The sequence below is a fragment of the Phycodurus eques genome, chromosome 1 (genome assembly GCF_024500275.1).
Source record: "Phycodurus eques isolate BA_2022a chromosome 1, UOR_Pequ_1.1, whole genome shotgun sequence".
NCBI classification, from domain to species: domain Eukaryota; kingdom Metazoa; phylum Chordata; class Actinopteri; order Syngnathiformes; family Syngnathidae; genus Phycodurus; species Phycodurus eques.
Window position 1 is genome coordinate 45,962,029 of NC_084525.1, and position 129,199 is coordinate 46,091,227.

General features: G+C 46.4%; 5 protein-coding genes across 22 annotated transcripts in view; 3 read left to right on the plus strand and 2 right to left on the minus strand.

Moving 5' to 3' along the window:
• Positions 1-299: 299 nt before the first annotated feature.
• On the minus strand, positions 300-19,436 carry LOC133411675 (calcium/calmodulin-dependent protein kinase type 1D-like). 5 transcript variants are annotated; one of them, XM_061694328.1, is made up of 14 exons: positions 19,169-19,436; positions 18,599-18,708; positions 16,561-16,673; positions 13,705-13,830; positions 9,573-9,647; positions 9,342-9,480; positions 7,861-7,984; positions 6,218-6,293; positions 5,552-5,664; positions 5,400-5,478; positions 3,229-3,316; positions 1,557-1,870; positions 1,371-1,472; positions 300-792 (listed from the first exon to the last, which is right to left on the minus strand). In XM_061694328.1, the coding sequence occupies exons 3-13, from the start codon at positions 16,644-16,646 to the stop codon at positions 1,415-1,417; spliced, it is 1,278 nt and encodes a 425-aa protein (XP_061550312.1). In that variant the 5' UTR covers positions 16,647-16,673; positions 18,599-18,708; positions 19,169-19,436; the 3' UTR covers positions 300-792; positions 1,371-1,414. The 5 variants fall into 5 exon arrangements, with proteins under 5 accessions (XP_061550312.1, XP_061550303.1, XP_061550293.1 ...); XM_061694319.1 differs by having other exon boundaries at positions 300-1,472; positions 18,599-18,701; XM_061694309.1 differs by having other exon boundaries at positions 300-1,472.
• Positions 19,437-22,848: 3,412 nt separating this feature from the next.
• On the minus strand, positions 22,849-61,136 carry mical1 (microtubule associated monooxygenase, calponin and LIM domain containing 1). 4 transcript variants are annotated; one of them, XM_061694355.1, is made up of 25 exons: positions 60,949-61,124; positions 59,871-59,946; positions 56,153-56,435; positions 53,597-53,804; positions 52,572-52,679; positions 52,375-52,470; positions 52,052-52,207; positions 47,950-48,050; positions 47,593-47,850; positions 43,972-44,087; positions 42,597-42,723; positions 42,265-42,343; positions 42,002-42,146; positions 41,740-41,930; positions 36,177-36,289; positions 35,967-36,032; positions 33,589-33,817; positions 32,821-32,885; positions 30,352-31,099; positions 29,436-29,545; positions 29,264-29,377; positions 27,525-27,618; positions 24,851-24,944; positions 23,820-23,893; positions 22,849-23,476 (listed from the first exon to the last, which is right to left on the minus strand). In XM_061694355.1, exons 3-25 carry the CDS (start codon positions 56,408-56,410, stop codon positions 23,283-23,285), a joined length of 3,744 nt encoding a protein of 1,247 aa, XP_061550339.1. In that variant the 5' UTR covers positions 56,411-56,435; positions 59,871-59,946; positions 60,949-61,124; the 3' UTR covers positions 22,849-23,282. The 4 variants fall into 4 exon arrangements, 3 of the variants coding, with proteins under 3 accessions (XP_061550339.1, XP_061550348.1, XP_061550356.1); XM_061694364.1 differs by lacking the exon at positions 60,949-61,124 and adding an exon at positions 60,632-60,938; XR_009769692.1 differs by lacking the exons at positions 22,849-23,476; positions 23,820-23,893; positions 24,851-24,944; ... (5 more) ...; positions 33,589-33,817; positions 35,967-36,032 and adding an exon at positions 36,380-39,770 and having other exon boundaries at positions 36,176-36,289; positions 60,949-61,135.
• A 5,394-nt stretch (positions 61,137-66,530) lies between these two features.
• lima1a (LIM domain and actin binding 1a) lies at positions 66,531-84,877 on the plus strand. 7 transcript variants are annotated; one of them, XM_061694394.1, is made up of 9 exons: positions 66,531-66,659; positions 67,653-67,977; positions 75,834-75,891; positions 76,904-76,986; positions 77,062-77,127; positions 77,242-77,296; positions 78,510-78,559; positions 78,624-78,757; positions 83,556-84,877. In XM_061694394.1, exons 2-9 carry the CDS (start codon positions 67,846-67,848, stop codon positions 84,559-84,561), a joined length of 1,584 nt encoding a protein of 527 aa, XP_061550378.1. In that variant the 5' UTR covers positions 66,531-66,659; positions 67,653-67,845; the 3' UTR covers positions 84,562-84,877. The 7 variants fall into 7 exon arrangements, with proteins under 7 accessions (XP_061550378.1, XP_061550386.1, XP_061550371.1 ...); XM_061694402.1 differs by lacking the exon at positions 66,531-66,659 and adding an exon at positions 66,723-66,999; XM_061694387.1 differs by lacking the exon at positions 66,531-66,659 and adding an exon at positions 66,723-66,963.
• A 14,714-nt stretch (positions 84,878-99,591) lies between these two features.
• igfbp6b (insulin-like growth factor binding protein 6b) lies at positions 99,592-107,259 on the plus strand. Of its 3 annotated transcripts, XR_009769694.1 has the most exons (5): positions 99,592-100,088; positions 100,713-100,747; positions 101,267-101,386; positions 106,023-106,259; positions 107,236-107,259. XR_009769694.1 is itself a non-coding variant. In XM_061694443.1 (4 exons), exons 1-4 carry the CDS (start codon positions 99,752-99,754, stop codon positions 106,134-106,136), a joined length of 606 nt encoding a protein of 201 aa, XP_061550427.1. In that variant the 5' UTR covers positions 99,592-99,751; the 3' UTR covers positions 106,137-107,189. The 3 variants fall into 3 exon arrangements, 2 of the variants coding, with proteins under 2 accessions (XP_061550427.1, XP_061550438.1); XM_061694443.1 differs by lacking the exon at positions 107,236-107,259 and having other exon boundaries at positions 106,023-107,189; XM_061694454.1 differs by lacking the exon at positions 107,236-107,259 and having other exon boundaries at positions 105,040-106,101.
• Positions 107,260-110,711: 3,452 nt separating this feature from the next.
• Positions 110,712-129,199, plus strand: part of LOC133411797 (phosphatidylinositol 5-phosphate 4-kinase type-2 gamma) — a 27,081-nt gene continuing 8,593 nt past the window's right edge. Inside the window, exons 1-7 of one of the 3 annotated variants that reach the window (XM_061694489.1) lie at positions 111,029-111,118; positions 112,737-113,794; positions 120,885-120,982; positions 121,060-121,156; positions 124,577-124,726; positions 127,991-128,137; positions 129,157-129,195. In XM_061694489.1, coding sequence (XP_061550473.1) covers positions 113,465-113,794; positions 120,885-120,982; positions 121,060-121,156; positions 124,577-124,726; positions 127,991-128,137; positions 129,157-129,195 — 861 coding nt within the window. In that variant the 5' untranslated portion in view covers positions 111,029-111,118; positions 112,737-113,464. Of the gene's footprint in view, positions 111,119-112,736; positions 113,795-114,048; positions 116,550-120,884; positions 120,983-121,059; positions 121,157-124,576; positions 124,727-127,990; positions 128,138-129,156; positions 129,196-129,199 lie in introns of those variants that run through there. The other 2 variants (XM_061694497.1, XM_061694506.1) reach the window with 2 other exon arrangements.

A 129,199-nucleotide genomic window follows, 5' to 3' on the forward strand; every position in this document is an offset into this window, starting at 1 on the left:
GGATGTGGGAGGAAACCGGAGTGCCCGGAGAAAAGCCACGCAGGCACGGGGAGAACATGCAAACCCCACACAGGCGGGGCCGGGGATTGAACCCCGCACCTCAGAACTGTGAGGCAGACGCTCTAACCAGTCGGCCGCCACTGGGGAACAATTTCGAAAAAAAAAATTCTGTTGACTTCGATTTATATGCTGCAAAACTAAAATTGCCATGCTGATTCCAAAATTGCAGTCAGTTTTTTTTTCTAGCACGTCAAGTTTTTTTCTCCACAGCTTCTTTCATATTTCATTGTATGTCAATATTGGAAAAGTTATATAAAACAAGCACATATCTGTTTTCACTTTTTTTTTTTTAGAAAACGGTGATCTATAGTTCCAAAACTTGACATGATAGAGAAAAAGTGAGATCGGTTTTGGCTTCCGCACCCAAAAATTTGCTAGAAACAGCTGTCAGTCATAACTCAACAAAAATTGTGTTCCCCTGTGTAATCTTTTTCATCTGACACATGATAGGACGCATGAGGGGTAAAGTGAGCCCATCGTTGTTCTTTAATCCGAGTGTACGGCATTACCTGGGTGTATTTGTGAAAATGTGTGCTTACTCTTGTTTGGGGGAAGCCTCATGGGGACTTTTGTATCTAGATCACTAAATCTAAATGACAAATCCGTCCCACTGGCTGGAGTTGATCGAGATCTGCGAGGTTTCGTCACAGGATCAACCGCTTCCCATTTTCAGCACCGGGCGGCGCTGTAGACAAAAAAAAACAAAACAAAAAAAAACGCAGCCACACTGACCTGCAGAGGGACGACACACACTCAGAGTCATCAGAGCCTTGCATTGCATCCGTCTGCTTTGCAAAGGGTAACTTCATTCCGGCTTGTATGATAGTTAAGAATGTCCGCTTGTTGGTGACGGAAGGGTTAGTCCGGTGTTTCCCAACCTTTCTTGAGCCAAAGCCATATACAGTATTTTACATTAGAACACTCCAGTGGCGGGCCACGCATTTGCTACGAGGACCTCCAGTGGGGGTTTACCCGACTTGGTCCACCCCTTCATCCGACCACTGCATATCAGGTCGCAATTCTACAAATCATCACATGCACTGGAAACAGTGCAGCCAAGAGAAAGGCAAGCAAAATGGTGACAATAGACTGCTGGCAATCAATTCACACAATTTCATGGAACAAAATATCCGAATTTAGGCTGTAAATGTAGATCGGTGCCCTGACGGCCCACTACAGGAAAAATCTCAGGGCACACCGCCAAATAAAAATGCACAAATTAAGTTTGACGAGGCTCGGTGCTCGGGAATCAGCGGATTATTCGAGCAGGTTCTTTATCTGTATGGAACTGAAATGAATTCTTCACCGACCGTGAAAAGAGCTCTTTTCCCCCCAAGTCAACTTCAGTCAAGCTTCACATGACGGCGCAAACGCTGGTCTGAAGGGTCTTTCCGATTCTGTTCTTGGCGCACCTGGAAAGAGAGCAGACCTGCGGCGTGAGCGCCGCTCCGTCGACTATTCCAACATCGGCAGCGTGGCCCTACGCTGATACGTACCCGTTGAGGTTGGCGGGCTCCGAGTGGTAGATGTACTTCCCCTGCTCAGCGACGGTGGGCGCGCGGTGCACAGTCTGGCTGGCCTTCGGCGGGCGGAAGCGGCACTTCAAGTCCACGTGGCCGGCGAGCGGGCCGGCGTGATCCGCGGCCTCTTCGGTCTCCTTCTCGGGGTCGAGACGCTTGCGCCGCGAGACCGGAGGGGATGCCTCGACCGCCCGGATGTCCGGGACTCGAGCGGACTCGGGGAGCCGCTCGGCGTGGGCGAGCCGCAGCTTCTTCATGTGGTTGACGGCCACCGTGGCGTTGAAGGCTTTCTGCCGACATATCGCAAGTCCACGTTTTCAAGTCCGAACTACACTGCATTTCAATAAAAGGAACTAAAGCCTCCAGTGAATTAACAACGGCACTTCAGAGTATTAAATCACGTGCACTCTTCAACCCGAAAATAAAACAATCCCTACTGGAAAAAAATCTCACCTGATGAATAATGGGGATCATTATTCATCCGTGCCATCTTCATGTAAATATTGAAATTCCATCCATCCATTTTCTACACCGCTTATACTCACCGGGGTCGCCTATCCCACCTGACTGCGGGCGAGAGGCGGGGGAACACCCTGAACTGGTCGCAGATATTGAATTGTATTCACATTTTTAAAGGGCTTCATTTCATAAACTTTGCCTCCACCTTTTCATTTTTAACCTGTACATATTTGTGTTTGCATATTTTCCATCCATCCATTTTCTGCACCGCATATCCTCACGTGGGTCGTGCTGGAGCCCATCCCAGCTAACTGCAGGCAGGAGGCGGGGTACACCCTGGACTGGTCGCCATCCAATCGCAGGGCACATAGAAACAAACAAGCATTCGCACTAACGTTCACACCTACGGACAATTTACAGTCTTCAAAGAACCTACCGTGCGTGCTTTTTGGGGGTGTGGGAGGAAAGCGGAGTGCCCGGAGAAAAGCCACGCAGGCACGGGGAGAACATGCAAACTCCACACAGGCGGGGCCGGGATTTGAACCCGCAACCTCAGAACTGTGAGGCGGATATGATCACCGGTCCATCACTGTGCCGCCGTTTTTGCCCTCTTTTGCCATTTGTAAATCTCCTTCCTTATTTGGTTACCAGTAAATACTTTTTTCTACTTTCTAAAGTCCCTGTACAGTGAAAATAAGTCAAATAAGTATCTACAATGAGGCTTCAAAATGGTGAAAAATTAACTCACGCTGTCAATTGATTGTTGCACCTCTAATACCCCCATTTATGGTATGTGCAGTCTCACCATTACGACCACACTGGTAAATCTAAAATCCGTTTCAGTAGACACAACTCAAATGTGACTCAGAAGAGCCTTTAGTGAACACAAACTTGGTCGCACCGGTTCAAAAGAATGCTAGTTCTGAAAAACCTTTTCATTTTTGTGTATTCCGCGGTGAAAGAATGACATTTCGGGTGTTTTTATTGCTGTCAAAAGAGGAGAAATTTGATGGGAGTTGTCGAGTATTCAAGGGTTAACAGTGAAGTGCATTGCCATTTCCTTGACAGTGCAAGCCTTCCATCGGCGACCTCGCTTACGCAACACTCGACTGCCCTACATCATGGGCGATTCAGGCCGTCACCCGGTTGATCTCCCGGCTTAGCCGATATCGACGAGGCGAGCACTGACCTTCCACTTGGACCTGGCAAAGTTCTTTTGGATCTGCACGCTGACCGAATAGTAGATGTCCTGGCTCTGCGCCGTCTTTCCGATGATCCTGGGAAAGCACGTAACGCAAATGTGTTTTCGGGTCGGCGCTCAGTCTTTCATCTGTTCGTGGGACCTGACCGCTCATCTCACTTTACGTGTGCGACTTCAAAAAGAAACTGCCAAAAACGGCCTTACTGAAAATAAACGAGGAAAAAAGCAATGAGATGAAGAATATATTAGTTCATTTACGCAAAATTATCTGACAATCAAGCAAGAATTTGACCTGTTTCTGAAAACAAGTTAAAGTACAGTACACAAGCCTCAATGTCTATTAATACTACCTACACTTGTTGAATTAGGGAATTATTTTTTCTCTAAGAAACCATCCATCCATCCATCCATTTTCTACCCCTTATCCGAGGTCAGTTCGCGGGGGAAGTAGCTTTAGCAGGGATGCCCAGACTTCCCTCTCCCCAGCCACTTCATCCATCTCTTCCGGGGGGATCCAGAGGCGTTCCCAGGCCAGCCGAAGGACGTAGTCTCTCCGGCGTGTCCTGGGTCATCCCCGGGGACTCCTCCCGGTGGGACGTGCCCGGAACACCTCACCGGGGAGGCGTCCGAATCAGATGCCCCAGCCACCTCATCTGGCTCCTCTCGATGTGAAGGAGCAGCGGCTCTTCTCTGAGATCCTCCCGGATGACCGAGCTTCTCGCCCTCTCTCTAAGGGAGAGCCCGGACACCCCGCTCGTGACCATAGGTGAGGGTAGGAACGTAGATCGACCGGTAAATCGAGAGCTTCGCCTTTCGGTTTAGCTCTTTCTTTACCACAGCGGATCGATACAAAGTCCGCATCACTGCAGACGCCGCACCGATCCGCCTGTCGATCTCCCGTTCCGTTCTTCCCTCACTCGTGAACAAGACCCCGAGATACTTGAACTCCTCCACTTGGGGCAGGATCTCATCCCCGACGCGGAGAGGGCACGCCACCCTTTTCCGACTGAGGACCATGGTCTCGGATTTGGAGGTGCTGATTCTCATCCCGGCCGCTTCACAATCACCTGTGAACTGCTCCAGTGATAACCAGTCATAACCAGTCATACAATTTCAATACCAAGTTATAATACCTTATTCGCATTTTGAAGGAAAAGCCAAATGCTCTTCCACAAAAACTGCCTGATGAGAAGAATGATCTTGGCAGAGATAGAACACGCCCACTTTGCATTCATTAGAGATATTTCACCTCGGTTGGATTGGAGTTTTTGCATTGTGCTGAATTTCTTACGAAGGCCGTTTGGGAGAAGACCCCTTTCATTTTCGAATTGTGAAATGTGCTATTGTGGGGCAAGCTAACGGGGATCAAATTGAAGAAATAAAATGGCCAGAAAATGAGGTACACCCAAAGGCAGGTGTTGCGAGAGACCGCATCTACGTCCTCAGTTAATGTGCAGTATTTCGCTTATGCCACATGCACGGCTCATCTTTCTTCCTGACACGTCTTTCTTTGATCCTTTCTTTGTTGAAAGCCGTCTCAGTCATCCATTCATCCGAATGCAACGACAACGCAGCGTGCGTTCCGCAGTACGAGATGTGTACAAATAACCCAGCCGTTCGCCAGGGACGTGGCTCTTCGAGGGAGGGGCAGGAGGTCAAAGTTCAAAGGGAGTTGCTGGCTTTGAAGGGAGCGGTTGGCTGCTTGATGTGAAAACACTCAGGTCGTATGTGGAAAGGAAAGTAACAGGACTGGTTCTCGTCTCCTCGCATCTCCACAACGTTCTCTTTTCGTTGCTGTGGGTGGGCTTTTTTTCAAATGAGGGTTTCAAGTTAGGTTTAGGGTTTTTCAATGTTCAAGTTTTAACTGAGTGTTCGAAGTTAGGGTTAGGGTTTTAAATGAGCGTTTGAAGTTAGGTCAAGGTTTTAAATGAGCGTTTGAAGTTAGGTCAGGGTTTTAAGAGAGTGTTTGAAGTAGATTGAGGTTTTAAATTAGGTTTGTTTTTAAATGAGGGTATGAAATTAGTTTAAGGTTTAAAATGAGGGTTTGAAGTAGGTTAAGGTTTTAAATAAGGTTATGGTTTTAAATGAGGATTTGAAGTTAGGTTCGTGTTTTAAGTGAAGGTTTGAAATGATGGTTTGCCATAAAGGCTTCCACTCACCAGGGGTGCCTGAGCGCTTGCTCAGTGGTGTAGCGCATGAGGGGATTCTTCTGCATCATGTTGCAGATGAAATCTTTGGCTGCGTGGATCAAGAAAGGAGATGACGAGAGACGAAAGACAAAAGACAAAAGAGTGGGGCGGTCACGTCTTACCCGATGTGGAAATGTCGTCCCAGAAGGGCGGGTCAAACTCGTACTGCGCCTCGGTGATCTTGGAGAAGAGGCGCGTCTCGCTGTCTTCGTAGAATGGAGGATATCCGCACAATCTGAAAAGACGCACCACACCATTCGGAACGAGGAGATGTGTGCGGAACTTCATGGGAAACGAATCATCAGAAACAAAATGTCCTATTTGTTTCTACGGCAAGCCCTTTGAACATTTAACAGCAAGACATCTGCAATTCAGTTTGGCCTAGTCAAAAGGAACAGTTCAGATATCCCTCATTCCATTTTCCTGTCCGTAATGAGCATTTCAGAATTCCGCAACGTAATTTCACCGAGGACGAACGAGGTCGTCGCTTTTGCCGTTCGTGTGTTTGTCATTACAGATCTCCATCTGCAAAGGGAATTACGGATATCCACGACGGGATCGTATACTAGCAAGCGGGTAAAAATATGAATTCAGCAATGCGTTGCAATTTTTCTTTTCACAATTCAAATTGGGTTCAGCAAATCTGCTCCTGGCCACTGTGAGGCGCTGTACATGTGGATGGAAGCCAGACAAAATGGCTATTTGAGCGAACAGCGGCAGCGGAGGCAGCGTGAAGCGAGCGACTCCTCATTGGCCTCTGGAGCTGATTGTTTGGGTTTGACACTCACAAGATGTACGTGATCACGCCAATAGACCAGCAGTCCACTGCCTTGCTGTAAGGTTTCTGTGCCAGCACTTCAGGAGCTGCCAGGACGGAAACATGTTGAACAAGTTAGGATTCTTGTAATCTACGTAAGAACAAATACTTGTTTGTGGTAATAACAATTTCATGTATCTCTACTTGATTTTGTTCCTCATATTTTGGACAACTTTCACTTCACTACATTTCTTAAATGAAATTTCCCCTAACCATCTCCGTGACCATCTCGTTATTGCAACATACGGAAAATCAGAAGAAATGGTTTGTTGACACAATGCCTGAAGCATGCCGCACAAAGCGGAAGAATCGTCCTTGCTGTACAGAAAACAATGCGAATGAAAGCGGTGGCGGCAGCACCTGCTGCTGCTCACGCAACATCTCGACGACCGGGGTGACCATCGTGGCGATAATGACGATAACTTGACACACCCGTGGGCGTATTTACAGGAAGAATGTGACAGGACTACTGTATTCACGTGGCGGTAGGTTAAAATAAGAATAAAGTCAAAACATCAATGTTCTTTGAGTTATTGCGAGCTTGTCTTGGCATACAGCTAACGTGATGGCTAGGCTAATGTGTGCTAGGCTATCTTTGCACATTAGCCAACATGGACATCTTCAACGACTGTACACTCGGTATGTTATTTACAGTATTCAAAATAGCTACACATATAAAAATAGAAATAATACAATGAGCCCTAGTTTGTAGCAGCCGGATAACGATTAAGGATTTTACGGCCATTTGTATGTCGCAAATCAGCCCAAATTTTCTTGCCCAAAAATCAATGTAAATCATGAGGAAATTTGTGCCTGAAACTTTGACTCTTTGGTAGAAAAAAATGCCCGGATGTTAGTCTTATTAGGTGAAATGTCATGTTTGAAAAAGGCATTTTCCGATTTTTCAAATGTCCACGCCCGCTCCAGCCGTCTCATTTTCCGGGTCAAACAGAGCAAACAGAAAAGAAGAAGAAGAATAGTGAATCCCGGATGTATACTTTTCTATCGTGGTCAAATCCTATGAACGTGATGATGATGATGAAGCATCATTTTCAAGGCCGAAATCAAGGAACGTTTTCATCTTTGTCGGAATCTCATCTGTATGACAAATTTGGCAAAGGGATTTCCCAACAGCGTAACCTGAAAGAACAAGGATTACCTTGCGCGAAACAATGAGAAAACGCGATTTTGGTGGACCTCTACTCAATCCACGTGCCAGAAATCCGGCACAGAAAAATGAAAAGAAAATCGCAGCCATTTTTCTGGCTTTAGCAACATTCCTATGTAGGCCACTGAAGTCAACTAAATAAATACAAATGAGATTAAATTCAGATAAAACAGTCAAAATTCTAACCGCTAACTTTTTGAAAAAATACTTTCACTTCCTAACTTAAATCCATTTAGTATCAGAAAATGATTGGAAGTACAGCAAGCGTTAAAAGGCTTTTATTGAAGTCAGATTTCACGAGGTGACTTTAACTATCGAGTGATTTTCTGTTGAGATACTTTCAATCGAGTATCACTTTCAGGTACTTTATGCAAAATGGATTCTAATAAGGACGCTGAGGAATAAATCAACAAGAAAGATCCAATCAACAAGATGATTTTCCTCACCAACATAACCCGGAGTGCCACAGGCAGTGGACATTACATCCTTGTCCAACATTTTAGACAAGCCAAAATCACTGATCATGATCTTGGAGTTCTCCTCCGGGCTGTAGTACAGGATGTTCTCCGGCTACACAAAGACAAAATATGCAGAGTGACATGAAAAGTGCAGCAGTGCTGCGAAGAGCGCCCTCCTCATTTGTAGAAGCCGAGAGGGAAAACGTCTACATTTTCCTGATGTAAGATGATTTAGCATGAAACTTACAGTCCGTAGTGAGGTCAAGTATCTGGCACGTTATTCTGGATCAAATGACAGCTGATGAAGACATTTCTAGGCAGCATCGCACGTTGCATGTACAAGCAAACACGCTTGGATGAAACTTGATTGATGATACAGATGTCTGCAGTATACTTTTGCACACATTCAAATTGCCTCTCCCTACAATGATGCTCTGAGACGATGACTCAATAGATGTACCCGTGCAAGGGACGTGTTAGCAAGTGCACGACTCCATACTTTGCAGGCCGAACTAAGAAATCCTTTCAGTAAAAGGATTTCAAATGTATCATATAAAAACTATATCGCATTTGCATCCAATTAACCACAATTACAATGCTTTTAAGGCAAGGCAAATAAATATATTTATGCTAACTATATAGCACATTTCTTACACAAAGTAACTCAATGTGCTTTCCATGATTAAAAGCGTTTAAAAACAAAGAGTCAAAAGATTTAAAAACAAAGTACATAAAATGAAAAGACAGCTTGCTAAAATTACTAAAAATGTACAGTGCAAGAGAAATAATTTAAGAAACGGAAAGGTTCGCAATCAATCATAAGCATGAGAAACAAAAGAAGACTTTTTAACCTGGAATTAAAAACATTCAGACTTGGGGCTGATGTCACTTCTGTTGGCAATTTTTCCACTGAGGAAAAGGGCACTCCACCCTTTTCCGGGATTCGAACCGTCGACCCTTCGGTCATTGGAAGACCAGCTCTACTGATTTAGCCTAAGTATTATGAGGCTTTTTTTTTTTGGCCATGTGGCACAACAATATCTAAATATCGTCACTGTTGGGCTGAAAGCTCATGTTGACATTTTTTTTTTTTGACTTTATTTATTTTTTTCACAAATTGATACTATTGGCAAGTGCCCAAATTAATGACCAACATAAAGTGTTGGAAATGGCTTGCTCTCTTTGTCGATGCAATGTCAATGGCTCAAAATATTCTTGTTTTTTACGGGGGGGGGGGGGGTTCCTGAAAAGTGATGGTTTTGCAGATGCGAGGATTCCGCCTGACGCCAGCCAGCCTTATATCAAATGTCAAAAAGCTGATTTATTAAAATAAACCTAACCCTAACATAAAATGCGGGAAAAGTGAAGGGCTGTGAATACTTCCCCCAATGCACAAATGTTTTTGGGTTTTTTTTGTGCCCATGTCAGGAGGGGTTTATTTCGATGATATCTAGTTTTCCAAGTTGTACCTTGAGGTCCCGATGCACAATGTCGTTGTGATGCAGGTAGCTGACAGCGTGCAGCACCTGTCGGATCACGCGACTGGCGTCCATCTCAGAGTACACGCCTCGGTCCAGGATGCGGTCAAAGAGCTCGCCGCCGGACACGCTGGTCATACGTGGACAAGCAGACACTCCCGTCAATCAAGCTTTCGTTTTTGAACTGCTCCCGGTGCCAGCAGTCCTCCAATTTCCACTCACAGTTGCATGACCAGGTAGAAATAAGTCTGACTTTCATAGAAATCCACCATCGCCACCACATTCTCATGTTGGATTCTGTTCAAGGACAAAAAGTAGATTAATTAAATTCATCCGGTTTTCTTTTTTTTTTTTTTTACTAAAATATATTCCTATAAATAGCAAGATCAGAGAACATTTCAAGAGCTGTGTATATAAACGCAAAAGTATTTCATGTGGATCCAACATACTAAAGAAGCGGCCAAACGCGACTGAACTGGACAATCACGAACAAATTACAGTCAGTGACTCACACCTGGCAATTGACCCTCGCACACATACCAACTCGCTGCAACGGAAAAACTGCAAACCCCAGAGTTCTTCTTGGGAAACAATGTTTTGAGGTGCCACATATTGTACAACAGGGCATGATTCTCAAGGAAGAAGTGGATTGGCCTGAACGCTGTAGCTATGTTTATAATACTGTCATTTCTCGTTTCAGGGCAGACCACTCCACTGAAACGGCCCTTGCAAAAGTGACAACTGATCTTTGACGAGCTATGGATTGCGACACCTCATCAATACTATTACTGCTCGACCTCAGCGCTGCCTTTGATACCGTCAATGACAACATACTGCTAGATCGCCACGAAACGGGTATCGGTATTACAGGCCCAGCACTTTCCTTGTTTAGAGTTTATCTCTCAGAGAGGACGGACCGTGTAATCCAAGGTAATGTGACCTCTGACCTCTATTATAGGGTCACTTGCAGAGTCCCCCAAGGATCGGTGCTTGGCCCTCTTGGTGCTTGGTGATAACATACGCAAATGTAAGATTAGTTTTCACTGTTATGCCGACGCTACGTGCCATTAAAACTAACTAATCCACGCGATTGCGGTAATCTGGAGGCATGTCTGGTTGCGAATAAACAATGGCTGTCCTGGAACTTTTTGCTCCTTAACCCTGAGAAAACTGAGCTGTTGATAAACACAGCCACTTGTTTAAGTACAACACAGAGTTTTGACAAGAGCACTATGACCCAAAGTGACTCAACAAAAAAATCTCAACATTATATTTGACTCTCCTTTCAAACGCACATTAAGAATATTATCATCTCCACAATATGGCTAAAACACGACCCATCCTATCTGCTAGTGACGCAGAGACCATAGTCCACGCAATTGTTATGTCTCGCCTCGACAACTGTAACATGCTGTGGTATAAATAAGTAAAAGGGTTTTCCTGATTTTTCCATTATTTTGGAATAGTACAAGGAGTAAAACAAATCAAACTGATTCGCTTATTGCTTGTTTCCGTCGTTCGGAATAGCGAGTGAGGAAATACACCCTGAGTCCCAGCCTTATACATTTGAAATATTGTTTGTAAACCACAAGATATAGTCCCCTCCAAAAGTATTGGAACGGCAAGGTCAATTCCTTTGTTTTTGTTGTATACTGAAGACATTTGGGTTTCAGATCAAAAGATGAATATGAGACAAAAGGTCAGAATTCCAGCTTTTATTTCATGCTATTTACATCTAGATGTGTTCAACAACTCGGCACAGAGCACCCAGTTTTCAAGTCAGCAAAAGTATTGGAACAGACATTATTAAATGAACTTAAAGTGAATAACATTTGATATTTGGTGGCATTACCCTTACTTGCAATAAGTGCATCAAGGCTGCGACCCATTGACTTCACCAGACTGTTACACCAGAATCAGAATCATTTTTAATTGCCAAGTATGTCAAAAACACACGAGGAATTTGTCTCCGGTAGTTGGAGCCGCTCTAGTACGACAACAGACAGCCATTTGACAGAAAATACTTTTGAGACATAAAAACATAAAAACACAGTACAGAGAGCCACTGAGCAATGAAAGGTTACTGGTAATGCTGGTCATTTTTTGACAATTGTGCAAATGATTCAGTCCTCTAGCAATTTAGAGCAGTTTGAAAAGACTAATACATAGAGCGATAATCTGGTACAGTGACCATTGTGCAAATGGTGCAGATACTTCTCAAGCACATGCGTGGCCAGTATTGGTCAAAAACAGATATGCAAGTAGTGCAGAGTGGCGAGACTACTACAGTGAGTGCACGAATAATGTATAAGTGGCCCCACAGAGATGTGACAACAATCTCAAAACAAGATTGGCAGCATGTTACAATTTAATTGTAAGTTAACGGTTTAAGAAGTTAATGGCACGAGGGAAGAAGCTGTTGGAATGCCTGCTAGTTTTGGTTTGCATTGTTCGATAGCGCCTACCTGAGGGAAGGAGCTGGAAGGAGTGGTGACCAAGATGTGGAGGGTCCAAGAGAATTTTGCATGCCCTTGTCTTAGTTCTGGCAGTGTGCAAGTCCTCAAGGTGGGTACTGATAATTTTTTCTGCAGTTTTGATTGTCCGTTGCAGTCGGAGTTTGTCCTTTTTTGTGGCAGCGCCAAACCAGACTGTGATGGATGAACACAGGACCAATTTTATGACTGCTGTGTAGAACTGCCTCAACAGCTCCTGCGGCAGGCCGTGCTTCCTCAGAAGCCGGAGGAAGTACATCCTCTGCTGGGCCTTTTTGAGGATGGACTTGATGTTGGTCTCCCACTTCAGGTCCTGAGAGACTTTAATTCCCAGGAACTTGAAGGTATCGATGGTTGAGGCAGTTGGACAGCGTGAGGAGCAGCTGTTGCGAAGGATGCCTCCTAAGGTCCACGATCATCTCTACAGTCTAGAGCGTTGAGTGTTCAGCTCCAGGTTGCGTCAGCCGCTCCGCTTCCTGTCGACACGCAGATGGCAGATGACTGCGCTGTCGTCTGCAAACCTCAGAAGTTTGACAGCCGGGTGTGTTGACGTGGAGTCGTTCGTGTAGAGAAAGAAGAGCAACGGAGAGAGGACGCATCGTTGGGGCGCCCCGGTGCTGGTGGTGTGTGTAGATGAAGTGGTGTCCCCCAGCCTCACCTGCTTTTCCCTGCCCGTCAGGAAGCTGTAAATCCACCAGCAGATGGCAGGCGAGACGCTGAGCTGGAGAAGTTTGTAGGAGAGGAGTTCGGGGAGGATGGTATCGAACGCAGAGCTGAAGTCCACAAACAGGATCCTCGCGTAGGTCCCCGCGCTGTCGAGGTGTTCTAGGATGAAGTGAAGTCCTATGCTGACAGCCGCAGACCTGTTTGCTCGGTAGGCAACCTGCATGGGGTTCAGCTGGGGACCTGTGACGCTCTTGAGGTGGCACGAGGCGTTCAAAGGACTTCATGACCACAGATGTCAGGCTGACAGGCCTGTAGTCATTCAGACCTGAGATTGCAGGTTTTTTGGGGACTGGGATGACGGTGGAGCGTTTGAAACAGGATGGTACCTCGCACAGTTCCAGAGATCTATTGAAGATCTGTGTGAAGCCTGGAGCGTCATGGAGCGTCATGGAGCGTAATGTCTTTTTCATGACTTTGTTGACTAACACGTTTTTTAAATATGAGCATTCGCTTGACTGATTTTTTTTTTTGTCTTGAGATACGGGTAAAAATTTTAGATACTCGTGCGCTTTGGACCCCACCACTAGATGGCGGCAGAAAACTTCACGTCCGGCTACTACATTTCATTCCAATGGGGAAAGACGAGTCACTGATAGTGTAGTGGTATACTCGCCTGAGTTTGGTGAGGGCAGCATCGGTTCAGTTCCCTCTCAGTGACGGTGTGAATGTGAGTGCGAATTGTTGTCCGTGACTATGTGTGCCCTGCGACTGACTGGTGACCAGTTCAGGGTGTAGTCCGCCTTTCGCCCGAAGTCAGCTGTGATAGGCTCCAGCACTCCGCGACCCTAACCAGGATAAGCGGAGTTGAAAATGGATGGATGGATGGGGAAAGACGATTTGAGATACGACCGCGGTGACGGAAGGAATTCAACTGTGATCTCAAGGCGGCGCTGTCGAGTTTGATTTGGGACGGCTTGGCGGCGGCCGGCCGGATCTCACTTCATCCCCGCAAACGTCCTTTTTGTCGCGAACTCCGACGTGATAGGACAGGCCCTTCCGATTTGAATCAAATTTGAATTGCGACACTCTTGTCCAATTCAAATTTGGAATCGCAGCAAAACTTTTGAACTTGTAGCGCAACCCGCGGGCACACGGCCCAACAGTTGCGCAGCGTTCGAGATGCCGCTGCCACGTACCTTCTGAGCACGGCGATCTCGTTCTCCAGATTGGCGTCCTTGCTTTGTTTCTTCTTGATGCACTTCATCGCAAACGTCCTTCCCGTCTTCTTCTCCCGCACCATGAAGACCTCGGAGAAGGCCCCTCTGTTTCAGGGAACGCACAGATGCACAGAGGATGAGCTCAATATTTGATTTTGTGGCGCTAGAGGTGGCTTTCAATCACCTGGGATGGCTCATGTCACGAATGTACACATAAATAAACCTTTATTGTCTTGGAGTTGCCCTTTGAGATGAGTCATGGGGTCCACAAAATATATATACATACACAAACACATGCTGTACGTCAGCTTTTTTTGTAAAGTGCAGCAGACAGTTGCGATTTGTTTTCTGTCTGATGAAGAAAGACTCGTATTTTTGTTTTCACACAAAGTGTTGCAACTTGCACAATTTGTGTTGAAAGCATTTCAACAGCATTAGAGGACACTTTATATCTGACGATAAAGTTCAAGTTTATTGTTTAAACTAATTTTCTGATTTTAATTTTCTGAGCCGCTTCTCCTCACGCGGAGTCGCGGGCGTGCCGCAGCCTATCCAAATCCCTGCCCCGCCCGTGTGGAATTTGCATGTTCTCGTGCCTGGGTGGGTTTTCTCCGGGCATTCCGGTTTCCTCCCACATCCCAAAAACATGCGTGGTAGGCGCGGAGACTCTAAATTGCCCGTAGGTATGATTGTGAGTGCGAATGGTTGTTTGTTTCGTGTGCCCTGGGATTGGCTGGCGACCGGTTCAGGGTGTACCACGCCTCCCGCCCGGCGATAGCTGGGGTAGTCTCCAGCAGCCCGAGACCCGTGTGAGGATAAGCGATAAAGGAAATGGCTGGATAGTGACAATGATGAGTTGTTTTCTCTACTGCTTGATTGCTCACATTTGTTGTTCATTTTGGTTTTGGTGAATGAAATCATAAATAAACTTAACTAACACATTCACATCTTTTACAACAGACTTTCTTTCCGTCTAATAAGATGCTAAGATCCAAATCAAGACCCATCCATCCATCCATTTTCCTCCGCTTATCCGAGGTCGGGTCGTGGGGGCAGTAGCTTTAGCAGGGAAGCCCAGACTTCCCTCTCCCCAGCCACTTCGTCCAGCTCTTCCGGGGGGATCCCGGCGCGTTCCCGGGCCAGCTGGGAGACATAGTCTCTCCAGCGTGTCCTGGGTCGTCTCCGGGGTCTCCTCCCGGTGGGACGTGCCCGGAACACCTCACCGGGGAGGGGTCCGGGAGCAATCCTAATCAGATGACCCAGCCACCTCATCTGGCTCCTAGCGATGCGGAGGAGCAGCGGGTCTGCTCTGAGATCCTCCCGGATGACCGAGCTTCTCAGCCGTTCTCTAGGGGAGGGCCCGCACACCCTGCGGAGGAAACCCATTTCGGCCGCTTGTACCCGGGATCTTGTTCTTTGGGTCACGACGCACAGCTCGTGACCATAGGTGAGGGTAGGAACATAGATCGACCGGTAAATATAGAGCTTCGCCTTTTGGCTTAGCTCCTTCTTCACCACAATGGACCGATACAAAGTCCAGATCACTGCAGATGCTGCACCGATCCGCCTGTCGATCTCCCGATCAAGAGCTCAACCTTTTTTTTCATACGAGCTTTATCTGATAATTAATGGGTTAGATGTATCCCTGTGGCCAGGCGACTGTTACTAACAATTTTCAAAGTTCTTTCCTGTCGCGCACATGTCCGAGATGCGAGCGTTGTCGCGTCGCGTCCCGGCGACAGTATGTCGAGCCGTGCCGGGCGGGCGGATTAGGGCCTCCGTCCCCGACGTCACGGAAGCATCTGCGGGTTTTGGGTCGTGCTCGCCGAGATCAGAGACCTAAAGACGAGACAAGCTCCTTTGCGCATTCTTGCGCCTCACTGACTGGCTGACACCCAGCACGGACCACCCGCATGACACTGACCCACTTTCACAAAGGCCTTCACAAGTCTTTTCTTTCTGCTTGTTGTGCAATTGGATCACGCTGCCTCTTGCATGACAAATATAACTCGGGACGTTCGATACCACTTTTTTTCAGACCAATCCTAGTACGAATATTCACTTTTAGGTACTTACTGATACAGATTCCACTAGTAATAATAATCATAATAATTCATTTTTTTAGCGGCGCCTTTCATCTCACCCAATTTTCGAACAAGAGCAAACTACAAATACGGTAAGTAAGTAAGGAATAGTAGAACAAGCCGGCACGGTGGTTGACTGGTTAGCACATCTGCCTCACAGTTCTGGGGACCGGGGTTCAAATCCCAGCCACGCCTGTGTGGAGTTTGCATATTCTCCCCGTGCCTGCGTGGGTTTTCTCCCGGCACTCCGGTTTCCTTCCACATCCCAAAAACATGCGTGCTCAGTTGATTGAAGACTCTAAATTGCCCGTAGGTGTGAATGTGAGTGCGAATGGTTGTTTGTTTCTATGTGCCCTGCGATTGGCTGGCGACCGGTTCAGGGTGTACCCCTGAACTATTGTGACAGGGAAACAATTTGGTGATTCCCGAATGTTGTGCACTTCATTTGTTCCAAAATTATTTCTTTATATATTACAAATACAGCTTTGTTTCTCTATCTTTGCTCGTGACATACAGTGACTGTCATAACAATTGCATGCTCTTCCACTAGATGGCAGAAGTTGCCCATCTGTATGCACGTTGCCGTTCATACAACAGAATAACAATTAGCTTTGTCGCACATTTCACACAGTGAGTCAATTTAGGTCTAAATAAAATCTTCAAATGTAGACTATGCGAACAGATGAAAATCAAGAAAAACAAACGCAAGCATGTGTCGAAATGAATGTCCGGCTGAGTTCGGTGCACTTACGATCCCAACTCCTCTATGAAGTCAAAAATCTCCCGGATGTCTTGCGTGTCCTTTTTCCACGCGTCGTCGGCCTCCTGACGGCCCATGTCTGCGCCGGACCTCGGCACGGATTGCTTGGTGACACAAAGGAGAGAAGAAACACTTTCACTGGACTCACTCGAGACCAGACGACGCGACAATTGAGGAAGCGCTAATCCCGAGCGAGCGAGCAGATGTCCGTCGCGACGCAAAGCAGAAAATCTTTTGGGATGAGAAGAAAGCACACATCGTGAAGGTCGCCGCGGCCTGAACGCATAGACTTCATCTGGCGGGCAACGCAGGCGTTGGCTAACTTTTGGCGATGGGGACAAAGACATTTCTCCACCAAAATTCACAAGGGGTCGCTTACACACACATTTGGGGAAATTTGGCAACCAACACAAAAGATTTGTGGACGGATACGCTGTACTGGAGACTTCTCATCCCCTCCCCGCTCATCAGTACGACACTAATATTAGTCATTCTTGGCAAAGGATTGAGACTATGGCGATGGCAGCCGGGCACTCCAGAGACGCAACTGGGATGTCATGAACCAGTCCGGGTTCCATAATACGTCGTCGCTTTGAAGAGAGATTGCGAGATAGCGTATTCCGACGGCCAACCGGACAAAGCCTCGTTGATGGGACCGATCCTCGGAACTACTTTCAAGACATTTGGAAATTCACACCGGTTTTGGGGGGTTCGATTCCACGGCGGGAGCGCCAGGAGCCCGACAGCATGTGATGAGTTCAAAGGCAAAAGCCGACGACAAAAATCAAGCTGCTCCTTGGTACTCGCAGACACGGCCGTCACTCCGTATTGGGTTTCAGAACTTGCAAACCCAAACAACTCCAATGTAAAACTCATCGAAAATCAACTTTTATTTCAGAAACCCTCGAGCGTCAGGTAGCGTCTTCTCCTTCAAACCCAATCAGCCAGTTGCTTTGACAGACAGAAAAGCGGAAATAATAAGTCGCTGATCGTCACGCTCGCATATCGTGTAAAAGCCTCGCCGCCAGTGCCAAAAACGACAGAAAGAAAGAAAACGGATTGAGACAATTGACTGATTCCGTGCAATCAATGGAATTGGAAGAGTTCATGTCAATTCGAGTTAAGAGTTCATTCAAGAGACTGGAGCTCGACTACACTCACTTGTTATTCATCTTGATTCACAAAGCACATCATTGAGCATTTTTTAAATATTTGGGACTTCTTATATTGGAGTCGTCTGCTTCGGTGATGAAATGACACGAAAGACCTTTTTGAAAGACTATTTCCAAAAATTAGCTTTGACATTTTTTATTACCTTAGAATATCTAAAATAAAAAGTGGAAACTAGGATTTAAAAAAACAACTCTTCATGTGCTCTCACGTCCACTGTAGTTTAGGGGTTCTCACATTTTTGGGGTCCAGGGGAGACATTTTTCCAAGGACCCCTCATAATCCAAATAGCAATTCAACATTATGCACCCCCAAATGCCACTGGAATCATAACTTTGATTTCCTTTCAACTTCAATATTCACAAGCTGTTCAATAGAAAGCAAAAGAAGGGAACCAAATTCAACATCCTGACCAATTTGCTTTCATCTGAGGGTTACAATTTATTATTAATTTTTTTTTTTTTTGTGGACACATGCCAATGATCGATAATATCGGAATGAATTTGCAATTCTTAGATGGTCCCTGAGTTCTTCGGACTCTCCAATTGTTCTGTGTATAGCGCTGTCTAACAAATGACAAACGAATGGCACGTCAAATGCGCTTGGCCTTCGTAAGGACACTCGAGAACCTTCAGCACCACAACAACAACAACAACAACAACAACAATTGCTTTGAATGTATGTATGGTTTTGATCCTTTGTTGATTACAGAGAATCCAAAACAAGTGTGTTTGTGAAAATAATTAAAGATGTTTAATGTATAAAAAGGAAAAACAAAAAAAACAAAAGATGTGACGAATGTTACTTGGAAAGGAATTAAAGGCGGATTAGGGACACTTGAGAGGAGAAGGTTACCCACTTTGCTCTCCTCTGCTGCTCTCTTTTCTCTTACGTAACGGATTAGAAAGACTTCATCCGCTCGCCTCGACAGCTTCAGAATCCTCACACGCAAGTTATGTCAACTGTTTCCTTGGAAGAAAAACCAAACGCATTCATGTTTTCACTTGAATGACCTCCACTGCAGTTCACATTCTTTTTCATGACACTGAAAGTAAACATACGTCATGAATTTCTTTTAGCCGCACGGGCCACCAAACCACAGAGAGACTGTCATTTCCAAATCGCACATCCGTTTATTTATTTTTTTTTTTTTTTGCTCCAAACGCCAAGTGAACAATGATAAGAACAAAAAACGACAACAAAGGTGCAAGCTTGGAAAAGAACAGCGCTTCATTGTAACGTGTGTTCTATTGACGGTTGAGATTATTATCCATATTGATACCTCACAATTTGCCCTCATTGTTTTATCTGCTATTATCAAACACACTTCTATCTCATGATGTGAACGTCTCTACTTTCTTTCAAATTTCAACATGAACTAGAAGGCTTATGCCTGCGTCTATCAATCGATCCATCTTTCAGGACTCACCTGGTGGCTCGCTGCTGTGAGCTCCCCGCCGTGCGCGCGACTGGAAGGTCACGCGTCCCTGGAGGATGAAGAGGAGGAGGCCGACGAGGAAGGGGAGGGGCCTTGCTTGAACGCAGCGCTGCAAGTCGACAAAATGGAAATCATTGAAAAACGTTCCGTTGTCATGACGAGTGAAATGAGGCACTTGTAAGGATGGATGAACCGAGGTCATGCTGAGGAAAAGAAGGCCGCACAGTGGAATAGGGGTCATCGCGTCTGGCCAACAGTCTAGCGAGTCGGCTGGGAGCGGAAACGCAACTGTTGAAGCGTTCTGTCGCTCACTTCTGAATCTTCAGCGAATGACCAATGAGCAGCCAGCGTGCAGTCGGGGGCGGGACTTCATTTAACGTACTGCCACGCCATTTGCGATTCGCCAGTGTTGTCACCTTATCGTGGTGGAGGGGTTTGTGTGTCCCAATGATCCTAGGAGCTAAGTTATCTGGGGCTTTACGCCCCTGGTAGGGTCACCCATGGCAAACAGGTCCTAGGTGAGGGACCAGAAACAAAGGGATTTAGGTCTGGAGCCAGGCCTGGAGGTGGGGCTCGAAGGCGAGCGTGGTTCCCTCTTCCCGTGGGCTCACCACCTTTGGGAAGGGCCATAGGGGTCGGGTGCAGTGTGAGCTGGGCGGTGGCCGAAGGCAGGGACCTCGGCGATCCGATCCCCGGCTACAGAAGCTGACTCTCGGGACGTGGAATGTCACCTCTTTGGCAAGGAAGGAGCCCGAGCTGGTGTGTGAGGTCGAGAAGTTCCGACTAGATATAGTCGCTTTCACCTCCACACACAGCTTGGGCTCTGGTACCAGTCCTCTCGAGAGGGGTTGGACTCTCTTCCACTTTGGAGTTGCCCACCGTGAGAGGCGCCGAGCAGGTGTGGGTATACTTATACCTCGGTTTGGCGCCTGTACATGACGAGAGGGTAGCCTCCCTCCGACTTGCAGCCGCATGTCTTGGACACTCGGGTGAAGAGAGGGGTGGAGCTGTCAAACGATCACCACCTGGTGGTGAGTTGGCTCCGATGGTGGGGGAAGATGGCAGTCCGACCTGGCAGGCCCAAACGTATTGTGAGGGTCTGCTGGGAACGTCTGTCAGGAGTTTCAACTCACCCACATCTCGGGGGCGGCAGGGGACATTGAGTCCGAGTGGACCATGTTCCGCGCCTCTATTGCCGAGGCGGCTGACCGGAGCTGTGACCGTAAGGTAGACGGTCCCTGTCGTGGCGGCAATCCCCTCACCGTCGGTGGACACCAACGGTGAGGGATGCTGTCAAGCTGAAGAAGGAGTCCTATTGGGCCTTTTTGGCCTGTGGGACTCCTGAAGCAGCTGATGGGTACCGGCTGGCCAAGCAGAATGCAACTTTGGTGGTCGCTGAAGCAAAAACTTGGGCATGGGAGGAGTTCGGTGAGGCCATGGAAAAAGACTTTTGGACGGCTTCGAGGAAATTCTGGTCCACCATCCTGCGTCTCAGGAAGGGGAAGCAGTGCAGCATCAACACTGCTGACCTCAACTCGGGACGTTGTGAGTCGGTGGGGAGAATACTTCGAAGACCTCCTCAACTCCACCGACACGCCTTCCCATGAGGAAGCAGAGTCTGGGTTCTCTGAGGCGGGTTCTCCTATCTGTGGCGTTGAGGTCACCGAGGTGGTTAAAAAGCTCCTTGGTGGCAAGGCCCCGGGGATGGATGAGATTCGCCCGGAGTTCCTAAAGGCCCTGGATGTTGTGGGGCTGTCCTGGTTGACCGGAGAGTGTGTTCCAACTACAGGGGGAATCACAATCCTCAGCCTCCCTGGTAAGGTCTGTTCAGGGGTGCTGGAGAAGAGGGTCCATTGGGAAGTCGAATCTCAGATTCAGGAGGACCAGTGTGGTTTTCGTCCTGGCCGTGGAACAGTGGACCAACTCTACACCTTCGGCAGGGTCCTCGAGGATGCGTGGGAGTTCGCCCAACCAGTCTACGTGCGTTTTGTGGACTTGGAGAAGGCGTTCGGGGAGTCCTGTGGGGGGTGCTTCGGGAGTATGGGGTACGAACCCACTGATACGGGCTGTTCGGTCCCTGTACGACCGGTGTCAGAGCTTGGTCCGCATTGCCGGCAGTAAGTTGGACTTGTTTCCGGTGGGGGTTGGACACTGCCAAGGCTGCCCTTTGTCACCGATTCTGTTAATAACTTTTATGGACTGAATTTGTAGGCGCAGCCAAGGCGTAGAGGGGGTCCAGTTTGGTGGCCTCAGAATTGCATCTATGCCTTTTGCAGATGATGTAGTTCTGTTCGCTTCATCAAGCCGTGATCTCCAACTCTCACTGGAGCGGTTTGCAGCTGAGTGTGAAGCGGCCGGGATGAGAATCAGCACCTCCAAATCTGAGGCCCTGCTCCTCAGTCGGAAAAGGGTGACGTGCCCTCTCCAAGTCGGGGAGGAGATCCTGCCCCAAGTGGAGGAGTTCAAGTATCTTGGGGTCTTGTTCACAAGTGAGGGACGAATGGAACGGGAGATCGACAGGTGGCTCGGTGCGGCGTCTGCAGTGATGCGGACTTTGTAGCGGTCCGTTGTGGTAAAGAAGGAGCTAAGCCGAAAAGCGAAGCTCTCGATTTATCGGTCAATCTACGTTCCTACCCTCACCCATGGTCACCAGCTGTGGGTCGTGACCGAAAGAAGAAGATCCCGGATACAAGCGGCCGAAGTGAGTTTCCTCCGCAGGGTGTCCGGGCTCTCCCTTAGAGACAGGGTGAGAAGCTCTGTCATCCGGGAGGATCTCACAGTAGAGCCGCTGCTCCTCCGCATTGAGAGGAGCCAGATGAGGTGGCTGGGGCATCAGATTCGGATGCCGCCCGGACGCCTCCCTGGCGAGGTGTTCCGGGCACGTCCCACTGGGAGGAGATCACGGGGACGACCCACGTACGTCTCTTGGCTGGCCTGGGAACGCCTCGGGATCCCCTCGGAAGACCTGGAGGAATTTGCTGGGGAGAGGGAAGTCTGGACGTCCCTGCTAAAGCTACTGCCACCGCGACCCGACCTCGGATAAGCGACAGAAAATGGATGGATGGATGGACAGTGTTGTCACTCACTTCAGCGAATGACCAATGAGCAGCCAGCGTGAGGCAGCGCCGTGCATGCGTGGGAGGGACTTAAGTGAATTTAATGGACTGGAGAACAGAAGAGTGATCCGTTCGTTTGTGATCCGCTAAGGAGCGATGTACTCGTACGATGAGTGATTCGTTTGCGCAAGGAACGACGTACTACGCAGGGCGTTCGGTTCCTCCGCCCGGGCCGAGGAAGGATTTCTTTTTTTCCAGTAGAAACACAGAGTAGCTGGGAAGTTCCTGAAGGGCGGTTCTTGAATACTTCCATGAGAAAAGCATATTCATTCATTCATATTCCATTCATGTGCTCAGTCTTATGTATAGTACTTTATTAGGTACAGTACTTTATTACAGCTGCTGTTGTTCTTTTTAAAGTGCTCTACAAATAACGTTGAGTTGAGAAAAATAAAAATATATATTTTTTTAATTAGACTAACAGCAACAATGAATAAGGCTTTTTCTCTCTTTTTTTGTTTCGATCGTGGCCACTCGATAGCTGGATTGAGGGTCACGTCACGGCGACATAATGAAATGATGAGAGAATCCCTCCCATCCAATGACTGAAAAGCCTTTTTGTTCCACCCTCCCCCAAGTTTTATTGACCATACCACGTAGCAAACAAAGCATGTGTGTTATTTCTCAGTCAGTCAGTGTGCAACAGAAGAAGAAGCAAAAACAATGTGAATCTTTTCAAAGCCTCCATCTCATCATCCTTCATCTGCAAAGCCCTCATTTCACGCTGCTTTGTCTTGGCCTGTTTACAAGCCAAATCCAGGTCAGCTCCTTCGCCGTGCGATGACGTTCTGCCCTTTGTGTATCATCATCATCATCATCATCATCATCATGGCATCTCCCCCCGGTGTGGATGGAAGCTGGTTTGTTCGTCTCCTCGCTGTTGAGTCTTCTTTGGCTTTGCATTTGTGTTTCAAGCGCGAATGTGCCCGAAAGAGACTTTTTTTGTTTGGTTGTTTTTAGTGATTGTTTTTTTTTTTTTTTTTTTTTTTTTACTGCCATTGAACCTGAGCTCCAGCCTTGGAACGCCGCTTGGCCTCCATGAGCGAGAGGACCTCTCGCTCCTCTTGGAGCTCTTTCAGCCTCTTCTCTTCCAGGAAGGACACCAGGGAGTCCCGCATGTCCACCACCTCGATCATCTGTTGCAGGACGCGCTCCTCTTCCGCTTGCTGCTCTGGTGTCTGGTCTGTCACACGGAAGCCAAAAAAAGTTAAGTTACACAATACAGCAGCAGAGTTGCCTCAGAGTTTTGGTCGGGGGCCGCTAAGAACAGTCAAACCACATACACGTATACAGTAAAAAGTAAAAGTAAAAATGCAAGTAAGTCAATTGAATTAACAATAAAAGAAAAGATTATGAAGTGGCACCTTAAACTTACAAGTGCCCCAACTTAGTTTTGAACAGAAGAAGAATTTGGGCAAGCCACTTAAACAAAGCGGATGGCCAGACGTGGCCCGCGGGCCTCGAGTTTGACGGCCGTGCCCTACAACGATCGCGTGCAGATACGCATCGATACTCAACGTACGCACCGTTCAAGTCCACGTATTTCCTCAGCTCCAATTCCAGCGCGCTCTGCTTGTCTTCGAGCTCCAGCTGTCGAGACCTGGGGGAAGCGCCGACACACAAGCGGTGAAGGATGCGGCTGAACGTGCACGTGACGCACAACGGGGCGGACTTGCAAAAAAGGCTCAACGTGTGATCCGGCCGAGTCAAGTCTGTTCTACTGACTGTCGATAGCAGCAATAAAGACGAGACGTTGCCTCGAGGCACTTCACACATTGAGCAGGTCAAGAAGCAAGCGTGTCGTGCGTTCAAGAAAACCCACACCAAGCAAAGACTCACTCCCCCAAAAGGCCTGCTACACACACACACACACACACACACATAGATCATCGGGCTCTTTTGGTCACGATTTGGCTCCGAGAATGCATCAAGTCAGATTATCTTACATCCTTTAAGATTGCCCCATAAAAATTATCCTGCAGTCTGAGGTGCGTTATGAGTGAATTGCACCCTGTTAATTACTATTACTATTCGGAGCCGACAATCTTAAATATGAAACGTGTTCAATATTTACAACCAAAACTCTTCGTGTGTGGGGAAAGACGACTTGTCGGTGAACTGTGACGTGCAACTCAATGTAGCCAATCAAGAAGCGGACGTAAATCACAACTACCTGAAACGCAAAGGCCCATAACAGCAGCCATGAGCTTCCTTTGAGAAGAGCTTGCGCACGAGACCATAAAGTCCGCTTTGACACTGTCTACAGTAGTTTTTCGACTTTTTTCAACAGTCCAATAGCTTTTTAGAATTTCCAACCCAAATTATCATGCAAACCCGATAAAAGGACATCAAAGAGGATAAAACAAGAAATTAAAAAACTGATGCAAGGAGATGTATGTGCAGCAGGCCTTATGAGCAAGCGTCTGTCTCGGCCAGTTGGGGTGAGATGAAGACAGAGCGGAAAGAGAGGTGAAGCAAACAGGACGAGACAACAACGGGCTCGACTGCAGCCGTAGCGACGACAGCAGCGGTCCCGTGAGCTAAGGCGCACACTTACGCCACCATCAGGTCAGACTCCTCAGAGACCAAGGCGTTCTTCTCGTGGACGAGCTGGATCCAACATTCGATCATGTCGGGGGAGCTTTCCATCTCTGGAAGCGGAAAATATCATTTCATATCAATGAAGAAAGATGATATGATATACAGTATATTACACAGGTAAAGAGCCGCAGTTCTCAGCTAGTGGGTCACAACCCCAGAGCGGGTCACGGACAGGTAAGGGGGGAAAAAAAAAAAAATCAAAAGGGGTCCTGGGTTTACGAAGTTCTGAGGTTACCAATGGCGAGTATTGAACTATTTTGCCGGGCGACGTAAGAATAGGCGGTCACGCGGCACGACAAGGTATGCTCTTTTTCACTAGATTCTTTTACATTTATGGCCTACATGTTTTTTCCCTACAAATATTTACACTAATGATGACTTCATGTCTGCGTTGGCGAAGCTTAGTAATAGACTAGTCCGCGGTTCGACCGTACAAATTTGCGCTACATCGTGGCCGTAAGAGCGGAACTTGCATGTGAAATATTGAAATATTTGGCCTGCATCGCAGGTGGGACTTGCCTTTTATTTGGAAAAGAACATTATTTTGACAAGCATGTGTCAGAAACGTTATTACTTTGGGTGAGTGACTTTCCGAAAGAGATTTAAGTGAACTTTTGTGGATTTTGTGTAATTAAGAGGATTCGTTTACCTATATTCATTTTTGTACACGCAGTTTTAACGTTCATCCTGTTTTTTAAATAAGGTTCTCTGGAAGGCCCTTTTAACAAATAAGTATGTGTAGTTGCAATTAAAAATATGCTATACACATGTTCCCAAAGGCTAAGTTTGAACAATGCATTTTCCTTATTGTTCTTAACTTTTGTAAAAGTGGGTCACAGCTTATCTTGAATGTGGAAAATGCGAGTCCCGGTTGTGATGACACTTGACAACCACTTGCACAGGGCACCGCCTTAGCGGGCCAACAACAAATACACTGATCGCCCTCTGGGGTTGCGTTATAGGCCCACCCGCAATAGAATAGTAAGAATCAAAGAAAGTAAGAATAGTTCCAGCCTTAAAAATAGCCATTCCACACAATTGAAATATATTTGAAATGTATTCAAAAGACGTTTTAAATTAATTGTGAACTTTGAACACAAAAACAAAATATTCAAAATACATCATGGAAGATGTAATCAAAACATTAGTTTTTACAATATAGTTTAAACCCTAAAATATCCCTACTACACACTGCAATCCCATTGAAACTAAGGATTTTCCGATTGGAGTCGATCACGTGATCGTCAGCTGCTCAAGATCGGGTTAAAAAAAAACAAATAAAAATGGAACATTTTTGTTGATACGGTACTTCCCACTAAGTTCCCACTGGGAGCGCTGATCGAAAGTGCACGTGAAATTCCATTATGAGACAAAACAAAAACGCTTGGAACAAAGCTTTGTTCAATCAAATATGCAAAATAGTTTGAGACTTAATTTATATGTCAAGATGCTGAACAGAAAAAGGAGAAAAAAACTTTTCTTTATTTTGTGAAATGAATTCATTCGCTGCCATTGACGGCTTTTGAAGTTAAATATCCAAGTTAAGCACTTCAATTGAACACTTTTACTTTTTCTTTGCTTGCTCGTTTTGAAATGCAGCTCTACTTTTATTTATTCTACAATTGCGCTCATAAAGCTGTAAGATGTGTACCAATCGTTAAAGAAAACGAAGGATGCGCAAGATGTTATTTTTAACTCATTCACTGCCATGTTAACTTGGAGGACTGGCAGTGAATGAATAGGATTCAAATGAAACTAGAAGGCATTTCAGAAAAGCACAGCCATGAAAGTAGCCCTCTAATGCAGTGAACATTGGCACTTATTCCATAGTTCTGGACTTCAAAACATTGCCTGCAGAAAGAAATCCCCCAAAAGAGTAAGTATTTATTTGAGGCTTATTTATGGTGGTTTCAAACAGATTCTGGCCCGCCCACATTTCTGTCGATGCCATGCTTGAGCTGCCAGAGGCAGGTCTGCTTTCCACATACTACTTAACACAGTCGGTCGGCTCACAAGCAAGCACGAGGCGTAATTGCCACCTATATTCAAAATCCGGATAGATTTATAAGATAAGACAACAAGTGAAATAGTGAGGTGAAATTAATTTGTGTTGGAATCCATTGCTGTAATGCTCCTTGTCGAGCGCAGCCACCTCAGGTAAATGATTAATTTCCACCTATTTTCATAGGTTTTGTCAGCTGTTTTCCAGGTTGACTGCATCGCTGACCTTTGAAAACCATTTTTGGAAGATGGCACAACACAGGTGTTAGCGTTTATGAAGTTTTAGTACGATTGTTGGTGTATGTCACCGCTGACTTTGATGGGCACAGACAGATGGCTGTCAACGCGGCGGACCCCTGCTATCAGAGCGCCGTGGGCGTCCGATTTTATCAGGCTCGAACACTTGAAAAAAGGTTCTTGGACGACAGACTGGCGCTCGAGTTTGTTTTTATCTGGACCTTTTTTACTTTGAGTTAATATTTGTCCAGTCGCTTTCTCAGAGTCTTCCGCCTTCGGGCTGCGCCAGTCACCTGAAACTGAAGGAAGTGCTCCGACCCGTTTAACCGAATGTGGAAGTTGGCTGAGCATAACTGCACATGTAAAAAGTCTCGCGTCAGGTTGGTTCTTACGAGTTTCCCCTTGTAGAGTTCGTTCGAGCACGACGCCTTTCTGCTCCAAATCTCGGAAGGTCACCTCGATCTCTTCTAGCCGTCTCTGGATTGACTGCGAGAAACAAATGGAAAAAAAACAACCGTCAATAAACAAGAGCAGTGGTTCGACAACGTTTTACATCAAGTACTGCCTATAAAATACTCCAAGCACCATGTTTTCCCAACGTCCAGCTCCCACGCTTCCCGTACACGTGTCCCGTTACCTTCACGGACTCGGAAAACAGACTCGAACAATATGCAGGGTTGAAATCTACTTAATTAAATCTTATGATGAAATGAAATCTACTTAAAAGCAATATTGAACAGCTTTGTTTCCAATCTTGATTTAAATAAACTCAGTGTCTAAACTGATCGACAGTTTTTCTGGGTGTTTTTTCCAAATATGGGGGGCATAAAAACTAAAAGCTGCTTCTCCATGTTTAGTTCTTACACCAGGACCGAAGAGCAGACCTGTCTCAGAAGACCTCAATGTTCTGGACGGTTCAGATTCACAGAGGAGGTCTCTGATGTAATTTGGCCCTAAAGCATTTTCAGGTGTATTTTAACATCTATCCTCTGACAGACAAGTAGCCCGTGGAGGGATATCAGGACTGGTGTGACACTGTCCATTTTCTTAGTTTTGTTAGGACTTGAGCAGCGGCGCTTTACATTTAGCTGCAGATGTTTGACAGACTATTTTTTTTTGTCAATTCTAGAAACATACTGTTGCCAGAATCAAGCCTACTAAAGACAAATGCATGGACAAGTTTTGCTAGGTCCTGTTGAGAGTCTTTTTTTATCCTAGATATGGTTTTTAAATGATAGTAGACTGACTTTGTATTTGTCTTAATATGCTTCAAGATTGAGGTCTGAGCCCATAACTACACCTCTTCTGTGGTTTTAAGGTTTAATGAATCCAGCTGTCTGAACACTTCCAATCTCCTCAGTTCCAAAACTCTGTTTTGTCCTTGTTCAACTGTAGGAAATTCTAGGATATTCATTCATTTAACTACTCAATGCATTTTAGTCACTGTCTGTATAGATAGACCATAGATACCTGATGAAACAGATGTGTAATTGTGTACCGTTTGCATAGCTGTGGTAACTTATATTATTGTTGTTTTCTCTTATCTTAGCTAAGGGGAGCATATAGATGTTAAATGGTAGAGGGCGGAGGATGGAGCCTTGAGGACCTCCACGTGATTTTTGTCTGCTTAGACTTAAAAGTTACCAATTGAAACAAAGTAGTCCTTGTTCTCTAAACAGGACTTAAACCAGCCAAGTGCGAATGGTTGTTTGCTTATATGTGCCCCGCGATTGGCTGGCGACCAGTTCAGGGTGTACCCCGCCTTTCGCCCGAAGATAGGCTCCAGCACGACCGCGACCCTTGTGAGTATAAGCGGAACGGAAGATGAATGAATGACAATCATATCAAATGCATCACTGAGATACTCCTTTCAAAAGCACATGAAGAATATTGCCAAAACTGCGTCTTTTCATCTTGGCCAATATTGATCAAATATGGCCCATCCTATCAAATATACAAATATATCCGCTGGTGGCGGTAAACGAGTTCAATGTCAGCAACAATGAATGAGTTGAAAACAGTTGTTGAAGATGCAAATGTATCAGCTCAACTTTACTTTACTCCCGGGCTTTTGAGGATCACGGTGCTAGAATCGACAAGAACATGACAGACACGAGTGTGTCACGCTCACCTGAGCTTGGCGGAGTCGCTGTAACTCGCTCATCTTGGCTCGCCGCTCCAGCGTCCTCATCTTCATCACTTCCAACTTCTCCGCCTCGGCCGGGTTGGCCGCTAGTGTCTGAAACTGCAAAGCCATCGCGGTGAGCGCGTGTCGACTGTGACATTTCAAATGTCCTCCTTGCCTTCTCGTCCAATAAGTCAAAGTCTTCCTGTTCGAACGTCTCGTCGTCATCGTCCTCGTCTCCGTCGACGGACTCTTCCGAGGCGCCGGGAACGTGTCTGAAGGTAGTTTCTGTGGGGGGAATTAGACGCAAAAATTTCGTTTGTTCGCAATTCTTGCCGACAACTTCCAATGCCCCTTTTCACGCAGAGCTGCTCCGAGTGCTGTTGTCACGGCCGTAAAAAAAAAAAAACACCTCCAGTTGGGCAGCGAGCCAAACTCAGCCTGTTGATCGACATGGGAGTCAGCCAATGAGAGTGTAGCGTTGGCTAGCTTAACTGGCTAACTGTTAGCCAGTCTCTGGGTGAGCGTCCATAGCAGCTCTATGTGTATAAAAGTCCTGATTACATGTTTATGTTTTTTGAAGAAAGTGATTGAAAGTGCACCGGCGGCTGTGTTCATCCTTGACAAGCTGTGGGGGAATCACAACACGCTGTCTGTCATGAGAAGTGGTAGGCTATATTAAATTAGTTAATACTGTTCAAGTCTGCTTTGCAGGAGACACATAGCACTTCATCTTCTTTTTAAGTGTGAAATCATCCCAAACTTTTTTAACCGCGCCAACTTATTTCGACGTCAGCCGGCAGAAAGAGTCTGTGTGGAAAAAATGATCACAGCGAGTTTGCATGTTCTCCCAGTGCCCGCGTGGGTTTTCTCCGGGCACTCCGGTTTCCGCCCGCATCCCAAAAACACTCTGAATTGCACATAGGTGTGAATGTGAGTGCCAATGGTTGTTTGTTTATATGTGCCTGCCCGATGATTGCTGGGATAGGCTCCAGCACTCCCGCAACCTTTGTGAGGAGAAGCGGCTCAGAAAATGGATGGATGAATAATCACGGTCGCAAGACTACACGAGAGCTCACGGGACCTTTACTCACCCACTCTCCCGGGCTGATGAACAGTGAGTCGTGCGTCTCTGCTGATCCTGGGCGAGGAAAGATTCCAGGGGGAGAACTTGGATCGTACTCTGGGCTGCCCAGCGGGCATCTCCTTCCTACGGAAGCAGCGCCTGTTCCTCTGTTCCCGGACGTGACCGGCCGCTCCGCCGCTCCAGTAGCCCTCCTCTTCTTGTCCGTCCTCCGCTTTGGGAGGACTCGGTCGTCGCGCCGTCACGGACGAGGAGGAGCAGGACGAAGAGCCGCCGGGGGTCTCGGAATCAGAGTCGGTGGGGAAGGTCAGAAGATTTACCAGCTGGTTCTTCTCCTTATCGCTCAACTTCAGTTTGCGCAGCGGCTGTTTGGGACGCGAGTCGGGCGCGGCCTCGGGTGTCTCTCGCACGGGAGCGGGAGGTGGACTGATTTTTGGACTCGAGGGGATTAGAAGATGTACCGTGCGTGGCTTCACGGCCAGAGGAACGGACCGGGGCTCGGGGGCGGTCTGCAGAGAGAGGCGGGGCTTGGGGAGAGGGCGGCGGGTGGAGGCCGGCGGTTGTCTGTCACTCTCCTCAACGCGTGCACGCCGGTCAGCATCAGAGGGATGTTCTTGTTTGCCGTCGCCTCGTCCGGCAGAAGGCGGCGATCTCGGAGGAAGGCGGTCTAGCGTGCGCTCGTACTCGTCATCGGACGGGGATAACGCGTAAGCTTCGCGGGAAAGCTCTGCCTTTCCGGCCTCATTTCCTTTCCTGTCCTGTAGGGAGAAAAGGCATCGACAAGAAAGAAAAAGTCATGCCGTCCGCACTCAGTCGTTGCGTGTGTGTGGCAAGAAGGAAACGGGTCAATCAGAAAGGCAGAACAATTGAGGCCGTTCAGTGGGAAAGAGATGCAACCCAACACGATTGATCTGGACAATCGCATACAAATTACAGCCTCTGCTGTTCTTAAGGAGGAAACCTTTCGAGGTGCCACATATACGGTATTATTTGACTGAACCAAAAACAACATGGCACAATTGTCAAGAAACCGATTGCCCTGGGCACTCCGAGCAATATTCTAATTATACAAACACCAATTCCAATAAAGTTGGTATGTTGTGTATAACAGAATATGAAAAGAATAAGAAAATATCAACCAATATTCAATTGAATACACTAATACCATCTCATACACACTGTCAAACGCTTTTTATTTTTTCGCAAATTGTCTCATTTTTTTAATTTGATGCTTGCAACAAGTTCCGTAAAAGCTGGGAAAGTTCAGGAATGCTGAAAAAACACCTGACCGGAACATTCCACAGGTGAACAGTGTAGTGGCACAATTACTCCTATCCAGTAACTTGTATGCTTTTATTGTTCCAGAATTCTCCATAATTCCTGTGTAACTTTGAAAATGTAGCTCAGCGCTTGTTTTTCTTTTTTCCTCATCCTCCTTCAGTGGAATGCGCTGTGTAGCAGGCCCCCTTTTTGTGAAGACCCAGATAAGAAAAGCCATCCCTGAGTGACCCCGCCCCCTTTTTGAATAACTGCTGGTGTCTGCTGCCGTGCGCTTCAGAGCGGAGGGCGGCAGCTGCCGGGAGCTGTGTCATCTTCTGTCTTCCCTCTCTCTTTGCAAAGATTTCATTCAAATGACAAAAGACAAGCTTGTTTCCTGAAAATATTTCCAAAACAAACTTGGTGTCAGAAGTGGGATTCTCGGTTTGACCCTCGTGACGACCGGGGGACTGAGCATCCGGGACCAGTGCGCGAGTCCTTCCTCCACCCCAAAAAAATAGGAAGGGAGGGCTGCCGGGGCCCCGGACGACCAGCTGTCGCCCCGGATCCAAACGGAACAGTGTTGTCCCCCAAAACATCGGTGGTCAGTGGTAGAATTCTCACCTGCCACGCGGGAGGCCCGGCTCCGATTCCCAGCCAATGCAGCTTGACCGTTTCGGGCAGCCGTGGCCCAGTGGTTAACCTCGGTTCAAGATCCGACCGGACCATCCGCCGACATCCCCCGGACTCACGGCTGCGGTGTCCTTGAGCAAGACACTGATACCCCGAAACACTCCCCGGGCTGCCCCCTGCTCCGGTGTGCTCCACTAACATGTGTATGTGTTCACTGTGATGGGTAAAACGCAGAGAACCCGACTCTACTATTGAGCACCTGAATAAGATTGTAAATCGGGTGATTTGCATCTCAAGGCAACGCCGTCTGTTCATTGCGCTGTTTAGAATTTGCAAAGGTGTACAACTGCACCGCACCCTAATAAAAGCGTGTAAATAAGTGGGTTAACAAAAATAGTCAGAATTGTGGCCGGACGGTCGGTCGAGAATTTGTCACTGATTGCAAATGAGAAAATTGTGAAATCTGAGGCGAAGAAAGAGCACAAGAAAATGGCTCTTTAGTCGACTGAGGTGAAAGACGACAATCACGTGGCTGACCAGGGCAGAAAGAAAACACAGGACTTTGCATGTGTTGCGTTCCGTGACCCACCTTCAGAGAAGATATTGCAGCCGTGTCTTCCGGCTCTTCTGAGTGAAGCTCGCAGTAAAAGCTCCCTGAAGGCACAGTTGAAAAACCGTAAGCAGTTGAAGTCACTTATCTTTTCTCTTCATTTTATTTTGTTGGAGCAACTGACAAAGACAACCTCCAAAGAAATGTCCACGAGGAGTGGGCAGAAGCATCATTTCATTCTAGCAAGTAAATATCTTTTGTGTTCTTATTATTCTTTAGGCAAGGGGAAAATAATTTATTTTTTCTATTTATTTTAAAGATCAATTTTCAAGGAGTTGTTGAACCAGACAAAATATAATTGAGGAAGAATTGTTTCGTTTAAACTCTTCACACATATTAATATTGTGTTGATGTCTCAGTCACTACAGGGGATGCTAGCGAGACTTCCCAGACGCTACCACCGCCCACGAGTCAGATCCTGTCGTTGCAGAAAAAGTCCTCAAAACCCAAATTATGAAAGGCTTGCCATGTTCTGTGTGTTCAAATATATACAGTGTACTGTATTTACACAATGCGTTTCAAAGACGTGTTTTAATACATTTAAACGTGTTTGAAGCTTGTAAGAGGGGTAAAACTACTCATTCTTTTCCTAATTCTAGTCTCTATAAACAAAAATTCTCATCTATAGCGGGTAGGGCTGGACTCCGTATGCCTTCCGGCTGAAGGAGGGCTCAGTGCATCCGACAGCCAGCAATGTGTTCCATCCAAATGTGTACAGGAAGTATTGTGAGGCATCGGGGCAGTCACCCGTGGCCCGATGGAAGGCGTAGTCTCCGAGTCGCAGCGTGGCGCCACAGCGACGGCAGGCGAAACAGCCGCGATGGAAGAACTTGCCCTCGGCGCTGATGCGCTCCAGCACGTAGACCTTGCCGCCGCAGAAGTAGCACGCCTCGCTGTCGGCCTGCGACACGCAAGCGGGCTCGGGCTGGAGATGGGCCGCCGGGGGTTCGGGATCAGAGGGGATGAGGGGCACCGCCTGAGGGAGGGGGTCAGAAGGCAGATGGAAGCTAAGCAGCAACAGAAAATAAACATTTCACCTCAGTTCACGAAAAAACAGCAACGGTGAGGGATGCCGTCAAGCTGAAGGAGGAGTCCTATCGGGCCTTCTTGGCCTGTGGGACTCCTGAGGCAGCTGATGGGTGCTGGCTGGCCAAGCGGAATGCAGCTCTGGTGGTCGCTGAAGCAAAAACCCGGGTATGGGAGGAGTTCGGTGAGGCCATGGAGAAAGACTTCCGGACGGCTGACCTCGACGCGGGACGTGAGCCGGTGGGGAGAATACTTCGAAGAACTCCTCAATTCCACCGACACGCCTTACCATGAGGAAGCAGAGTGTGGGGTCTCTGAGGCGGGCTCTCCTATCTCTGAGTTTGAGGTCACCAAGGTAGTTAAAAAGCTCCTCGGTGGCAGGGCCCTGGGGGTGGATGAGATTCGCACGGAGTTCCTAAAGGCTCTGGATGTTGTGGGGCTGTCCTAGTTGACACGCCTCTGCAACATCGCGGACAGTGCCTCTGGATTGACAGACTGAGGTGTGTTCCCCCTTTTTAAGAAGGGGTCGTCCTGGCCGTGGAACAGTGGACCAGCTGTACACCGTCGGCAGGGTTCTCGAGGGTCCATGGGAGTTCGCTCAACCAGTCTACATGTGTTTTGTGGACTTGGAGAAGGCGTTCGACCGTGTCCCTCGGGGAGTACTGTGGAGGGTGCTTCGGGAGTATGGGGTACCGAACCCCCTGATACGGGCTGTTCGGTCCCTGTACGACCGGAGTCAGAGTTTGGTCCGCATATCCGGCACGAAGTCGGACTCGTTCGGTCATCCGGGAGGATCTCAGAGTAGAGCCGCTGCTCCTCCATATCGAGAGGAGCCAGATGAGGAGCAGATGAGGAGCATCTGGGGCATCTGATTCGGATGCCTCCCAGACGCCTCCCCGGTGAGGTGTTCCGGGCACGTCCCACCGGGAGGAGACCCCGGGGACGACCCAGGACACGCTGGAGAGACTACGTCCTTCGGCTGGCCTGGGAACGTGGCTGGGGAGAGGGACGTCTGGGCATCCCTGCTAAAGCTACTGTCCCCGCGACCCGACCTCGGATAAGCGGTAGAAAATGGATGGATGTGCTACATTTGTCTGCTTGCACTGACGTAAAATAGCAATCTGCAAAGAATTGTGGTGATTATTCATCTTTGATGTTTGAATGAACACAAATTCAGTACATCTGGGGTGTCAAACGTGTTTTCATCGCGGGCCACGTCAGTCATGATCGCCCCCAAGGGTTCTCACGGTGACAACACATAAACACTGGATTTAATTGCTCGGGGTGGAACAGTACACCAAAAATCACCTCCTGTTACGTACGTTGGCTTTAAAGTCTGCCGCACGCCGAGCGACGCGGCCGAGTATGCCCGACTGGACAATCGCAAACAAATTACTCTCGCCGACTAACACCTGGTGTTCTTATTGAGAAACGTTTCAGGTGCCACGTAGGATTTCATTGAACCACGAACAACGTAGCACAATTGTCAAGCGAAGGAAGAAGAAGGGTCTTGCCCAGGCCACTGCAGCTATATTGTAATAATACAAAGAGAGGAAATGGGCCAGAATAAAGGCTAATCTGTATCGACATCAATAGAGGGGAAAGGAATGAATACGCATTGGAAACAGCAAGGTGCTTCAGAGTACATCAAAACATATTACTCGCCATCACGTCCGCGAGGCAGAGGCTGAGGCGCATTGTATTTGTTAACAGACCATGCGTGCGGCTAGCGTATTAGGCAGTTACATTCTGGGAGGGATGGTATTACATTTTTGCCGGTTCATTTCATTATTTTCATTTTTATGATGGATAAGTAGTTTTATGGCAGGGGGCCCCATTCAAGGACCCGGGGGGCCAGATCTGGCCCACAGGCCTCGAGTGTGACACCTGTGCAGGAAATCATTTTGTCTCAGCCACAGACGTGCTTGAAAACATTCTTGTGCTTCTATTAAAAAAAACGAAAACAACATGAAAAAAGGAAAATACTACTTCAGTCAGTAAGGGCAGGACCAGAATTTCGGCAGATGACGTAGTTTGTATGAGCTCTTTTGGTTTCGGAAGCTCCCAAAGCAAAATGTGATTAGTGAATAAAAACTTACACAGTCCTCCTCTACCATCCTTCTCTCGTTTTCACTCGTTTGCTCCTTTTCGGCTGCCACTTTCTCCTGCAGATGAAATCAACTATCAAACACACGTTAAGGATTCAGGAGCAACTCAAAACGCGAGTCAGACTGAAGGTCAGGACTCGGCGGTTTCCTCTTCGGCCGAATCCCGCCGGCTTTGGGTGTGCGTGCGTGCGTGCGTCGTACCTTGCGTCTTTGCAGAGAGTTGCGCTTGAGCGTGCTGAGGAAGAAGATCGCCGAGCGCGTCCGCGAGAGAGGAAGAGGCTGGGACGAAGTCAGGAAGCCTTTGGGCTCTGGAGCTGAAAGGCGGCCACGAGAAACAAGAAGGCGTGAGGCGAGCATCATTTCACACCACGTTCGGAGGTCGGCCTACTCGCGACACTGCACACCTGAGGACTGTGTGAAATCTTCCGACGGCGATTCATGCTCTTCTCACAAAAGGCCTCCCAGCGGACCCCTTCGCACAAAAACTCACGCGAGGTTACCGGCGAACGACGGCCGCCCGGCGTCCGCGGAGGGAGGGCGCGCGGCGCGCCCATCTGGCCTCAGCCGCGGCTGGAACCATTCACAGTGACGACGCCCGTCGCGCTGCCAAAATTAATCCTCGGGCTGCGGAGCAGCACGGAGGAACGCTGGCGGCAGCCGCAGCTGAACACAGCGCTTGAGCTCAAGGAATTATGGGTAATCGCCTCTTAAAGAGACAGCGTCCCTTCGATGCGCGTTTCAGCGCCTGACCGGAGGATGAGTGGCAGTGAGCCGAGATTGGTCGCAGTCTTTGCACCTTTTCAGCACTTCTCTTCAATCATATCGAATGTATTGACAGTCCAAACAAGGATTTACATCTTGGGGCACTTACTACCTACCTTTAGTATAATAATTCAACAGTCAAAGCAAATTAAGTTGATTGTAAATACAACCCCAATTCCAATGAAGTTGGGACGTTGTGTTAAACAAATAAAAACAGAATAAAATCATTTGCAAATCATGTTCAACCTATATTGAATTGAATACACTACAAAGACAAGATACTTAATGTTCAAACTGATACACTTTATTGTTTTTAGCAAATCATGAATTAAAAATTTTATGGCCGCAACACGTTCCAAGAAAACTTGGACAGGGTCACGTTTACCACTGTGTTACATCACCTTTTCTTTGAACAACATTTGGGAACTGAGGACACTAATTATTGAAGCTTTGTACGTGGAATTCTTTCCCATTCTTGCTCGATGTACAGCTTCAGCTGTTCAACAGTCCGGGGTCTCCGTTGTCGTATTATACGCTTCATAATGCGCCACACATTTTCGATGGGAGACGAGGTCTAGACTGCAGGCAGGCCAGTCTAGTACCCGCACTCTTTTACTACAAAGCCACGCTGTTGTAACACGTGCAGAATGTGGTTTGGCATTGTCTTGCTGAAATAAGATGGGGCGTCCATGAAAAAGACATTGCTTGGATGGCAGCATATGTTTCTCCAAAACCTGTATGTACCTTTCAGCATGAATGGTGCCTTCACAGATGTGTAAGTTACCCATGCCATGGGCACTAACAAAGCCCCATACCATCACAGATGCTGGCTTCTTTGGCCCGGAGGACACGACGTCCACAATTTCCCCAAAAAATTTGAACTGCGGACTCGTCGGGCTACAGAACACTTTTCCACTTTGCGTCGGTCCATCTTAGATGCGCTCGGGCCCAGAGAAGCCGGCGGCGTTTCTGGGTGTTCTTGATAAATAGCTTTTGCTTTGCATAGTAGAGTTTCAAGTTGCACTTACGGATGTAGCGCCTGAGCCCATGTGGTGATATCCTTTACACATTGATATCGGTTTTTGATGCAGTGCCGCCTGAGGGATCGAAGGTCACGGGCACGCAATGTTGGTTTTCGGCCTTGCCGCTTCCATGCAGTGATTTCTCCAGATTCTCTGAACCTTTTGATGATATTATGGACCGTAGATGATGAAATCCCTAAATTCCTTGCAATTGTACGTTGAGGAACATTGTCCTTAAACTGTTGGACTATTTTCTCACAAGAGGTGAACCTCGCCCCATCTTTGCTTGTGAATGACTGAGCAATTGAGGGAAGCTCCTTTTCTACCCAACCATGGCCCCCACCTGTTCCCAATGAGCCTGTTCACCTGTGGGATGCCCCAAACAGGTGTTTGATGAGCATTCCTCAACTTTCTCAGTTTGTTTTGCCACCTGTCCCAACTTTTTTGGAACGTGTTAAAAAAATTAAATTCAAAGTTAATGGTTATTTGCTAAAAACAATCAAGTTGATCAGTTTGAACATGAAATATAAATAGTTTTTACCAAACCCATTTTTATTGCAACTTGGCCAATTAGCCTTGATTTCTGATTTAAAAAAAACTAGTTATCCATCAATTTGTTGTTCCGTATTAATATGACATTTCTCTGTCATAACGGCCGTCACGACAATGTGGCCCGTGACAAAAAAATGATTTTGACAGCCCTGCTTTCCGCTCTGCCATTGTGTCTCCAGACTAAGACTGAGTGACTGACTTATGCATCACACACTGAAAAAGTAGTTCCCGCCAACTGCGCATCATTTAGCCAATCAAAATGCAGATAAGCTTTCACTCACGCTAAAAATACATGTCCAGGTTTTAGGCCAGCGAGACAGAACGGCCCCCCTCTGGAGCCAGGCCTGAAGGTGGGGCTTGACGGCGAGCGCCTGGTGGCTGAGCCTGCAGCCGTGGGGCCCGGCCGGGCACAGCCCGAAAGGGTAACGTGGGTCCCCCTTCCCATGGGCTCACTCACTACCTGTGGGAGGGGCCATAGGGGTCGGGTGCAGTGCGAGCTGGGCGCTGGCCGAAGGCGGGGACCTTGGCGATCTGATCCCCGGCTACAGAAGCTGGCTCTTGGGACGTGGAATGTCACCTCTCTGGCAGGGAAGGAGCCCGAGCTGGAGTGTGAGGTTGAAATGTTACGACTAGGTATAGTCGTGCTCGCCTCCACAAACAGCTTGGGCTCTGGTACCTGTCCTCTCAAGAGGGGTTGGACTCTCTTCCACTATAGAGTTGCCCACGGTTAGAGGCGCTGAGCAGGTGTGGGTATACTTATTGCCCCCCGGCTTGGCGCCTGTACATTGGGGTTCACCCCGGTGGACGAGAGGGTAGCCTCCCTCCGCCTTCGGGTGGGGGGACGGGTGCTGACTGTTGTTTGTGCGTATTCACCAAACAGCAGTTCAGAGTACCCACCCTTTTTGGAGTCCTTGGAGGGGGTGCTGGAGAGCGCTCCCGTTGGGGACTCCATCGTTCTGCTGGGGGACTTCAATGCTCACGTGGGCAATGACAGTGAGACCTGGAAGGGCGTGATTGGGAGGAACGGCCCCCCCGATCAGAACCCGAGCGGTGTTCTGTTATTGGACTTCTGTGCTCATCACGGATTGTCCATGTTCAAGCATAAGGGTGTCCACACGTGAACTTGGCACCAGGACACCCTAGGTCAAAGTTCGATGATCGACTTTGTGGTCGTGTCATCGGACTTGCGGCCGCATGTCTTGGACACTCTGGTGAAGAGATGGGCGGAGCGGTCACCTGATCACCACCCGCTGGTGAGTTGGCTCCGATGGTGGGGGAAGATGCCGGTCCGATGTCGCAACTGTTTCGGATGCCTCCCGGACACCTCATGGTGAGGTGTTCCGGGCACGTCCCACCGGGAGGAGATCCCGGGGACGACCCAGGACACGCTGGAGAGACTACATCTTTCGGCTGGCCTAGGAGCGCCTCAGGATCCCCCCGGAAGAGCTGGATGAAGTTGCTGGGGAGAGCGAAGTCTGGGTGTCCCTATTAAAGCTACTGCCCCCGCAACCCGACCTCGGATAAGCGGAAGAAAATTGATGGATGGATGGAGACAGAACGGCCGCCACGCCGCCCCCAAGCCATAGACATATTGTATACGAAGCATCAAATATTGTGTTTTACAACAACACTACATATTTATAAATTCTAATGTGTCTGTGGATGAAAAAGCGAGGCTTGTGGCCAAAATCTTACATTCGCCGGTTACATTCAAATGAAGGGAAGCAAGCTTTTATTCTCGCCCACGTCCACTTTCTGTAGCAACCCGCTTCTTTAAATTATTTATTATACTTTATTAATTTATCTTTTTATGGTTTGCACACACACAAACGGGGAGTACAGGCTCACGCGTTGATGAAGGCGGCGGCGAGCTAGCTAGTGAATTGCCGGACACATGGACCGTCAACCTTTAACAAATCCGTCGCGGTAATATGCTTCAATTCGGCGCTCGGAACCGCAGGGAGACACGGGTTCAGCCGGCATTTAGGCTCTCTTCAACTTAGACTGGGGAAGCCAGCGAGCCCCCCCCCGGGAGGAGGGAAAACTAAACCCCTCGGTAGTGGCGAGCGCTCTTTGAAGGGAAATGAACTGTGAGAGAACGTCGTCGACTCGGGCTCCAGTACTCTGGAATGCCCTACTACTCATGGATATTAGAGCTGCTACCGCAGGAGAAATGTTGACATCACTTGCCATTTCGATCATTTAGACGCAGGCCTGTTTATACTGGAATCCCCATGGACCATGATGTTTGCAGATGACACTGTGGTGTGCAGGTGGAGGACCAATTAAAAAGGTGGAGGCATGCACTGGAAAGGAGAGGAATGAAGATTAGCCCAAGTAAAACAGAATATATGTGCGTGAATGAGAGGGGTGGTGGGGGAAGAGTGAGGCTCCAGGGAGAAGAGATAGCAAGGGTAGAGGACTTGAAATACTTGGGGTCAACCGCCCAGAGCAATGGTGAGTGTGGTCAGGAAGTGAAGAAACGGGTCCAAGCAGGTTGGAACGGGTGGAGGAAGGTGTCAGGTGTGTAATGTGACAGAAGAGTCTCTGCTTGGATGAAGGGCAAAGTTTATTTAACAGTGGTGAGGCCAGCCATGATGGACGGATTAGAGACAGTGGCACTGAAGAGTCAACAGGAAGCAGAGCTGGAGGTAGCGGAAATGAAGATGTTGAGGTTAGTTGACCAGGTTGGATAACATTAGAAATTAGCTCATCAGAGGGACAGCCAAGGTTAAATGTTTTGGAGACAAAGTTAGAGAGAGCAGACTTTGTCCGGAGGAGAGAGAGTGAGTATATTGGTTGAAGGATGATGAGGATGGAACTGCCAGGCAAGAGAGCGAGAGGAAGACCAAAGAGAAGGTTGATGGATGTCGTGAGGGAAGACATGAGGGCAGTTGGTGTTGGAGAGGAGGATGCAGGAGACTGACATGGAAAAGGATGACGCACTGTGGCGACCCCTAAAGGGACAAGCCCAAAGGAAAAGACCCAGGCCTGTTTTAATGCGGCTTGTCCCGTCTCCGATCTGGGGTTTTAAATTGGGGGATGTCTTCAATCTTTGCCGACTGTGGGCCTGTCAAGCCCTCAGCGACTCTTTTGGGATTAAGGGCGAAAGAAATCGACTTGACTTGCCGGAATGAGCGGGCACAGGAGGGCAAACCATGGCGCGTGTTGTCAAACATAAATATCGAAATTATCTACAGACTATTTGTGCTCGTTTTCCAGCAATTTGAACAATCGGCTTTACAGCCAGTGATTTCCGTAACAAAATAGGGACGATCTGCAACATTTGACAGCTGTGTTGTACCTATGTATAGTACGCTCTCTATCGATTTTTGGGGAATTTGTTTGGGGGAAAGAAAAACAAATGTCTCATCCACGAGAAATTAGTGTATTCATAACTTTTGTTTTGCAGATGCACATACGTTTACCTTGCGTCAGCACAGTGAAGGTGTTTTTTATCTGCGTGAGGTAGAGGACCATGGACAGTCTGTCTATCTGCCCCCCGTTGGCAAAGTCAGCGGCAGACATGACAGGCGGGATGCCCAGCTCCTTCTCCAAGACGCTGATGGCCAATTGCTGATTGCGGACGCAAGCCGACGCATTCAAGGAGCTCATGTCACTGTGCGAGGGTTAAAAAGCACTTTGACGCTCATATCGCCGGCACTTTGTCATTCCCGGCGAGCGACTCACATGAGCCGAGGTCTGAAGCGGTGGATCAAAGCGCAGAGAGCCAGCCCGGACCTCCAGGAATTGGTGAAATCTTTCACATCCACATTGTCGTAACCCGCTGTATGTTTCTGGCACCATTTCAACAACTCCTCAGAACCACCGGAATCTAAAAGACGTGTCACAACAGACAATCCGTCAGTTCGCTACCTTTGTCCGGTTGCACCTAATATCAAGTCAAAACGTTGTCGCGGAACAGCATTAGGACGTGGCTGACGCTCGCCCACCTTGACGTGCATAAGACCGTCTGTTATTCTGTTTCTTGCTTGACGGATTTGACTTATCAACGATGTAAAGGTGCTGCACCTGGAGAGAGGAACAACTCAAAATTAAGACACTACTGCAAAATGAGAGAAACTAATAATTTAAAAAATGAAAAATCAATTGAAGACTGCTTACATTCAAAAGATACAGGTTTTTTTTTTTTCCCTTCAAGTTTTTTCAGACTGTGCCTCTAGACTTGTTGAGATATTAAAACCAACAATCTGATTGGAAAGGGCAAAATTGGTAGCGACGCCGATGTGGGACTGAGGGAATAACGTGACCAAACGTGGCTGACCTGGCTGCTCTGGATGGAGGCCAGGTTGACCCTCAGGTAGCGTGTCTTGGGGTCGATGCTGTAGGCGGCGTAGTTTTTGCCGGTGTTCTCTGGGGTGGTCTGCGACAGGACCTGGTAGATGCTTTCTCTACACATTTTAGAGAAGCAGATGTCGAAGAGATAAACGCAGATGTGGTGAAATGTGAAGGGCTTCGTGTGTCATGATGCAACACCAACTTTGCGGCATATTTCACAAAGGAAGCCAACATCATCCTTCAAAAAATGATTGTTGTAGCTGCTATTGACACGTTTAGATGGATGAGCCGCCCGTTTCCAATTGTAAGAAAGAGCTGGCACAAGTCGGACTCTGTCCTAAAGTATTATAAAAAAAGAGCACTAAAAGGAGTATACTCTGTTGTAAAATATGTAGAGTAAATCACAACTAAGTATGTAGTAGTATTTTTCACAGACAAAAACTAGTCTCCAATTTTTTGGCGTGACCAAATGTCCGCGAAAATTTTGTATTGTTTCGAGGGGGGGGGAATTACAAGAATATGCATATTTTTTAAAAAGTCACATTTTGACAAAAGTTTCAGTATTTTGAGAGGGAAATAAATAATCCATCTTTTTTTAAAGGCAAAATAATTTTTGAATAGAAAAACAAAATACTTTTTCAAGAAAAAGTTGAATATTTGATTTTTTTTTCTACTTTTGTGACGTTTTACTTTTGCAAGAAACAAATAGTGCATTTTTTCCATTTCCTGTATGGCTTACCTTCATTAGGGTTGCGGGCGCCAGGTGGCGTCCCGGCTGACCTTGAACGTGAGGTGGCGTACACCAGCCGATGAGAAAGTTCCGGTTTTCAATGAAGCTAACATGAATGTTTTTGGAATGTGGGAGGAAGGCGGAGCACCTGGAGAAAACCTACGCAAGCACGGGGACACGTGGGGTTTTCTGCGGGTACTCCGGCAAACTCCACACGGGAAGGCCGGAGCCTGGATTCGAACCCTCAACTTCACCCTTGTGAGGTGGATGTGCTAACCACTCAGACATTGTGCCGCGAAGTACAGAGACTTGTGTAACAAAAATCAATCAATCAATCAACCATGGTAACATTCGAAGTATTGATTCACCTCCTGTTCTTAAGTAGAAGTTAAAAAGTACAGACTGATATGTACTGAAGTGCAAAAGTAAAAACAAACTACTCGGAAAAATAAATACTCAAGTCAAGTACAGTTAGTTACCTTATAAAACCTAAGTACAACAACGAAGTACAATGGACCCCCGTATCCGTGGGGGATAGAGACCGAACCCCACGGAGAATAGTGAAAAGCCGTCGATAATCGACGCTCCCCTGCAATGAAAGCAAGCGGGGGTCCGCTGTGTTTGTACTCACCGCTCAGCCAGGAGCTTGAGGGGAGGCACCCCCAGGCCCCAGCTCCTCACCATCCACGCTGTGTCCAAAGCTGCCAGGAATCCACGAGCGATTCCCGTCCCCAGAGGCCAGAATGGCTGCGGGGGAGAGCACAAAATGGCAGCCGCTCAATTTGAACCATTTTCCTACTGCGCATCCTGAGAGAGGCGATCCCGTTCGACACCCTGAATGATCGCCTGTCAGTCGCCACGGTGACACAGAGACACGTGACCATTCACGTACACGTACGTACAGTACCGACACTACAGACAATTTGGGGCCCGCCTCACTCGAGGTTTGCGCGTGCAAAAGGGGGCCCAAACGTGATTGCTCACCATCTACTAAGTGGGCGCACCCACCCGGGATCGCGCCCGCCAAACGGGCAAAATTGCCACGCGGTTCATTTTGCGCATCCTGGGAAGAGAAGATGCAAATACATTGATTTACTACACGTATTATTGAGATGAATTGCCATGGCTGATTTTGCATCTTTAACGATCGCGTCTGAAAAGCAAATGCAAAGCGGCACCATGACCACAGTTATTGTGGCGAGGAGGAGACCTGGGCGAAATGAGAGGCGACCAGAAGAACAGAACAGAAACATTTTTGAAATGCCAGAAACAAACATTTGTGTGAAATATTCGGTGATGCAACTTGGGAGCTTGTGAATGATCGAAGGCAGTTCTGGGACCACATTCACCCCAGTTTGATCTCAATAAATATATGTGGCCTAATAAGCTACAAATGACAAAAATTCCAAATGTGTCTCGTTGTTTTGGTGCAAATAAGTACATTTGGAAAATAATGACCTTTTTACAAATCTTGTGCGCAATCTGAAATTTCTTATGGGGGTGTCCCGAGCCGACCTTTGAGATCAGCAAACAAAGGAGTATCAGATCTGATCGGACTGGATGTCAAATCTCCGATTTGACCCCTCTTATACAAGCAGTCCGTTCCACGCTTCCATGCAGCAGCGCTCGGACGGCGTGCAGAACCAACGTGATCACGACGACAGCTTGCTAAGGTGCTCACGTAGTAGCAAGCAAGAAGAGTGAATGTTGCTTGTTTAAAGTCATTTATTGACACTCCAGTTGAAGTTCACTGGAAAACTAAACTCGCATAACAATAGAATTACACCTATTGAATGTTCAAATACATCACATCCTTAGTTTCTTTTTTGTTTTTTGTTCACAAAAATCGCTGGCTCAAAGCTAACGCACAACGAATGAAAAACACCATTGAAGCGCTAACAGGAATTAGCACCAAACTCACTGCAATTATCTCTCTCAAAATAATGAATATTGGTATACAAATGCTGTAGAAATACATAAAAACAGGCAATATAACAACACTGTCATATATTCTTCAAAACGCTGTCATATTAACAATATTCGAGCGTGACTTCTACTTTCTTAGTTACAGCAAGTGTGTATCCCATTGTTTGCACCACACTGCCCCTCAGAGGTCAAGACGTGCACAGCAGGAACAGTGACTGTCAATAAAACTAAACCCCAGTTCCATCAAGAAGTTCAACAGTGTCTTGCCGCACATGTGGAGAAAGCAAATGTTGTTCCCACCGCATACTGACAGTAAAAAAAATTGAATTGCGGCACAGTGGGGATGACTGGTTAGCCCATTCACCTCACAGTTCTGAGGTTGCAGGTTCAAATCCAGCCTCGCCTGTGTGGAGTTTGCATGTTCTCCCCGTGCCTCCGGTTTCCTTTCACGTCCCCAAAACACGCACGCTAGGTTAATTGGAGACTCTAAATTGCCTGTAGGTGTGAATGTGAGTGCGAATAGGTGTTTGTTTCTATGTGCCCTGCGATTGGCTGGCGACCAGTTCAGGGTGTAGCCCCGCATCTCACCCAAAGTTGGCTGGGATAGACGCCAGCGTGCCCGCGACCCGAGTGAGAATAAGCGCTATGAAAAATGAATGGATGGATGAACTTGAATTATTATTTTGCACTTCAAATGTATAATTTGTACTTTTTTATTTTTTATAATTTTCTATTTTTTTAATTTTATTTCATCTAATTCAAATGTAGAATATGCTTATGTTGAAGTTAAGCAATGGTTATATTGCAATTTAAATATATTATTTTTGTTATTGGTTTTTATTGATAATTTTCAGGATTTCCTAATATAATTTCTATTGATTTTCTTTAATTGTAGCACAGTCTGGGGAGGCACGGTGACCGACTGGTTAGAGCGTCAGCCTCACAGTTCTGAGGACCCGGGTTCAACCCCGGCCCCGCCTGTGTGGAGTTTGCATGTTCTCCCCGTGCCCGCGTGGGTTTTCTCCGGGCACTCCGGTTTCCTCCCACATCCCAAAAACATGCATGAATTGGAGACTCTAAATTGCCCGTAGGTGTGGATGTGAGTGCGAATGGTTGTTTGTTTATATGTGCCCTGCGATTGGCTGGCAACCAGTTCAGGGTGTACCCCGCCTCCTGCCCGCTGGGATAGGCTCCAGCACACCCGCGACCCTAGTGAGGAGAAGCGGCTAAGAAAATGGATAGATGGACTTTCGGCAACCCATTGGTTAATAATGGGTCAGTTTTTCTCATACCTACTGTTGCTGATTATTGTTCTCTGTTTGAGTAATATGACCTGATCAAGTCTTTTCTAACATTCCATACGACAAAACAAGTATCTATGATTTTTGCTTATATAGGATCGGACCGATATCGGAATCGGCCAAAACTCAAGGCTGCAATATTGGAATCGGATCGGAAGTGAAAAAGTTGGATCGGGATGTCCCTAATTTCTTAAAAAATAAAGTTAAAAAACCCTGCAAATTCAACAGTATTATGAATCATTTTTTTCCTCTGTGCAACCTAAAGATCTAAGTGAATCTTTATGTGCCTTTTATAAAACAACTTAAGATCTAGAAATACTTTTAAATCTACATAAATTTGAGCATTCATCTGGAAATCTTGACACGCTCAACTACTTAACATACCATACAAACTAAAGTCGGAACGTTTCAGAAAGAGGGTTTTGTCTAAATAACTACCCGCCTGTAGACAAACTAAATACAAGTTGTGCATGAACAAACAAAAGGGTTCCACCAAACTAACCTCTTTTCAACTGAAGGAGGTATTCATTTTCCTAGAACTGTATTCTTCACAGCAGCATTTGATACGAACGAGGCTTTCTTTGCTCCTGAAACTCGGCATCTTTCAGCCTTCACAAGTTCATCAATATCAGGCGTCAAATCCTCAGTCGCAGCCAATTTCAGAATGTCATAAGTGGTCTTTGAAATGGTTGTCAGTGCACCAGTGGACAAAATTCACCACAACAGTCACTTTTATTGAAATCTAGCAGTTAATGTGTCGTCTATCTCCACGGGCCAGATTGGACTCCCTGACGGGCCGGTTCTCGCCCGTGGGCTGTACGCTTGACTATAAACATATTGTTGAAACTTTGTGGATTAGAATGATGCCCCAAATGGGGCCCGGGCCGCAGTTTGGATAAGCACGTTCCATGAACCTCAAGTACAGCGTCAAGAGTAAAAGTCAAAGGGTAAACACCAACGTCATCAGCGGTGGACCCTAAATATGAAATAGTGGACATCATTGTAAACGGCAAGGGCGCACCCACCTCCACCAGGCAATCGCCAACGAGCGCCGTCAAAAGCTTCTTCCCTCTCCGCTCCCTGACTAGCGAGGCGTTCTCGGCTCGTTGCATGCAGGTGAAGTCGAAGACGGCGACGTCCGGCTGGCGGGCGTGGTTCTGGGCAAACTGCAGCTCAGGCAGTTTGCCCCCCGTGGAAAAGTGGGCGGCGTCACGGGCGTAGCGGAGCAGCGCCTCCTGATCGACGTTGGCCGCTGCCAGCAAATCCTCCGCTTCGTTGAAGTCCTGAACGACACGATGACAAGTTGGAGGAGGTTGGCTATCACTTGCACCTCCAGCTGGCGTCCAGAACAATCACGCTTCGTCATTGTGATGGATGCGCACCTGTTTGATGACGCCCTTCTTCAGCAAGCTCATCTTTTTGGCAGTCATGACAAAGTAGTGGGTGTCGTCTTTGTAATATACGATATTCTCCAAATCAATACCTGCACAGTAGGACGACAGGGAGCGAGAGCAAGAGAGCGCGAGAGAGAGAGAGAGAGAGAGAGAGCAAAGAGAATGAGGACAACGAGAACTACAGATCGATACAAAGTCCTCACTGCGGACGCTGCACCGATCCGCCTGGCGATCTCCCGTTCCATTCTTCCCTCACTCGTGAACAAGACCCCAAGATACTTTAACTCCTCCACTTGGGGCAGATTTCATCCCTGACCTGGAGAGGGCACGCCACCCTTTTCCGACTGAGGACCATGGTCTCAGATTTGGAGGTGCTGATTCTCATCCCAGCCGCTTCACACTCGGCTGCGAACTGCTCCAGTGAGAGTTGGAGGTCACGTCTTGATGAAGCCAACAGAACCACATCATCTGAAAAAAGCAGAGATGCAATACTGAGGCCACCAAACCGGACTCCCTTAACGCCTCGGCTGCGGCGAGAAATTCTGTCCATAAAAGTTATGAACAGAATCGGTGACAAAGGGCAGCCTTGGCGGAGTCCAACCCTCACCGGAAACGAGTCCGACTTAGTGCCGGATATGCGGACCAAACTCTGACTCCGGTCGTACAGGGACCGAACAGCCCGTATCAGGGGGTTCGGTACCCCATACTCCCGAAGTACTCCCCACAGGACACCCCCCCCCCCCCGAGGGACACGGTCGAACGCCTTCTCCAAGTCGACAAAACAGACTGGTTGGGCGAACTCCCATGCACCCTCGAGGACCCTGCCAAGGGCGTAGAGCTGGTCCACTGTTCCATGGCCAGGACGAAAACCACATTGCTCCTCCTGAATCTGAGATTCGACTTCCAGACAGACCCTCCTCTCCAGCACCCCTGAATAGACCTTACCAGGGAGGCTCTGGAGTGTGATCCCCCTGTAGTTGGAACACACCCTCCGGTCCCCTTTCTTGAAAACCCACCCCAGTCTGCCAATCCAGAGGCACTGTACCCGATGTCCACGCGATGTTGCAGAGGCGTGTCAACCAGGACAGCCCCACAACATCCAGAGCCTTGAGGAACTCCGGGCGAATCTCATCTACCCCCAGGGCCTTTCCACCGAGGAGCTTTTTAACCACCTCGGTGACCTCAACCCCAGAAACAGGAGAGCCCACTGCAGAGAACCCAGACTCTGCTCCCTCATGGGAAGGCGTGTCGGTGGAATTGAGGAGGTCTTCGAAGTATTCTCCCCACCGGCTCACAACGTCCCGAGTCGAGGTCAGCAGCGCCCCATCCCCACTATACACAGTGTTGATGGTGCACTGCTTCTTCCTCCTGAGACGCCGGATGGTGGACCAGAATTTCCTCGAAGCTGTCCGGAAGTCTCTCTCCATGGCCTCACCGAACTCCTCCCATGCCCGAGTTTTTGCTTCTGCGACCACCGAAGCTGCATTCCGCTTGGCCAGCCGGTACCCATCAGCTGCCTCCGGAGTCCCATAGGCCAAAAAGGCCCGATAGGACACCTTCTTCAGCTTGACGGCATCCCTCACCGTTGGTGTCCACCAACGGGTTCGGGGATTGCCGCCACGACAGGCACCGACCACCTTACGGCCACAGCTCCGGTCGGCCGCCTCAGCAATGGAGGCGCGGAACATGGTTCACTCGGACTCGATGTCCCCGCCTTCCCCCGGAACATGAGCAAAGTTTTGTCGGAGGTGGGAGTTGAAACTCCTTCTGACAGGGGATTCCGCCAGCAGACCCTCACAATACGTTTGGGCCTGCCATGTCGGACCTGCATCTTCGCCCACCATCGAAGCCAAATCACCACCAGGTGGTGATCAGTTGACAGCTCCGCCCCTCTCTTCAACCGAGTGTCCAAGACATGCGGCCGCAAGTCCGATGACACGACCACAAAGTTGATCATCGAACTGCGACCTAGGGTGTCCTGGTGCCAAGTCCACATGTGGACACCCTTATACTTGAACATGGTGTTCGTTATGGACAATCCATGATGAGCGCAGAAGTCCAATAACAGGACACCGCTCGGGTTCTGATCGGGGGGGGGCGTTCCTCACGCCCTTCCAGGTCTCACTGTCATTGCCCACGTGAGCATTGAAGTCCCCCAGCAGAACAATGGCCTATGGCCCCTCCCACAGGGGGTGAGCCCATGGGAAGGGGGACCCACGTTAGATTCAGAGAAGCAAAATATCCCCCACCCGTAGCCTTCTTTAAAGGATGTGCTTTTTTGTTGGCTCCAAGAATAAATTATGCCAAATGCTTCAGGACTTGTGCCAGCCTAATACAGTGCCATGAAAAAGTATTGGCCCCCTTCTCAAATTCTTATATTTTTGCACTGTTTCCACACTTTGTTTAGGATCATCAAACAAATTTATATATCAGACAAATATAACCCACATGAATCTAAAAATGCAGTTTTTAAATGGCGATTTAATTTCTTAAGGGAACTAAGTTACCTGGCCCTGTGTGAAAAAGTAATGCCCCCTAAACCGAAGAACTGGTTTGGCCATCCTCAGCAGCAACAACTGAAATTGAGCATTTTCTAGAACTGGCAATGAGTTTTACACATCTCTGTGGAGATATTTTGGCCCCCCTCTTCCTTGCAGAATTGTTTGAATTCAGCAAAAATGGAGGATTTTCTAGCATGAACGGCTTTTTTGAAGGTCATGCCACTGCATTTCAATCTGAGTCTGGACTTTGACTAGGCCACAGTTCCACCGGACCACCTGTATGTGAATAGGAACATTTGCTGGGACAAGGCGACGCCTGCTGGCGTCGAGAGGAACTACAAAGTCAATCCGGGAGACTCTCATTTGATGTTTAACCAAGGATAAATGTCTGTTTTGATATTTCAAAAACTGCAGAAAGTTTCCAAATGTATGCCTTGATGTCTGGGTCAACTGTACAAGTACAATTGCGAGATTTTGAGAATTGTTCGTCTTGATTTGACTCCAAGGAGCATGACATGTGATTGGAACCATAAGCCTGCCTTCTGAGCTTTCTCTTGCTTTTTGGCCCGTGTGTTTTTTTCCCGTCTGGCTTCTTAGCTCTTCTTGTCTGGCTGGCCTCGGCCAACCCTCCCCCCTGCCCTCTCTTTGTTTGGGCACACGGCTCGGTAACGGAGATCCGGCTCCCTAGCCTCCGTGGACCCCGGGTGCCAAGCCTCCCGAACAGTTGCTGTTCGGCTCCCGGCCAAGCGCGAGTTCTCCGAACTTGCGAGCGGATCCCAGAAAGCAGGCGGGGAGAGAGACAGTCATATTCTCCCAAGGAGCGTGACGAACAACCATTTTTCGTCTTCTGCCTCTTTTGTTTTTAGTTTTCTTTTTCTACATCTTTTTCTTCTGCAACCAAATCTGTCTCTGTGACACGCCCAGAGAGAGACCACTCCCAGAGGCCAGTTCATTTACGTTCGTGAGTAGACAACTGCAAGTGTTTGCCAGACTGTACAATATTAGTGCCTAATAATTTCGGGGAAATTGCTAGCTTCAGACAAAATCTAAACTTTGTCTTCTCTCTCTCCCTTCCGGAATAGACGCGTTAAACGCTCGCGTTTTCCACTTTAACACAACACACGATGTTCTACTTCCATTATCGTATGCCTATTTTTCTTCTTTTCACCATTATTAGTGTGATTTTCTTTCTTCAGTTAGACCCCTTTGTGTGTATCCCTCTTGATCCCTTGTAGATGTCATTAAATATACCATAAAATTCCACTCTTGGTTGTGTTTTGTGTGTGTTCTGAGGTTAAGTAGGCCTCTCAAAATGTCATAAAGCGTAGCAACCTTCAGGTTACGAGAGTGATAGAAAGGTTTGTCACTTTCCCTAAATTACATATAAAAAGTGACGTGGTGCCCCTTTACGAGATTGATTTTAATGACTAAATTTAAAATTACGCTAAACCGGAAATAACGCAGGAGTCGCTTCCTGCTTGATCTTTTCCCAAATTAATTAAATTTTTAGTTAACCCTCATATACGCTACACTAGATAATGTTGATTTTCCTCACTATTTCTGTCATCTGACCACAAGTGGGTTCCTACCGGTCTCTGTCAGAAGGTCCTGGAAGAACTTCTGGTTGTAGATGCGGGCCACACCGCTGATCTCTTCCACTTGGGCTTCCGCCGCCGTGCACCTGTTGACGAAGTTGGCCGTGATGCCGATGGCTAGCTTGCCTCTCAGCTCCTTGTGCTTGAAGCCTAGTAGCCCGGGAACGGGGGACAAAAATGGGACAGATCAACACTTACGTGTTGAACGCGCAGTAGGATGATAATGAGGCTGTGTTGAGTAACGGCGTCGAGGCTCGCAAAATGTCAGACTGCCGCCGGTCACGGCCCCCGTTGCGACAGCATGTGGTTTGTCTCACCCTCTGGGACGAACTTGCCTCCACCGGCAGAGATGAAAACATCAAACTGGTAGGCCGAAGCAGGATGAGTCTCGGGCAGCACCTTAGCCGTCCAACCTGCCAAATTTAAGAAAGAGCAGTGCCTCAGCAGAGATGGACATAAACCAAGTGAGCAGATGCTGCACTGAATGAGTCAGCCAAAAAGGTCTGAGGTCTACCTTTCTCTCCTGAGGGCTCAAGCAGACCCTGGAACTCCACTCCGGTGTGAATCTCCACCCCAAGGAGGAGCGACATCTTTAAAAGAATTAGCTGCAGCTGACGAATGCCTGCAAACCAAAAGGTCCATTCAATCTCAACTGCCTTCACATCCCTCGAGTTCAATCAGAGCTCTCCTAACTACGGCCCACCCTCCATTTGTAGCGGGCCTGCAGCATATACTCAAATTCACAATTGACACACCCTGTGCTGTTTGCCTGTGTTGTACTACTTACTTTCTACTGGTACTGGTTTTATTGCTCAGTGACTGTGTTTTCTTACGTCTATGTCTCAAAAGTATTCTCTGCCAATTAACTGTCTGTCGTCGTACTAGAGCGGCTCCAACTACCGGAGACAAATTCCTCGTGTGTTTTGGACATACTTGGAAAATAAAGATGATTCTGATTCTGGGTGGCAAGGTTAGAGAAGAAAATAAATCATTTCTTCATCTATTTTGTAATTGAAATCCTTTAGAAAAGTTTTGCTTGATTTTTTTGAACATATTCATGTAACTCCTCATCCCAACTATACCTTTAGTTTCTTTCCCCAGAGATTATGACTGGGTTTTCACTCAGTCCTGTTACGACCCTCCCCCGGAAAATGTGGAATATTGCAAAAGTCACATGGTCCATAAGGGGCACATAACGTAAGTCAAATGCATTAGTATGATGATGATAATTATGATTCTAAGATGAAATTTCAGTTTCTTTTAAGAGGGTTACAAGAATCAAAATATAATCAGTAATTTGGTGGAACGGCCCCCACAAGTGTGATTGTGAGTGGGAGTGCTCCTATGTGTCCTGACTCCTGTGATTGGCTGGACACAAGTCCAGGGTACAAAGTCAGATGTGATAGGCTCCAGCTGACCCGTGACCTGAGTGAGGATGATGGAAGAATGGATCTTGATTTCCTTCAAGCTTGCATGTCATTTTATGTCACTTAAATATATTGGAAAATCTATCGCATACCGTGCGACGTCCATACTCACTGATGTGATCCAACGAGCTGGTGCAGAATTTTCCGTAGAACTTCTTTGCGCCGAGGCCACGAAGGTCACAAATGGTGAAGGGCCACAGGTGGAGGACATTGTTCCTGGAGAAGGTCTCTCGCTTCTCCAGCACCACCACCCGAGCCCCCAGCAGGGAGAGTTCAATGGCTGTCCTCAGCCCGCACGGCCCGGCCCCCAGGATCAGACACTGAGGGGAACGAGCAGACGGGCGGTCCGTTACGACCACTATGGGAGGATCCAACTCCAACCTGTCCTTGACCCTGAGCCTCAGCGTTGCAAAACGATGAGAGGACGGTGAGGAAGCAACCCCCCCCCCCCATCCAAAAAAAAAAAAAAAAAAAAAAAAAAAAAAAAGATTGTTATCAGTTAAGTTCTTGCACCGACCGAAAGGTAATCCATGAACATGTGGGTATCCAAAATAATATGCAGAAGTAAATACAGTATAATAATAGAGAAAAACTAGGAGTAATTGACGCCAACCACTCCAAAAATATTTAAGTCATAAATATACCACAAACTATGATCCCAAAACACAAATATTATTTGAAACTCATCTTACAAAATGAGCCTAAACAATGTATTTCATTTTGAAACCAGTAATGCAAGGACACTGGCGTGTATGTCGCCGCTTCCAGACCCGTAAAAATAGCAATTTTCAAGCAATAATGTCTTTATTAGCTTGAGCTCTTTAAACAGCCACTCGACAGAACAAAACCAAACATACAGCCAATATTCTCCAAACTTTAACAACAATTAGCTCCACGCAAAGATCTTAGAAGAGTTGAAATGTATCACTTGAACATTGTTCCTTGACACCACTCACTACTTTCTTATTACCAGGGCCTTGGTGGCATCTTATCGAAGCTTACAGGTGATACGTGAGTTTTTCCAGCCAATAGGTTCCACAGAAAAATATACAAATAGGCGACTTTGTGAAATGTTTCAGATAAATTTCCATGGGCGGTTATGCTGGGCAATTTTGGAAATAAGCATAAATATAAACATTTTGTTTTGCCATAAAACATCAATGCAAAATGTCATCCTTTTTAATCATATTACCGTAATTTCTCGTGTATAGTAGACAATTTGTTCCCCTAGAAATTCGTCAAAAGTCAAGTGCGTATAATGCATAGTTATAGTAGAAGTTGGAAAATGTTTACACAATCAAATGAGGTATATTACTAGATATTAGATGAAAAAGACACACATTAGCTTTGATTTTTATGTGACTTTATAATTTTGCATTTTATTGCGGTTTACAATAACAAAACTACGATTTATTTTGCATTTTATTAGACTTGACTTCCTGCTCCCGTACAGTGCAGATGCTTCTGCTGCTTGCTCCTACCTTGCTGGCATTTCTGTTGCTGATCAGCTTGATTTTTGGTGTCTTTTTCTTTTCTAAAGTACTACGCCAGTCACAGCAACCCCTGGATACCGTTTAGACCTGTGTGACTGTACTGATTTTTTTTTTTTATACAGTCGGCTATTCCCTCACTGTAACGTGAGGGTGAACAAGACCACAAACAAGATGCCTCCCTTTTCCACTGAGGACTATGACAAACTCTTTCACAAGATGGCGATGTTAGAGATGAAAATGCACCGTCTCGTCTTTGTGGAAGTAAATGGACAGTCTGTGAATGAAAGCGCCTTACCGATGTCCCCAAAACAGTGGACAGGAACAGACCCAGGTGACGGACGCAGCCTGTGAAAACGGCACTAAATCCGGCAATGACTCCACCAGCAAGCCTGCCTGGATTTTGCTGGGAGCAAAACCTAAAAATATGGGTCAGCGGACAACATGGAGCCCATATCATATCAAACATATGACCGGCTAGAAAATCATGGGTGCGCATTGTCTATGGGTAGAAGACTTCTTGATTTTGGGGGTTAATTTTGGGGCGCACATCATCATTCGAGAGCGTATTATACAAGAGAAATGATGGTAAATCTTATTGACGTATAATCATACGATACAAAGCATGATATTTCCAAAGATTTATTCAAGTTTTAAATATTTGTTTGGACAATCAATTATTTCATTGAAGAAGAAAAACATGAATGTTGAGGTAAATATTACTCATTCTCCTGACCTAACCCATTAAAAAAAACAACATCCCCATCCAAAAACAAGGACAAATTCCCATTCAAAATGTTAAATGAAGAGAGCCCCTCCCCTTCCAAAAATGTCCTATTTCAAATGTAAAAAAAATATATAGCAAATTATAATAAATCCGTAAGTTTGCTAGCCTCTGCATTTTTGCTAAACCCATTCAGGCTGCGCATATTCAAGTGTACTTTCAGGAAATCTGCTTGTTTTTGTCAGGATTAAGATTCAACCTTCAATTTCGTAAATTTCCATTTTCAACACTCCTGTAATTTTGCACCCCTTTTTGTGAATGGCAAACAGCAAACATGTTGGCGGGGCTTCAGTGGAATAATAATGAAAAAAACATCTAAAAAAGGCATAGATGTGCAGTCCAAATATTGCCACACAAGCTTTTTAAAAGGTGAAGAATTTCATCTTTGCGATACCTTGTTTTTGGTGCAGGCTTTCCTTTGCTGGTAGTCCGGGTGAGAGGCCCTCTTGTCCAGCTTTGTCCACAAGGCTTTGGCCCGCCAGTAGTTGAGCCTCTCTTTCAGCTCGCTGCAGAAGCTCTGGAAATCCTTCAGATCGATATCCAGCTGCTGACAGAGCTCATCAAAGTGCCGCTGAACACCCTCACAGTCCTGCGCTTGGACGAAGCGGTCAAAGGCCACGTGGGCAGGGTTGACGGGGTCCAGGCTCGCCATGGATGGCGAGAGCCGTCGCGCCGCGCTGCGCAAAAAGAGGTTGAAGCTTAAAGTGAAGGCCTTGCTGCTGCGAGCTGTTGGACTTTTATAGGAGGTGGAATCTAGACTTCCACCTCCTGTGTCATGGGAAGTCCCCTACACATGCTGATAGGCCTGATGATTCAACACTGCGCATGTCTTTATCAACAGGTTGGCGGACTCATTGCCAACTTCCTCCTATTTGTTTTGGGAACCTCACGTCTGTGTCATGCTTACGTGTAAGCCTCAGGTGACTTTTTTGCTTTCAACTTTTTCCACAAGGTTAACATTTACTGGAGACTTTTCTATATTTCATCCTGAATGAATTCAAAAAAGAAATAAAAGAAATAAAGAGGTTGCAAAGAACTCCGGGTCAAGGTACTGAGCAGGATACTGTAGATGTAAAAAGCTTTTATTAATAAGACTTAAAACATAAACAATTAAAACTTGGCATTTCAGCCTACTGGCCAACACTCGAATGTTGGTAACAAAAAATAGTGCACAGACATAATGATGCCATGGTGCCATTGACGTCAGGTGTCCAGCTCCCCATTGTTTTGTCATATTAGAATACTTAAGAAAAAAACCAAATGATTCAGTATGTTTGTTCAGATTAAATGAGGAAAAAAAAATAACTCAAATTTCAGAAGACTCAAAAACAGTGAATGAGTAGATTGAAACTGAATCAAAACAAAAGAATGCTAATCAAACAAAGTCTTGGTGGTACAAAAGGTGTATTAGGGCCCCACTGAAATGGAAAAAAGAGTTGTATCATGTCAAAATTTCACATGGAGAATGTTTTCTTAAATTTGAATTAAGGAGGTTATTTTCCAGCACACGCTAATCTTTTGAGTCAATACGACAGTCAAATGAGACGTGTCTGTGGCTTGTTCTGAACCTGCCGTCCGCGTTATTTGATGAAAGTGACATTTCCGGCACGTAACCAAGGCAACGGTTGCCCAAGACAACCTCCCCTCTCTCTCATTTTCAGTTTTTTCCAGAGCTGTATAATCAGTTGCCTCATCATAGTACACACACACAACAAATTGATACATTTTGAAACCAGAAGTCAAGGAAAATAAGTTAGTTCAATTACTGTTCAATTGTAGCAAAAAAAAACAACAACAACAAAAGAAACAAGGTGGATGGATAAAAAGTTTTGGGCCATGTTACAACGGAGTAAATATTGCCCTACCAAAACGTGGTTCTGCGATACACTCTGACCTGAACCGTGTTGACTTTGGAGAACGGTCAATATATCTGGCCCACCTTATCAAACAAGATCACGGAATAGGACTTTGGTGCCTCTTTGTCTTATCGCTGTTGTTTAATTACTCTCAACTGAAGTACGTTTGTCAAAAGCGTGTCGACCAGCTAAGTACCTTAGCTGGTTGACTCACTCTCCAAGTCTTCCCATCACGGATTATACGGGCCGGCTTTACTTGACGCGGCAATGACGGCGCTATTCCGATCCCTCCTACAGTGATTCAACATACGATTATCCCACAAACAGGCACGCGGCCTCCTCGACACCTTGCACTCCGTACGGTCCGAGTCGCCGAACGAGCCCAGGCGGCAGACACTGCACCGTTAATTAGGCTCAACCCAAGGGAAGTAGACTGAAGATGGCGGCTGTTTTTTAGAACGCCTGCCAAAGGCTAAAAATACTTCTTAATGATTCAACACAGCCCCCTTGTTTTATCTAACTTGTCAGGAATATATATTCACATCCTCTTTTAAGTTCGATGCTAAAAATACTAAGATCCCATCCTTACACAATATGATGTTGCCAAGTATAGTGGCAAATGATGAAGAAACCGATGCACGCAGACACTCATGCTCAGACCAGCAGCAGTTGACTGCCCGTGAGCTCCTTTGAGGCGGAGAATCAATGTGTATCTTCCGAATACCAGTTGGTTTCACCCACTCGGTCATGACGTCTGCTGGCTACAGCCTGGCACAAGTTCCTTACATTTTACCAGTGGCGTTATGTGGGCCAGCAGTGGGCTGATTTACCAGACCTAATCCATCTCTTAGGAGCACGGCTATCCCGTCGCAATTACACAAACCATCAACACTGTTCAAAAAACACAATACAACAGCACGCACGAAACTGTGCACCAACCTGAAACGGTTGTTCGCACCCGTGCTACCAACCTGAAACGGTTGTTCGCACCCGTGCTACCAACCTGAAACGGTTGTTCGCACCCGTGCTACCACCCTGAAACGGTTGTTCGCACCCGTGCTACCACCCTGAAACGGTTGTTCACGCCGGCGGGGACGCTCTGATGGACCGATCCGGTCGGTTGCCAGGGAAAACAAAAATCCTTGCCACGCAAGATATCCTCCAGCCTGTGGAAAAATGCAGCGTTTGCCAGACTGCGAGACAAGGAAATGAAGCCCAGCTTTTTGGCTGTTTGTATGTTCACAAATAAATATTTGCAATGTGCAGCCTGTTTTTGGTTTCACGGTCGCCATTGTTGTTGCTTTGTTCCTTGTTCCGTAAGTAAAAACGGCTACCGGAATTAGCCATAAACTGCAGAGGAAACTCCACCCTGTGGTGTCCTAGCCAACACCAGCCGTAGCGATGCCCCCCAGCAGTCCGGCGCACGGGCGTGTCGTGGAAGACGATGCCGCTCCGGGCCGAATCGAAGCACGCATATTTATTACCATGACATACGTTTGAAGTGTCGACGGTCAATGTGTCCACGTTAGTTCTCACAGCTAGCTAGCTGCCTTCTTCATAAACGCACAAGCCGTTAATCTACTTTGGTTAGCTGAATCGAAGCGGGGCCGTACGTAGCAAGTTGTCATTTGGGGGCACACGGCAAACATAGTCACGCCCACATAGTTTATGCTGATCGTCTTTAATGTCATAATTCCCCGATCCGATCGATGTCGTCATCGATCTGCACCGCAGAAGACATTTACTCCACGTCGCCGTCGTGTACAGTATATTCGAATCCAAAAACTAGTTTATTTTTATCCTTGTCTCGTGTCTTTTGACGTAGTACTGTAAATATCTGACACTTAAGCGTCTTCATGTAGTATGTAAACCTCATCGGGGGTCTGTTGGTTGAGGTATTGCTGCTGTACGAAAGGGATTGTGGGTAATAAATGTCCTTTCCGATTCCAAAGGTTTGTTCAGGAGGAACCTTCGCTAAAGGTAGCATGGCGGCACCTTTCCGAAGATTTTTGGAGAACTCCGACAACCGATCCTCCGAGAGCTTCCGGTTCATCTCGCTCGCATAGGAGAGCAAAGTTCCGAAGCAAAAAGGAGAATCCGAAGAGGGCCTCGCTCTCCGCTTCATTTCTACCGCATCCTCCTCGGCTGCCACCGACAGCAGTGCCAGTGCAACTGGCAAGGGCGTCTGACTCTCGCGTTGTCGCTGTGAAAAAGGTGGAAACCTTGCAAGTTTGGATGAAAACTCTTTTTCCTCACCTATTGGGATAACTCCACTTCCTTTTCCTCGCCGCGGACCCACAAGTATCTTTTCCTGAATCACGTCAACACATGCCTAGTAAGAAAATGGACGAGAAGGTGGGGGGACAGACGGCATGATCAAAAACAAGTGACATTTCTGTCGCTCTAAAAATGAGAGAGAAAAAAAAAGAAGAAAATTCTGTCTCTTTCTTTCTTTCTAAGCGCTCGAAATAAAAGCGAAACAGTAGTGATGGCTTTAGATGACAATCAGTTTTTATGCGACATTTGGGGGTCCCTGGAAATCTCTGTGTCCCAGGTAATTCGCTGTGCTTTACTAATGACTGCACCCTAGTCCACGAAAGGTGAGAGATCAACACGTGTGCCGCGGCCCGCCCACTTCTTGAAATTGGACCAAAAATGAGTGTCACCGCAACGATGTATCTTTGTTCAACCAGCTATCTATGCCGGTGATTTATAGTGACAGGCAGAAAAATCCAAAGCTTTTCACTAGATTTGCAAGTAAATCGGCCGTGTGCCGTCGTCTCGCTAATCTGTACTAACACAATGGATAAATCATAATGACATTATCTTTTTGTATGAAAAATTCTTGATAAATATAAAATAATCCAAGGAAAAGCAAGAAATCCAGCATTAACTGAGGATGCCTTCTTTTGCCAAGTGACCGCGTATTTATACTAGTCCCACGCTCCCCATGCGTAACCTCGAAACATTGTATCTCGGTACCGTCGAGGTCCCCGTGTAAATTTCGAATACTGTACCTGTCCGCAAGTCCGCGCGCTGGCAAACTAGTTTCGTTTGGGAGGAACACTTACGCCTACTATGCGCCAGTATTTTATGTTGGAGGTGGTGTCAAAAGTTTGCGAAAAAACCCAATCAAATCAAATCAAATCCGATTATCGCGGGCTGGCGTAGGGACGAAAGAAGATCTCATCAAGTCTTCGTTTGAGGACTGTCGAGCGAACAGCAAGTCAGGAAACCGCACCTGACGTCACGTATTCGGGTCCCCAAAAAACTCAACTTCCGCGCGCGACACAGCCGCAATTCGGTCCGAAGACATCCTCGAAAGCCAACTTACTTCAAGCAGTCGGGAAAGGAAGCAAATCCCGGTCGTCGAATTCACCTCGTTGCCACCTGCGTCCCGGCTGGCGAGCACGCGCCGCTGCTCGTCATCGGCGTGCGCGCGCCCCTCACTTCCGGAACGCGCGCGCGCGCGCAGAAGCAGCCCCACTTGTTTGCTGCCTTCGACCACACCACCAACAACAACAACAACAACCGTTTCCCTTTGTTTCCTTTTACACTACCTGGCCTATAAACTGTCAAAAGACACACCACCATTACAAAGTCACCAAAACGGTCTTTCAAAATTCGGTAGAAGAACAAATACTTGAACCCTTAGTCCTTGCCGAAAGTGACCTGAAAGTGACCTTGTAACCATAGTAATAGGGTTACCAGGACACAAAACTCAATATCATTGAAAGTGAAACACAGACCGTGACGATTCATATCAGATGTTTCCATGCATCCATCCATCCATCCATTTTCTGAGCCGCTGTCATCGGGGAGGAGGCGGGGTACGCCTTCAACTGGTCGCCAGCCAATCGCACAGATGTTTCCCCCTCTTCTGAAATAATTTAGTTTGGAAGGAAAACAAGCATCATGGTATATGTATGGATATGTGGAATGTATTCTGTATCTGTGTGTTTGCGTGTATTTATTTTTGTAAATGATTCCTATTAGAAACAAGAGGAGGATGTCGTGGTAAAATGCCAAACGGTGTTAAAAGTGGAGGATTGCCCGACCCCCACTGCGGTTCCGTCCCGCCGTGCGGCCTCCCCCGGTCGGCTTCTTCTGCTGTGACAATGAGCAAACGGCGTCCCCAAAAGGTCCCGCCTTGGAACCTAGCTTCGTCGGAATGAACCCTCCTGACGGCGGGCCGGCGGTGTCCCACGGGCCCCTCTCGCCGCAACATTCACAAATCCCATCGCGTCCACCTCGTCTGAACGGGACCTCTACAATGGGACGCTCGAGCTTCTGCCGAGACGGAGCAAAGTCGCAATGAAATGTGAAAATTGGAGAAGTGGAAAATGTGCTGGTTTTTTTATGAGGCATTTGTGTACATGATCCAGGATTACGTTTCTAGTAGTATCAACTTTCCAGGTTTTCTCGTTCAAGGTCATTTTTCCAAAGCTAATTTGTTTCCATTGGGAACCCGTTTTGATACGGTAAGTGATGCAATTTCTCCATTTTACGTCCATATTGACTCAGCGGTCTGTGTGTTTCCTGGTCGGACTTCCTGCGTGGGTTGTCATATTGTGTCCAGCTTGACATGAACTTGCAGCGTACGCTTTTGAAAATACTTTTTTTGTTACATTCGTGGTCGAAGTAGGTTTGTGGGTGTGCATTGAGCAGATGCATGCTGGTGTTCCTGTCCAGTCAACCACTTTATAACTCCAGGGACATTGAATGCATCGTCATCTTGATCAGGAGAAATTTGAAATTAAGACTGAAGAGATGCGATATGACTCGACGGTAGGTTGACGGAGGTCTGAGTTGACCAAGATGTATCCATGCATCAGAGTTGTTCGCTGTGAACACTCAATTATTTCAGAAGCGGGGAAAACATTTGCTATGAAGACAAACTTCATCTTGAAATAAACCCTAAGATTGTAGAAAGGGAAACTGTCTTGATCTGTAATTGTTTTCTTTTTGTCAACACCTAGTAAAAAATGGGTTAGGTGGACGACTGGTTAGCACAACTGCCTCGCAGTTCTGGGGACCGGGGTTCAAATCCCGGCCCCGCCCGTGTGGAGTTTGCATGTTCTCCCCGTGCCTGCGTGGCTTTTCTCCGGGCACGCCAGTTTCCTCCCACATCCCAAAAACACGAGTGGTAGGTTGATTGAAGACTCTGAATTGCCCGTAGGTGTGAATGTGAGTGCGAATGGTTGCTTGTTTCTATGGGCCCTGCGATTGGCTGGCGACCGGTTCAAGGTGTACCCCGACGATAGCTGGGAGAGGCGCCAGCAAGCCCGCGACCCTACTGAGGAGAAGCGGAAAAAGAAAATGGATGGATGGATGAACGGATGGATGGATGGATGTAATTCTCAGGCCGTCATAAGATGATCAAGAAACGGAACGTTGTCGGAGTGTGCCGTTCGCTTATCCCCAGCGCCGCACTCCGGGCGGAACGATATGTTTGACACATTCAAGATGGCGGACGCACTGACGTATCCCTGCCGATGGCCAACACGCCCGTCCGCGAATTAATCGAAAATGGAGGGCGCCGGCCTCTCTGAATTCTCGGATCGCAGTGCGAGCGTCAGTTTGAATTTCCAAACGTCCAAGGAAGTGACCTCACTGTTGGAAACGTCCCAATAAACCTTGAGCCTTCAAAACTGAGGGCGCACTCTGCCATCTGGTGGACATTTTCTATTACTGCACTTGATAGATCCCTTGGCTGGGAACTAACCAACACAATACAAATACTTTCTGACTGAAATTAGTCGGGTTTTGTTTTAAGGTATCTGTCCTTTAATTGCGCGTTCCCCCCGCCTTCTTCCTAAATTTGAAAACAACTCTACTTTGTGCTCCTTTGTCAAAATAGGCTCATGACTTTTTTTCACTGTCGATGTTAAAAAATATATGTAAAAAATCCTAAAAGGAGAGAGAGAGGGAAAGTCAACTTGATTGATTGTCTGAGCTCTTGGGTCTGTTCGAGGTTAGGAACAGAGCACAAAGAAAAGGGTGCAACCTGCCGGCTATTGCCCGGTTCTTTTATTCTGGTCGAGGTAGAACGTCAATGATTAGGTCGGATGAAAAGTTTAACAATTTATTTGAAAATACAAAGTCAAACAATAAGGTTGGTGAAGGTTCAGCGCTGGTCTCGCCCCAACGTGGCCCAGACCAGCGTTCGCGTTGACGAGCCCGCTGAAGTTGTTGTCTGCTTGTTTTATGACCAAAACTGCTTCGTCGTGACGCCATGCAGTCGTCGACCAATCGGAGCTCCAGCCTCGTGTTTGGGGTGCGTTCGGCAATTCAGTCCGATGTTCCCACCGCGGCACCCAGAGACAGAGCGTGTTTCATTTCCCATAACTTTACTACTGAACGCGGTGGCTATTGCTAGAGATGCGTCAGTACATCCGCCATATCGAATGTGTCAGTTTTACTTGTACCGAGTGGCACACACACATTACCAACATGTTGTCTTTTGCCCTTCAAAATGCTGTCTAATCTATATAAAAAAAAAAAGAAAACAAAACCTCATTCAGGCGTGCTTAGCTTTTTTCTGTCATTGGCTAATTTTGCATTTTTCCGTGGATTGTTGACAACGTTAGCAGAAGAAGAATTATTATTTATTTTTTTAGAATTTTACGAGAGTAGTTGTATTTCCTTGTAATAAGAGAAGTCAGAGGACAAAAATATAGTTGTCATTTTTTACTTTGATTTTAAATGTGAGATTATGGGAATAAAGTCATACTTTATGAGAGGAGAAAAGGAAAAGATGTACTTTTTCTATCTTAAAAAAATTGAGAGTTACTGAATTTGAAAAAAAAAAACGTTTATATGTTTCAATTAAAAGAAGTGATATTACAAGAAATTAGGTCTGATCAAATTAGATCAAGAAAAATCCGAATTTTCCCTTCTTTTTTGGAGTAAGACTTAATATCCGGGACACTTGTAAAGGAGATTCTGAAGATCAGTGAGGCTTTCCTGGTTCAAGAATGAAATAAACAAATATTAGCTGAGTAAACTAAAAACATTTTTATGATGGAAAAGAAAAGCTCTGGCCTTATGTAACATTGAGAATAATGCGGGCAACACATATGGCGACTTTGGCCACCTGGGCTGTGTCGCAAGCGGACGTGACTCCAAAGTAAGGGCGAAGAAATTTTTTGGAAGAGTTGTTATTTATAGATTTTTAAGGCACAAATATTGTAGTCCGGCCCGCTTGAGATCGAATTGGAGTGAATGTGGCCCGCGAACTAAAATGAGTTTGACGCCCCTGCAAAGAATCACACTCGAGTCATGTTTCACTTTCTTCAAGCTCTTTAAGCCCGACACATTTGCATTGCATCTTCAAGAGCAGTTTGCTTTTAAATATTTATGTAGGTATATAATATAGGTGTATATAAGTCCAACAATATATAATAAGTCCTTTTCACCCAAGCCACCATTAGAGATGACACAACATCTGCTCTATTTTTCAGTCTTAGATTTTTTTATATGACTGGTTAGCACATCTGCCTCACAGTTCTGAGGAAAAGGGTTCAAATCCCGGCCTCGCCTGTGTGGCGTTTGCAAGTTCTCCCTGTGGGTTTCCTCCGGGTACTCCGGTTTCCTCCCGCATCCCAAAAACATGCACGGTAGGTTAATTGTGAACTCTAATTTGCCCGTAGGTGTGAATGTGAGTGCGAATGGTTGTTTGTTTATACATGCCCTGCGATTGGCTGACGACCAGTTCGGGGTGTACCCCGCCTCTTGCCCGAATATAGCTGGGATAGGCTCGCGCGTGAGGAGAAGCGGTACAGAAAATGGAAGAATGGATGGATGGATGGATGGATTTTTTGATATATTTAGTGAATGCCCAATTCATTTCCCACGCTGGCCCACTCGGTGTGGCGCACCAAAAAGGACGCATTTGATGGGCCCTTGTGTTCCGTGAAAAGCTCAGTTTGCATTTCTGCAGCAGAAAATAATCATACAATAACAATACGGATAATAAAACCTCTTTTCGAGGACGTCTTAGCGACCTAACTGGATGCTTGACCTTAAACACCGCTCACCAAACAACGCATGTACAAACGCGACAATAATTGTGAATTCACAACAATTGCCTCTTCTGAAGATTCCATCTTTCCCCCCCACTGGCTGTCCTTGAAAACAGAAGAAACATGTTGTACAATCATGACATTCAAGCCCCGCCCACGTGGCTTCATATTGAAGCCACGGTTCTGTTGTTGTAATACTGAATTCCAGCCTAGGGGGCGTCAGACTTTATGGATGATGAATGTACTTTTTAGGAATGAAACCCTGCCCCCCCCCCCCCCCCCCCCGCCCGCCCCCCGTCTCGTTCTTGGTGAACATTAGGCAACTGTATTTTTGAAATGTTACTTGATGTGAAGAGTTGAAGACGCACTGCGCTAGATAAGCGTGTTCTGCCACGCCCACTTGTCCAGAGATCGCCAAATCACGTCTGAGCGGCCACGTGCGCGGCGCGCCGACTTGTTCCTCAAGTACCAGATGGCGGCAGAGGAGAAGAAAACGGTAAGGTGAACGTCTGCCGCCACGTCCGAGTACAAAATTGCTCATTGCCGAGAAAAAAACGGACGGCTCGTATCTCCAAAAACCCGAAAGTCGAGGCTTTCAGATCTCAAGGTGCCATTGGGTTAGTTTGGATTCACTTACAACTCTAATCTCTTAATATTCGAACCCAGACCCACAAAACATGACTTGATTCTTGAATCCGTTGACAGACAGAAGGTGCAATCAATGGCAAACGAAAATCCACGTGTCCAGGTTGAGGGAGTGTTTGGAGCCCCCTCCTCATTTCCTGGACTTCTTTTCCCCCTTTAGCCTCACTGACCACCTCTGTTTCTGATTTTCTCCCCCTCCCCGCCCCCACACGGCCCTCCCTCCCGATTTCCTTCCCTCTGGCGGGCCAAGGGGGCGGGATAAGTGCCGATCACTTCTGGCGGCTGTCGCGTCCGGAGCGCCTCGCCGCATTTCTCGCCGGCCTGCCGACGCTCGAATCGCCCCAGCGGACCGCCGGGTGGCCGGCTCCCCTCTCGGGTTTGGACTTGTTTTGTTTTTCTTCCTCCTTTCCGACCGGACCCAGCGCACCCTTCTCTGAATCGCTCTTTTGTCTTTTTGGCCAGTTGTTTCCTGTCTGTGCTGTCTTTATGCGCGCCCCCCCCCCCCAGCCCAGCCCAGCCCAGCCCAGCCCAGCCCTCCCTCTGACAAAGTTGCTCGCACTTAAGTTGGGTTTCAAATGTCTCCAGCCTCACTTTTAGTCGTGTCTTTATGGGCTCGATTGTCCAAATTATCTCCACATGTAGAAGGCGGCCCGTATCGCTCCTTGTGTGTCTAAGAAGTGGTGAGTCATCACATCCGGAGCCTTGATGTGGCTGCGGTAAAGTTTTGTCATTCTCTTGTGTTTTCCTTGTCTTATTTGCCGAAAAGTTGTCGATGTCTTTTTTAGCGGTAAAGACATGTTCTCTTATCTGGCTAACGGTTTCAGCTCGTTGGGTCATTGCAGCGGCACGGCGGACGACCGGTTAGCGCATCTGCCTCACAGTTCTGAGGTTGCGGGCTCAAATCCGGCCTCGCCTGCGCGGAGTTTGCATGTTCTCCCCGTGCCCGAGTGACTTTTTTCCGGGCACTCCGGTTTCCCCCCCACATCCCAAAAACATGCACGGTAGGTTGATTGAAGACTCTAAATTGCCCGTGGGTGTGAACGTGAGTGCGAATGGTTGTTCTTTTCTATGTGCCCTGCGATTGGCTGGCGACCAGTTCGGGGTGTACCCCGCCTTTCGCCCGAAGATAGCTGGGCGAGGCTCCAGCACGCCCGCGACCCACGCGATGAGAAGCGCTCCAGAAAACGGAGGGTTCATTGCCATTTCTGGGTTCATTTGTGAACAGAGGAAAGATGTACAGTATGGTCTTTGGTTTCTGGGCTGCAATTAGGTTTTAGATTGAGGAAAGAGAGTCTCGTGCTCATCGAGTGTTTTGCCTTGAGTTATAATAGTGTTTTTTGTGTGGCATAACTCCTATTCATCTCTGTAGGTGGCAGAATCTTCGCAGCCATCCCTTCGCTGTGGCAACCCGAGCGTTTTAAAGACACCCCGCCCAGCCACGGCGCCGCACCCGAGAAAGTCAGCCGTCGATCAACAGGTGGCGAGCCGAGGCCCGCCTCACAGATCCGGACCACGCGGGACACCCGCCAGCAGAGAGGGCGGTGCGGGCGAATCGGAGGGACATGGAGGAGGCCGGGGTCAGCGGAGTCGCAGAGGAGCGGGAAGGGGCGCGCGCAGAGGTGCCCCGTTCGGAAAGGCCCAGCGTGCCCCTCGACAACCTCAAGATGATCTTCGAGAAGGGCGAAGCGGAGCAGGTGAGGCGCCTCCGCGAGGGTTGCGTACGCACGAGAACCCGGCGGCTTTGTGTCGCGGTCAATCCGGCTGCTCTGATTTCCAAACGAGTCAACAAGTTTGCCGTCTTCTTTCATTCCGTCTCGCAATCGAGCAGGCTGCCGATCGGTCACGCTCGGACTCAATAAGTCCGCTTGTTGTCAAAAGCCTCGGAGGCGCCGCGTGACTCGGCGCTCGCTCTCTCCGTGCCATCATTCCGTCAGCTGACAGCTTCTCACGTCATGTTCCGAAAGGATGCTAATGCTTGAAAGTGGAGCACGACGCGTTGAGCCTGCAGCCACGCGCGTCTGAAAAAATGTCACGTTGAAGCACTCGCGAGTCTTCTGATATGACGTGGTAACACAAAGAGTCACTTATGATGGGAAAAGAACATGAAGAAGCGATTATCAAGGATTTTAGGTGTCCAGAATTTGTGGGGAATTCATGGGGGCAGCGACTGAGCCCTCCCGCTAACAGAGGAACTGTGAGTGAAGATTTTTATAAGCTTTATAAGCAGCAGGCCTTTCCTACCTTCAAGCTACTCCGAGCACTTGAACACTCTCGTCATTCACCGACCGATGGCGTAGCATCAGCAGCAAACGGAGGTTTAGTATCTTGCTCAAGGACACTTGGACAGGGTCACAAGGACTGAGGGTCAAACCCACAACTTTCGGGTCGGGAATCCACCACTCTACCACCTGAGCTGTGCCGCCCCGATTCCCCGTATTTACGGTTCGAACCGCAAATACAGCAAACGATGATCCCTAAACAGTTGAAAATCATTTGAAACCTGCAACCGGAGAGTCGCCGGTTCGTATCCACGCCCGAGTGCATATCATCCTCGTTTCCCGAGGCGAGACACTTGACCCGCGTTGCCTACGAATGAATGCGGTTGGATATTTGGGGGTGGTCGGAGGGGCCGCGGGCGCAGAATGGCAGCCGCGCTCCTGTGCAGGGCAGCTGTAGCTCACAAGTGGCTTCCAACACCAGGTGTGAGTGAGGAGGCAATGAATAATGCCTGCGATTGTAAAGCGTCTTTGAGTATCATGAAAAGTACTATATAAGTGGAATGTATTATTATTATTATTATTACGACTATTATTAATTCAAATTTATGATACAACATTAACAAAAACGGCTTACAGATGATTTGATTTCGAAACAATTTGCGCGTGTTCTTCCGCTAAGCAACAGATGAAGCTCGTCTCTTCGTGGATTTGCCCCTGATGCCATTGCTGCAACTAAATAGGCCCACCATTAACACGAAGTTACAATAACGCAATCCCAGTCGACAAGCAGGCGGTTATTCCCAGTTCCGAGCCCAGACCCAGAAAGCAACAGCTGATTAGGAAGCCGGGTCACACGGACACGCCCACTCAACTTGCATCACCAATGCGGTCGCCCCTTATTATGTCAGCAAAGGCTAACGGCGCTTGCAAGCGCACCAGCGCCAGCGTGTGCGTCTTTAAGCCATCACCCGTCATCATAAAGGCTCTGAGGCTAGCTGCGCAGTTCTTGCCAGATGATGAGCAGGCTTAACGAGCGCACCCCGAGGGGCCTTGTCGATCCGAGCGGGTGAGTGCCCACTCAATTTCGACCGAGTCGAGTCAAAGCTACAAGCTCGCGTCGGTACTGTTGTCTTGGAATGAGAGGAACGTAAGTTGGCCACAATGCTACCCGGTCAGTCGCGTTTCGATGACACGTTCGGAAGTGAGCAGGGCTTGAAATCATCTCGATGGAAAGTTTGGAGTGAACCTCGCAAGCGAAGACACGCCGCTCTTCGGAATTCGTGTGCCTGTCCGCTCACGTCCGCTTTCTCCTCTTATCTTTGGATCAAGAATGTGTTTGTCGTCAGTTGGGAAGAGCCGCCGGCCTGCTCGGGCACGATTGGCAGTCGTCATGACGACAACCCGCCCGACTCGATGGTGTTGATTATAGGACACGCGTTGCATTGCATGTGGCCGAATGTACCGTGGACCTTTTTGACTGTGCGCTAGTTGTTGTTTTATCGCTCTTGTGCAAGGTGGAAGTTGGCTCGATGAACTGGCGAGAAACGAGCGCAAAAGAGTAGAATTGTATGACATGTTTTTTGTGCGGACATGGGCCAACAAAATAAGTTCCTTTTTGGAAATGATGCGACTCCAAGGTTTGTAGTCAAGCCCGCAAATTCTTCCCCAAGGGAAATTCACTGAAAACATAAAACAAAGCAAATATGCTGACTTATGAATAATATTGAAAATACTTAACATGGTATCTTATTTTTTCTTGCAACAGAAATAAAATGGAGGTCACGATTCCAGCGTGGTCTGAAAGTCCAGGGGTCAAGGGAATCATATCAGTTATCATTACATTACAGAATGGCTGGACTACTTTGAAAAAGCCGTTTTTTTTGTAAAGACATCTACGGTCAACCGGACACGAGCGCGGAAGACCTGGTCCAAAGCAACGATGTCATCGGGCGCGCCGGTGACACGGGCTCCACCTCCACTCGTGCTTCACCCTCTCACCGATGCTTATCGAAATACCCCGAGCCCTCCCCCATCCAGTCCCTCGCCGCTCCGGTCCTCCTCCAGCTGCCGGTCGGCCACCTTACGGCCCCCGTTGTCGGGCCGGGCAGCCAACAATTTCGATCGTGCGCACAACTGGGACACTTTAGGGAAAGTCCGCGATTTATTCCGTTCTCTAGCTTGCAAGCTAACTGACTAGCGAGCTAAGGAGCTAAACGGCTCGCTCGATCGTGGCGACGCCGTTTATAACAAGTCACTAACTGGCGGACCGCAGTCCGGGTCCGGGTCCGGGTCCGGAAACGGTCCCATACGGAACCAGACCATAGCCAAAAAAAAGAAGTTTCACAAAAGACGGAGAAAGAGCAAAAAATGACTGATGAAGCAAGAGAACATTCGGAACAAACGGCGCTTGAAATGTAACGATTGGTGTTATTTTTGTTCGTACTTCTCGGTGGGACGTTCCGACCGGGAGCACTTCTTAATACTGCGTAGAATAGGCGAAACGCCATTACGAACTCAAACTAAGGTTCTGAACAACATTCATTCATTCATTCGGGCCTATCCCAGCTCTCTTGGGGCCAGAGGCGGCGTACACCCCGAACCGGTCGCCAGCCAATCGCAGGGGTTTTGAACAAACAGAACCTCTAAAAGGGTTCCGTTGTTAACATTTGTTAAGTTGGGTCAAGATGCCAACAAACAAAAGGGGGAAATTCCAACTTTGTGATTTTTCGTGAGTTAAGCACTTTATTTCAACACGTATACGTCATGTTTTATTGACTGGCTCATATTGTGAAATGCAGCCCTACTTTTTAGTCAGTAAATGAGAGAACATTACACAGTTGTGCTCATATTGTTGATGACCAGAGCAGAATTTGTTAGATGTTCTGCTCTAATATCATTCCATCAGTGGCATAAAAAGACAAACAATACTGTCGTTGATCGTGGAAGTTTTGGAGAAAATGTATTGTTCTAAAAAAATGTGTTATCGTGGCAGGCTTAACCACAACAAAATATATTGAGAGAGAGCAAGAGCAATGGGTAACAAAATATTGTACAAACAATATGAAAGAGAGTAACAACTGCAATCAAACTCTCCAATATAGCGGGACCGCAAAGCAAGAACCGTGATCCGGCGAAGGATGACTGTATCTGTATTCTGTGATGATAAATTGCAGGGACTCATTGTTTCCATGACACGTGCATCCTGGGACTCTCACGGTCTCAAGTGTCAAATGATCTATGACATGTGAGCCAATACTTTTGGCAATACAGTGTGTCACTTTTCAGGCAACGGCATGTTCGTTGAGCCATTTAACTTTGCATCGTCAAAGAGAACGACACGTTTTCAAGACTCTACATCGGTCTATAACGCGTGCAAAAATAATACACGCAAGACTGACGAATTGTATAGTAGATTTGTGAAACTATAAGAACTTGAGCAAATTTGAAACATGTGCAAGTCAGAGGTAATTCTGGAGTCTTCTTAACGGAAAAAAGTTCAAGTCCCAAATGAAGTCGATGAAGTAAATCGATGAAGTGGATGCGGTAAATCTGCACTCAATTTCAAGTCAGTCGATTCAAGTCATGAGCCATAAATGAGAAGCGGCGCACAGGGCGAGCGTGCGAGGGTTGACATCCCCGCCCGAGCGCGTGCCGTCGTCGTGTCCCTGGCCGAGACGCTTGACCCGGGCGGAGTTCGCTCTACTAATGCATTCACAATCACTTTTGAATGGTCCCCAACAAATCGCCTTATTCTCTTTGACTTTATTGCCTTGACAATTGAAGGCAGAACTGATGCGAAGCTTAGGTCATGTCTGACCAGTTCATCATATGGATGTACTCGACGTAGCTTACTCGTACGGCACGCTATCTCGAGAGTACAGATTTTCAGACTGGTCGAGTCGCGTCTCATCAATACCGAGTCAAAGGTATATTGAAGTCTTTCATCAAGGCCAAGCGAGGTCTGAGGCCCTAAAGTTGACGACGCGAGGCAAGTCGTGCGACTGGAGCCGCCCGCCGCCCCTCCATAGTAATCTGGCCTTGATTGGCGGGGCATCGCTCCCATTTTGGAAGAGCAGTAAACCTCATCCGGCCGTTTTTGATTGAGGCCCATCGGCCCCCCCTCCTCCCCAGCCTGCGTGAATCCCCCCCACCCCCCTCGCTGCACCTGCTCCCTGTGCCCATCCCCCCGCCCTCCCTGAAGCCTTTCTGGGGGCTCAACCCCAACCCTCATCTCCTCTCCGTGCGGTGAGCCAGAGCGGGCCGGCCCCACCGGAGCTGAGCAGCGCACCGATTGAACGCCGCCGGCTTCTCGTCTCCGTCCTCGCTGGTCTCCACGAGAGGTACTTGGCTGTATGTGGGCTGCTCTCTGATGTCTTCCAAGTGGTCTGCTTTGTGGTGGATTGCATTGTTGGAGGAAGGAAAGCTGCCTCTAGAAGTTCCCTTCATGTGGGGGTGGGGGACTTGATGAGTGGCTCTTTGGGGCCAAACTGTGTCGGCTGTGCCCTTTCCGTCTTGGTCTTGGTTTTGGTTTTTGGGAGCCCTAATGTGAGGCCAGGGTGTTGTTGTTTTTGGTCGTGCGCGTGTGCGTCCGTGTGTGTGTGTGTGCGCGAGGGAGCTTTAACAGCGTCAAGATTAGCAGCAGATTCTTTGTCTGACCCGTTGATCCACCCTCCCGCGTGCCTGTTTACATCCGTCCAGCCACATGTTTAGACCCCCTCCTCGTGCGTCTGGGATCCGTCCGTCCGTCCGTCCCTCCTCTAAGCTGCCCCCTCGGCCACCCGCAGGGTTTGATCTTTTATCGTGGAAGTGGTTTGGGAGTGAAGGGGGTTTCTTTAGCCTAGATTCTTGGTCTATGGGTGTCTTATATACAGTGCTGTGAACAAGTATTGGCCCCCTTCTCAAATTCCTATTTTTATTGCATAGTTACCCCACTTTAATGTGCAGATCATCAAACAAATGTAATGATCGGACACATCGAACCAAAGTGAACTTAAAATGCTGTTGTTAAATGGTGATTTCATTTATTAAGGAAAAAAAAGCTATCCAAAGTTACTTGGCTTTGTGTGAAAAAGTAATTGATTCCCTAAACCTTAGAACTGGTTGGGCCATCTTCAGCAGCAACAACTGAAATCAAGCGTTTTCTCGAACTGGCAATGAGTTTTTCACATCTCTGTGGAGATATTTTGGCCCCCCTCTACCTTGCATAACAGTTTGAATTCAGCAAAAATGGAAGCTTTTCGAGCATGAACGGCCTTTTTACGATCATTGCCACTGCATTTCAATTGGATTCAAGTCTGGACTTTGGCTAGGCCTCTCCAAAACCTTCATTTTTTTTTTTTTTTTTAAGCCATTCAGAAGTTGACTTGCTGGTGTGTTTTGCATTGTTATCCTGGCGCAGAACCCAAGTGCGCTTCAGCTTGAGGTGACAAACTGATGGCTGAACATTTTCCTTCATGATTTTCTGTTAAAGAGCAGAATTAATGGTTCTATCAATCACAGCAAGTTGTCCAGGCCCTAAAGGAGTCAAGCAGCCCCAAATCATCACACTACCGACACCATGTTTGCCTGTTGGTATGATCTTCTTTTTCTAAAATGCTGCTTTACATTTAGGACACACAGCTTCCAAAAAGTATATATATATATATATATATATATATATATATATATATATATATATATATATATATATATATATATATATATATATATATATATTGCAAAAGTAAAAGGAGCTTTTATGTTCTTCTTGGTCAGCAGTGGTTTCCACCTTGGAACTCTGCTATGGATGCCATTTTTGCCCAGTATCTTCTTTACTGTCGAGTCATAAACAGTGATCTTAACTGAGGCAAGGGAGGCCTGCAGTTTTAGACATGAATGTGCTCTTGGTGTAACTTTTCTAGGCCGGCCAGTTCACCACTGTTCCATGTTTTCTCCATTTGAGGTTAATGGCTCTCACCGTGGTTCGCTGGAATCCTAAAGCTTTTGAAATTGCATTGTAATTCTTTCCAGACCGATAGATGTCAATGACTTCATTTCTCATCTTTCTTGATTGAACAGGTTTCTTGAGATAATCAGATTCGGGTGTGGTCAGTGAAAATGAACCCAGCTATCCCAAAAATGTGATTCATTCCGAATTCATTCTTGATTTAACAAACGGGGCATAACTTTTTCACACAGGGCTTTGTAGCTTTGAATTTAGTTTTCCCCGAATGAAATCACCATTTACTTTGCATGAATCCGTAGCGATGTAGTAGCTCAGTTTCAATAAGGTTGGTGAGTACAACATCGCTCCCTCTCATGCAATATTGCTGAAATGTTCTTGATTTAGTGTTGTTTAATCATTAAATAATACCAAATACACAAGAAAAATCAGTTAGTAAATAGTAATCGGAAACAAATATTTTGCGATAGACTTTACTGCAAAATAAAAAGAATTCTCAATGAATCCATTGAATAATGTCTTCTAAAAAAGATTGGATAGCTGCAGCCCTCTACGTAATGCAATCAAGTGATGATATATTTTGAGGATTTTCCTAACAGCTGACGCAGGCAGGTAAACCGGGTAAGCGCGCAATTTCCACTTTCACCGGCCTGAGCTGCAGTTGGGCACTTATGTTACAAGCTTTCACGAAGGAGCTTGTTGAAGTGAGGAAAAACAAGCCGGAGCCGGTGGGGCGTTCCACTCCGCCGGGATCAAGCGCCACCGCTCCTCGTGCAGCACGATCCAGTTTGTGTTCCGCGCTGTCTTGTCCAATCCGACTCGCTGAGGCCCGCGGACGTTCGGGCGCTTCACACGTGAGCCGACAACATCGAGTGGCGGTGGAGCCAAGAATGCAGCTGTGTGCATGTTTCGTGCTAAAACGAGTCAAGCCAGTGAAGAAAAAACATGGTGTTGTTTTTGAATTGGTGAATGTTAGCTGAAGAGAAGCTGGAGATGAGTAGTCAATGAGTATTATAAGTTGTGCTTTGGATGCACTTCCGACTCCAGCAGGGTTTCAAATGTTCAATTCAAATACCGGACCAGCATGGAAGCTGCGACATGTGCGGTGTTTTTTCTCTTCTGCCGATAAGACGGGTTGTCTGTCGGGCTTTCTGAGCTCATTAAGGGGATTATTAAAGTGGCGGCGAGACGGACACACACAGACTCACACTCTCAAAACGGTGTCTTGCATTGGGATGCCTGCGATGAGCGCCACTGAGGACGTCAGCCGTGCATGTTGACACATGAATGAAGAGCGTGTGCCATGCAGGACACACTCTCGAGCAGTTTTTTGCTTTCTGGCTTGTGTTTTATTGCCTCCTATTTTGTTTTCCTGTTGTTTTCTTTCAAGGCGTCGTCAAGCAGAGGAAACGGTGCTAATCCAGCCAGCATGGAGCAGCTTCTGGGGGGTATGTACCCTATCTGTGCTCCAACGTGACCATTTGAATGCAAAACACAGAAAATGGATGTATTAGAGCCGTAATGTCTTTCCGGCTTTTATCTATCCAGAGCGCGCACGCTTTCACATGACGACTGGTCACACCGCCGTCGCACGCCGTATTAAATAGTGTCGCACGGCCATTCGTAGGGGATGAGAAGTGAAGGTCAGGTGTTAAATTCCGATACTACCTTTGAAGTTGAGAAGTGGCCAGTTCGACCGAGCAACACGGCCCAACGCCACTGACGTGGACCGTTGCGAAAAAAAATGACAGTTGGCAACTTTCGGCCGCACAGCAAGCGACTGAGCGCCGGACATCCACCGACGCGCCGTAACGGAAAATCTGCGACCCGGTATTAGGTTTTGAGGCTCCGCGTTCAATACACTGTAGGCCGACTGCTAATTTTGTACGGCGCCACAAAAACATGGCGTGATTGTCAAGGAATAAACCGAGGAAACAGGCGAGATCAAGAAGACTGTGGATATTTTGAGCGGCCGGAGAGGCTGTCGGCAGTGATCGATCGCCTCCGTTCACCGACTGCGCTCCGTGCGTTTTTCACCGGAGCGTCACCGACCGCAAAACTAGTGGCCACTAATGAAACTAGTGGCTGAATCCCGCACACTACGTGAACGTTCAGGCGGTTTTGGTGGTGGCGTTCGTTGTGTTGCAGGCCTTACACAAAAAGGTGGAAAACGGCGGCTTTCCAAGAAGTATAACGGGGGCTTCTGACACGACCCCCGAAGGTGGAAAACGATGGGGGGCCCATTCCGTGTCTGAGCCATTTCTGCAAACCACTTACAGTATATACAGAACAGCGAAATGAAGTAAAGGCAACTGCTGGCGTGTAAGTTCAAGGGGCCTCCGCTATTACCTCCAAATGCGGGAAATGGCCGACTTCACAGTCTCCCCACTTCTGTGGGTTGACACTTTGACCCCCAAACTTTTCCTCTCACCTTAACGTGTCGTCTCGCGTTTGCATCAGACGGGAGTCTCGCGGAGTCGACCCCTCTCCGAGACCGGATGGCCCTCTACCAGGCGGCCGTCTCCAAACAGGATGCCACCCCGGTCAGTGGGAGTACTGTACACTTCCTAAGATCCACAGATCGACAAAAACACTCACAGTAGTCATTTATCTCTCAGACTGATCTGCAAGAACCGTTTGGTGGCAAACAGAAGGAGAATGTTCCACCCTTCTCCCTGGACATGGTGAGCTCAGCTTTAACTGGATCACAATGATTGATTGATTGATTGATTTTTGTTTTTGTTTTTTATCATGAACATATGACACAAGTTCTAGAAGTTCTTTTTGTCTCTGTACAGAGTCCAGAGCCTGAGCCAGCAAACAGCAGAAAGAGTTTTAGTGCCGAGAGCAACGGTAAGGTATTTCAGCGGGAGAAGCGCACACGTGTAAAAAATGGTCGGGACCCCTCTGTTGATGAAAGTGGTCCAACAGAAAAACAACTAAAGATAGTGGCCTGCACAAAAATACAGTACTGCAGATGGAATGTTTCAGCTTTTTTTATACAGTAGTAGTCCAATAGTATATATATCAGGGCAGGTCTTTGTTTCACAGTTGGTAGATCCAGTGTTCTTTTCTTTTTTACACAGGGCACAGGCAAAATTGTTGGTCCCCATTTGTTCAAGAAAGACAAAGCCACACTCATCACAAAAACATTGTGAACTTTGAAGTCAGGACATGTTCAACAAACCTCATTTGATTGCGATGATTCCCTCGAAAGCTTATGCCATAAAGTCATGAGGTGAAGGGTCCCACGATTTTTGTGCAGTTCGTTCGTTGAATTGCGTTGCGGCTCGGGCGGCTGACGGGCCCTCCGACGATCCGCATCCTCGGTCGGCACTTGCGGCCACGTTCGAGCAATTTGGCCGCTCCTGGTGCCGAGACGGCACAAAAGCCCGTTTACCAATTAGCACAAAAATGAAACAATGCCTGACTTTCATGGTTTAATTTTCAGCCAGTCACTGATGACGTAGCGGTACACTCGCCTGACTTTGGTGCAGGCAGCGTGGGCTCAGTTCCCACTCAGTGACGGTGTGAATGTGAGTGCGAATGCTTGCCCGTGTCTATATGTGCCCTGCGACGGACTGGCGACCAGTTCAGGGTGTAGTCTGCCTTTCGCCTGAAGTCACCTGCGACAGGCTCCGGCGTCCCGCGACCCTAACCAGGATAAGCGCTGTTGAAAATGGATCATTTTCAGCCTTTTTGTTTTGTTTTTTAAACTTTTGTCAGTTTCAAGTTATTAAAGTTAACATTGTGGGGTTTTCTTTCATTAACAGAGGGCTTCCATACCAACTTTGTCCACGTGGGTATATTGTCAACTAGTTCGGTTGACGATGCGTGCGGGAAATATTGCTGCGAATGATCAATTACGTAATAAGAGTGGAAATCTCGGGGCCAACTGGGACGACGCAATTCCACGGAATTCTACGTTTGGCCAGTGTGAGCGCACTGCCGCTAATTGAAATTTGGTTGACTCAGCGTCGTCCTCTGGCACAAGTGAAAGAGGCGGGCCGGGGGCCCGGCGTGATTTGTGGATTCAAATTGCCGAAATGTTGATTTTCCGCCACAGGTGCCGGCGCTGGCAACGCCGTATCCTGTTCTCCGGCCAAAACTCCGAGGGTGAGTCTTTCGCACCTCAACGGCGACTCAATGCAGGTTTTGATCACGATGGTTTCCGGGTCAGAATTTCCGGCCGCCTGTGCGGGAGGCGTGCGTGTCCTGTCAGAAGACGGTGTACCCTCTGGAGAGGCTGGTGGCCAACCAGCAAATTTTCCACAGCGCTTGCTTCCGCTGCTGCCACTGCAACACCAAACTCAGGTGAGGCGGCCGCCGACTGGAAGCCGGCGATTCCGACCAATAATTACAACCCAGAAATTAAAAGCAACTACAATAAGAAACATTGTTGACAATAATTGCAGCTGCACTTTCTGAGCACCTCTTCTCATTTTGACATTGTGCGTATGACTTTATACAGAATCATCTTTATTTGCCAAGTATGTCCAAAACACACAAGGAATTTGTCTCCGGTAGTTGGAGCCGCTCTAGTACGACAGACAGTCAATTGACAGAACACTTTGGAGACATAAAGACATTGACAAAAAACAATTGTGAAAAAAGATGCAGAGTCCTCGAGCACTTAGAGCAGTTCGAATGACTCATATTGCAATAGTCCGGTGCAATGACCGTTGTGCAAAGGGCGCCGAGACTTCAAGGAGTGGATGCGGTTTAAAGTGACGAGTGGCGCGATCATCTGGGCCAATGTCGGTTGTGCAAATGTTACAGATACTCCTCAATCCGTGTGCAAATGGAGCAGATGCTACTCTGGCACGAGTGGCCAGTATATGCAAATAGTGCAGCGTGGCGACACAACTACAGTGAGTGCACGGGTCATACATAATTGGCCCCACAGAAATGTGACAACCAACTCAAGTCAAAAAATTGCCAGCTTGCTGTAATGGAATTATAGGTTAGGTGTTGAAGAAGTACACTTCATATTAGTCTGACCTCATCCAACCCTTGTGTAGTCTTTCCGAACGCTACGAAGGAGTATTAAGGCCGCACAGAGAAGAAAAAAAAAGCGATAATAGAAGCCTGATGTGATTTTTTTTTTCCCCAATTGTTTTTTCTCAAGAAAAATGCATATTATAATGTTGAACTTTTGTGACGTGAAGGAAGTTGTAAACAGAATATACAGGTACATATCAATCAATTTGAAATTAGTGTCAAAAGCTTAATTTCGGTATTTCCATTCAAAAAGGGAAATATTTCAGGTTTATATACATCTATATATCTATATTCATATAGATATAGATATATAAAAAAGGCGGCACGGTGGAGGCCGACTGCTTAGAGCGTCTGCCTCACAGTTCTGAGGACCCGGGTTCAATCCCCGGCCCCGCCTGTGTGGAGTTTGCATGTTCTCCCCGTGCCTGCGTGGCTTTTCTCCCACATCCCAAAAACATGCATTAATTGAATACTCTAAATTGCCCGTAGGTGTGAATGTGAGTGCGAATGGTTGTTTGTTTGTTTGTATGTGCCCTGCGATTGGCTGGCAACCAGTTCTGGGTGTGCCCCGCCTCCTGCCCGATGACAGCTGGGATAGGCTCCAGCACGCCCGCGACCCGCGTGAGGAGAAGCGGCTCAGAAAATGGATGGATGGATATATATATACCCCCATCTGTTGGATTTATAATTATTATTATTTTTGTCAAGTTTCATTTTTTGAGTTTATTCGCTTTTTTCCTGTGGAACCTACCCTCAGCTATTCACTAAAACTCAATCTATTTAAGGGTTTTGGTGCTCTTTCTGTAACACTCTTAAGATGCCACAAGATGGCACCAAAGCCATGGCAAATAGGAATGTAGTAATTGGTGTCAAGGAAGTATGTTGAAGTTAGACAGCTCAACTGAGAGATTTTATCTTTGTATGTCAGGGAGGAGATAAGTTTAGCCTGGGTTGTAAGCAGAAGTTTGAGTCTTTGCCGCAAGTGTACGTTTTTGGTCTGCTTCACGTGCACTTACGGTGCATTTTATTTAGGAATTAAATCATGTCAGCCATTTATTTCTAACATTAAATTTGTAAGATGAGTGTGAAATGATATTGATATGTTTTAAGATCATAGTTAGTGGTAGGAGAAAGGTTGATATATTGTGTGTCCAGGAAATCAGGTGGAAAGGCAGTAAGGCTAGAAGTTTAGGGGCAGGGTTTAAATTATTTTACTATGGTGTAGATGGGAAGGAGGAACATAAAGTGACCTACAAGAGTGCAGGTAGAATCACGCAGGTGGATTATATCTTGTGCAGACGATGTCATCTGACTGTAAAGTAGTGGTAGGGGAGAGTGTGGCTAGACAGCATAGGATGGTGGTGTGTAAGATGACTCTGGTGGTGGGGAGGAAGATTAGGAAGACAAAGGCAGAGCAGAGAACCATGTGGTGGAAGCTGAGACAGGACGAGTGTTGTGCAGCTTTTCGGGAAGAGGTGAGACAGGCTCTCGGTGGACAGGAGGAGCTTCCAGAAGACTGGACCACTGCAGCCAAGGTGATCAGAGAGGCAGGCAGGAGAGTACTTGGTGTATCTTCTTCAGGAAAGGAGAGAAGGAGACTTGGTGGTGGAACCTCAAAGTACAGGAAATCACACAAGGAAAGAGGTTAGGTAAGAACTGGGACACTGAGAGGACCGAGGAGAGGCGAAAGGAATACATTGAGAAGCGACACAGGGCAAAGGTAGAGGTGGTAAAGGCCAAACAAGAGGCATATGATGACATGTATGCCTGGTTGGACACTAAAGAAGGAGAAAAGGATCTATACAGGTTGGCCAGACAGGGATAGAGATGAGAAGGATAGAGATGGAAATATGTTGACTGGTGCCAGCAGTGTGCTAGATAGATGGAAAGAATACTTTGAGGAGTTGATGAATGAGGAAAATGAGAGAGAAGGGAGAGTAGAAGAGGCAATTGTGGTGGACCAGGAAGTGGCAATGATTAGTAAAGGGGAAGTTAGAAAGGCATTAAAGAGGATAAAAATGAAAAGGCAGTTGGTCGTGATGACATTCCTGTGGCGGTATGGAAGCATCTAGGAGAGGTGGCTATGGAGTTTTTGACCAGCTTGTTCAACAGAATTCTAGTGGGTGAGAAGATGCCTGAAGAATGGAGGAAAAGTGTGCTGGTGCCCATTTTTAAGAACAAGGGTGATGTGCGGACCTGTGGGAACTATACAGGAATAAAGTTGATGAGCCACACGATGAAGTTATGGGAAAGAGTAGTGGAGGCTAGACTCAGGACAGATGTGAGTATTTGCGAGCAACAGTATGGTTTCATGTCTAGAAAGAGTACCAGAGATGCATTATTTGCCTTGAGGATGTTGATAGAAGAGTACAGAGAAGGTCTGAATTAGCTACATTGTGTCTTTGTAGATCTAGAGGAAGCCTATGACAGAGTACCCTGAGAGGAACTGTGGTACTACATGCGGAAGTCTGGAGTGGCAGAGAAGTATGTTAGGTTAATACAGGACATGTACGAGGGCAGCAGAACAGCGGTGAGGTGTGCTGTCGGTGTGACAGACAAATTTAAGGTGGAGGTGGGACTGCATCAGGGATCAGCCCTGAGCCCCTTCCTGTTTGCAGAGGTGATGGATAGGCTGACAGATGAGGTTAGACTCGAATCCCAGTGGACCATAATGTTCGCAGATGACATTGTGATCTGCAGGTGGAGGAACAGTTAGAAAGGTGGAGGCATGCACTGGAAAGGAGAGGAATGAAAATTAGTTGAAGTAAGACAGAATATAACAGAAATATGTGCATGAATGAGAGGGGTGGATGGGGAAGAGTGAGGCTCCAGGGAGAAGAGATAGCAAGGGTGGAGGACTTGAAATACTTGGGGTCAACCGTCCAGAGCAACGGTGAGTGTGGTCAGGAAGTGAAGAAACGGGTCCAAGCAGCTTGGAACGGGTGGAGGAAGGTGTCAGGTGTGTTATGTGACAGAAGAGTCTCTGCTAGGATGAAGGGCAAAGTTTATGAAACAGTGGTGAGGCCAGCCATGATGGACGGATTAGAGACAGTGGCACTGAAGAGACAACAGGAAGCAGAGCTGGAGGTGGCGGAAATGAAGATGCTGAGATTCTCGCTGGGATTGAGGAGGTTGGATAAAATTAGAAATGAGCTCATCAGAGGGACGGCCAAGGTTCGATGTTTTGGAGACAAAGTTAGAGAGCAGACTTCGATGGTTTGGACACGCTCAGAGGAGAGAGTGTGAGTATGTTGGTAGAAGGGTGATGAGGATGGAGCTGCCAGGCAAGAGAGCTCGAGGAAGACCAAAGAGAAGGTTGATAGATGTCGTGAGGGAAGACATGAGGGCAGTTGGTGTTAGAGAGGATGATGAAGGAGATCGGCTCACATGGAAAAGGATGACACGCTGTGGTGACCCTTAACGGGATAAGCCGAAAGGAAAAGAAAAAGAAGAAGATAGGCCAAAATGAGTCAGGTCGATTGTATGCAGTACTGACTGAAAGGCAGGAAAACAAGCGGGTCTGATCAAAGGGCTCAATGTGCGGGTGTGAGTCGCCAACTGTCATTTAATTTATTCGTGGGCCAACAAGCCAACACTCCGTGAATTCTGCTTTACATGACAAGAACTGACATCCGGGGAACAAAACCAGACGTCGCTATCGATGCCCGGTCACCGCAAGACACAGAGATAGCGCCAACTACCAATCAGAGCAAAGCTGTTTCCCATATTCAAATTCTGGAGAACAGTGATCCAATCAGAGCAAAAGCTTATTTACATGTCAAATATTAATGAATAATGAATAATAAATCAATCCGTCTTTGTCAAGCATTGTAGCGCAACGAGAAGAGCTTTGAAAAGGGCCTCCTGGGCATTTCCGACCCCAATTATCTTGCAAACCCGACAACAGGACATCAAAGATGTTTTATTTATTTATTTTCAAACAGGTGTGGGATGGGATCTTTAGCATTTTTTTTGGGGGGGGGGGGGGATGTCGATGACTCTCAGTTCTTCGTTATTTGCCCCAGGGTGTTGCATGTTTGAGGCCCCAGTACTCCTTGTAGAGTAAGTTCAAAGCATCGCCTTCTTTTTTTTGCCCTCTCTCATGATCTAGTTTGGTCAACTACGCCTCCCTGCACAACAACGTGTACTGCAAGCCGCACTTCTGCCAGCTCTTCAAGGCCAAGGGCAACTACGATGAGGGCTTTGGCCACCGGCCCCACAAGGAGCTGTGGGAGAGCAAAGGCGAGCTGCGGGAGATAACGACCACGGCGGCGACTTCGCCACAGGCCGGCGCTCACACCGAGAGCTCCTCTTCCCTCGGCTCAGAGCTGGCGAGCCCCAGCGTGGAGGACTCCCCGCTCGCCAAGGTCAACGTCCTGACCGCCACCATGGAGGCCCTGGGACAAGGATCCCTGGAGAAGAGCGACAGGCCGGCGGAGGCGCGCAGGCTGAAAATCTCCTGGCCGCCGCAACCGGAAGGCGTCGGCCGCCGCAGCGGAGCCGCCGCACCCGCCGAGGGGGCCGGCAAGCCCATCCGAGCAAAGTGGCCCCCGGAGGACGGCTCCTCCTCCTCCTCCTCGCCGCCTGAAGAAGCCAGAGGAGCTTCCTGCCTGTGGAGGAGCTCCTCCTTGAAGGAGCCCCGCACACCCCTCACGCCGACCGGCCAGGCCGCCGCCGCCGAGCCCGACGAGGGGTCCCCTAGCGGGGGGACGTCGCCAGGCGACAGCGTGCCCGCACAGGACGGCCGTGTGGATGTCAACGGCAGCTTTGGGGAGGAGGGCGAAGACGTGTCTGAGCAGGAAGGTGAGGACGTGCTGGACAAGGGTGACCAAGATGCGGAGAAGGGAGAAGACGTGCCCATGCGTCAGCTCACCCATGAGGTCCGCGCAGGGGGTCGGGGTCACCGGAAGGAGCAGACGGACGACCGTGAAGATGCGAAAGTCGACAAGTCGTCTCCGGAGGAAGAGGCGGAGGCCGGCCGCTTGCCGCAGGACGCGGGCTTCCGGGAGGGCGAGGAGGCCGAGGACAAGGCACAGCTGGAGATGCTGACCGTGGAGGAAATGATCAAGCGAAATCGCTACTATGACGAAGAGGAGGAGGAAGATGACGATTGCTAAAGTCACCTTCCTCGTCCCCCTGCCTCGTTGCTGCAGTGTCTGGTCTTGGACACAAGCAAGCTCTTGAACTGTGCCTCATCCTTCTGCATTCAAAGCCATTCTGACTGCTTTTTTTCCTCTGACCTTTTTAACTGTAACGTAGTTCAACTTTGTCCCAGTTCCAGAATATTTGTATACATAAATGCCCGAAGATTATACCGCAGAGGTATTTTACACTACCTTTTCTCATTTGAATGTGTTTTGCAATTGCAGCTCGCTGCTTCTTTATTCAAGATTGCAATGACAACTAAATCAGCAAATAAACTAAACCTTTCAATATGTTTATTTTTTTTTATTTTTTTAAACAGGATAGACGGTAAGGAAAATGGATGGATGGATGGTTTAGTTTTTTTTTTAAACAAAAAACATTCGGTATGTTCACCTTGATAAAAGGATGAATCAAGACTGAATAATCTGGTTCTGATGCGGTGTTTTTAAGGCCATGACTTGCTATTTAAATACATTGTGTACAAAATGCCTCAGTTGTTATTCCTGTTAAAGAGGCTAAAGTAGCAACAGGTACCTTTAAGGTGCCCTGAAAATAAATCAATGGCAGATAATTTGAGAATAAACCAACTCGTTGTGTTGTGAAATGGTAGGCCACCCACCCTTACGTCCATCTGTCCGTCTGTTCACCCACCCGTCCGGCGACCTACCTGTCCGTCCATCCATCCATCCATCCATCCATCCATCCATCCTTCCTTCCTCTTGAGGGTCACGGGTGTGCTGGCGCCCACCGCGACTGACTTGGGGCGAGAGGCGTGCTACACCTCGAACTGGTCACCAGCCAGTCACGGGGCACAAATAGACAAACAACCTTTCACACCTACGGACAATTTGTGAAGCCGACAACATGTTGGAATGTGGGAGGAAGCCAGAACACGCACAAACTCCACGCAGGAAAGCCGGGCCCGGGACTTGAACCGCTAACTGTGAAGGCAGACTAGATTGACATGGTAACGCAAAGACAAAGCTGATGATTAGACAAAAAAAATCAAATATCCACATACCTGTACATAATGGAAACAATACAGCCAAGAGAAATGCTACGGAATGAAAAGAGTGCTGGGAATAATACTCACATTTCGGTTGTAAATCTAGGTCAGTGCTTTTAATTGTGTCATGGCCAGCTTTCAAAAACACAAAGATACTGCAGACCCCAGGTATGTGTTTTCCAGCCTGTTTGATTTTATTGGATGTGGTCTGCACACATTTTTCACATCTAAACTCAGCCCTGGTGTACACCACGTAAATCCACAATGCACATCGAGTGATGTCTTTACTGCAAATAATGCAGCAATCGTGACATAGTGTCATTATTATTATATGTCGTCTATCTGATATGATTTCAGGTGGCAAATGTAAGGGTTTACAACTATATAGACACAATGTACAATACTGTGTGTCTGTCATAATAGTAACATAAATACCATCAATATCAATTATTCAACTAAGGCATTGGTTCTCAATTTTTTGCAGCAGGTACCACCTAAAAAAAGAGTCACTCTTCAAGTACCACCATCATGACAGACATTTAAATACAGTAACGCAGTGCGCTTAGGTGTTCATCAAAAATGAGGCAGACGTTTTATTCCTAAAAGTATACTTGAATTTATAATTGCAAGCCACTGCAACATTATAGGAACATAAAAATGTACTGAAATAATGATTACATTTTAATGTATTCAACAGGAAAGTTACATAAAAGTCATACTCCAATAAATGTTTAAAAACAAACATTTCTCAAACATGAAATGCAAATGTAAAGCTCTGTATTTCAAAATTGAATACAATTTGACTATGTTGGAAAAGTAAAAAAAAAAAAAGCGCTGTATGGATTTTGTTTTAAGTTGAAAGTGGCTATATACATAACAACCTTCACTCTAATATGTTTGACTGTATCATGATTTAAATGTGAATTTTATTGGCATTTGATTCAGGTACTCTTTTGCGTGCTACTCTTTGACAATCACATATGTGATCAAGCACAAGCATATTTCTTGATTAATAGGTCGAATTTTGTTATTTAGTGAACAGAAAAAAATAGTTGTTGTTGAATGTCACGCTTGATTGATTTGGGAGATGCCCAGCAAGATGCCACAAATTTGGGTGCATTCCCGTTGAAAATGGCAAAAGGTGGAGCGCTGAGTCCGCATTTCAGCACTTGATGCTGCTGGACGTGTTCTGTCACAGACACGACAGGGGGTCTCATACATTTGGAGAGCACCGGACATTTGAAATATTTAGATTCTCATACAGACTGAGTGCGATCTTGGAAGCACATTCAGTTTTCAATTCCATTTTCGATGAAATAAAGTGTGAATATTGATGTCGGAGGGAATGGAAAGCTACTTTTGATTGATACAAATAATGAGGGTAAAATGATACACCTTCATTCAAATGCTGTGAACTGAAGTGGGCCGGTCCGAGCCACGAAACTCCAGGACTGTATTCCGGACCAAGCGGGAAACGAACTCTGGTGCGTTTGAAGCGGACCAAATGTGGCAGGTGTGAATACACCCGAAATGTTATCGTTTTGAAGCTTTGTTCTTTGGAATGTAAAATCAATGAAAGATCAAAAACGGGCGCTAAATTTAGCTGTCGGGCAGAAATGTTGCTCAATCTCAGCTGCCCGAGATCCCTTTGCTCCGCTTGTGTTTGCCAAGTATTATTATGCCAAGTTGTTGGCAAACGAGGGATGGGCATTTCTTTCATTTCCCAGAGGTGAATTTTCCGCTGTGCGTCACAGGTCAGTGCGGGGTGCGCCTGCTACGCCTCCGCCCGAGAGTGCACGCCAGTCACGCCTTCAGTTTCTGATTGGCTCTTTTGTCTCAAGCGCGGTGGTTTCTTGCAAAGCAAATGAGAAGATGGGCTGCTCGCGACGCGTTATTAGGATTCCCACATGCTTTCCAGGCAGGACACGTCCCGCTGCAACACGATTGGCTCTTGCGTCGCAGGAAGGGCAGCGGCGACTAGATGATCATCCCAAACATGTATCACATTTGTCCGAAATCAAAAGAAAGTTTTGATGAGGTTTAGGTGAGGTTTAGGGCCAAGGTTGGGGCTCGAGGCGGTTTATAAATGATGACTCATTTTGTACACAGGATACACGTCCGTGTGAAAATTCGACGAATGTAATCACTGCGCTCCGAGAACGGCTACGTCGTATACTCACTGTGAGGTGACAATCGCACTCAATGAATGAACTAGCGTTGACTAAAACATGTCACTTTGTTGACACAAATAAAAATGCAACAAATACCAAACTATGAAAAAACAAATCCCGTTTTCTATGTTTTAGATAGCAGTCAGGGCAAATCAATCACTCATTCCAAAACGTGAACAGCTTTCTTCTTCAAACGCGCTATGAATCAATGTAAACGTAAAAACGATGTAAAAACATCCATCCATCCATTTTCTGAGCCGTTTCTCCTCACGTGGGTCGCGGGCGTGCCGGAGCCTATCCCAGCTGTCATCGGGCAGGAGGCGGGGTACACCCTCAACTGGTTGCCAGCCAATCGCAGGGCACATACAAACAAACAACCATTCACATTCACACCTATGGACAATTTAGAGTCTCCAATGAATGCATGTTTTTGGGATGTGGGAGGAAACCGGAGTGCCCGGAGAAAACCCACGCAGGCACGGGGATTGAACCCCGCTCCTCAGAACTGTGAGGCTGACGCTCTAACCAGTCGTCCACCGTGCCGCCTGCGCCAGCAAGTTGACGTGTATTAAAAAGCTCGATGGAACTCCGATGACGTACTGGAAGCAATGAGCCCAAGCAAAACATGTTACATAATTTACTGCCAGCGAACCAGACTACCACAAGCTAGCTTTCTACAAAACTAACACGGGGCATTCATTGGCAGCCTCTTTTGAAAAAAAGATTCTGACCTATGAAAGGTTATTCCCAGTTCGGAGTTCCCTCGCTGCGATGGTACGACGTATGTGCAACCGTCCGGACGCAGCACAATGCGCAGGCAGGCATCCTTGTTATTTTGCTTTCCACAAACATGGAATGCACCGACACTTTTCCCCCATTAGCTTAGCTTAGCGACGCCATAGGCACGCTGCCCAAAGGGGAGTGTCGTTCGCGTTCACGAGCTCTACGAGTTGCTGAATTCCGGTTTCCGTTTTATTGGCGCTCTGCTTTTTACATCGCGTTGTCGCTAACTTTAGAAGATTTCAAAAGTAAGAAGCTCATTTTTAAATTGGCTCGGAGGACCAGTTGTAAAGTTCCATCCGAAAATTCCGCTGGATCGTTTTCTTTAGTGTCTGCTATACTAACTCGCAGAATTCATGGCCGTTGCAGTGGAAAGTTACAGCAGTACACAACTTAGATATGTGCCCGAAGGAGGCCTAGCCAAACAGTAACAAGCTCATTTTTAAATTGTAAGGAGTAGAAAGTACAGATATGTGGGTTTGAGGATTAAGGAGTAAAAGCAAAAATTTGCCAGAAAAATAAATGCTCACGTAAAGTACAGATACCTGGAACATCTACTTACTTACTTTACTTACGTTACTTCCCACCTCTGAAAACAATACGCTGACGCTTGCAGGTGTCACCGCTTAGTGGTTGCTCGTGGATTTCTGTCGAAAATTGAGAGTGGAGGATGCCTCCTTTCACGTACCCCTCGCCATTGGTTGGCTGGTTTTTAATTCTGTAGCGACTACGCCCTACGGGGGACACGTTCGACGGCAAGCCCTCATTTATAACATACAAAACATGGATATTCTAAATGTATGCGTTGATGTCCGTGTCATTAATGTGTCACTTTTACAGGTCCGGCTACGAGACTTTGAGAACTGTTCCTCTTGATTTGAAGCCAAACAGTACGAAATGGTGTTGTATTGAACAATAAGTAGTTGATTTGCCAAGACTAAGGTTTAAACCATCATTTTATATGCTTGATAACTGCGTGAGACAGTTTCAAAGTTGGGAATGTTTTTTTTGAAATGTGCTGAGTCTTAACCCGTACTTAGCGCGTGGCTCACACAAAATTGAACATGGAAACCCGAATCGATGGGTGTAGTCTTTTCCCCCCGCCTCAGTTGGCACACAAAAAGCCTGAAGCCTTCTTTTCGCGCACGCTTGGCTCTCTCGCTGTTCCTGGCTAACATCTCTTCAGCTACGGGGCGGCTTCGGCCAACCCCTCCCCACTTCCCCTTTTTCTTTTTCCTTTGTTGTGTCACCACGTGGCGCGAGCGACCCCGAATCACGACGGCGGCGCTGTCCGAAGCCTGCCGTGCGGCTCGATCTGTTTTCCCAGTCTTGATCTGTTCGCGGGGCCCCCAGGAAGTCAATCCTGGCATCCTTACCAGTTGAGAGCAAGAGCGGGGCCCGGAACAAGTTCAAACGGCAGGAAGCGCACCCAGTTGGGACAACAACTTTCTTTTTGCATCTCTTTTGTTTTTACTTTTTGTGCATCTTCTTCTTCAACTAAAGCTGCCTTCGTTCCTCCTGAGACAACTGATGAGAAAGACCAGACCCAATCATTTGAAGATCGTGAGTAAAACATTGCAGTGATGACTAGAAAGTAGAAATTGGTGCACAGAAGTCTGGGTTTGAGTTAATGAGCTCACACGAGTCCCAACTTTACTCTCGCTCACTATGATTCAACTCATTTCACGCTCACATTACGAGTTGGGTCATTCCCCCTGTTTCTTGTTCTTTGCGTATGTTTGTCTGTAATCTTTGTAGTAAAGTCCCTCTGCATTTTTCCTTATAGTTCCCCTGTAGGTGTAATTCAATGTTTTCTAAAATTCCACTTCCTGTTGTGCTTTGTGTGTGTGTTTGGGTGAAATAGTAAAACCGCTGTAATCGAGAACCAGTATTTTCATCCATGCAGCAGCCTTCTAGATAACAGAGATTGATGGAGGTTTTTTGTCGCTTTTCCTAAATTTTACAAATATAAAACGAGACGTGGTGCCCTTTACAAGACAAATATAACTGGATTATATCCTTCCAAAAGTTTATTAAGTTAGAATCACGGCGAAGGTAGACGCAGGTGTCTAACTCCCGACTTGTCTTTTTCCAAATTACTTAAGCTTTTATCCAAACCCAATATACGCTACAATTCACTTCACTTGCAATCAGCGTGACTGCTGCTGCGGAGACAAATAAGTCTGCCCGCCGATGCCGCCATTTCAACGTATTCCAACACTGACGCTTGATTCAGTGTCAATTGTTGACTTCAAATGTCATCATGACGACTTTATATCTCATCATGACGACTTTAATCTTATCACCATGACTTTAAATCGCATCCTGTCTCGCTTTCTTTTTCCCTCTTACTCTGTGATTCTAATATGCCATCGTAGCAGACAGCAAAAAAAAAGGAAGCAAATATAAATCCATCAAAACAAACGGTCCTACAGTATGTGATATACGAGGGGCAGTCAAAAAGTAATTTTAAAAAAGCCCAATTTCATTTAACATACTAATAATTGAATTGGAATTTGTAGTTTAAATACTCATCCTGTCAGCCATTGGAAATTGTCCGAAGCAGAGAGCTGTGACTGAATGTATTGCTTTGGAAGGGGAACAACCCCCAAACATTTTCATAATGTGTATGAGGTTAGGGTGATCAGAATCAGAATCATCTTTATTGGCTAAGTATGCTGCAAGACACACAACAAATTGTCTCCAGTAGTTGGAGCCACTCTGGTATGACAACAAACAGCCACCGGCTAAAAACAGGGGCAGCGATCCCTCACTAACTTTTGAATGATGATATTGGCATGAATCAGCTGAGTTTAATGACTTGTTGCAGAGTTTTTGGTTCATTTGGGAAGAAAATTGAAAAGAAGATCGTGCAGACTTTAGGAACAAAGAGGTCAATAAAACTGCTTGCGGTAACTGTGGTACGCATGGTGAGCAAAGAGCAAAGATAGGGCTGACAGAGCCGTTGCCGTGCCCGTTGTTCTCTCGTGGCTGATCGAGCCATCTATCCTCTTTTCTCTCGGTCGAGCCAGTGCCTCCATTCTATCCCTCCATCCTAACCCGCCGGTCACCCCGCAGACTCTGCTTCTGTTCCAGGTTTCTTCCTGAGAGGGAGATTTTCCAAGTGCTTGCTAATGCGGGCTTCACTTGGTTTTCTTACAGTATATGGGTTATTTTCATATCATTAGCCCGCGACCCTAGTGAGGATAAGCGGTACAGAAAATGAATGGATAGATCAATAATAAATAAACAACAACCAAAGATCCAATTCAAAATTGTTTGGTGCTGCCTTATATGGATGGGTAAATGTCTTCCATGCTGAAACAGCCACACTTAAAGTCCTATTTTTAAAAAGTTATTGTTGATTTCAAATTTGAGGCATTCGTAGTCAAGGAAATCCTTATTGACAGAGCAAACGGTGGCGGCCCACTGAAATACACTTCTTGCCTAACAGTAAAGACCAAAGTGCCTAACATGAAGACATCGTGTGAGTTGCACAACTTCCATGTGTTGCCTTTCGAACTCAAGTGCATAAATGATCCAAACTACCCATTAAACGCGGTTTTATATTGGGTGGCATTCTGCGGGGGGCGGCATGGAAAATCTCTCGCTCTCTTTGACGATGCAATGTAAATGGTTCAACAAACGAGCAGTAAAAATGTGTTTTGATTTGTTTAGTTGTTTCCTGAAAAGTGATGCTTTTGGAGATACGAGGCCAGCGAGAGGATGGTGGTTCTTGGCCTGCTTCGTGTGTAAAGTGCCTTGCGATAACGTCTGTAGTCAATGGGCAGGATAGAAATAAAATTGACTTGACCTGGCATACAAATTCACCACTCCTGTAATTCTGATACGAATAAGTTGCTAACGGGACTTGTCGAACCCGACTGGACCGGACAGCCGCGTAAAAATAAGAGTTGGCGACGCCACCTCGCACGTTGAGCGATTGGATATAAGAGTGCCCTGAATAGCGAGCCTGTATAGGCGTTTGATACTGTACAGACAGTAGATTTGTGTTTTATTACATTCATTCAACCGTAAAGACATCACGCACATGCAACCCCTGATGACAGCCAAAAAGAAAAAAAGGAAGAGAAAGTGGCAAAAATACAAGAAGCAAGAAGGGAGAAAATCTGACTATGAGGGTATGATGATAGGAGAAAGACATCCCTGATCCGATAGCCACCTCTCTCAACAGGATGGCAAGACTAGTCCTATGTGCATTCTGCAGTTTGCACTTAACAGTGTGGCCTCATCAAAGGCATACCGGTTGGACAAGTCATTTATCTTGCTGAGATATTCTGTCACTCCCTCCCCCCCGTTGAAATCAGCGAGGACAGCAATCAACCGGAACTTCACTTTGCCGCGCTGCCGAGCTGCTATTTATCTCGGACAACGGAACAATCACGAAGCCATCAGGAAGCCGATAGCCCTTTTCCTACATGCCCTCTAAGACGGCCTTTAAGGAACCCGTGCGAGATGGGGGGTTAAAGTCCGCCATGTAGATTTGCCGGCTTTCCATGCCAAGCTTAAATTCTGAGACGCTTTTGTGTTGACAGCCACGGTCGCCGCGGCGGACGTCCTCCTGTTATTTGAAGCCGCAAGAATTCTCTCTTGGGTGACTTCTGCCTGTAAGGGCAAATAAATGTGCTTCAATTCGCCAGGAAGGCGGGGTCAAAGGCGATAAGGATATGGAGAGGAGACGAAATAACAGTAGGGCTGCCGCTATCGAATATTTTTACAATCAATTATTCTGTCGATGATTCCATCGATTAATCGGATGAAAATTTATTTTGCATTTGTTTAGTGCAAAATCATGCTCTCTTCAAGCAGAAGAAAAGGCCGGAGGCCAAAACTTCCTGTTATACTGTCACTGACCCTATCTACTTTATCTGATGCAGCTTACTCAAATCTACTACGTATTTATACTAAAAACTAATTTGAAAGCACTGTATCATAAACCGCGAGAATGTGACGTAACACGGTCCCTCCTTCGGGTGAAAGGGAGGTATTGATGTCACAGCTAATGTCGCTACTAGCTAGCACATTCCCTGACATTTGCGCATGCCTAGTTTGTTAAAAATGGACTGGTAGAAACTACAATTGTGTCAGGCTGTCAGCATCAAAGGGAAGTGTGCAGTTTCATTTTCGCCTGCCTTGGGAAACGTACTCCGCTGGCTGCCGCGAGCCTACGGGGCCCTCGGGTAGCTCGCTGCTCGCCGCTAATGCCGGCGAGCTAGCGCCGTATTTGACCATTTAATAAATGTTTGCATATTAAAGTAGTGATTGAACATGATTTTGTGATGGTGTCATGTTGATGTTGGTAACAACAGTATATGATGCAAAGCTGGAAATATTTTACATTTGTTTTCTTTGAGGAGAACTTTTGCTAATTATTTCTTTATTTGAGGAGCAACCTTCAAATTTTGAGGAGCAATTTTTTGCAGCTTTACCGCACAGGGACCCGAAGCAAAGGTTTTATTAAACAATAAAAGTACGACACTATAATGGGGGAGTTGAATGTAGGGATGCAGCTATCGAATATTTTAGTACGCGAGGATCCTACTGAAAATTCGATTGAACAATCGAATATTTGGATAAACTATATTTTCGCTTGATTGAAGAGCAATTATGACTACAAAAGAGAGAAAAAAAAGCTTTCACTTGATAACGTAGGACTAATTGGTTTCTTTTTTTACTTAATCAGCAGTTTTTATTTCTGAAATTCCCATTGTGCATAAAAGAAAAAAAGCATGAACAGCTAACATTTGAGCATTTGGTGACATATTACCTCATTCGCTGCCAGCCTTCCCAGTTATCATGGATATTTGACTTCATCTGATGTCGGCAAAACTCTCCTCTGTTTGGGTACGTGATGATGATGATGCTCCGTTTTTCTCTTCTCTGGCCACATTTGCCACGTTTTGCACCTACTTGACTTAAGGTTTTGCCACTTACAGATCATCAGATTGGCCACGGTTCACACAGCGGAGCACACTGTCCCGCTCATGTCCCGCAACGCGGCGTCATACTCGCGGAAGAGAAAGGTCCGTGTTACAACCGACGTGCTCGCCTTGCATTTCACTATGAAATGCTCCCACACTTCCGGCATTTCAGACTTTTTTCTCTCCTCAATTTGGCGTCGCATCTCGCAACCGCTGTCTTCCCGCTCCTCACCCGAATAGCTTGTAAGTGCGTTGTGTCACGTACAGCCCTGCGTGCGTCCGTCTCTCGCGGTAAGACTGTGAGTCGCAGTTTTGCTTCCCATTGTGTTTTTTGAGGCGCAAAATGCAAATTCTGGTTCGCAAATTGCGACGCGAGACCGCTTTAATTCAAGCAATGTGATGGTAATTCCAACTGCGGTCAGGACGGCATCCGATCGAGGAGTCGAGGTTGGCCGGCGGGGCTGCTACGGCCGTAGCGTTGTTGGTGCCGGAAGCCTTGATGAGTTGCGGAGGCCGGCTTCAAAACTCAAGCCTAACAATTCTTAGGGCGTTGAATCGATCACAACGGGACTGTTGTGTTTGTCCAGTCGCAATCGATTCGATTGACCTGGATGAATGAAAATATTCACAGGCATTGATGTCCAATGGTGTGGCTTATTTTTCAATGTTTTAACTCTGACGCCCCACGTACATGCACATGCGCACACGCACAAACACACACCAGCCCCTTTAGCAGCATTGGGGTTTTGTCATCTAATTTATGCGTCTTATTTGCCTTCATTCTCTGACCTTGACTATGTTGCACACATCACCTGATCTTTGATATTGCACATTCAATGAATACTTGTTATACTGTATATACCATCGTTTTATTTAGCTTTTCGTATTGATATTATTGGTACTGTCTTTGTAGCACCGCGGGCCTTTGAGTACTGTAATTTCAACCCTCTGTATATGTTACGCCTATTGAAGAATTGACAATAAAAGCACCTTGACCTTTCCTTCCGTTTTAAAGCCAAAACCCATCACTGACGGACGGAATTCAGTATTATAACAGAACCGTCGCTTCGATATGACGTAGGGAGCCCCGTGTATGTGATGTTTATCCAACATTTTTATTCTGTTTTGAAGGACAGCAGGAAATAAAGATGGATTCTTGGGAAGAGGCAATTGTTGTGAATTCACGATTAGAGTCTTGTGTAACATTACAGGTATATTCATGTCATTCCATTAAATTGAGTGTGGTGATATAAATTGACATATGTTTGTTTGCACACATTCTTACTGTATGTAGTAGAATCTATAAATACTGATGAATATACTTGAGAGCGGTCGTTATCAAACGTTATACCAAGTACTAGCTCCTAAAAATATTTTGCTCCCCAAGTACCACCATCATGATGTTAAACATTAAAATAATGTAGTCGGCCCAAGTGTTGATAAAAAAAAAAACGACAAGTATATTTATTATTGTTGTGAACATGAACACTGCACTTCAAGAAAATCAAAAAATACCTATGATTGAATGAAAAATGAATTGCACGATAAATATATAAATAATAACTAATACAATTTTGAAACTAAACAATTAAAGATTAAATGCAAATGTATTGTACTTAAATGTTAACTGTACTCATCAAATGTATTGCAGTTGAAAAGTAAAAACTGGATTGAAATAAAAAAGTTTAAACAGGCTGCATGCTCAGTTACAAGCTTCTTTCTAATATGTTTGATTGGATTTCATGTTTTCAATATTGTACATTTTAATTGAACTTCATTCAGTCATTCTTGCATACCACGAGAGAGAGCCTGCGTACCGTGAGAGTCACCGGTTTAGACGTTCCGTATCTCCACGATGAGTTTTCGAGGAGGTAGTCTGACTTGGAGCGGCGTTCCGATGTCCATTACCTGGTGAAAGTTTTCAGGAAGGCGCCTTTCGGTTTTGTGAGCTGCAATGTGGTGCAGCGGTGACTTGCACCTCTGTTGGCTGGCCACAAACATTGGTTTAGCTGTTCAGAGGTGCAGCAAAGCCATCGGGCCGACATCGTCACAATCGCTTCGTCTCGCTCCTGCTGTCCCCGACTTCGTCACAATCGGGTCATATCGCTCCGGCTGTCCCCGACATCGTCACAATCGCGTCATCTCGCTGCTGCTGTCCCCGATTTCATCAAAATCGTATCATCTCGATGCTGCTGTCCCCGACATCGTCACAATCGTGTCATATTGCTCCGGCGGTCCCCGACATCGTCACAATCGGGTCATACCGCTCCGGCTGTCCCCGACATCGTCTCAATCGCGTCATCTCGCTGCTGGTGTCCCCGACATCGTCTCAATCGCGTCATCTCGCTGCTGCTGTCCCCGACATCGTCACAATCGGGTCATACCGCTCCGGCTGTCCCCGACATCGTCTCAATCGCGTCATCTCGCTGCTGCTGTCCCCGACATCGTCACAATCGCGTCATCTCGCTGCTGCTGTCCCCGATTTCATCAAAATCTTATCATCTCGATGCTGCTGTCCCCGACATCGTCACAATCGTGTCATACTGCTCCGGCTGTCCCCGACATCGTCTCAATCGCGTCATATCGTTGCTGCTGTCCCCGACATCGTCACAATCGGGTCATACCGCTCCGGCTGTCCCCGACATCGTCTCAATCGCGTCATCTCGCTGCTGCTGTCCCCGACATCGTCACAATCGCGTCATCTCGCTGCTGCTGTCCCCGATTTCATCAAAATCGTATCATCTCGATGCTGCTGTCCCCGACATCGTCACAATCGTGTCATATTGCTCCGGCTGTCCCCGACATCGTCTCAATCGCGTCATATCGTTGCTGCTGTCCCCGACATCGTCACAATCGGGTCATACCGCTCCGGCTGTCCCCGACATCGTCTCAATCGCGTCATCTCGCTGCTGCTGTCCCCGACATCGTCTCAATCGCGTCATCTCGCTGCTGCTGTCCCCGACATCGTCACAATCGGGTCATACCGCTCCGGCTGTCCCCGACATCGTCTCAATCGCGTCATCTCGCTGCTGCTGTCCCCGACATCGTCACAATCGCGTCATCTCGCTGCTGCTGTCCCCGATTTCATCAAAATCGTATCATCTCGATGCTGCTGTCCCCGACATCGTCACAATCGTGTCATACTGCTCCGGCTGTCCCCGACATCGTCTCAATCGCGTCATATCGTTGCTGCTGTCCCCGACATCGTCACAATCGGGTCATACCGCTCCGGCTGTCCCCGACATCGTCTCAATCGCGTCATCTCGCTGCTGCTGTCCCCGACATCGTCACAATCGCGTCATCTCGCTGCTGCTGTCCCCGATTTCATCAAAATCGTATCATCTCGATGCTGCTGTCCCCGACATCGTCACAATCGTGTCATATTGCTCCGGCTGTCCCCGACATCGTCTCAATCGCGTCATATCGTTGCTGCTGTCCCCGACATCGTCACAATCGGGTCATACCGCTCCGGCTGTCCCCGACATCGTCTCAATCGCGTCATCTCGCTGCTGCTGTCCCCGACATCGTCTCAATCGCGTCATCTCGCTGCTGCTGTCCCCGACATCGTCACAATCGGGTCATACCGCTCCGGCTGTCCCCGACATCGTCTCAATCGCGTCATCTCGCTGCTGCTGTCCCCGACATCGTCACAATCGCGTCATCTCGCTGCTGCTGTCCCCGATTTCATCAAAATCGTATCATCTCGATGCTGCTGTCCCCGACATCGTCACAATCGTGTCATACTGCTCCGGCTGTCCCCGACATCGTCTCAATCGCGTCATATCGTTGCTGCTGTCCCCGACATCGTCACAATCGGGTCATACCGCTCCGGCTGTCCCCGACATCGTCACAATCGCGTCATCTCGCTGCTGCTGTCCCCGATTTCATCAAAATCTTATCATCTCGATGCTGCTGTCCCCGACATCGTCACAATCGTGTCATATTGCTCCGGCTGTCCCCGACATCGTCTCAATCGCGTCATATCGTTGCTGCTGTCCCCGACATCGTCACAATCGGGTCATACCGCTCCGGCTGTCCCCGACATCGTCTCAATCGCGTCATCTCGCTGCTGCTGTCCCCGACATTGTCACAATCGCGCCCTATCGTTCCGGCTGTCCCTGACATCGTCACAATCGTGTCATCTTGCTGCTGCTGTCCCTGATTTCGTCACAATCGTATCATCTCGCTGCTGCTGTCCCGACATCGTCACAATCGCGTCATCTCGCTGCTGCTGACCCCGAGATCGTCACGATCGTGTCATCCCGCGGCTGCTGTCTCCGACATCGTCACGATCGCGTCATCTTGCTCTGTCTGTCCCCGACATCGTCACGCTCGCCTGAGCGAGATGACGTGAGCGTGACGACGTCGGGGACAGACAGAGCGATATAACGCGATCGTGACGATGTCGGGACAGCTGGAGCGAGCGTGCGTTCTGTGCTGGCATTTCAAGGAGTAAGGTAAAGGTGGCAGTCGTGATCCACATTTGCCACAAAGGTTTCGGCTATTTTTAGGCAGCAGATTGTCAATGACATGCCTCCAGAAGTGGGAGCTCCCATTAATGAAGAATTCACATGACTCTTAAGTTCAAGCGGCATTTTACATGTCAAGTCGCTGGATCAGCACTGACTTTTGCTTGCCAAATTTTGTTCTCTGTTTCAATTGACCTAATTTGCTGTCCTTTTCCAAAATGTTGGCACAGGCAACGCTCTCTCTCACACGGAATTATCAGGCAGCTGTGCAGTGGCGACGGTATCATATTTGTTACCATGGTAAATATTCTTCCGGGAGGGTGTAAATCGTGGACTAGGAGGTCTACTTGCTATGCTAGAGATGAGAAGAATATTGTATGTGTGGGTGTTTGGATCATTTGTGAAAGGGACAACATCCACCCCCCTCTTCCTCTGGCCCTCCCCGCCACCTCTGTCCTTCTTTCGCTCTCTCTCTCTCTCTCTCTCCCCTCTCTCTCTGTGAGTCCCAGCCCCTAAAAGTGTCATAGCTGCACTTGCTCCTCTCTCTCTCTCTCTCTCTCTCTCTCTCTCTCTCTCTCACTCTCTATCACCGCCTTTCAGATCTTTAAAAGCCGGTGCTGTGCCGCGTCTCCTTCGAGCTCCGTTTGTCTCCTCTGACACTGCAGGAGACTCGGCCGGCAAAGCGCCAAAGATAGCTATCATAGAAGCGGGAGGGCGAGTGAGAAAAGGGAGAGACAGGAGAGGGCAGGCGTAGCTTCAGCCACATTCACCTGTCAGCGTGGAGAATTTGAGAAATGCCTTTGCTTTGCCTCTTGACTAGCGTTGTCTTATTGCTAATTGTTCAGTGTGGATCATGGACAGGGGCGAACCGTTTGGGCCCCTTCAAGGTCTGTCCTAGTTGTAGGGATCCGCCGGGGGCAGGGAGGCCCCCCAGGGAGCAAAACGTTGCCGGCGGCACGTCGGCGTTGGCCCGGGGAGAGCCCTGTGGCGTGTACACCCAGAGCTGTGCCAAGGGGCTCCGCTGTGTGCCCCCGCCACGGGAGCACAGCCCCCTTCAGGCTCTTTTGCAAGGCAGGGGCGTTTGTGTCAAGTACAGCAAGACCAGTCCCACTGAGAGGCCCCACCCGTCAGGTAAGATACGTGCCGATGCCTCCAGTTTGATTTCCTCCTTTATATGTGACCTATGCATTGTGCGTGCAAACGGACATTGTGGGAAGGCTTCAAGTGTGTGTCGCAGGTTTCTGTAAACGACATGCGATGCTCTGCAAAATGAAAGGCCAATTAGTGTACAGTATGGCATTTCAAGCAGTACGCATCGCAAGGGGGTCTCGCATCCTCTGCAGTCATTTGTCCTTTCTACCCACTCGCAAAAGACTCCAATGTAGTCGCAATGTTAGCAAGTTGCCGAAACGTACGGTATGTTACGTACGAGTAGAAACAATCCGATGAGCCGCATGTACGTGACTTGTAGGGTGTTCGGCGTGAATGTGAAGGAGTCAGCTACATCCTCATAAAGGAGCCTTTTATTGCAGTGGTCCGTTGTTAAACCAGAGACACTGCCGTGGGAAAAGGAAAGGCATCAGCGGAAACAATGTTTCTCACCACCCACGGATCGAACATCCATATTATCTGGGCTACTGTTTATTTGTTTTGTGCAGACACAGATAAACAGACTGTTCCTGCTGTTTGATGTGAACGAGGCAGATGCTTCCACATCACAGTCTAATACTGTATCGCTGTATCCTTTTCTCTCAGGACCTCATCCTTCACACAGTGGTGACATTGAAAAAGTAAGTTCTCTTATTCTATTCTAACCTGTGACAAGTGAAGGTGATACGCAGTCACCTGAATGACGCCTGACTGGGTCGAAGTAAAAAATAGGTGATGGATGTGTCGATTTAAGAAGGATTATTAGACAGCTTTGCTTTCACACATGGCATTATGGTGCATGATGTGGATGCTGCTATGCGGCAGATGTTATTGAGCACGACGACAATAAGGAAAGTTCTAAGCCCGCATGGAATGATTATAGTTTGACTTGAGAGGTTTGTTTGCAGGAATACAAATCATCCGGGATCATTGATCAATTAATCTGCTGTGACAAAGTGTCACAAGAAGCCTCCAAATAGTGACCTGAAAAAAAAAAAAACTCCAAACAAATAGAAGCATTGTGTAACAATACAGTTATATAACGTGCCGGCCAAACTTATAGTGTCTGCTTCTGACGGTAACGCTGTGTGAACACGTGACCGACGCCATGGAGCAACTCTGTCTAGCTTTGGAGTCTCACTCTACATTGCGTTTCTCAGGCACCGTGTCGCAAACTGCTCAACAGTGTCCTGAGAGGTTTGCAGCTGACCATCATCCAGTCTGACCGCGACATTTATGTACCGAACTGTGACACCCGGGGCTTCTACAGAAAAAAGCAGGTAACGATGGAAGCTGGAATTGTTGCCAATGCTGCAAGTTGAACACATTTGGGTGTCACACTGTGTGAGATAAATCATATTTATCCTTGGGGTCCCTCAAGGGTCAGTTCTTGGACCCCTTCTGTTCTGCCTGGACATACTACCCTTGGTTCAAATTCTTCAGAACTTTAATGTAGACTATCATATGCAGATGACACACAGTTATATCTAACAGTGTCTCCAGATGACTACAGTTCAGTCAAGGTGTTGTGTCACTATCTAAAACAAATAAATAACGAGATGAACCCAAATTTCCTTCAATTAAACTACAACAAAACCAAGGTGATTGTTTTTGGCAGGAAACAAAAGAGCATTGCAGTTCGTAAAGGTGCCATATTTTACCAAAACAACTTCTTTCTCATATTTGGGATGTCATATTGGTCCACGCCTTCCTGAGTTCCAGACGTTTTTATACTGAGAGCCCTCAAATGAGCTCATTGGAATTTCTCGAGCTTATCTACATCACAAGTGAAGATCTCCGCCGACCTCTCCGCTTTCAGAGCCGGCGCTGTCAACGTAACAAACACGTGTGCTCTCACAACACGGAGGCGACCAATCGCAGGAAAGGGGGCGGTCTTAACAAAATCTGGACAAAGTGGATACAGAAATGGGTCAGACAGAAGTAGCTGTCAGAGGGGCCTTTTCTGGACACTCCAATGACAAAACCAAGGCGTTTTTTGAAATGAAATTGACACTTTCATACTATGTTAGACAGTCACTATACGGAGGTCGAAATAGCCAAAATATGGGCCCTTAAAAACCAAAGACCAAGTCCGAAACTTTGCTGTACTGATAGATAGCGATTTGACTTTTAGCAGTCATATAAAATCAGTCACTAAAACAGCCTTTTACCAGTTGAAGAACATACCCAGAGTGAAGGCTTGCATGTGCCAAGCAGACCAGAATTTTAATATAATATATCAATAAATTTGCCTTGCCTTTAATGATCCCCAGAGGTGAAATTCAGGCGTTAGCGCAGTAAACAGGACACAACAGGGTGTTTAAAAGATTAGAATAGCAATAAATATATTTCAGATACCAAGCCGCCATTAAGGTAAATGAGCGTGTGTAGTCAAAATAAATTGTGTGACTAATCTGAGGTAATACATGATTCATGCGATCTTTTTTGGTGATTAATCACGAGTTAATGACTTTAACTTTGACAGCCCGAAATTTTATATTTTTAGCCGTAGCTAAAAAGCAAAGCGTGAAGAGTCTCTGTCGTTGAAATGCAGGAAAGCTTTCGCAGGGGATAAGGACCGACCGTGAGCAGCAAAAATCTGCGAATAATTGACACTCATGATAATTGCCATAAATGTTTTTGGTTTTTTTTGCAAAAAGAATTCCCTCAAAAAATGCAAATATGTGGGGCTTCGGGTCAAAACAACATGTTATGAGCGGGGGATCCGGAAAAATATACTGCAAATAAAAGTGGTGATAGCTTCCCCCCCAAAAATCTGTGAATATGCGGGGGTCAACTCTATACATTGTATTGTGTTTAGGGCCTCCTACCGTATTGAAGGTATCCCGCAATTTTGGAAAGGCAAAGTTTCAGTTACAGTTTTTTTTCTCCTTCACAGCTGAGCAGGGGGTTGGGGGGGGCAGTGCGTACACATGGAGGGAGGTTCGACATGAGACGAAGGAAATGAGTGACACCAGCAAGAAAAGGAAACGATTCAGTTTTCTTGATAATACAAAACCTGGAACAAAAATGTTGACGAAGATGCCAGTGTGTCAACTGGAAGTGTTGCTTACAGTCCCTTGTTTAGACACTCTTCTCCAAAACAGGGCAGATCATTTCCAGACAGAATTTCCAGAAGAAACCCGATCAACTCCTCCAAGCTTGAGGTACAGTGGGTACGGAAAGTTTTCAGACCCCCTTAAATTAATTTTTTACTCTTTTTTATATTGCTGCCATTTGCTAAAATCATTTGAATACATTTTTTTCCACATTAATGTACACACTGCCGGCACGGTGGACGGGGTTCAAATCCCGGCCCCGCCTGTGTGGAGTTTGCATGTTCTCGCCGTGCCTGTGTGGGTTTTCTCCGCACACTCCGGTTTCCTCCCACATCCCAAAAACATGCGTGATAGGTTCATTGAAGACTCAAAATTGCCCATTGGTGTGAATGTGAGTGCCAATGGTTGTTTGTCTCTACGTGCCCTGCAATTGGCTGGCGACCAGTTCGGGGCGTACCCCGCCTCTCAGCTGAGATGTTTCTATCTTGATCTCATCAGACAAGAGAATCTTATTTCTCCCCATCTTGGAGTCCTTCAAGTGTTTTTTAGCAAACTCCATGCGGGCTTTCATGTGTCTCATTTCTGGAGCTCAGCCACAGTGATCTTTGGGTTCTTCTTGACCTCTCTCACCAAGGCTCTTCTCCCCCGATTGCTCACTTTGGCCGGACGGCCAGTTCTAGGAAGGGTTCTGGTCGTCCCAAACGTTTTCCTTTTAAGGATTATGGAGATGGAAGCCACTGTGCTCTTAGAAACCTTAAGTACAGCAGAATTGTTTTTGTAACATCAGCCAGATCTGTGCCTTGCCACAATTCTGTCTCTGAGCTCTTCAGGCACTTGCTTCGACCTCACGATTCTCATTTGCTCTGACACGCACTGTGGGCTGTAAGGTCTTGTATAGACAGGGGTGTGGCTTTCCTAATCGAGTCCAATCAGTATAATCAAACACAGCTGGACTCCAATGAAGGTGTAGAACCGTCTCAAGGATGATCAGAAGAAATGGAAATAGCACCCGAGTTCAATATATGAGCGTCACAGCAAAGGGTCTGAATACTTATGGGTGTGATATTTCAGTTTTTCTTTTTTTAATAAATCAGAAAACATTTCAACAATTACGTTTTTTTTCTGTCAATATGGGGTGCTTTGTGTACATTAATGAGGGGAAAAAAATAAGTTAAATGATTTTAACAAATGGCTCCAATATAATGAAGAGTGACAGATTTAAGGGGGTCTGAAAACTTTCCTTACGCACTGTATCTCAATGCCAATCGTAACTGCACACAAGGCTTCTGCATGCTGATTTTTTTTCCTTTTGTTTGTACATAATTGAACTTATATTTTCTTGTTTTTGTAGTGATTCTGTTTTTTCATTTAAAATTTGTTTAGAAAAAAAGTTACAAGTTTAATTGTAAATACTGTTTTTTGTTCCCCCCCCCCAAGAGCAGGGATCACGAACATGGTGCCCGCAGGTACCAGGCAGCCCACAAGGAACACGAGTGGAACATTGTGATCTACTAAGTCGTCATATTTATTTAAACATAACATGGAACATGTTGAATAATGTAGCAAAAATTCTTTATTTTGTTTAAATATAAAATTGATTGTTTTCAATGGAAAAAAAAAAAAGATTTTATTTTCCAAAATGTTTCTAAATAATAGATTTTAGAGCTGGAATTGAAATAGCATGATAACGTGTTACACTATATTCCTCTAACTATTGGCTCACCTGCCTCGACTCCTATATGATCTGAAGTGACATCCCCTTCCTCATCAATTAAGTTTAATATGACTGCAGTTTTAACAGCTTAAACTCTTCTGGGAAGCCTTTCCACAAGGTTCAGGAGTGTGGTGATGGGAATGTATGACCATTTTTCCAGGAGCGCATTTGTGAGGTCACACAGCGATGTTGGACGAGGAAGCCTTTGGAGCTGAAATGGACGAGCGCATTCAATGAAAAGAGCCAACTGCCTCTCCAATACACACTTTAGTTCCTTGATTTCTCGGCCGTTTGCGCTCATTGTATGATTATAATGGAGCTACACTGACCGGGGCCATCCACTTCTTCCGATCGCGTCATGTTGTTTGGGGTTCAAAACAGTCTGAACACAATACGGCGTGTATGGCGCTTTCCGTAGAAGACCAGGGCTGGCAGTTTTTCCATTGCAGCGTGTCGGTGCAAGGCACGAGGGTCGATCGCCTGGTGCGCGACTGCGAGTCGCAGACCGGTATTTGCTGGCAATTGTCCAGTTCAGTCGCATCGGCCGTGTCTCTCGGTTTTTCTGAGGATAAATTGGCATGTACAGGCGCAACAATCCGTCGATTAGCATATTAATCGACAACTATTTTGGTAATCGATGAATCGTTTAGAGGCATTGTTTAACTTAAAATTCTGCAACTCCTTGGAATTTCAGCCTCTTGAGAGTAAATGTTCTCTGATTTCTGTAGTCCTCCGTGTCAGCAGACTCATATTTGTGTTTCATCAAAATAAGACATTTGCCAACATCTGCTTTTACTTTGGAAAACAATCATCAACCTTTTTCCGATTTTCTGATGGGTGTTCGGGACAAACCCAGGAACTGAATCCTTATCAATTCATGGAAAAAATGGAACTTATTGCAAAAATAATTGTTAATTGTAACTTTAATGCAAAATAAATGGATGGAATAATGGGCAGAAGAATGGTTTCTGAAACTATTGGCTAGTGGCATGAGGAAAAACAGGACTGGGGTCTACGGATGAGTCTATCGATTGAGGCCCGTTGAGTGGTGGTCCGCTCTGCTGTTGCACAATCTCTATTGCCTTTTGACGCCGCGCCATTTTCTCTGCATCTCTCACCTCTGGGTCCGTCCCGTCCTCTTAGTGCCGCTCTTCCAAAGGCACGCGGCGCGGCCACTGCTGGTGCGTGGACGAGCTGGGCACACCGGTGCCCTCGCGCGGCGGCGAGGACGGCGTCCTACCGTGCGACGGGCAGTGAGAGCCCAGCCCGCGCTATGGTTCTGCGCCTGGATGACGAGGAGGGAAGGAGAGGTGCTCGGGGGAGACGACGGGAGCTTTACCGTGGGCTAGACTACATGGATCGGCACCGCCTGGACAGAAGGTAGCAGGGAAAAAACAAAAAACAAAAAAAAAACCACTTCTGTCAGTCGTGAAGAAAGACACGCAGGGATGAGAACATCCGCGCCGACGTCCATCTTGTCCCGGCTGCCGGGTTACGGTCCATTTGTCTTTTTCGTCGGACGTTAGTTCCCATCTCAGCGGGCTGAAATACTGTTATGCGGGTGATGTGACACAATGCTTGACAAATGTGTCTCCCTCACCATCCTCTCAATCTCCCTCTCTCCAAAGATACACCGATCTCATTTGTTTTACATCCTGCTTTAGGCTTACAACCATACAAGCTGATATATTTGTATATGCCGTGTCTGAAAAAAATGGTCCAATGAAATCCATCCAGGACGCTTTATTCGTCAACTCGGTGTGGTGACTGCTTGTGGGCTGATTGTTTGTACAAATGTTGAACTTTTGTGCGTTGTGAAGCGGCAGACAAAAAGCGTACAGCTGTTATTCTTGTCAAAAAGTCGTAAGGTATATTTTTATACACCTCGATATATTTTATATATAAATTATTGCTTTATTTAAGGAACTACAGTATAATACCATGTATTTTTATATTGTTAGCTATTCCCTATTTTAAGACAGATTATTTGGTTTCATGTTGGTGGAAGTCTAATGCTTTCTGAAAAATAATTGTACATCATATTTTCTTTACACTTTTTATTGATGCTTTGAGAATGTCCATCATACTATTATGTTCTGCCCTTCCTAATACTGTGCTGTGCTTCTGATTTGAACAGGCAAGACACAAACAAGTCTTGCCAAATCCCTAAAAATCGTGTGTTAAGTGGAATTACAATTTTGCCATTTCTGACCAATCTTGTTGTGTCGATGTGTTACTGTGATGGATGTTTGCACACAAAGGACATGAAACATAATGATAACAAATACGGAAACGAATAAAACATACATTCGTCGGAGTCCTAGCACTGAGTGAGTTCTTGCTTCCTGATTCACAGCCACAGTTCGCAGCCGGGAGACAGAAAGGACACGAACGATCACATATGTGCGTCACGCTCCTCATACGCCACACGTCAAGGATTAGTTCTCCTCGTTGAAACACGCCTGTTTCCACGGTGTCTGTCCAAGCGTAAGTGAAAGAAGGCGCCGCGGGAAAGGAAGGGCAAGGGTGGTAAGAATTCTTCCAATCTTTTTTTGGGGCCGCTCGTCTGTGGTGTGCTTGCTCCTTCCTGGCTTGACAGAAAGTCCGTTCATTCATTCATTCATCTTCCGTTCCGCTTCTTCGCGGGCGTGCCGGAGCCTATCCCAGCTATCTTCGGGCGAAAGGCGGGGTACACCCTGAACTGGTCGCCAGCCCATCGCAGGGCTCATAGAAACAAACAACCATTGGCACTCACAGTCACACCTACGGGCAATTTAGAGTCTTCAATGAATGCATGTTTTGGGGACGTGGGAGGAAACCCGAGCGCCCGGAGAAAACCCACCCAGGCAAGGTGTTGGATCTATCTCGCCCAACACCTATAAAAATGCACAAAAGGAATGAAGACGCTTGGGTTTTTTTCTCACGAGGAGGGCGTATGGGAGATTGTTCAGATTACAGCCTCTCATCACGCTCTCAACAATCTCTCCCGTCGCTCCTGGATTTATTTGAAATAGGGAGGTTTTACAAGACATAACATACTACGCTTATAAGACACAACGCACAAAGTGGAGGGTTTCAAGGTGAAGACATGAGACCAACCCCTGCCACGTCCTTGGTCAAGGCGCCCTTCTCTCTGATGATTCCTGCTGAGTCATCTTCTTGAAGGCGAGACATCTTCCTTTCTCAAAATCGTCCATAATACTAATGCGACCTCAGCAAATAAATGATAACTTCTACAATTTATTTAACACACGGGGAGAGCATGCCGACTCCACACAGGCCAGGCCGGATTTGAACCCCGGTCCCCAGAACCGTGAGGCGGATGTGCTAACCAGTCGTTCACCGTGCCGCTGTGCTCCATTCGTCCGAGACCGAAACATTGCTCCTGTACCGCCTGCCACGTCCAAAACGTTGTGCTTGCAGCAAATCTTGATTGAGCCCAAAAGGGCAAACTTGACTTTTCAATGAAATCCAAAGAACATTGAAGTCCTCTAGTGGTTTTTATTTTTACTGCCAATATTCACTTTCTTCAATACTGTAGATTAGTATTTTGCATCCAAAAAACAACAACAAAAATGAATACACCTAGCTCTCCAAGTACCACTATTATGACCGAAAAATACAGAAGCGTCGTTAGGCCTAAGTATTCATCAAAACCCTGAAAAGTATATTTAATATTGTAAGCTACTGTACCATAGTACAATTTGAACACTAGCGCTTCAATTAAATATAGGGGGGAAATGTACTGAAATAATGATTCATTTATAATGTATTGCATATAAAAGTAGGCGGCACAGTGGACGACCGGTTAGCACATCCCCCTCACAGTTCTGAGGTTGCGGGTTCAAGTCCGAGTTTGCATGTTCTCCCCGTGCCTGTGTGGCTTTTCTCCGGGTACTCCGCTTTCCTCCCACATCGCAAAAACATGCACGCTAGGTTCATTGAAGACTCTAAATTGTCCGTAGGTGTGACCGTGAGTGAAATTGATTGCTCGTTTCTTCCTATGGGCCCTGCAATTGGCTGGCGACCAGTTCGGGGCGTACCCCGCCTCTCGCCGAAGTCAGCTGAGATGGTCGCCGGGATAAGCAGTTCAAAAAATGGATGGATGGATCATCCATTTTTTGACCCATCTATCTATCTATCGAGCTAGATAGATGGAAAGAATACTTCGAGGAGTTAATGAATGAGGAAAATGAGAGCGATGAGGAAAGTGTGGTGGACCAGGAAGTGGCAATGATTAGTAAGGGGAAGTTAGAAAGACATTCAAGAGGAAAAACAGAAAGGCAGTTGGTCCTGATGACATTCCTGTGGAGGTATGGAAGCATCTAGGAGAGGTGGCTGTGGAGTTTTTGACCAGCTTGTTCAATAGAATTCTAGCGCGTGAGAAGATGCCTGAGGAATGGAGGAAAAGTGTGCTGGTGTGGGTATACTTATTGCCCCCCGGCTTGGCGCCTGTACATTAGGGTTCACCCCGGTGGACGAGCGGGTAGCCTCCCTCTGCCTTCGGGTGGGGGGACGGGTCCTGACTGTTGTTTGTGCCTATCCATCAAAGCAGTTCAGAGTACCCACCCTTTTTGGTCTCCTGAGAGGGGGTGCTGGAGAAGGGGACTCCATTGTTCTGCTGGGGGACTTCAATGCTCACGTGGGCAATGACAGTGAGACCTGGAAGGGCGTGATTGGGAGGAACGGCTCGCACCCGGTACCCTTATCTTTTAAGACGCAAAACAGTCCTCTTTGAAGACCGGGACACTTGTTGTAAACCCAAGACAGGAAAACCCTAATATACCCTAATAAATATACAAATGGTTGAAGGAAGTCCTTTGATGAAGAACTACAAAGAAAAGATGGTTGGCTTGAATACAGATCTCCAAACATTTTGGCCCTCTCAAAGGAACTCTGACTTCGGTACTATTGAAATTCACTACACATGTTCTCCCCGTGCCGGCGTGGCTTTTCTCCGGGCACTCCGGTTTCCTCCCACACCCCAAAAAACATGCATGGTAGGTTAATTGAAGACTAAATTGCCCGTAGGTGTGAATGTGAGTGCGAATGGTTGTTTGTTTCTATGTGCCCTGTGATTGGCTGGCAACCAGTTCTGGGTGTACCCTGCCTCCTGCCCGATGATAGCTGGGATCGGCTCCAGTACTCCCGCAACCCTCGTGAGGATAAGCGGCTCAGAAAATGGATGGATTCGAATGATTCAGTACACTCAAAACAACTGCCGTGCCCATCATTAGACCGCAGAAGTTCTTGATCGCTTGTTTTGTGGCCAAAACTGCTTCCCGTCGTGACGTCATGCAGTCTCGGCCAAATCGTAGCTTCCCCCTAGTGTTTGGGGTCCGTTCGATAATTCAGTCCGATGTTCCCATCGCGCCCCAAGACCGCGGGGCCCAGAGACAGTGCGCTTCACTTTCTATAAATTACTACTGAACGTGTTGGCTATTGCTAGGGATACGTCATACATCCGCCATATTGAATGTGTCAGTTGTATTTGTATCGAGTGGCGCGCAAACAGTACCAACACAGTTACCGAAGGTTCCGAGATGCGGAGACCGCGCCCGGAGTGCACTTCCCAACGCACCCTTTGTTGATATGTTGTGCGTTTGTTGTGTCGGTGCGACGAAGTGTAATGCAATTATGTTTATAAGAATATCTGGATGTGTATATGTAATGGGATGTATCAAACGAAAGTGTATGCAGTGTTGCGTAAGCGTGCAGCCAGTAATTTCTAACAGATGAAAAGGTTTGTAAATCGGTTACTGCAGCAAGTGAATGAGTTAGCCACATCCAATATGGCGGCACCATTGACGTTAATTCCGCGACAAATCGGGCATCTATGTATAGTTGACGTCTACAGTCAAGCATGCATGGTTAATTTCAACTCGACTAATGAGTCTCTTACGTAGATGAAGTTGTGCTTTAGAAAATTAGCGTACGCGTATCACATTCGGAGTTCGACGGCTGACCTTTGCTTGTCGTCGCATTGGGAACATTCGCTCGGTTAGCTGAGCAACAGGTCGCCTCCGACGTGTCTGCGGACGGACGGGGAGCCTGCTGCTACTGTGACTGCCATGGCTTCGCTCGGCAACTCGGCGGCCACTTCCTCGAGTAGTAGTCCCATGGTGGTGCTGGCGCCCAAGACCAAGACGAAAAAGAAACACTTCGTTCAGCAGAAGGTGAAAGTGTTCCGAGCCAGCGAGCCTGTCCTCAGCGTGTTCATGTGGGGCGTCAATCACTCGGTGAGTCGGCCGGCGGCCACGAAGTAAGCATGCTAACATCGCTGCGTCATTAGCTTAGATGTTAGCAGATCCTCCAAGCAAGCACAGGTCGGTCGGACACTTACTTCATCTTGCTCAGCACTGAGTGCGTACCATAAAAAATTTTTGCAACATGGTTTTTACTGAAAACACATTTCCAACATGATTACAAGTGGCGTTGTTGACGTTCGTACCATCAGCTATGGCCTTGAAAATAAAATATTCCTTTCTTTTCACAAAAATCCGATCCTTGAATTTCGGCAATTTTCTCCTTATTTTATAGCAGTATTTCACGATTTAATCCATGAATCGACATTTGCCAAATTAATCGACAACAATTTTGAGAATTGAAGAACTGATATCAGGGTTACAGACTGTCTTCAATTTGAGTTTTAAGTAGGCTTTTACACGATCAGGATTTTTGGGGCCGATCAGCGAGTTAAAAACAAAACAAAAACGATAACCGATCACAAGATGGAGGAATGTGTCTATTTAAGTGACCTGTTCATTTACTGTATATCCTTGTGAACTTAATTGGTCCAAAAAATATATTTACAATAAATGTATCTTTGTTCATCCATTTATGCCAGTGAGGCATGGTGACAGACAGAACAAATGAATGGTCTTCTATTAGATGGCAGGAAGTAAATACAGTCATTAATGTATCCACTTTTTGTGATATTTTAGTTTGTTGGTGTGCCGTGAGAGTTTCCAATTGTAAAATATGTTCCTTGGCTCCATAAATGTTGGAAATCACTGCGCTCGTCAGATTGTGTATTCTAATCAGTCAGGTCAAACCAACATTACAACATGACGGAAATAATGGGTGCTAACTTCTTCTTGTTTTCCTTTGGGCTTGTCCCTTTAGGGGTCGCCACAGCGCGTCATCCTTTTCCATGTCAGCCCATCTCCTGCATCCTCCTCTCCAACACCAACTGCCCTCACGTCTTCCCTCACGACATGCATCAACCTTCTCTTTGCTCTTCTTCTAGCTCTCTTGCCTGGCAGCTCCATCCTCATCATCCTTCTACCAATATACTCACTCTCTCACCTCCGGACGTGTCCGAACCATCGAAGTCTGCTCTCTCTAACTTTGTCTCCAAAACATCGAACCTCGGCCGTCCCTCTGATGAGCTCATTTCTAATTTGATCCAACCTGCTCACCCCGAGAGCGAACCTCAACATCTTCATTTCCGTCACCTCCAGCTCTGCTTCCTGTCATCTCTTCAGTGCCACCGTCTCTAATCCGTCCATCATGGCTGGCCTCACCACTGTTAAATAAACTTTGCCCTTCATCCAAGCAGAGACTCTTCTGTCACATTACACACCTGACACCTCCCTCCACCCGTTCCAACCTGCTTGGACCCGTTTCTTCACTTCCTTACCAGACCCACCGTTGCTCTGGACGGTTGACCCCAAGTATTTCAAGTCCTCCACCCGTGCTACCTCTTCTCCCTGTAGCCTCACTCTTCCCCCACCACCCCTCTCAGTCATGCACATATATTCTGTCTTACTTTGGCTAATCTTCATTTGTCTGCTTTCCAGTGCATGCCTCCACCTTTCTAACTGTTCCTCCATCTGCTCCCTGCTTTCACTGCAGATCACAATGGCAACTGCAAACATCACCGTCTACGGGGATTCCAGTCTAACCTCATCTGTCAGGCTATCCATCACTACTGCAAACAGGAAGGGGCTCAGGGCTGATCCCTGATGCAGTCCCACCTCCACCTTAAATTCGTCTGTCACACCTCCAGCACACCTCACCACTATTCTGCTGCCCTCATACATGTCCTGTATTATTCTAACAGATGAACTCCTGTCCTGAGTCTAGCCTCCACTACTCTTTCCCATAACTTCGTTGTGTGGGTCATCAACTTTATTCCTCTGCACATCACCCTTGTTCTTAAAAATGGGCACCAGCGCACTTTTCCTCCATTCCTCAGGCATCTTCTCACGCGCTAGAATTCTATTGAACAAGCTGCTCAAAAACTCCACAGCCACCTCTCCTAGATGCTTCCATACCTCCACAGGAATGTCATCAGGACCAACTGCCTTTCTGTTTTTCCTCTTGAATGTCTTTCTAACTTCCCCTTACTAATCATTGCCACTTCCTGGTCCACCACACTTTCCTCATCGCTCTCATTTTCCTCATTCATTAACTCCTCGAAGTATTCTTTCCATCTATCTAGCACAGTACTGGCACCAGTCAACATATTTACATCTCTATCCTTAATCAACCTTATCCTGCTGCACATCCTTCCCATCTCTATCCCTCTGTCTGTCCAACCTGTATATCTTTAGTGTCCAACCTGGCCTACATGTCATCATATGCCTCTTATTTGGCCATTGCCACCTCTACCTTTGCTCTATGTTGCATCTCAATGTATTCCTTTCGCCTCTCCTCGGTCCTCTGTGTCCCACTTCTTCTTAGCTAACCTTTTTCCTTGTATGATTTCCTGTACTGTGAGGTTCCACCACCCAGTCTCCTTCTCCCCTTTCCTGCCAGAAGATACACCAAGTACTCTCCTGCCTGCCTCTCTGATCACCTTGGCTGCAGTGGTCCAGTCTTCTGGAAGCTCCTCCTGTCCACCGAGAGCCTGTCTCACCTCTTCCCGAAAAGCTTCACAACACTCGTCCAGTCTCAGCTTCCACCACATGGTTCTCTGCTCTGCCTTTGTCTTCCTAATCTTCCTCCCCACCACCAGAGTCATCTTACACACCACCATCCTATGCTGTCTAGCCACAATGGGTGCTAACTTACTGTAATTAAATTACTTCACCCACACCGAAACCTTAAGGCATGATTCGACAGAACAGCAGCATGTTTGCGCACAGCCGTTAGTGCTAGCACTATTTTGCTAGGCTACATAACGTTTTGTTGCCTGCTTGCGAGGTATATCGTATTAAAAGTACGTGAGCATACCTCAAGCAAGCCTTAAACGAACGGCATCTCCTGTCCTGAGCACCGATGACCACCAACACACATTTTTCCCCATTTTGTCCTTCTAATGCAGTTGGCGTGGTCCACTCTTGTTGTCGTCGCCACGGTAACTAGGGTGTATCCGGTCGCATTTGAGTTGACAAGATAAAGACCAGATGATTCTAAAAAAACGGGATGCGGTGGTATCGGAATACAAGATTTTATTGCAGTAGTCTGACATAGAGCAAATTTGTCATGTCGTCTGATCCGGCATTACGTGTTGTTTGTCTCAGACGTGTTGTCTGTCCCACACTGCCGACGTGTTTTTTTTATTTTATTTTTTTTTTAAATAATTTTATTGGCCGTCAGATATTTACAGTACTGCTTCAAAAGATGCGGGACAAGTCTAAAAATAAACTAGATTTTGGATTCAAATATACTGTGCACGATGGCGACGCGGAGTAAATGTCTTTTCCGGAGTCATTGATCAGATCGGCGAATTATGACATTAAAGCCAATCAGCATAAAATGCTAAATATCGACCGATACCGATAAGGCTGATCAGATCGGTGTAAAGTCTAGTTTTAAGTCTGACAGCTTCTTTCCTCAGCCAGTACCTGAATTGCAATACATTTGTTTGCATTTTCTGCAATGTCAATTTGAAATAGTCTTATTTTTTATTAAAGGGGTGGAAATTAAAAAATAAAATTGTAATCGATTAATCGTTCTCAGGGCATAGAATGACAACTGCACTGTTGTTTGTCTTAGAAGACGTTTGGCCTCTCATCCAAGCGAGCGGGCATCATCAGTTCACAAGACGGGACTAAGTTAGGACGCACTAGCCAGAGTTTGTGTGGAATACTCAACTATTTATGCTCCAACTTAGAGGCATGCCCCACACCACGTATGGTATCATTCTTTTGGCCATTGTCCGTCCCCCAGAGTCGTTGGGTGGAAACTCCCTCTTTGATATTCTGTTCAGTTGTAAAGCGGTCATGGAGTGACCTAACTGTCAAGGAGGCCGTGCTGTGTGTTGGAGGCAGAATCATTGAATTTCTGTGGAATGGACGGAAGGAAGGCATTGTAAGTAGGTGATAGGTGAGGTCGTAAGCTCCCTCCTCTGTTAAGCAATGTTTTTTTCCCACCTCTGTTTATATAGCCTCTCTCACCCTCTTTCAAACCATCTGTCGTCCCTGTCCACAATATAAAAATGTTCTCCTCCAAAGAGTGCCGTTTCTCTTGGAGGTGCAGGTAGACAGCTGAGGTGTTTGTTTCAGCTATCAGTTCCAAAGAAACTCAATAATTCCCTGACCCTGAGGTAACTCCATCACCGCTTTACAACTGAATGGAATATTAATGAGGGAGTTTCCACCCAACGACTGGTGGACGGACACTGGCCCCTCGAAAAAACAAAAAAAACACTGGGGGACATTTTCCTGTCAGCTTGCAGTTATGGAACCCTTTGCCCAACAATGCAAATACAAACGTGAATATGGCGCACACATGCTCACATTATGTACAGTATCGCGTACTCACTATTGTAAGAGATGTAGCCGTTGAACATGTTGACAAAGCAGCATTTAAAGAGAGGCTGCAGAGTTCTTACATCTTGAATCAAAACGGATTGCTTTGATATACTTGTGGTGCTGTTTTTTATGGTGTTACTTTGCACTTTTTCTTAACCAACTAGAAACTTGACTGGCAGTATATTTATTGCCTGATAAGGCATCCATGACTGTTTATACCGCTGTGCCAAATGTCTAATATTTAAGTGCAAGTTTTGTGACCAGAGCCTGTTTTTTTAAAATGTTTTTATTGATCTAAGGTATTTTATTTATTGTTATACATTAGAATGCCAATGGTCAATATATTCTTTGAGTTAATTGTTCTTAAAAAGGATGTACTTGAATTCTTATGGTCTAATATACTTATATCAGTGGCATAAAAAAAAACAACAACAATACTATCATTTGTTGTGATCGTTTTTGAGAAAATATATTGTCCTAAAAAATTTTAATTAAAAAAACTAAACACGCATAATATATTGAGACAGAGAGAGAGAAGCTCAATGGATAACACAAAAATCTTGTACAGGACCGCAAAGCAAGAACCGTGATACAGCGGAGGTTTACTGCATCTGTACTAGACTGATCGGCTTCATCGGTATCGGCCGATAATTAGCATTTTATGCTGATCGGCTTTAATGTCACAATTAGCCGTCATTGATCGGCTCCGCAAAATACATTTGCTCCGCGTCGCCGTCGTATATAGTATTTTGAATCCAAAAGCTAGTTTATTTTTACCCTTGTCGTGTGTCTTGTGACGTCATTTACAATCACTGGTCTTTGTCAAATCAAACGTGACCGGATGCACTCGTGACCATGGCAACGGCAACAACAATGGATTGCGCCGCGTATGTTGGTCAAAAAGAACAAAATGGGGTAAAAGCTGTGGTGGTGGTCACCGGTGCTCGGGAGAAGACGTTCGTTAGAGGTATGTTCACGTACTTTTAATACGATACGCCTCGCAAGCAGACAACAAAATGTTATGTAGCCTAGCAAGCTAGTGCTAGCAGTAATGGTTGTATGTAAACATGCCGACGTTATGTTGAATTATGCTCTAAAGTTTTGGTGTGTGTGAAGTAAATTAATTACAGTAAGTTAGCACCCATTATTTCTGTCGTGTTGTAATGTTGGTTTGATCTGACTGATTAAAATACATGACCTGACTACAGAATATTTTTCCAGATACTCAGTATACAGTACACAAGTATGTGGGTGTTTATTTGATCACAGGCCTTTTTGTGTCCTTGATGTAAAATTTAAAGAAAAATATATTTAAATAGCGTAATTTCACGACCATAGAACGCACCGTATTAAAAGGCGCAGTCTCAGTTACGGGGTCTATTTCGGTATTTAACACATACATAAGGCGCACCGTATTATTGGGCGCAGGCATGGTAAAACATAAGCTAGCTTAAAACATACGGTAGCATGCATGCACACTAAAACAATGTTTTAAAAAGGCAGCAGGAGCAAAACTGAGTTCGGTTGCACTTTATTGACGTATTTAACAATGTACTCACGCTATTTTTTGATCAAACCTCATCCTCAAATCCATCAAAGTCCTCATCTTCTGTATCTGAAATGAACAGCTGGGCAAGTTCTCAATGAAACACGCCAGGTTCGAGCCAGTCTCGTTGCCGTGCGGAAGCTCGAAAAACAGTGCAAGCAGACACGTTTGCCCCAGCATCCACAATCCATTCACAAATTGTGGCGTAACTCGCCCGGGCGCTGCCCCCCTAGTCTTAGTAAAGCTCTGTTCGCCATCTGTCATCCATGGCTCCCACGCCGCTCACTTCACTTTGAGCGCCCTGTTTACACGGATGTCCAGCGGTTCGTCAAGCCTACTGGAATGATGGCAGTCGAAAGGTGACTGTAAAGACGCTTCTCCCGGCTGCTCTTTGCTCATTAATCCATTGCTTGAATTGGTCTTCCAACTCCGGCCACCTCGCCGTGTTTCCGGGTTTTGTTTTTCTTTTTTTTCCGCGGAAACTCAGCTTTGTCTTCTTGACTTGGCGAACGTGGTTTTCCTGCTTCCTCCACTTACAAACCATGGATTCATTGATCTTGAATTCTCTCGCGGCTGCTCGATTCCCGTGTTCCTCCGCGTCACTGATAGCTTGCAGTTTAAACTGTGCTTCGTAAGCATGTCTCTTCGTAGGTGACATTTCGGGGGTCCTTAGCCAAACCGATGTTGTTTTGCACAATGCACACACAGGAAATGCTCCCAGTCAGTCAAGCGATTTATAAAAACAAAAACAAAAAAAACCCAAACACCCTGGCGCTATATACCTACAAGGGACGTGGCTTTAGCGTCGTCCTTCACGCACCCTTGCCGTGTCCTCAGCCACGTCCGCTTTTCCTCTCTGAAAGCAGCGTGTCGGAAGGAAAGGCTAAAAATAAATAAAAGTCAAGTGGAGCGCTCATCACACAACAACATTTATAGATGTTGGAACTCGGTGCACACATAATGCGCGCCGCATTATAAGGCGCCCTGTCCATTTTGGAGAAATTTAAGAAATTTAAGTGCGCCTTATGGTCGTGAAAATACGGTAGATTTTTTTCAATAACCAGCAGTGGGCGTGCCTAAATATAAGTGTTGTATAAGATTTCATGTTAATATTAGTATATTTTGACATTTTGTTAGGGGTTTTATGGTGGTATTTTACAGTTTTCACCCTGTCACTAGCACAGGGTTTGGATATATGAAGCTCTAGCTTTCTACAACCCCAATTCCAATGAAGTTAAAACAGAATACAATGATTTGCAACTCATGTTCGACCTAGATTTAATTGAATACACTACAAAGACAAGATATTTAATGTGCACACTGATAAACTTACTTGTTTTTAGCAAATAATCATTAACTTAGAATTTTATGGCTGCAAAATGTTCCAAAGAAGCTGGGGCAGGTGGCAAAAAAGACTGAGCAAGTTGAGGAATGCTCATCAAACATGTGTTTGGAACATCCCACAGGTGAACAGGCTCATTGTGAACAGGTGGGTGCCATGATTGGGTAGAAAAAGAGCTTCCCTGAATTGCTCAGTCATTCACAAGCAAAGATGGGGCGAGGTTCACCTCTATGTGAAGAAGTGCAATAGAAAATAGTCGAACAGTTTAAGGACAATGTTCCTCAACGTAAAATTGCAAGGAATTTAGGGATTTCATCATCTGCGGTCCATAATCTCATCAAAAGGTTCAGAGAATCTGGAGAAATCACTGCAGGTAAGAGGCAAGGCTCAAAACCAACATTTGAGTGCCCGTGACCTTCGATCCCTCAGGCGGCCCTGCATCAAAAACCGACATCAATGTGTAAAGGATATCAGCACGTGGGCTCAGGAACACTTCAGAAAACCAATGTCAGTAAATACAGTTCGGCGCTACATCCATAAGTGCAACTTGAAACTCTACTATGGAAAGCAAAAGCCATTTATCAACAACACACAGAAATGCCGCCGGCTTCTCTGGGCCCGAGCTCATCTAAGATGGACTGATGCAAAGTGGAAAAGTGTTCTGTGGTCCGACGAGTCCACATTTCAAATTGTTTTTGGAAATTGTGGACATCGTGTCTTCCGGGCCAAAGAGGAAAAGAACCATCCGGACTGTTATGGACGCAAAGTTCAAAAACCGGCATCTGTGATGGTATGGGGCTGTGTTAGTGCCAATGGCATGGGTAATTTACACATCTGTGAAAGCACCATTAATGCTGAGATGTACATACAGGTTTTGGAGAAACATATGCTGCCATCCAAGCAACATCTTTTTCATGGACGCCCCTGCTTATTTCAGCAAGATGATGCCAAAACACATTCTGCACATTGCAACGGCGTGGCTTCGTAGTAAAAGAGTGTAGGTACTAGACTGGCCTGCCTGCAGTCCAGAACTGTCTCCCATTGAAAATGTGTGGCGCATTATGAAGCGTAAAATAGGAAAATGGGGACCCCTGTACTGTTGAACAGCTGAAGCTGTACATCAAGCAAGAATGGGAAAGAATTCCACCTACAAAGCTTCAACAATTAGTGCCCTCAGTTCCCAAACGTTTATTGAATGTTGTTAAAAGAAAAGGTGATGTCACACAGTGGTAAACATGACCCTGTCCCAGCTTTTTTTAAATGTGTTGCAGCCATAAAATTCAAAGTTAATAATTATTTGCTAAAAACAATAAAGTTTATCAGTTTGGACATTAAATATCTTGTCTTTGTAGTGTATTCAATTATATATAGGTTGAGCATGAGTTGCAAATCATTGTGTTCTGTTTTTATTTGTTTAACACAACGTCCCAACTTCATTGGAATTGGGATTGTACTAAAAAATGGTAAAATGGTGTATCTTTTACCATAAATTCCTTAAAATATGGTTGAGAGACAATCCGCTGACAAGCAGCTGGGAGGATCTCGCCATATGTATGGGCCAGCATTTTGCGCGATAGCTTTGCACCAAAGGGATTGCTCGGAGTGTCATTCTGACTCTGCGCGTCATTCTTTGTTCCCCGCATGATCTCAGACGTCATTCGTCTGTCGCAGGAATATTTTTCTTGCTTTTGCCACAATAAATGTCTGGTACCGAAAACTTTTTTTGTTAAATTTTTTTGATTTTGTCTTTTCTCTTTTCTGTCATTATGTTTACCTTCTCTCATTGTCTCTTGTACCCCACCTCCTCCTCCTTCCTCTGAGGGAAGGATGTTCACAAGACCCTCCCCAACCCATCCCCGTTAAAAACCGCCATTGACGTCCTTAGACGGCATTGGCAGGGAATAGATGGATTCTGAATGACGTCTTTGGACGGCATTGGCAGGGAATGAGTTAACTACGGAATTATTTAGCTGTTTTGTGACTTCATGTTACAATAGCTTTGCAACTGGCTTCCCTGTCGTCTGTCTCCCGCCTTATTGTCCCTCCGTGATAATGATAGTTATCACGTTTCGATCAGTTTAATCGCTGTCATGGAGGCGATGATTAGTGACTTCACCTGCAGTGACAACGGACGCGATGCGCAAGTCGTCTCCGTGGCTCGGCATCGTATTCGGCCGCGTTCGCCTCCGGCTCGCCATTGTATTTAGCCGCGTTAGCTGTAGCTTGAACAATAAACTGTATAATTGTAGCCCCTCTTTTCTCTCAGATATTACATGACTCATTTGTAAATGGCAAAGGTCTGGGGGGGCGGGGGGCAGGCTAATAAGTTAACATCCCAAACGTTCCGCTGTTTATTTCAAGGTAAGTCACGTTTTTGTCTGATCTAAGAAAATAGTTTTTTTGTTTTTCGACAGATTAACGATCTCAACCAGGTTCCGGTACCAGTCATGTTGCTCCCCGATGACTTCAAGGCCAACACAAAGATCAAAGTTAACAACCATCTCTTCAACAAGTAAGACATCTCAGTGGGGGCAGTGTGCTTTGGAACGTCGTTAAATGATATTAAAATGCTTACCTCTCTTGGGACAGAGAAAATCTTCCTGGACATTTTAAATTCAAGGAGTATTGTCCTCAAGTCTTTAGAAATCTAAGGGAACGCTTCGGTATTGAAGATTTGGACTATCAGGTAGGTGACAGCTCCTCTCGTTTCTTTCCATGTCTCTGACTAGTCGGGCTTTGCACGAAAAGCTGGTGACTTGAATTGGCGTTGCAGTCTGCCGTGGAAAAACAAAACGAACGCTGAATCTGAATTTTTCCGATTCGAATCACAACGAATCAAAAAGTAACATACAACGTCACAGACAGGAGAACTTAATCAAGTAACGCTTAACGTCTTTATCATTGTTTAAAAAAAAAAAAAAAAAAAAAAAAAAAAACACCCGCACCCACCCATATAATCTATGCTTAAATCCAATGTTATGTCCTAGTATTGATACAATCCATTGATTGCCTTTTAGAATGATTTAAATCTATATTTTGTCCAGAGGGCTAACTAATCCAGGACAGATAGATCCAATTGGTTCATCGGGATACAAATCGATGCATCTATATAATGACAAGGTTCCTACGCAAGTATGGAAAAGTATAGAATTAGGTTTAAAATATTCATGTTTCCAAGACTGTTACAACAGCTCTATTTTCTAAAATGAAAAACTAAAACTATGATTACAGAAAAATATATATAGGCTGATCCCTGTTTTTTTTTTTTTTTTTTTTTTTTTTTTTAGGCGCTTGGAAGCGCTACAATGTTTGCGTGCGACCACACAGTATGATAATACCATGGTCTTGGTTAGGGTTGAGAATCGAGAACCGATTGGAACCGGGACTAACGTTCCGGTTCTTCCGGAACCGTTCAAATCTTAAAATTCCGGTTCCCAGTTTTGATGCCTAGTCCTCCAGCCGCGAAGAAGTGCCATAAAGCAACGAAGAAGCAGCCTAAACCAATGAAGAAATGGCGCGCTTGTGCCCAACGGCAGTGAAGAAAAGTGTCTTAACTTTGTTAAAATGAATGACCAGTCACCTCAGTGCAACACTTGGAATAAGATTATATTTTGTAAAGGAGTGTTTCCCGATGTGTAGCGTCTGACGTGCTCCGAGCCTCAGCCTACACCGTGCGGAACTTCAGTCAAGTCAACTCTCAGTCAACAGGGTGAGTGAAATAATAAAATACATCTATGCCAACATCGAGACAACTAACAAGGTAAACGGTTGGTTGCACTTTTGCACTGATGTTTTTTAGCGTTTATTTTAGTCTTCAAACCAAGATAAGCGCCGATGACCAAAAAAAAAATAAAAAAAGCTTAACATTGGGCTAAAACTTCACCGTAGCAACTTTACATCACAATGAAGTGGGACAAAATTCAAATAAACGTTGTCTCACAGTATCACAAACACTAACCCTGTCCCTCATCGGTGGGTAGGGAAAGGAATCCGCGTTTTATAGCATTTGGTTCCACCCATTTAAGAAAAATAAAATCAAAAACAATCACCGGTGCCGTGTGAAGTTACTTTTCGTGCCAAAATGCTGAGTTTCGGTGCGTCTGTAGTTAACACTTTTTTCCAGAAGAGGCACGATCAAAGGGTGACCTACCAGAGCGGAGGTAGAAGCACGCCGGTGGATTACATCTTGTGCAAACGATGTAATCTGAAGGAAATTACCGACTGTAAGGTTGTGGTAGGGGAGAGTGTGGCTAGACAGCATAGGATGGTGGTGTGCAAGATGACTGGTAGTGGGGAGGAAGATTAGGACGACAAAGGCAGAGCAGAGAACCATGTGGTGGAAGCTGAGACAGAACGAGTGTTGTGCAGCTTTTTGTGAAGAGGTGTGAGACAGGCTCTTGGTGGACAGGAGGAGCTTCCAGAAGACTGGACCATTACAGCCTGTATGTTTTTCTTGGTAAATGGAGCAGGCAGGAATTGGTGAACATGCGTCACGTTCTTGCAAATATGCACTCTCGCCAGAGCGAAAAGACCTCAAAACGAGAGCCCCGGTAAGCGAGTAGATTCAATGTTTTAAACGTTTACTTTGGAGATTTCAGTAAAAAGTAGCTGATAAGAAGACAAGCATATTTAAAATATAAAGTTTTGACATCTTGGGTTAGTGCTGCACAATTATTCAAATTGAATCGCCATCGCCATTTTGGCTGCCACAATTAAATGAGCCTGATTGTCAGTGATTGATTTATTTTTTAACATTTAAAATGTGGGCCCTGCTGCACATGAAAAATGCTTAGTTTGCAGCAGTGCCTGCAACCGAGTCAGCCTGCCGCCAGGGGCCGAACACATGGTTGAGGCTTCATTAAGCTCCGGTGCCAACTTAAAAATACAAGCCTAAAATGGCATTGATGTCCAATGTAGTAATATATATGAAGCTTTTTATTTTGAAGTTGGCTCTCTGAGAGGCGGTGTGATGCGGTTAACAGTCGTTGTAGTGGCTGCCTTGACTTTGACTTTTTGGCTGGACTGACCGCAATGAGGGGGGCGGAAGTAAATGGAGAGGGAAATCGCAACTGTGGACTTCTTTCCAGTTTGTGAGCGTGCACAACTGACCAACGATCAAGCAAAACAATGGAGGCGTACCGTCTTTGAGAATTCACCATATTGACGACGGGGATTTTCAAATGAAAAGTTGTTGCCGTTATTACATTCTATGCATTAATTGTATTTGCTTCCATTAAGTTTCAATTCGTGATTGCACTTTGTAATAGAATATTTATTCCGTTAGCCCTTGCTAAAGTAGAATTTTCCGAGTACTTTTTATCTGTCATTTATTCTTATTTAAAGATTCGTTTCAAACTGAAAACTGTTACATGTTGTTTGTTAAAAAGTCATGCAATGAAAATAGATTTTTCATTGCATGACTGAGGAATAATCGCGATTATTATTTTGGCCATAATCGTGCAGCCTTATTTTGGGTTTATTTCCTCTTTAATCAAATAATTCAAATAATCTGATGACAAAAAAGCATGGACTCATGTTGCCGCAGACAAATGCACCACTGCGTGTAGAAATAAGTTTACAGCTACAATCGCCAACACAACATATCGATGTTAGACTATTTTAATATAGAGACTGTAGTAATGCCCCCGCAAGTGGTCGAGGCTAGATACAGCCAGCAGTGCACTTTCGGTGGCTTTGAACTAACTTAAGCAAAGAAACACATTGGGACACGAGCAACTCACGCCCAGTCACTCAGCACTCAGACTGGCTAACTTGAGCTAACAGCAGCCAACTCTACCCTTAATTGCTGATGCACACGTCACTCACCACGCCAGGCCCCATGCACCTTTATTGTATTCTGAGTTAGTGTTGTTTGATACGCCAAAATAATTATTTTTTTTATCCGATTGATGTTATTGATTGATGGGATAAAATCCTCGATCCTCAAAACATTTGATCGCTGCCCGCAGCCCTAATTTCAAGATAATGTATTTATTCAGCTGCAATGTCTACAAAACTGCCAAAGACTGATCCAACATCAGATGCCTGTGGATTTATCTTTGTGTGAAAAGGACCGACCGGTTCTGTTTATCCCCGAACTGCCAAGGTGTCGTTGACCCGCAGTCCCCCGACGAGGAGCGTCAACGAGCAAGGAGAGGGGCTGCTCCTCAACTCCTATGACCGTACTCTGATCGTCAAGCAAATCTCCAGCGAGGACGTGGCGGACATGCACAGCATCCTGTCAGAGTATCACCAGGTGAGTCGGAATGTCTTCAATGAGACGGGTTTGTACCGAATGCTAATACAAGTTCAGTTCGTCTCATAGAAGCAAATCTGATTGAGGCATATTGACGTGACTTCCAGTACACTGCTCGTAGGGCCATATTCTCCTGTTCACAGGCAAGTCTTTTTTTGTCTTTAACACTCCTGCCTTGCTCATGTTCTGGCAAATCTTTTTCTGACAGAATAAGTAAGGAAGCAATCTTGTCTTTGTGAGTTTTTATTACAAGAAAGGAATCTTTACAAAAAGAGGAAAAGGTAGAAGTTATCACTCCTTACTGAAGTACAAGCAAAGACTCACCTTTGTGATACAGAAGTGAGAGAGAGAGAGAAGAAAAAAAGGAAAGAAATACACCCCTCTCATTCCCACAATATTCTCACACAATTAGCTTTGTCCAGCTGCACTCAGTTATCTTTATGGGAATCTGCGCATGCAGCGGATGAGAGCGGAAGGGAAGAACAGGGACTAGACCAAACAGTCCTGTGCACGTTCGCAAGGACACACCAAAGTACTGTGCTAAGAGCAATGGAACAATAAAACATGCAAAAGTGATAGTAACTTTTATATATATATATATATATATATATACACACACACACACACACACACACAGAGTGGGTAGACCCACTTAAAATCTTTACTGTTATATTGCAGCCGTTTGCTAAAATCATTTAAGTTAATTTTTTCATCATTAATGTACACACAGCACCCCATATTGACAGAAAAAAACGGAATTGTTGAATCTTTTACAGATTTATTCAAAAGACAAACTGAAATATCACACAGCCATAAGTCTTCAGACCCTTTGCTGTGACACTCATATTTAACTCGGTGCTGTCCATTTCTTCTGATCATCCTTGAGATGGTTCTACACCTTCATTGGAGTCCAGCTGTGTTTGATTATACTGATTGGACTCGATTAGGAAAGCCACACACCTGTCTATATAAGACCTTACAGCTCATGGTGCATGTCAAAGCAGATGAGAATCATGAGGTCAAAGGAACTGCCTGAAGAGCTCAGACAGAATTGTGCCAAGGTTACAAAAAAAATTCTGCTGCACTTAAGGTTCCACAGTGGACTCCATAATCCTTAAATGGAAGACGTTTGGGACGATCAGAACCCTTTCTAGAACTGGTCGTCCGGCCAAACTGAGCAATCGGGGGAGAAGAGCCCGGGTGAAAGAGGTAAAGAAGACCCCAAAGATCACTGTGGCTGAGCTCCAGAAATGCAGTCGGGAGACGGGAGAAAGTTCTAGAAAGTCAACCATCACTGCAGCCCTCCACCGGTCGGGGCTTTATGGCAGAGTGGCCCGACGGAAGCCTCTCCTCAGTGCAAGACACATGAAAGCCCGCATGGAGTTTGCTAAAAAACACCTGAAGGACTCCAAGATGGTGAGAAATAAGACTCTCTGGTCTGATGAGACCAAGATGGAACTTTTTGGCCTTAATTCTAAGCGGTATGTGTGGAGAAAACCAGGCCCTGCTCATTACCTGTCCAATACAGTCCCAACAGTGAAGTGTGGTGGTGGCAGCATCATGCTGTGGGGGTGTTTTTCAGCTGCGGGGACAGGACGACCGGTTGCAATTGAAGGAAAGGTAAATGCGGCCAAGTACAGGCCAAGTACTTCTCCAGAGTGCTCAGGACCTCAGACTGGGCCAAAGGTTCACGTTCCATCAAGACAATAACACTAAGCACACAGCTAAAATAACCAAGGAGTGGCTTCAGAACAACGCCATGACTGTTCTTGAATGGCCCAGCCAGAGACCTGACTTAAACCCAAATTTAGCATCTCTGGACCTGAAAATGCCTGTCGCTCAACGTTTACCATCCAACCTGACAGAAATGGAGAGGATCCCCAAATCCAGGTGTGAAAAACTTGTTGCATCATTCCCAAAAAGACTCATGGCTGTATTAACTCAAAAGGGTGCTTCTGCTAAATACTGAGCAAAGGGCATTTGCGCCAATATAATTTAAGTGCTAGTGACGTTTAAGTCTAGCTCACCAATCAAACGACACAAAGTCACATGACCTCACACAACGTCTTCCATTGGGCTCGCCGGGCATAGGTATTAACAGGAGATAAGCCAGCCTGGCTCATTGTCCTGGCGGCCATGTTGGGAAAGTTGTTGTTACCATGTGTTATGACATAATCCCTAACATCCCTCCGTCACTTAACTTTTAGACTAACATCCGTAACCTAATACGATAATTGTAGTCGTGTTTCCTAATTAATACAAGATGCACTAGCGCAGGGGTGGCCAACTAGTCAGAGACTAAGAGCCACTTTTTTTTCTGTGTTACTGCAAAGAGCCACATCATACACATGGGTACACATGAACATCATCTTTTAATCATGTATGCACGCATACACAGACCTCTGCTCAGCCAGATCTAATGAAAATAACCACACCAACATGATATCAGTAATTTTCAACAGTTAACATTGTGTGCACTGTCTCACACACAAACTCTCAGTTCAAGCAAGTCCACAAACAATAATAGAATAATTTTCAATAACATCTTTCTCTTACTATGCTGCTTAGTGAGACTTCTGGCATTCCTTATCTTGAACAATCCTCTTCAAATCTGACTTGTATTCTGTTGTTGCCACTCTAAGCAATTCTTGCATTTTTGACGCATGTCATGTGATAGCTCCTGAAGAGCCGCATGAAACTAGTTAAAGAGCCGCATGAGGCTCGCGAGCCGCGGGTTGGCCACCCCTGCACTAGCGGATCAACTCTTATCGTCAATGTTATGTGTGCATCGCGACGGAGCGATGTTAGGGATTATGTCACAACACAGAATTCATGAACTTCAAATTCAGAAATGGCCACTAAAAACAGAAAAATATTGTACTTAATATTTTCCTGGAGGATGCATTTGTGATTAGCCTATGAAGTTGGTAATCGAGAAAAATGAAGTGAAACAGACAATGATTTTAGTGAATTCTTTTCCAGAATGAGAGTGCTTAAAGAGGAGGATGCTATTCATGTGGCACAGCTTGAAGCAGGCATCAGGTGCAGGTGGAAATGGGCATGGCTCAAGCAATGAAATGAGGCAATTTTAATCTTTAATTTGTACATCAACATGTACTTGGGCGGTGTAAATAAATAAATAATCCACCTTTAAGCACAGCATAAGTTCTCATTTCATTCTGAGGACTTGCAACAAGAATTTGTTAGGCCATCAAATTGTGTACCTCATATACATTTTTCTTTTTCTTATCTACACCCCTCAAGCACATCGTGAAGTGTCACGGGAGCACCCTGCTGCCACAGTTCCTTGGAATGTACCGCGTGAGTGTGGAGAGTGAAGAGACCTACCTGATTGTCATGAGGAACATGTTCAGCCACAGAATAGTGGTCCACAGGAAGTACGACCTGAAGGTGAGGGAAAACTCTGCTTCTCGCTAGCATTTCTGTCTCAAAATGTCTTCGCCAACCTGTATTCAATCAGGGAATGTAGTGTACTTTAGAAATATCTCAGGGACACCATCAAGCAACAAAAATGTCACAGAAAATACTGTGTGTGTACTGACATTTTGATGATGATCTCTCAATTTACTCAGTGTGATATCTTGGCCTATTTAAACACTTTGCTATTATTGAGTTGTATGAATGGTAGTGGGTAGATACACAGGTAAATTGCACCTGCTTCCATCTCGTGGAAGAGCATTTAACTGGTCTGCCTGTATTATTTATAGCAGTTATATTAATAATAATATGCAGTTGCTGCTCTGGCCCTAATAATAATAATACATTTTAACACTGTACAATAAAATGGGAACAACTATAATTTCTGTGTACATGTGTTGCTCCAACAGCTGTTCAAATTTGTTGCTTCGAATACCGCAAATATTGATGCTAACCGTTAGCATGTAATTAGCATTTTGTTTGTTAGCATAAAGCTAAGTGGACTCTCCTCAGGCAATGTTACGTTGTTTTAACTGTACAAGGTGTAACTGTCTTTTAGTTTTTGAGTAAACTTCAGCTGGGAGAGGCAATAAACAGCCCGAAGCCTCTTTTTCTATGACTTGTTCAATATTTTCCAAACTGCTGCTTATTCTGAAGCGAGTCGAGTTCACTGCCACCATAAAGAGCTGGTATGTCAAGTTTGCGCTCGCAAGTCAAAGCAGGAAATTGGCTGAATGACAGCTCGTATCTCAAAAAACTATAGTCAGGTCACTTGTAGTTCAAGACACCACTGTACGTGTAAACTTTGTATCATGTTTCAGAGACTTACAATAATAATCTTTTTAGGAATAAGACCTCATCTCTTTGTTGTTGAACACTGAGGTCAACTACACGACTGTATTTTATTACTGCTCATATGGTGGTACTCGGTGTTAAAATTTGACAACCAGCGTTTTAAACCATGTGGATTTTGGTTCTCGTTATCGCTGCAGGGCTCTCTGGTGGATCGGGAAGCAAGCGACAAAGAGCGAGTAA

What these genes read in the sequence shown, in the direction of transcription:
- LOC133411675 (XM_061694337.1), bottom strand. Translation starts at nt 16,646, where the DNA reads ATGGGCCGTCAGGAGGCCGACGACGCGTGGAAAAAGGACACGCAAGAC. An exon ending in GAGATCGCCGTGCTCAGAAG is followed by an intron (nt 9,648 to 13,704) that starts GTACGTGGCAGC and finishes GTCCTTGAACAG; the next exon opens with AATCCAACATGAGAATGTGG. An exon ending in TGGCACTCCGGGTTATGTTG is followed by an intron (nt 6,294 to 7,860) that starts GTGAGGAAAATC and finishes CCGTCCTGGCAG; the next exon opens with CTCCTGAAGTGCTGGCACAG.
- mical1 (XM_061694355.1), bottom strand. Translation starts at nt 56,410, where the DNA reads ATGGCGAGCCTGGACCCCGTCAACCCTGCCCACGTGGCCTTTGACCGC. An exon ending in GGACCTTCTGACAGAGACCG is followed by an intron (nt 48,051 to 52,051) that starts GTAGGAACCCAC and finishes CCTACTGTGCAG; the next exon opens with GTATTGATTTGGAGAATATC. An exon ending in TCATCAGCCCGGGAGAGTGG is followed by an intron (nt 29,546 to 30,351) that starts GTGAGTAAAGGT and finishes TTCCCCCCACAG; the next exon opens with AAACTACCTTCAGACACGTT.
- lima1a (XM_061694394.1), top strand. Translation starts at nt 67,846, where the DNA reads ATGGAGGAGGCCGGGGTCAGCGGAGTCGCAGAGGAGCGGGAAGGGGCG. An exon ending in CATGGAGCAGCTTCTGGGGG is followed by an intron (nt 75,892 to 76,903) that starts GTATGTACCCTA and finishes CGTTTGCATCAG; the next exon opens with ACGGGAGTCTCGCGGAGTCG. An exon ending in CACTGCAACACCAAACTCAG is followed by an intron (nt 78,758 to 83,555) that starts GTGAGGCGGCCG and finishes CTCATGATCTAG; the next exon opens with TTTGGTCAACTACGCCTCCC.
- igfbp6b (XM_061694443.1), top strand. Translation starts at nt 99,752, where the DNA reads ATGCCTTTGCTTTGCCTCTTGACTAGCGTTGTCTTATTGCTAATTGTT. An exon ending in TGAGAGGCCCCACCCGTCAG is followed by an intron (nt 100,089 to 100,712) that starts GTAAGATACGTG and finishes CTTTTCTCTCAG; the next exon opens with GACCTCATCCTTCACACAGT. An exon ending in ACAGTGGTGACATTGAAAAA is followed by an intron (nt 100,748 to 101,266) that starts GTAAGTTCTCTT and finishes TGCGTTTCTCAG; the next exon opens with GCACCGTGTCGCAAACTGCT.